Source organism: Jaculus jaculus, chromosome 9, assembly GCF_020740685.1.
Source record: "Jaculus jaculus isolate mJacJac1 chromosome 9, mJacJac1.mat.Y.cur, whole genome shotgun sequence".
In the NCBI taxonomy this organism is placed as follows: Eukaryota; Metazoa; Chordata; class Mammalia; order Rodentia; family Dipodidae; genus Jaculus; species Jaculus jaculus.
Genome location: NC_059110.1, coordinates 116,129,206 through 116,241,903, shown reverse-complemented (window position 1 = coordinate 116,241,903; position 112,698 = coordinate 116,129,206). Strand labels below are relative to the sequence as shown.

At 46.5% G+C, this 112,698-nt stretch overlaps 5 protein-coding genes and 1 non-coding gene across 14 annotated transcripts; 3 read left to right on the top strand and 3 right to left on the bottom strand.

The window, feature by feature from the left end:
- The first annotated feature begins 19,953 nt into the window (after nt 1–19,953).
- Nucleotides 19,954–21,699, top strand: Higd1b (HIG1 hypoxia inducible domain family member 1B). Its single transcript, XM_004655732.2, has 4 exons — nt 19,954–20,065; nt 20,142–20,289; nt 20,965–21,099; nt 21,567–21,699. Exons 2-4 carry the CDS (start codon nt 20,193–20,195, stop codon nt 21,638–21,640), a joined length of 306 nt encoding a protein of 101 aa, XP_004655789.1. The 5' UTR covers nt 19,954–20,065; nt 20,142–20,192; the 3' UTR covers nt 21,641–21,699.
- A 394-nt stretch (nt 21,700–22,093) lies between these two features.
- Nucleotides 22,094–83,843, bottom strand: Eftud2 (elongation factor Tu GTP binding domain containing 2). The gene is made up of 28 exons (XM_045158512.1): nt 83,765–83,843; nt 78,470–78,578; nt 67,592–67,757; nt 66,943–67,021; nt 65,511–65,586; nt 64,982–65,047; nt 64,184–64,219; nt 61,373–61,463; nt 60,473–60,555; nt 54,746–54,912; nt 50,053–50,177; nt 43,686–43,749; nt 42,982–43,072; nt 38,976–39,111; nt 34,327–34,454; nt 32,870–33,063; nt 31,640–31,751; nt 30,924–31,064; nt 29,046–29,147; nt 28,004–28,086; nt 25,286–25,372; nt 24,969–25,095; nt 24,702–24,789; nt 23,893–24,011; nt 23,640–23,734; nt 23,081–23,234; nt 22,845–22,952; nt 22,094–22,550 (listed from the first exon to the last, which is right to left on the bottom strand). Exons 2-28 carry the CDS (start codon nt 78,572–78,574, stop codon nt 22,455–22,457), a joined length of 2,919 nt encoding a protein of 972 aa, XP_045014447.1. The 5' UTR covers nt 78,575–78,578; nt 83,765–83,843; the 3' UTR covers nt 22,094–22,454.
- LOC123463685 lies at nt 36,077–36,183 on the bottom strand. The gene has a single exon (XR_006639076.1). It is a non-coding gene; the product is annotated as a U6 spliceosomal RNA (small nuclear RNA).
- Nucleotides 83,844–84,076: 233 nt separating the features above from the next.
- Nucleotides 84,077–88,124, top strand: Ccdc103 (coiled-coil domain containing 103). Of its 5 annotated transcripts, none has more exons than XM_045158998.1 (4): nt 84,077–84,201; nt 86,385–86,536; nt 87,052–87,184; nt 87,702–88,124. In XM_045158998.1, exons 2-4 carry the CDS (start codon nt 86,394–86,396, stop codon nt 88,122–88,124), a joined length of 699 nt encoding a protein of 232 aa, XP_045014933.1. In that variant the 5' UTR covers nt 84,077–84,201; nt 86,385–86,393. The 5 variants fall into 5 exon arrangements, with proteins under 5 accessions (XP_045014933.1, XP_045014934.1, XP_004655374.2 ...); XM_045158999.1 differs by having other exon boundaries at nt 84,088–84,174; XM_004655317.2 differs by having other exon boundaries at nt 84,097–84,436.
- A 1,046-nt stretch (nt 88,125–89,170) lies between these two features.
- Nucleotides 89,171–90,961, top strand: Fam187a (family with sequence similarity 187 member A). The gene has a single exon (XM_004655733.2). It carries the CDS (start codon nt 89,229–89,231, stop codon nt 90,471–90,473), a length of 1,245 nt encoding a protein of 414 aa, XP_004655790.2. The 5' UTR covers nt 89,171–89,228; the 3' UTR covers nt 90,474–90,961.
- Nucleotides 90,962–91,235: 274 nt separating this feature from the next.
- LOC101599463 (glial fibrillary acidic protein) lies at nt 91,236–101,154 on the bottom strand. Of its 5 annotated transcripts, XM_045159380.1 has the most exons (10): nt 100,668–101,151; nt 99,814–99,874; nt 99,569–99,664; nt 97,622–97,783; nt 96,113–96,238; nt 95,761–95,981; nt 95,313–95,356; nt 94,824–94,943; nt 93,393–93,478; nt 91,236–92,747 (listed from the first exon to the last, which is right to left on the bottom strand). In XM_045159380.1, exons 1-10 carry the CDS (start codon nt 101,120–101,122, stop codon nt 92,706–92,708), a joined length of 1,413 nt encoding a protein of 470 aa, XP_045015315.1. In that variant the 5' UTR covers nt 101,123–101,151; the 3' UTR covers nt 91,236–92,705. The 5 variants fall into 5 exon arrangements, with proteins under 5 accessions (XP_045015315.1, XP_045015314.1, XP_004655372.1 ...); XM_045159379.1 differs by lacking the exon at nt 94,824–94,943 and having other exon boundaries at nt 99,569–99,661; nt 100,668–101,149; XM_004655315.2 differs by lacking the exon at nt 94,824–94,943 and having other exon boundaries at nt 100,668–101,147.
- Between the last annotated feature and the right edge of the window lie 11,544 nt (nt 101,155–112,698).

Below are 112,698 nucleotides of genomic sequence, written 5' to 3'. Positions count from 1 at the left end.
AAAATTTCCCTAGGTTTCACTCAGTGACACCTTCAGCCAGGTGACTGCAGATCTAAAGTACAAGCTTTAATAAAACTCCAGAGTCTGGGCTGGAGAGATGGCTTAGTGGTTAAGCGCTTGCCTGTGAGTCCTAAGGACTCCAGTTCGAGGCTCAATTCTCCAGGACCCACGTTAGCCAGATGCACAAGAGGGCGCACGCATCTGGAGTTAGTGCGCCCATTCTTTCTCACTCTCCCTATCCGCCTCTGTCACTCTCAAATAAATAAAAATGAACAAAAAAATAAATAAAATAAATAAAATAAATAAAACTCCTGAATCTGTTGGGAGACATCCATTCAAACCACCATGCCTCCTCACCCCCACAAATCCCCCACAAATCCACTCTCCATCATATCCCTTCCCCCCTCAATTATTCTCTTTAATTTTTTAAATATTTTATTTATTTATTTGAGACAGAGAGAGAAAGAGGCAGATAGGCAGTTCAAAGGAGTAAGTATTTCCGCTTAGATACCCTAGCCTCTCTGGGTTACGTTGTTGTGGTCATAGACAACAGGAAATCATGTCATTGAGGACTTAAATTTGAAGGCGCCTTTAAATATAAAATGGGCCAGATAGAAATTGACGGTGGAGTGGAAGGACTCCAGTAACTAGCAGCCCGATATGATTTCACTGACTTAGATCATGTGGGCATCCACGGCTGGTCCTATAGAGGGTACCTCTCCCTGATGGTATTAATGCAGAGATCAGAAATCTTTAGGGTTGCTATTGCCGGCGCCCCAGGCACTCTGTGGATCTTCTATGACACATGGAACGCTACATGGGTCACCCTGACCAGAATAAGCAGGGTTATTTCTTAGGATCTGTGGCTGTGCAAGCAGAAAAGTTCCCCTCTGAACCAAATCGCTTACTGCGATTCTTGGATGAGAATGTTCATTTCACACATACCAGTATGTTACTGAGTGTTTTAGTGAGGGCTGGAAAGCCTTATGATCCACAGATCTCTCCTCAGAAGAGACACAGCACACGAGTTCCTGAATCCGAAGAACATTATGAACTGCATCTTTTGCACTACCTTCAAGATCTTGGATCACGTATTGCTGCTCTGAAAGTGATACAGTTTTGACTTGTACAGGACTCTGGTGTATACTGGCTACTTGACCAAATGAGGTTTAGTCAATAGAGAACACAGAACTGATCATCACCTCTTGGTACCTGCCACATAACATGTACTTCTGAAAGTAAATGTGCCATGCAGGAATCTACAACTTATGGATAGTGATCTAATACCTTAACCCCTCCCCCCCCCACAACTGAAAGACACATGATTCTGATAGATCCAGCAGTACCACAACTATTACTGGAAAAAAAAAAAGACAATAGTTCTACATATGCATAGTCCCCTATTTTCACTTTTTTTTTTTTTTTTAATTATTTATTTGTTTGTTTGAGACAACACGAGAGAGAAAGAGGCAGACAGAGATAGAGAAAGAGAATGGGCACGCAAGGGCCTCCAGCCACTGCACATGCACTCCAGACATGTGCACCACCTTATGTACTGGCTTATGTGGGTCCTGGGGAGTCGAACCAAGGTCCTTTGGCTTTGCGGGCAAGCACCTTAACTGCTAAGCCATCTCTCCAGCCCCCTATTTTCACTTTTAATAGGATTATAAGACTCATGGATTAGTGGATTTTTACAATATACTTCTGAATTTGTTAAAATATGTTATTAACGATTGGTTTGGCTCAATCTGGAATCTCTGACTAGTTACAGATTTGATAGCAGTTAAATGTAATTGAATAGCCTATGCTTCCTATCTTGGGGTGTATCCAGCATGTTATGAATTAACCACTATTAAACCTATGACTTAAAAAAAAAAAATGAAAGAGGCAGATAGGTAAGGAGAGAGTGAGGGCTGATGACTTAGCGGTTAGGGTGTTTGCCTGTGAAGCCAAAGGACCCAGGTTTGATTCCCCAGGACCTACATTAGCCAGATACACACGGTGGTACATGTGTCTGGAGTTCGTTTGCAGTGGCTGGAGGCCCTGGTGCACCCATTCTCTCTTTCTCTCTGTCAAATAAATAAAAAAAAAAAATTAAAAAGAGAGAGAAAGAGAAAGAGGCCGGGTATGGTGGCACACATCTTTCATCCCAGCACTCAAGAGGCAGAGGTAGGAGGATTGCCATGAGTTTGAGGCCACTCTGAAACTACATAGTGAATTCTAGGTCACCCTGGGCCAGAGTGAGACCCTACCTCAAAAAAAAAAAAAAGGAAGAAAAGAAAAAGAGAGAGAGAGAAGGAGAAAGGGAGACAGAATGGATGCACCAGGGCCTTTAGCCATTGCAAACAAACTGCAGATGCATGTGCTACCTTATGCATCTGGATTTATGTGGGTTCTGGGGAAATTGAACCTGAGTCCTTTGGCTTTGCAGGCAATGCTAAGCCATCTCTCCAGCCACACTCTTCTTGCCTCTGTGGTATCCTGTGAGAATGATCAGGCCAGTCCTGGCTGTGACGCTGCATGCCGCTTTCTCACATGCTGTCTATCAGGAGGGCTTCTTGCCATGGCTCAACAGCTTCTGTGGTAGTCTTCAGTGAGATAATACCTAGGAATTGTGCAAAGTTTAACCACCTGGTTACCATCATTCTTTTTTTGTTTTTGTTTTTTTTGTTTTTTGTTTTTTGTTCTCACTCTAGCCCAGGCTGACCTGGAATTGAACTCATGGTGATCCACCTACCTCTGCCTTCTGAGTGCTGGGATTAAAGGTGTGCGCCATCACATCCAGCCTACCATAGAATGGTAGGTATTATTCTTATAACCATGGACATGTTTTGTGATTGTAGCAAGAACTTTTTCCTACTCTCTCTTTATTAAAAATATTTTTTCTTTGAGAGAGAGAATAAGTGCATCAGGGCCTCCAGCCACTGCAAACAAATGTGCCCCCTTGTGCATCTGGCTTACGTGGGTCCTGGAGAATCAAACCAGGATCCTTTGTCTTTGCAGGCAACCTCCTTAACCACTAAGCCATCTCTCCAGTCTCTCCTTTTTTTTCCTTTTCAACCTTGGATTTGGCAGTTGAGTGCTTCCTCTTGTACGGAGCCTTCTGGGAATACACTGCTGATTGGGAGTACCTGCCAATTCCTCAAAGCAAGACTGGGTTCTGGCTGCAGTAGGGGTTCCCTGTTTTGGCTTTGTAACCATAGGGTTACCCCTTTTAGCCTTGCCTGTGGCATCAGCCTTCTTGACTGCAGGTTACTTCTCCTTAGTGGCTGACTTCCCAGCCTTTTCACCCGCCGTCTTGTAAAATGGGAAGAGAATGCTATTTTTTGTTTGTTTGTTTGTTTTGTTTTTTCAAGGTTTCACTCTAGCCCAGGCTGACCTGGAATTCACTATGTAATCTCACAGTGGCCTCGAACTCTCAGCGATCCTCCTACCTCTGCCTCACAAGTGCTGGGATTAAAGACATGTGCCACCACACCTGATCCACCATACGCTTTTGACTAGGTTTTCAGTTCCAGGCATGTATTCCCACCTGTGGAGTGGGCTTCCAGTTCAATTAGAGAGCAGTTGGTTTCCTCCATAAGAAACATGCCACTGTTACACCAGTTGGCACATTTGGCCTGGCTGGCCAGTCTTAAGGCTTGTAAGATCCTCTGCTGTTTATCACCATTGATGACTTCTCTCTCCCATTGAACTGCATGCAGCACAGGTTTTTCCAGCTTTCTGTCAGCTTGTCCACAGGGAAGAGGTTTTCACCTCTGCTCCAGCTTGATTTCTTAGGGATCCTGCGCCCACTCATTTGGAGTCTCCAGCAATGGAGTCTTACCATCTATTTCTGGTGGGAAACCAAGAGCTTTGGCAATGGCCTGTAATGATTTAGGGGTATCATGGGCCTCGGCCAACAGCTCACTGGAAACTTACATTTTCCCTGGTACTTAAATTTTTCTAGTAGCAAGCTATGGCTTCTGAGTGTGCCATTATCCAAAGTAGTAGGTTTCCATATGCCTTACTCATTACATCTTAAATTTTGATTAACCTTCCTCCCATCCTTCCTTTATTCAACCCCTTCCCCTGACCTCACTTAGGCCATTCCACCCCAGTAATCTGTTCATTTCCTTACACATATACGATGCCCTTGCCTTAAGTCCTTCCCTCTTCTGTGTCCCTTACAGATCCTTTCTACCTTACTGGCCTCTGCTACTGGCTTTTACACCAACTCACATGCAAATCTAAACATCTGTAGCTAGGATCCACATATGAGAGACACCATGTGGTGTTTAGCTTTCTGGGTCCGGGTTACCTTACTTAGTATAATCCTTTCACGATCCATCCATTTCCTTGAAATTTTCATATATACTTTTTTCTGCTGCATAGAACTCCATTGTATAAATCTACCTGTGGCAGTTGAAGGGTTTTTTTTTTTTTTTTTTTTTTTTTTAGGTAGAGTTTCACTCTAGTCCAGGCTGAGCTGGAATTAACTATGTAGTCTCAGAGTGGCCTTGAACGGGATCCTCCTACCTCTGCCTCCCAAGTGCTGGAATTAAATGCATGTGCCACCATGACCTGCTTTCAGGAGTTTATTAACACTTGTAACTTATTAAATTTCCAGCTGCCTGGCTGGAAAGGGTGTCGCTGTGGGTGGATCCTAGGGTCCAGCCTGCCCTCAGGTGTGTTTGGGGCAGATCTAAATTTCAGCCTAACTAGGCGGAGTGCTTGAGCTCTGCCTGGGAGTTCTGGTGTGTACTGGCTTATGGTGCTGGTGGTAGATTTCTCCATGTGTGGAGCTGTGAAAGGGGCCAGCTTCTTTGCCATTATGGAATTTCCCCTGGATCTGTAAGGCTCAATAAATCCCTTCCTCCCATAACCTGTACCTGGTATGGAAGTTCATCCCTGCAGCCTGGAGCTGACTATAACAGAATCACATCTTCATTATCCACTCATTAGTTGAGGGACATCTAAGCAGGTTCCGTTTCTTAGCTATTGTAAATAAAGTGGCAATAAACATGGACGTGCAAGTATCTCTAAGGTAATGAGTCCTTAGGATATATGCCAAGGAGTGGTATAGTTGGGTAACATGGCAAATCTATTTTTCAGTGTCTCAGCAACCTCCACACTGAGTTTAACAATGGCTGTACCAGATGACATTCCCTCCAACAGTGTAGAAGGGTTCCTCTTTTTCCACATCCTCACCAGCATTTACTGTCATTTGTTATCTTGATGATAGCCATTCTGACAGAAGACGGAATCTCAAAGTAGTTTTAATTTGCATTTCCCTGATGGCTAAGGATGTAGAACATGTTTTGAGATGCTTATAGGCCATATGTAGCCATATGTATTTCTTTTTTTGAGAACTCTCTATTTAGTTCCATAACCCACTTTTTTTTTTTTTTTTTTTTTTTTTTTTTTTTGAGGTAGGGTCTTGTTCTAGCCCAGGCTGACCTGGAATTTACTATGTTTTTTCAGGCTGTCCTTGAGCTCACAGTGATCCTCCTACCTCAGCCTCCTGAGTGCCGGGGGATTAAAGACATGGGCCACCACGCCCTGCTCCTTTTTAATTTATTCAATGAACTGTTCATCACTCAATAGTGTATTGTTTAGTTTCCATGATTTTGTGTATGCTCCATAGTCTTTCTTTCTCCCTTTCTTTCTTTCTTTCTTTCTTTCTTTCTTTCTTTCTTTCTTTCTTTCTTTCTTTCTTTCTTTCGTTTTTTGTTTTTTTGAGGTAGGGTGTCACTCTAGCCCAGGCTGACCTGGAATTCACTATGTAGTCTCAGGGTGGCCCCTAACTCATGGAGAACCTCCTACCTCTGCCTTCTGAGTGCTGGGATTGAGAGTGTGTTCCACCACCCCCGGCTCCATAGTTTTTCTTGCTGTTGATTTGCAATTAATCCCATTGTGATCAGATCGAGTACAAGGAATTATTTCAATTTTCTAGTATTAAGATTTCTAGTATTGAGATTTGCTTTGTTAATAAAAAAAAATTTTGAAAAGAAAAAAAGATTGCTTTACTGGGTGTGGTGGTGTACGCCTTTAATCCCAGCACTCGGGAGGCAGAGGTAGGAGGATCGCTGTGAGTTCCAGGCCAGCCTGAGACTACATAGTGAATTCAGGTCAGTCTGGGCTAAAGTAAGACCCTACCTGGAAAACATTTATTTTGCTTTGTGTCCTAATATATGGTCTATTTTAGAGAATGTTCCATGTGCTGCTGAAAAGAATGTGTATTCAGATGGAATGTTCTATAGATATCTGTTAGGTCCATTTCTTCTATAATGTCATTTAATCCAGATGCTTCTCTGTTTATTTTCTGCTGGAATGACCTGCCAGTGAGAGTGGGGTGTTGAAGTCTCCCACTACAATTGTGCTTGATGTTATCTGTAACCTTAATTCTAGTAGTGCTTGATAAAATTGGGAGCACCCATGGTTGATGCATATATTTTTAGAATTGTAATGTTCTCTTGGAAAATTGTTTCTTTAATCAATATAAGTGACTTTTTTTTTGCTTTGAGGTAGGGTCTCACTTTAGCCTAGGCTGATTAAAGGCATGCGCTACCATGCTCGGCTCACAAATGATATTCTTTTTTTTTTTTTTTTAATAAATTTATTTATTTATTTGAGAGCGACAGACACAGAGAGAAAGACAGAGGGAGAGAGAGAGAATGGGCGCGCCAGGGCTTCCAGCCTCTGCAAACGAACTCCAGACGCGTGCGCCCCCTTGTGCATCTGGCTAACGTGGGACCTGGGGAACCGAGCCTCGAACCGACGTCCTTAGGCTTCACAGGCAAGCGCTTAACCGCTAAGCCATCTCTCCAGCCCACAAATGATATTCTTTATCTCTCTTGACTAATGTTGGCTTGAAGCCTATCCTGTCAGATACTAGGAGAGCAAAACTTGCTTGTTTCCTAGGCCCATTTTCTTGAAACACCATTTTCCATCCTTTTACCCTAAGATAGTGTCTGCCTTTTTATGGAGAGGTGAGTTTCTTAGATGCAACAAACAGAAGGATCCTGCCTTTTAACCCAGTCTGTAAGCCTGTGTGTTTTGGTTGGGCTTTAAGGTCATTTATATTGAATTATTATTGAAAGGTATGTATTTATTCTTGCCATTATTCTTGATTTTGTAGGCTGGGCCTGAGTGAGACCCTGTCCCCAAGAAAGACTGAAGAAAAAGACACTATAAATCAGGCAATATCAAGAGCAACAGAAGTTAACCCCAAAACACAGCTTATTAAGAAATGGCAAAGCTAGGCTGGAGGTTAAGGCACAGTAATTCCTAAACCCTTCCTCACCTGGATTGGAAAAAAGTCTCTCTCTCTCTCTCTCTCTAACATATTTTTCCATAAATCTAGAAAAATTATCTCCAGAGTTTCTTTCTTTCTCTCCTTCAGCAACAATGCTACCCCTTCGAGAGATCCTGAGACAGAGCTCTTCTGCCCAGATTCCATACATATAAATGAGTCTGCAATGCAAGAGTTAACAAAGTTCAGGAATTCAATATACTATCACTGAACAAACACCAAGAAGTCTGTCTGGAGACTGCTTCCTGCTACCTAGATAACCCCAAGGGAGCTGGATACATGGCTGACTACCTTGGAAGAGAGGAGTTCAAACCCACTGGCCCAGTAGCACCATTGGGGGACCTTCTCTTTGCCCTTTGCCCACCGCAAGTACCTTCCCCTCGCCCATGAGTATCTGACTCCTCACCCTCTACTCCTCCACCCCACCCCATCGGGACCCCACTCCCTCCCAGCCTCTCTCCCATGCTAGGAGGCGTATATCCATTGCTTAATGTTCTGTTCCCAGAACTGGTTGAAGGCTGGTGGCTCTGCCTCAAGCCCGAACCCTCTTACTATGTGGGTATGGGTGTTAAAAAAAAAATGTATTGCCACCACGAACAACATAATCAGCTGCTTTCCCTTTAACCCATCCTTAACCTTGGGAGATATAGCCAGAAGATCCTCTTGCCTAATCACTTCAAATTATGACCTCTCCCAATCCCCTTTCCTGACAACCTGTAATAACACCCTGACTATGACTGACTAAATCCAAGGCCTTCTTTGCATCCAATGGGACCTGGATGGCCTGCACCTCTGGCCTCACCAGATGTGTCACCCTCAGGGGGTTAAATAAAGCACCCACTTTGTGTGTCACAGCCCACGTCCTCCCCCAGGTAGATACCTACAGTGGATCTGAGGGCGAACACTTCAGCTAACCACTCAGCCTTGGGTCATGCAACCAAAGGGCAGCTCCTCTACTGGTGTCCATCTTGGTGGGATTTGGAGTAGCCGGATCAGCAGTGTGGCAGTTTGAACAGATGCCCCCCAATATATTCAGTGTTTTATTAGTTTGTAGTTTGCATCTGCAGCCACCTGGCTGATCTCAAGGTGTGGTGGTAGGTTTGAGATTTCAATCTAAAGATATGCAAAGTGTGTCTAGCTGGAGTGCCTGAAGTGTGCTGTGCTGTGTGGCTTTTGGCTTTTGTGCTTCTCTGTCTGCTTGGGCCTGTGAAGGCAGGCCAGCTTCTTCTGCCATTATGGAACTTCCCCTGGATCTGTAAGCTTCAATAAATCCCTTCCTCCATAACCGTGCCTGGTCTGGAAGTTCATCTCAGTGACCTGAAGCTGTCTACCACAAGCGGCCTTAGGTATAATGGCTCTAATAAAAGGTGAAATTGACCTGGGCGTGGTGGTGCACGCCTTTAATCCCAGCACTTGGGAGGCGGAGGTAGGAGGATTGCTGTGAGTTCGAGGCCACTCTGAGACTCCATAGTGAATTCCAGGTCGGCCTGGGCTAGAGTGAGACCCTACCTTGAAAACAAAACAAAACAAAACAAACAAACAAAAAAAATTAATAAAAGGTGAAATTGAAATGTCACTCATGGCCCACAAATTGACACAGATATGGGATATTTACAAGGCTCCTTTAGCTTGCTCCACAGGGAATCAGGTCGATTCCCTGGCAGAAATGATATTCCAAGACCAGTAAGGTCTTGACCCAGTGTTCATGTCACAGGGAGGGGCTATGTGTGGCCCTAGGAAAGGCTTGCTTTTTTATATTATATTATTTTATTTTATTTGTTAGAGGCAGCTTGAGAGAATGGGCACACCAGGGCCTCCAGCTGCTGCATACTGAAGATGCATGTGCCACCTTGTGCATCTGGCTTACGTGGGTCCTGAGGAATCGAACCTGGGTTCTTTGGCTTTGTAGGCAAGTGTCCTATACGCTAAGTCATCTCTCCAGCCCAGGCTTGTGGTTTTTAATGCCAATAAATCAGCTCTTATTGAAGACACCTGGGCTGGAGAGATGGCTTAGCGGTTAAGATGCTTGCCTGCAAAGCCAAAGGACTCGGATTCGATTCCCCAGGACCAATGTAAGCACAAGGGGGTGCATGTGTCTGGAGTTTGCCTACAGTGGCTAGAGGCCCTGATGTGCCAATTCTCTCCTCTCTCTCATCACCTGCCTATTTTTTCTCTCTCTCAAATAAATAAAAAAAAATAAAATATTTTTAAAAAGACACCTTACAAAAGGTAAAAGATACTCTAGAAAAATGCCAGAAGGCATGGGAGGCCAACAGTTCTTGGTTTCAGCGTCTGTTTGACTTGAACCCTTGCCTAACTACCCTGCTTACATACCTAACAGGTCCTCCAGTCCTTTTACTCTTAGGACTATTAATTGGACTTTACGTAATCAATTGGCTACTAAAGTTTAACCAGCAACAAATTAGTTTGGTCAACCGAATGTACTTAAGAGCCCACTATTGCCGGGCATGGTGGCACCACACCTTTAATCCCAGCACTGGGAAGGCCAACGCAGGAGGATCGCAGTAAGTTCGAGGCCACCCTGAGACTACCAAGTAAATTCCAGGTCAGCCTGAGCTAGAGTGAGGCCCTACCTTGAAAATCTAAAAAATGAACCCACTACTTCCCCTTGACCTTGACAATAGTATACCAAAAATCAGGTGTTTAGCATCTCTTATTATTAATTTCCTGTCCCTTTTCTCTCACCCTTTCCACAGGGCCAAACAAAGGACAAAGCCACACTGAGAAGAAATATACTAGGGGCCCAGCCACTCCAGCTCAAGCAAGACTTCTGCCTGTTCTGGGCCCTGAAGACGGACCCCCAGCCTCTGTTGTTGTCCTTAAGTCTAGCAGGAAGCAGGCCCAAGTTCTGAATCTACATCCCCATCCTTTTACCTGTTCCCAGAGACTGGGATGAAGGGTTGACAAAGCAGCGTGAAAGCTGACCTTGGTGGAGGTTCAGAACAATAGACCCTCCAGAAAGCCTGCGGGCTGAAAATACCTCAAAAGTTTTCTCCAATAAGAACGTGTGGTGTGCAGAGACCCTTGCCTCAAGCCCGTAAAGAAGACAGAGACTCACTGGGCGGGAGACCCAGTTCAGTTACCCTTTTCTCACCTCTACCCCATCCTCATCCCTGATTCTCTTCCCGCCCCCCCCCCCCACTTCTGGCCCCATAAAAGTCCAGCTCAGCTATGTCTGAACATGCAGTCTAATCCACAAGATAGACTGCCCTTCCTTGTTCTCGGAGCTGAATAAAGGACAATCTATTGTTGTGATGGTTGTTTTCTTTTTCTTCCTTCAGTCCTTCGCTCCTTCCTTCCTCTCTTTTTTTTTTTTTTTTTTTTTTTTTTTTGTGGTTAGGGTTTTTCGAGGAAGGCTCTCATTCTAGCCCAGGCTGACCTGGAATTCACTATGCAGTCTTAGGGTGGCTTTGAACTCACAGTGATCCTCCTACCTCTGCCTCCCAAGTGCTGGGATTAAAGGCATGCACCACTACATTCAGCTCTCTTTCATTTTCATGCCATCTTGGTGGGTCCCAGTCCAGATCCAGGTCCACCCCACCCCTTAGTTTATTTATTTATTTATTTATTTATTTATTTATTTATTTATTTATTTATTTAGGTTTTTTGAGGTAGGGTCTCGCTCTAACCCAGGCCAACCTGAAATTCACTATGTAGTCTCAGGTTTGGCCTTGAACTCATAGTGATCCTCCTACCTCTGCCTCCCGAGTGCTGGGATTAAAGGTGTGCGCCACCACGCCCAGCCCACCCCTTTTAAAAACACTTATTTTGGAGAGAAAGGGAGAGAGAGAGAGAGAGAGAGAGAGAGAGAGAATTGGCACACCAGAACCTCCAGCCACTGAAAACAAACTCCAGACACATGCACACCTTGTGCATCTGGCTTTTGTGAGTTCTGGGGAGTCAAACGTAGGTCCTTAGGCTTCATAGACAAGTACCTTAGTTGCTAAGCCATGTCTCCAGCACCCCCAAACCCTTTTGAAGTAGGGTCTCATTCTAGCCCAGGCTGACCTAGAACTCACTCTGTAGTTTCAAGGTGGCCTCAAACTCATGGCGATCCTCCTACGTCTGCCTCCCAATTGCTGGGATTAAAGGCGTGTGCCACCATGCGTGGCTATCCAAAAAACTTTTCAAAAAACTAATTTATTTCAGAGAGAGAATGGGCACGCCAGGGTCTCTAGGCACTGCAAACGAACTCCAGACGTGTGCTTCATTTGTACTGGCAATTTGCACTATGCTCAGCTCCCGCTGCCCTGCCGTCCAGCTTCAGAGTGATCTTCCTGCCTCAGCCTCTTGAGTAGCTGTGACATACAGACCTGTTCCAGCATGCCCAGCTCAACCTGTGCTCTTTTAAAATCAGTTAAAAAATGTGACCAGTCTCTTCTGAAAAGAGCCGGAGACACTTTCCTGGCTGAAGTCCTGTGGCTCTTGGGGTTGTCCTTGGACAGACCTGCAAGGTCCCTGGAATCTTGTTTCTGTTTCTAAAAGGAAAGAGGGGGGCGGTCCAGCTTCCCTGCAGCAGGCATTCTTTGGGGGTTGTCTTAGCCTAGCCACTTCACTTGGAAACTTTCACTGGCCTGCCTTTTCCTGTTACTCCACTTTTTGTCTCTCAAATTCCCCAGACAGTACTATATGGCCTAATGTTTTTTCTACTATCATTCCCTCAGTCCTTCAACTCTGCTTCTTCCCATTCCAGCCACAACTGAGAGCATCCTGTTCCTTGTCTAGTTCATTCTCATCATCCCCTCACTCACAGCACTCATTAGCTCCAGGCAGAAGCAACAAGTTCCTCCCCTCCCCTGTGTGGCCACCCAGCTCCCTTGGGCTATATATAGCACAGCTGTGCCTTAGATTGTGTGCAGAGATCTTTGAGACTTCCTTCCCCTCCCCCACCCTTCCACTTCAACTTCATAGGGAGAACATCCTTGAGGCCTCCAGTTAGGGTGGGTTAGCCCTGCACTGGGGGATGGGGGCACAAGAGAAAGGGCTTGCTGAACCTGGGGTCACACAGAACAGGGTAATCTTCCTATCTGTGCTCAGGGGCTTTTCAGCCTGCTGTGCATTTCAGGCACCTTGTTCATTCTGGAAGAAGAAGGCAAGCAGTTCGCTGGGAAATTCCGACCATGGCCCTGGTCCTGTTTAACCCTTACAGTAATAATCTTGTGGGTAGAGACCACTTCCATTTTACAGATGAGGGCAGAGCCACAAAGACATCAAGTGGCGTAGCCAAATATTTATTTATTTTTTTTCTTTTCTTTAAATTTTTTTTTTGTTTATTTTTCTTTCTTTATTTGAAAGTGACAGACAGAGAGAAAGAGGCAGATAGATATGGGCCTCCAGCCACTGCAAACGAACTCCAGATGCATGTGCTACCTTGTGCATCTGGCTTACATGGGTCCTGGGGAATCAACCCTGTAACCAGGATCCTCAGGCTTCACAGGCAAGCGTTTAACCCCTAAGCCATCTCTCCAGCCCCTAGTTTTGGTTTTCCAAAGTAGGGTCTCACTCTAGCCCAGGCTGGCCTGGAATTCACTATGTAGTCTCAGGGTGGCCTTGAACTCACTGGTGCTCCTCCTACCTCTGCCCTGGAGTGCTAGGATTAAAGGCGTGCGCCACCATGCCTGGCTCATAACTAAATATTTATATTTTTGGTGTGTGGGCTAATTAAGTCCGCATCTGATGCCAACCTGTATACTTAGTCTATCTGCATCAGTATTTAGACCCCTGTAAATCAGAACTTCTATTAATATGCCTTGATTAGGAGGAAAAAGAGGATTAATTAGCAAATCACTAACAGAGAAGTGCTTAAATGGAAATAGTTATTAAAGCCTTTGCATATTTACAAAAATGATGCTATAATTTTATCTTACTAAAACAAGACTACTGAAATTTCTTTCTTTCTTTTTTCTTTTGGTTTTTCGAGGTAGGATCTTCCTCTAGCCCAGGCTAACCTAGAATTCATTATGTAATCTCAGGGTGGCCACGAATTTATGACGACCCTCCTACCTCTGCTTCCCAAGTGCTGGGATTAAAGGCATGCACCACCATGCCTGACTGAAATTTGTTTCTTGAAGTATTGGTTATTGTATGTCCTCAGTTTTTATTTATTTATTTATTTTTCCTGAGGTAGGGTCATGCTTAGCCCAGGCTGGCCTTGGAGTACTGGAAGTCACTGTGTAGTCTCAGGCTGGCCTCAAATTCATCCTCCTACCTCTGTCTCCTGAGTGCTGAGATTAAAGGTGTGTGCCACCATGCCCAGCTCTTAGGAGTTTGTTTTGTTTTGTAGTACTGGGGACTGAACACCAGGATTTAACGCAAGGCAGGCACTACTGAGCCACTCTCTACCCCTCCTTAGAAGTTTTATTTTTTGTATAATATTGCCTATAAGTTTGTCATATATAGCCTTTATTATATTGAAGTATATTCCTTCTACTCCTAGTTTTTTGAGGATATATGTTGTGAAAGATGTGCCAGCCGTCATGATGCATGCCTTTAATCCCAGTACTCCAGAGGCTAAAGTGGGAGGATTGCTGTGAGTTTGAGGCCAGCCTGAGACTGCATAGTGAATTCCAGGTCATCCTGGGCTTAAGTGAGCTCCTACCTCAAAAAAAAAAAAAAAAAAAAGTGTGTGTGTGCACACGTGTGTGCAGTCATGCATGTGCTCATGTGCTACAGCAATGTGTAGAAGTCACAGGATAACCTGTGAGCTGGTCTGCACCTTCCACCTTGTTTGAGGCAGGGCCTCTCACTGTTTGCTGCTGTGTATGCCAGGCTGTCTGGTCCTTGAGCTTCTAAGAATTCTCCTCTGTGCTGGCATTACAGATGCCCACTTATAGCTCTGTCTTTACATGGGCTCAAGGGATCTGAACTCAAGTATCATTTCCAGCAAGTACCTTTATCCTCAGCCATCTCCCTAGCTTCTCAAAAGCCTTTTCTATAATAATCAAATTAATTGGCGGGGCATGGTGGCACATGCTTTTAATCCCAGCACTCGGGAGGCAGAGGTAGGAGGATCGCAGTGAGTTCGAGGCCACCCTGAGACTCCATAATGAATTCCAGGTCAGCCTGAGCTAGAATGAGACCCTGCCTCGAAAAACAAACAAAACAAAACAACAACAAAAAAAAATCGTGTGATTTTTGTCCTTGATTCTGGAATATATTACATTTATTGCTTTGCCTATGTTGAACAATCCCTGTCTCTCTGAAACAAAGCCAACTTGATTGTGGATAATCTTTTTGATGTATTCTTCCATTCTGTTTACATATATTTTGCTGTGAATTTCTGCATCTATGTTCATCAAGGATATTGGTCTATAATTTTTTATCCAGAGTTGGTATCCAGCTAATGCTGGTTTTGTAATGAGTTTGGTAATGTTCCTTCCTTTCCTATTTTTTTTTTTTTTTTAGCTTTTTTTTCTTTTATGACAGAGAGAGCAAGAAAGAGAGAACTGGCATACCAGGGCCTCCGGCCACTGCAGTCAAGCTTGATGCCTATGCTACTTTATGCCCATGTGTGACTATATGGCTTACATGGGACCTGGGGAGTCGAACATGGGTTCTTAGGCTTTGCAGGCAAGCGCCTTAACTGCTAAGCCATCTCTCCAGCCCTTTCCTTTCCTATCTCATGGAATAGTTTGAGAAGTATTGGTGTGTTAGTTCTTATGAGATCTGGTAGAATTCAGTGGCAAATCACTTTGGCTTGGACTGCTTTGAGTAAGGGATTTGTTGTTATTACTACTTTGCTATCACTGCTTGCTTTACATAGGTTTAAATTATTTAATTCATCTTATTTTGACTTGGGGAGGTCATATGCATTTAGAAGTTTTATTACTATTGTTGCTGCTTTTGTTTTGTATCAAAAGGGAATTTATTGGATTAGCTCTCAGCAGTCCAGTAATACCAGTTTGAAGGCCTGAGAGTCAAGGAATCAGTAGCTGCTCAGTCCACGAGGCTGGATGCCTCAGCAGTCGCCATCTGGCACTGAAGGCCTGGGGGCTTCTTGGAGAGCCGCTGCTCTTCCATCTACACTGGTCTTGAGTCCACCTGCTTCTTTTTTAGTTTGCTTGTTTTTTCGAGGGAGGGTCTCACTTTAGCCCAGTCTGATCTGGAATTTACTATGTAGTCTCAGACAGGCTTTTTTCTTTTTTTCTTTTGGTTTTTCAAGGTGGTGCATACCTTTAATCCTCCCAGCACTAGGGAGGCAGAGATAGGAGGATCATCATGAGTTTGAGGCCACCCTGAGACTACATAGTAAATTCCAGGTTAGCCTGCGCTAGAGTGAAACTCTACCTCGAAAAACCAAAAAAATAATAAATCAAATATTTAAAAAGCCAGGTGTGATGGCGAAAACCTTTAATCCTAGCATTTGAGAGGCAGAGAGGTAGGTGGCACGCCATTAATTTGATGTCCCCTGTGACTACATAGTGAATTCCAGATCAGCCTGGGCTAGAGTGAAAACCTACCTAGTAAAAATAAATAAATAAGGGTTGGGGAGATGATTTAGCAGTTAAGGTGTTTGCCTTCAAAGCCTAAGGACCCAGGTTCAATTCTCCAGTAACCACATAAGCCAGATGCACAAGGTGGCACATGCGTCTGGAACTCATTTGCAGTGGCTAGAGACTCTGGTGAGCCCATTCGCTCTATCTGCTTCTCTCTCTCTCTCTCTGCCTTTCTCTCTCTCTAATAAATAGAAATTTTAAAGCCTGGGCTAGAGTAAGACCCTACCTTGAAAAGCCAAGACAAAATAATAATAGTAAAATTAAAAATAAAATATTTTGGGGCTGGAGGGATGGCTTAGCAGTGAAGGCATTTGCCTGCAAAGCCAAATGATCCTGGTCCTGATTCCCCAGGACCCATGTTAGCCAGATACACAAGGGGGTGAACGCATCTGGAGTTCGTTTGCAGTGGCTGGAGGCCCTGGCGTGCTAATTCTCTTTCTTTGTCAAATAAATAAATAAATAAAAATAATATATATTTTAAATAATATATATAGGGCTGGAGAGATGGCTTAGCGGTTAAGCGCTTGCCTGTGAAGCCTAAGGACCCCGGTTCGAGGCTCGGTTCCCCAGGTCCCACGTTAGCCAGATGCACAAGGGGGCGCAAGCGTCTGGAGTTCGTTTGCAGTGGCTGGAAGCCCTGGTTCGCCCATTCTCTCTCTCTCCCTCTATCTGTCTTTCTCTCTGTCTGTCACTCTCAAATAAATAAATAAATAATGAACAAAAAATATTTTAAATAATATATATATATTTTTAGAAGTTGTGCATTGTAGCTCATGCCTTTAATCCCAGCACTCAGGAGGCTGAGGTAGAGTGCTGGGATTAAAGGTGAGCTAGCAACTCTTATTTTCTTAGCCCTGGGCTGAGATGCTATAGGTGCACCAACATAATCTAAATACAGAGAAATTTGAACTGGGCTCTCCATAGCTTGGGCCCGTTTTTTAAATTATTTATTTATTTATTTTGAGAGTGACAGACAAGACAGAGAGAAAGAGGCAGACAGAGATAGATAGCAAATGGGTGCGCCAGGGCCTCCAGCCACTGCAAATGAACTCCAGACGCATGCGCCCCCTTGTGCATCTGGCTAACGTGGGTCCTGGGGAATTGAGCCTTGAACCGGGGTCCTTAGGCTTCACAGGCAAGTGCTTAACCGCTAAGCCATCTCTCCAGCCCTCGTTTTTTATTTATTTATTTATTTTTTGTTTTTTCGAGGTAGGGTCTCACTCTAGCCCCGGATGACCTGGAATTCACTATGTGGTCTCAGGGTGGCCTTGAACTCAACAGTCCTCCTACCTCTCTGCCTCCCAAGTAAAGGTGTGTGGTTGCCACACCTGGCTTTGTTCCTGGTTCTTCAAAAGACTTGAACTTAATCCTGAATCATATCCTGTCTCTTTCCCCCTCCTGTGGCCTAGATGAGCATGACATATGACATCCATCTCTTGAGCATTCCGGATGCTGTGGGGACCTGAAGAGGCAGTAAAGGTCTGTGTGTGAACAACAGGGAAGAGCGTTCCCATGGACACTGGCGATACATGAAGGCCCTGGGGAACTGCTGTGACCCTGAGCACAGAGCAGCGAGTGTTATGGACAGAAAAGAGGGACAGCTGCTGGACAAATTTTAGTGTCTAAAAGGCCCCTTTGGGACACACACAGAGGCTTGAGAGGAGGGAAGCCCTCTATAGTGCCTCTGATCTGTCCCGCACCCCTCCCCTCACCTCTGAGGTAGGGTCTTACTCTAACCCAAGTTGACCTGAAATTTACATGTAGTCTCAGGTTGGCCTTGAACTCATGGTGATTCTTCTATATCTGTCTCCTGAATGCGCCATCTTACCAGACCCTCAGTTGCTCTCTCTGCAAGACCCTTTTGTTTCTTTTTTCCTAGTCAAGGATGGCAGGATAAATCAGCAATCCTCAACTTCACTGTCAACCTAGAAATTGCTTCACTTTGGCCAGTGTCCTCTCCCTCCCTCCCTCAGGAGCCAGCCAGACACAGGACAGATCATGACACCTCTGTGTATCCTTGGACAAATCATTTGGTTTTCTCTGTAGCTCAGTTCCTGCACAGGTGACAGGTTTGAAACACAAACACCTGGCAAAGAAAGACACTGTCTCAGGTCACTGTTGTTCCTGGACCGCCCTCCCCATCCACCCAGCATCAAGGGCTCTAGCTATAGGAGGGAAGTTTTTTTGTGTTCCCCCCCCCCCCCAAGGTAGCATCTCACTCTACCTCAGGCTGACCTGGAATTCACTATGGAGTCTCAGGGTGGCCTTGAACTCATGGCAATCTTTCTACCTCTGCCTCCCAAGTACTGGGGTTAAAGGTGTGCACCACCATGCCCAGCGGAGGGAAGTCTTAATTGTTTCAAACTCCTGGATGCGACTTCTATCCAGAAGGGACTCCCACCTCCCCATCCAGTACTGCGGTTGAACCGAGGGCCTGGCAAAATGCTAGGCAAGTGCTCTCCCATTGAGCTACATCCTCAGCCCTCTCTTTACACACATCCCCTTTATTTTTTTTTCTTCTGCTTTTTGAAGTAGGGTCTCAATCTAGCCTAGGCTGACCTGGAACTCACTTTAGTTCCAGGCTGACCTCTTCTGACACCTTCCTACCTCTGCCTGCCAAATACTGGATGGGACCATGCCTGGCCCCTTTTACTTTTTTGCTTTTTAAAGGTGTGTGCCACCACGACCCCTAATATTGGGATTCAAGGCATGCATCTTTTAAAATTTTATTTATTTTTTCGTTTGTGGTAGTTCGAATGGATGTCCCCCAGTAGATTCAGTTTTATCAAAACTTCTTGGATTTCCAGCTGCCTGGCTGGAGGTGTCACTGTGAGTGGATCTGGAATTCCAACCTAAGGTATAAGTAGTTCTTTTTGCCTGGGTTCCCTGTTGTTTGGCTATTGTTAGTATTTATTTTTTCTAGGTAGGCTCGCTCTCAAGCCCAGGCTGACCTATAATTCACCATGTAGTTCACACCAAGCCCATGTCCCATCCAGCCCCATGGACATAGGGATTACATCAGTTAAGGGCTCCACAACATCTGCTCTAACACTATTCTCCAGCACCTGTAAGTCAGCAGATACCCTGTTCCATCTCCTTCTCTCCCCAAGGTAGTGTCTTATTCCAGGCTGACCTGAAATTCATTATGTATTCTCAAAATGGCCTCAAACTCATGGCAAACCTCCTATTTCTGCCTCCCAAGTGCTGGGATTAAAGGCATGCGCCACCATGCCAGGCTCTTTTCTTTTTTAAATATTTTATTTATTTGGGGGGGTGGGAGAAGCAGATAGAGAATGTGCCTGCCAGGGCCTCTAGCCCTTCAAATGAACTGCAAATGCATGTGCCACCTTGTACATCTGGCTTATGTGGGTCCTGGGGAATAAAACCTGAGTCCTTTGGCTTTACAGGTAAGTGCCTTAACGGCTAAGCCATCTCTCCAACCCCTCTCCTTCCTCTTCTTTCCTGACGTTGAAGACCCCATCATGCCCAAGTCACTGCTTCCTGACAGCAAGTGACATCATCTCTTGGTCAGTTCAGGAAACAGCAGAAGCTGAGCCCTGGCCCAGCTGCTCCCTCTCCACTTTACAGCCACCCACATGCTAGGGTAGCACCAGTATGCTGAGAACCAGTGGGGACACCAGGGAAAAGTTGACCCAGGCAGGAAGCATTTATCTGGTGGTTGGACTCAGATGTCCCGCTGGCAGAACCCCTGCTGTGGGGACCAGGCCTCTATCTTGATCTGATCAGAGCAGACACAGAAGTTTGCAAGCGGATGGTGGTAGCAGGTTGGGGAACAGCTCAAGGACTAGAATTTGTTCCTTTAATATTAAGTGTGTAAAATACATGCTAAATTATACCCGAATCAACATCATTGAAACTTGCCTCTGGTGATTTGGTAACCAATGCTGTAACTGTCTGGAATGGCTCTGGCTCCCTGGGGCCAGATTCTGCTCTGTAGCTCCCTCTGGACCAACTGTCCTTGATTGGGGCGAGGGGGGGGGGGGGTTGTTGCAAGATTCAAGAGCTGTTCTCCCAGTATTCTTCGTGGATTTTTCCAGTTATTTTTCTTGGCACAAGGATCACACCCATTGGGATGAGGAGAGGGAGGAGGAAGCAGAGACTGGTCAAGTCAGAATGAACTGGGGAAGAGACAGTGTTAGGAGGACATGAAGAAACTGGCCACGAGTGGCCCAGACAGCTGAAACAGGACACCTGTAAGAGACATCCTGAGAAGTGAAGGCTTGTGCTAGACATGGTAAGCAGATCTTACGAGGTAATCCTCTCCCCAGAGTAAGAATCAAGAGTTCCTACTGTGGGCTACCTCCTTCTAGGACTGGGCTGAAGTCTAGGTGTCCCAACCACTAACACCGGAATCCAGGATCATGTCTGCTAACAAAGGCTGGTGGGTGCCACCGGAGGACGACAGCTTGTCTGAGAAGTTCCTAAGGAAGACCAGGGAGTCTCCACTAGTGCCAGTAGGTGAGTGAGGGAAGAACAGGGTTGGGGTAGAGGCCTTCTGGTCCTTTCATAAAGATGAGGCATGAGGGCTAGAGAGAAGGCTTAGCGGCTAAGCACTTGTTTGTGAAGCCAAAGGGCCCAGGTTTGATACCCCAGGACCCACGTTAGTCAGGTGCACGTGCATACACACATCTGGAGTTTGTTTGCAGTGGCTGGAGACCCTGGCACGGCTATTCTACCCCCCTTTCTCTGTCAATTAAATAAATATTTAAAAAATATATTAAAAAACAAAGATGAGGCATGAGAGAGCTCAAGGGTCCACTCACTGCACGAGGGACAAACCCTTGCAGTGGTCTGGGTACATGGAGGTGACAGCCAAATCCATGTAAGGGATGTGGGGAGATGGCTCCAGAACCAACCTCAGCATGGGCAGAATGGAAGAGGAAGACAGCAGGAGCATGAGGTGGGAGCTGGCAGAGCAAAGGTGTGGGTGTGCAATCATGAAGATGGGCTGTCTGTCTGTGGGAAAGGGGCTTCATGAGTGGGTCACAGGCACTTTGAGAATGCCATGGAAGGCAACAACTCAATGTTCCAAAGCTGTCCACCATGCAGCTTATCCAGACACCTAGCTCCCTTGTCCAGCGAGGTTGTCGCTCACCAGGGAACCCTGAGCTTGGAGACATTCTCTGCCCGCAGGCTTGGGAGGCTGCCTGGTGGTGGTGGCATACAGGCTTTACCGGCTGAAGGCTCGCGGTTCTACCAAGTTGTCCTTACATCTGATTCATACCCGAGTGGCAGCGCAGGCCTGTGCCGTGGGTGCAATCATGCTTGGTAAGCAGCTTGTTGGGGGGGTCACAGGAGGTGGGCAACACAAAGCACGCTGGGTAGAGTGAGTTCTATAAATAAACTCCAGCTTCCCAACAAGTCCTGGATGAACCCCTGCAGTGTGGCCTTTTCAGGGTCTCCCACTGGTCACCTGTCCCCTAACTGGTGGGACAGTGCACAGTACATTTCCTGGGTTTGCTCTAAGTGTGAGAAAAGCAAAGCAGAACATGAGGTGGATTTCCCACCAGCAGCTACTTGCTGTTGACCATAAGCTGCTCCGTCTCTCTGAGCCTGTTGCCCCACGTGTAACTACACCTCAGGCTACAAGTTGCTCCCCAGGGCAGAAAGAGGAGTAGGGAAGTTGGGCTCTCAAGGGAATGGCTAGAGTGGAGCCACTGGGACACCCGGGAGAGCCTGGAGGGAGGACAGGTGTGGCATCAGATACCAAGAGACATTTCTTCTCCCTTGTGCAGGCACTGTGTACACAATGTACAGAGATTATAGCAAGAGGACAGCCCAGGATGCTGGGGAGAAGCAGGACTCCTAAGGGGTGGGGCAGCCCAATCACTGCATTTCTCTATGTGCCTAATAAAGCGGTGTTGAGGAGTCAAGTGTCTTACTCATGGGCAAAGAAAATGTGACAGCTGATGGGTGACTTTGGGTAGCCAAAGCAAAGGGGGGTAACCAAAGGGCTCTGGGCTCCAACTCCAAGGCCAGTGCTGTCCTAAAAAGAGGTGAACTCCTATGCCACCTCAGGTCCACCCACAAAGCAGCCTGGGGTGGGAGCGGGAAGGTGGGGGCAGAAAAGGGGCCTCAAGGCTCACGGGAGCAGACATTCCTTCCACCACAGGCTGCTTGCTTCCCTGGGGACCCAGACAGGAAGGAGGTAGCAGCTGGGAGCAGAGGCAGTGATGCCTCATGGGAGATCCCATGTCCAGAATGTAAGTGCTAGGACTAGATGGGCAGAGGGGGGGATGAAAGAAGCAGGCCAAGGCAGAGGTCAGAATGTTCTGTTCATTTACAAACCATGGCTAAGTTTGAACTTGTAAGAAATAAAATTCCATATAAATCCTCAAGACAGCGCCCCTTGGGATCAGACACTTTCATCCCATTCTCATTCTTTCCCCCTGGACCCAAGCTCCTTTCTGTTCCTTGGGAATGGAGCCAGGCAGAGGTCACAGAAGGAACCAGGAAGCCAGCTGCCCCTTTCTCACTGGGACTCTGGGTTGGAGGTTCTGGGTTGTTCAAGATGGCTGTAGTAGTCCCCAGACACCCTCACAGCATGAAGGCCAAGTTACACAGGTCCCAGCTCGAGTCCAGAGCTGCAGCACATCGTGAGCACGGGTGGCGGTCTCTTGTACTCACATAGGGTAATTGAGCACAACATCCTGTTTGGCCAGCTCCAGCAACATAGGATCATCAAAGAACTTGCTGATGCTCACATCCTCACTCAGGCCCTGTGGAGAATGAGGGCAGAGGCAAGAGTGAGCTCATCTGAGGGCCGCTCAAGATCAGTGGCATAGGACAGCTTGTGCAGGCCGTCCCAGGACCTTTAGGGTACTGTCACAGCACTCTGGTCTTTTTTGGCTCTAGTCTGGTTGTCTGAGGAATGTATAGATTGCACTTTTTCATAAGCTATCTTTGGTCTGAAAGCCCTTAGGAAACAGTTCTAAAAAGAAGAAACGAAGAGACCTGATTCCTATGGAGGCCCCTCAGCGTTGAGGGATGGCAATGGCCTGAGGAGCACATACCTTCCTACGACGGGTTTTGATCATGAACTCCCGGGCTAGGTGAGGAGCTGGCTGTGGCTCCAAGGGACGGATGACAATGCTCTTGTCCAAAGGATCCCCAGGGACAATCTGGAAGGTGAAAGGGTTTCATATGATCCAGGTTAAGTGTACCTGAGGACTCAGGATCAGAGACAGGGCCCTTTTCCATGAGATCAGTCTTACAGAGGCAGGAGGCCAAGCCAGACAGGTTTTCTCACCTGCCAATGGTGGAAGACAGACAGGGAAAAGGCCTGTCCCTGGGTATGAGTGCGGAGGTCAGTCTCAAAGCCGAAAGAGTCGATGGCTGGGATGAAAGCTTTGATGGTGTACAGAGGGGAGCCTGGGATGGGTGCATCCTGAGTCACATGACCCCTGAGACAGAAAGAAAAGACAAGCAAGACCGTAGTCATACACAGGCAAAAGGGCAAGGAACAGACTGGCTTCTGCTGCTTTTGAGTATTTCCTAGCCTAGTCATCACCCAAGAAACCGGGCATGCTGTACAGAGAAGAGGCTTGGGCTCTTAGCATAAGTCATAGGGGCAATTCCTGACCCTACCAACAACTTCAGCATTTCTCCCAGGACTTTTCTGAGGAAGGCCCAAGAAAAAGTCTGAATCAAGGGATTGCCTCAGTCCTCTCCTGGTTTAGTATGGGATGCAAGCTCAGTAGGTTTCTGGGATCGAAAGGGTGAGGAGGTTGAGCTGCCCTACCCCACAGAGAGCCCAGTGACTTCTTACTCTACTCTTGCTCTCACACAGGGTCGCACATGCTGCTTACCTGCGCCTGGCCAGGACAGTGTAAACAGCAGATACACAATCTGCAGGTGCCTGAACCTCTACAAAATAGTAAGGTTCCATCAGGCGAGGTGTGGCCTGCAACAGAGCAAGAAGAGAGGGCTCAGCTTGGGGATGGTTAAAGAGTGAGAGAATAAAGGGTCTCCAGGCTTTCTGGCTCCTTCTGTGGCCTCTGCCCATTCCTTCCTTAGTCTTCTGTCCAATGATGCAGGATGGTCCCTTTCACCCTCTCTTACCATGAGGAAGGCGGAATAGACAACTCTCCTGGCTGTGGGGATGATCTGGCCTCCGCCCCGGTGCAGGGGTTCCTGGGCAACTACTGCATCCAGGATCTTAAATTTGACATTCCGAATCACTGAAAACAATTGGAAGAACTGTGTAAGGAATGGTTCTGGGGCTAGTCACAGGGACAAGGGAGAGTAGCAGGGTATCTTCTATCACTGCCATACTGTAGCCACAACTTATATAGTAAGGCCTGTAGCAAAGAGTCAGCAGTTAAGCACGCTTGCTTGCTTGCTTGTTTTTCGAGGTAGGGTCTTGCTCTGGCCCAGGCCGACCTGGACTCACAGTGATGCTTGTACCTCTGCCTCCTGTGTGCTGTGATCAAAGGCATGTGCCACCATGCCCAGGTCTGAGCATGTTCTTGTTGATTGCTTCAGGCCATGCTCTGACATGTGGCACTTTCCTACTGTTTTAAGTGCTTTGGGACATAAAATATGTCCTAGAAATTACACACTTGGTTTCATGTAGCCCAACTTAGATTACCAAACTACTCCAATCTCCTTGTTCTTGTGGTATCACTCTTTAATACCCAAAGAGAGATTCCCCTCAGGAAAAAAAAAGAGCAAATGCCTATACCTAATGTGACACCAACATAGGGAGGAAGCAGGGAAGAGGCTGGTCTTAAGACGTGGGATAGCCAGTGCACACCAAGCTATTTCTCTGGCTGGGTGTCAAAGACAGGGATTCATCCCTTCCTCATCACTTCATGTAGCCAGGTGCAAGGGGCCCTGAGGGACAGGCTTGGGAGGTGCTAGTGACTTACACTCATCACAGAGGGGCCCTTCCCTGGTTCCCCACTGGAAACCTTGAACGATGCTGTCCTTCACTGACCCAAGAAGAGCCTTGTCCACCTGCACAGAAACATGAAGGCTCCTTAGCAGTCCCCTGACAATAGCCAACAAACATGGAGGAAGAAGTGCACCCTACCAGGAGATACAAAATGCCTTCTGGTAAGAGAGCACTTTGCAGTTTCTTCTACTTGGGCAGGGGCTAATGGAACACCTCGTGATTCCCATCAGTTTTACTGTACCTCCGAGGGCAGTGTATCATCCACGAGGATGTTGGGGCCTGTGGCATCAGGGCCAAAAGCCCAGATGGAACGGGCAGCCAGCAGATCCCAGTCGTACTTGGTTTGGAAGAACTCTCCCAGTTTCTTCCTGGGGAAAGGAGGAAAAGGTGATGTCAGGCAGCCCTGTGTATCTCCTTTGGGGGCTTCTTTCTGGGCTAGTAGCCACATCCTTCCCACACTGCTCAGGGTAACAGCAAATGGAGTACACACAATCACTTTCCAGAAGGACGTGTGATGCTAGATAGAGACCATGCCAGGAGGCAGAGCCACATTCCCACCTGTTCCAGGTGATCTGGACCACCTCATTCTCTATGTCTTCAGCAAGGCCCTTCTCAAGAGGCTCAGCAATCATGGTGATCTTGTTCCTGGTCAGAAAGGACAGAGGCAGTGATGTCAGTGGAAGCTTCAGGATCAGGGTGCAGCCCTTTCTTCCATCTCACCCGCCGGCTGGCTAGGGCCAGGGGCAGGAATCACTGACAAAGTATGGGCTTGGCATGCACAAGGTACTGGGTTCTAGTTCTAGCACCAAAATAAACAAAAATAAAAATAAGGAGCTAGAGAGATGTATTAGCTGTTAAGACACTTACCTGCAAAGAGGAAGGACCCAAAGTGCCACATATATCTGGAGTCCTGTATATAGTGCCAAAAGGCCCTGGGGTGCCCATGATCTCTGCCTCTATCCCTCAAGTAAATAAGTTAATTAAAAATAAAACACTGGGGCTGGAGAGATGGCTTAGCGGTTAAGTGCTTGCCTGTGAAGCCTAAGGACCCCGGTTCGAGACTCGATTCCCCAGGACCCTCGTTAGCCAGATGCACAAGGGGGTGCATGCGTCTGGAGTTCGTTTGCAATGGCTGGAGGCCCTGGCGTGCCCATTCTCTCTCTCTCTCTGCCTCTTTCTCTCTATGCCTGTCACTCTCAAATAAATAAAAAACAAAACAAAACAAACAAAAAAAAAACACTGGGCTAGAGAGCCGGCTTAGCGGTTAAGGTGCTTGCCTATAAAACCTAAGGGCCCATGTTTGACTCTCCAGGTCCCATGTAAGCCAGATGCACAAGGTGACGCAAGCACATAAGGCTGCACGTGTGCCTGGAGTTCAGTTACAGTGGCTGGAAGCTCTGGTGTACCAATCCTCTCTCTCTCTTGTTCCTACTCTCTCGCATTAAAAAAAAAGGGCCAGGACTGAGGAAATGGCTTAGCAGTTAAGGCATTTACTTGCGAAGCCTAAGGACCCCAGTTCAATTTCCTAGGGCTCACATAAGCTAGATGCACAATAGGGCGCATGCGTCTGGAGTTTGTCTGCAGTGGCTAGAGGCCCTGGCATACCCAATTACTTTTTCTACCTGCCTCTTCCTCTCTCAAATAAATAAAAAAAATTTTTAAAAAGGGCCAGTCTGTTGGGCTCGCCTAAAAATAAATAAACAAATAAATGAAGTAAGGTGTGGTCCCAGCACTTGGCAGGCAGAGGTAGGAGGATTGCTGTGCGCTTAAGGCTACCCTGAAACTACATAGTGAATTCCAGGTCAGCCTGGGCTACAGCGAGACCCTACTTTGAAAAACCAACCCCTACCCCTGCACCAAACACCTAAGATTTGAGGCAAATTTTTTGATGGTGACACCAGAAAAGAGGCAATTGTAAAACTTCTCATGGGAGAAGTACTGAATACAAAGGAATACACAGCATAGAGAAGGAAGAGGCTGGGGTCGACTCAAATATCCTAAGCACCCTTCCCCAACTCTAAGAGATTGCTACTTCTGCTGTGGAAGGAGCAGAGATGGGATGGGCGTGAGGGAGAACGCTCTTGACACTCAGTCCCAGCTTACTTCCCTCTGTTCTCTTTCTCCCACGCATTCTCTTGTTGTTTGTTGTTGATACAGCTAGGTCTCTAACCCAACTGGCCTTGAACTTGTGGTGATTCTCTTGTCTGTGTCCCAAGTGCTGGCTCTTTTTGAGACAGAGTCTCATATAGCCCAGACTGGCCTGAAACTCTATCTCCACCTCCTGAGTGCTTGGATTACAGCCATGTGTCACCATATTTGGTTTATGTGGTACTGGGGATTAAACCAGGGCTTTGTGCATGTTTAGCAAGCAAGCACTCTACCAACTGAGCTACATCTCCAGCCCCATTTTCTCTAATTAATTTGTTTTAGTTAATGTATAAGCCAGTGTGCTGGCTCATCTTATAATACACCTTTTAGAAGGCAGAGGCTAAGGACTGCCACAAGTTCAAGGATAGCCTCTGCTACACAGTGACTTTCTCAAAAAACAAAAAAGGAAGCCGGGTTTGGTGGCTCACACCTTTAATCCCAGGCCATCCTGAGACTACATAGTGAATTCCAGGTCAGCCTAGGCTAGAGTGAGACCCTGCCTTAAAAAAAAAAGGAGGTAGGCATGGTGGTGGCATGCCTTTAATCCCAGCACTTGGGAGAGAGGCAGACGTAGGAGGATTGCTGTGAGTTTGAGGCCACTCCTGAGACTACATACTGAATTTCAGGTCAGCCTGGGCTACAGCCAGACCATACCTTGAAAAAACAAAAAGAGAGGGCTGGGCATGATGGCACACACCTTTAATCCCTGTACTTAGGGGCAGAGGTAGGAGTTTGAGGCCATCCTGGAATTACGGAGTGAGTTCCAGGTCAGCCTGGACTGCAGTGAAACTTTGCTTTGAAAAAGAAAAAGGGCTGGAGAGGTGGTTTAGTGGTTAGGGCACTTGCCTGTGAAGCCTAAAGACCCAGGTTTAATTCTCCAGGTCCCACGTAAGTCAGATGTACATGGTGGCACATGCATCTAGAATTTGTTTGCAGTGGCTGGGAGGCCCTGGTGTGCCTGTTCCCCTACCTCTATTTCTCTCAGCCTCTCTCTCAAATAAATGAATAAAAATAATTTTTTTAAGAAAGGATATGAAATTACAGTTTTCTTTTTAACATTTTCATACATCTATACTATCTGCTCATATTTGCCCCCTACTGTACTCTCTTGTTCCTCATCCTCCTTACTTCTTATTGGGTGTCTCAGCAAAGCACTTGAGGGAAGATGTTTCCACCACTGTCTCACAAAATGTGACAACTGGGTCAGCCACCTGGGAACAAAAAGAAAAAAAAAAAGAAAAGAAAGAAAATTGTTGAGGCAAAGTTGATTTGGTTCAAAGGACAAGGTCCTACTTAAGGGACTTCTGAAGCACCACTGCTCTCACCCTGACAACTCCTCTGCCTTAACCCACCTAAGTGACAGGCGCAACAGCAGGTTACAGAGCTGCTCAAACAAGCTTGGCAGGCAAACACCTTAACCATTAAGCCATCATCTCTCCAGCCCAAGAAATTCTATTTTTGAGCCAAAAGTAAATGGTGGTGGTGGGGGGATCAAATCAGTGCTTTAATTTATAGTTAGCCTCCAACATCTGCCCTTCACTGAAACCCGCAACTGCCTGACAGAAGTGGCATGCTGGAGATCCACTAGCAGGCACCTGCTCCATGCCCAACTCCAGAAAACCCAGTGTTCCCTGCACACATCTGCAGGAGAGTCTAGGGCTTTGGAGAAAAAACAGGACCTGGTGATAAACTCATGACAGCCATTGCCATTTCCTCTGAAACTATCCACTTCGTGAGTAATCACCACATTCTGGGCAGTTCTTTTTCTAATGAAGCACCAAGCCAGGTGTGGTGGTGCATACCTGTAATCCCAGAACTTGGGAGTAGAGGTAGGAGGAAAACTGAGTTCGAGGCCAGCCTGAGTTACAGTGAGACCCTTCCTCGAAAAACCAAACCAAACCAAACAAAAATTGAATGAAGGACCAAGAATCACTTTGACTTGGCAGCCCTGACTTTAAATGTATGACACTGAAGCCAATCCTGTGAGCAGAACAAGCCACTTTTATAAAACTTTCCCCAGAAGGAGCAAAAGAAAGTGCTTTATACAAACGGGTCTCCTCCAAAGAAACCCTCTTCCCCTGGGGCATCCAGGGTTTGCTACTTCGAACATCTTTTTGGAGCTGGCAGGGGGCTCCTGGCCAGGCAGTGCCTAAGGAAAGGGCATGTTCACCTTGATGTCTATCTCTGAATACATCTTCCGTAGATCGTGCATCACACAGTCCAGGTATAGCTCGCCAGTCCCCAGGATCACATGCTCGCCAGACTCTTCTACCTGAAACAACAGTCATAGGTCACGACCTGGACTTTCCTGCAAGCCGTAACAGATGTAAACAAAACAAGGCGGAACCTGAGAGCGGGTGCCTTGACTCACTAACAGACACAGTGACTACTCCCCTACTTCATCTTCTTCAAAAAGGCTCAGTTGGGGACTGAAGAGATGGCTCAGTGGGTAAAGGTACTTGCTTGCAAAGCCTGGTGGCTAAGGTTCAAATGCCTAGTCCACACATAAAGCCAGATTCACAAAATGGCACATGCATCTAGAGCTCCTTTGTACTGGCAAGAGGGCCTGGCAAGCCCATTCCCCCTCTCTCCATGCATCCATTCTCATTCTCTCTCCCACTTCTCTCCCTGGGGGAGGGAGGGGGGTAGAAAGCTCAGTGGAAGGCAAGAAGAAGAAAAGAAAAAGCTGAGCATGGTAATGTTTGCTTGAAATTCTAACACTTGGGATACAGGCAGGAAGATGACTACAAGCTGAAGACCAGCCTAATCTACAGAGTTCTGGGCCAACCAGGGCCACATAGCAAGATTCTTTTCCCAAAACAAGGGCCCAGTGGAAAGCACCTCCAAACCAGTGGGTTCTCCAAGTGCCAGGACCAATCAGCACAGAATTGCTGGGCATGAGCTTCTTACCTTGGATAGTTAGGAAAAACTTCCACTCATGTCCACAGACATAAGCTAGCCCTTTATCTCTCCATACTAGCTATTCCGAAATATCTTGCTGGCAGGTTCAAGCATGAAAAAAGATCAGAATCACTTTTTTTCCCCTGAGTTTTCCGTCTCCTGAGTGCTGTGATTAAAGGCATGTGCTAGCTGGGCGTGGTGGTGCATGCCTTTAATCCCAGCACTCGGGAGGCAGAGGTAGGAGGATCGCTGTGAGTTCAAGGCCACCCTGAGACTCCATAGTGAATTCCAGGTCAGCCTGGGCTAGAGTGAGACCCTACCTCGGAAAAAAAAAAAAAAAAAAAAAAAGGCATGTGCTACCACGTCCATGTCCAGCTTCTTTTTTAAAAAACAATTAAGATTGTTTATTTATTTAAAAGTGAGAGGTAGATAGAGAATGGTCATGCCAGGACCTCTAGCTAATGCAAACCAACTCCAGATGTGTGAGCCACCTTGTGCTTCTGGCTGTATGTGGGTACTGGGAGAATCAAACCTGAGTCCTTAGGCTTTGCAGGCAAGAGCCCTCTCTCCAGCCCTGGAATCACTTTACTTTGTCTTCTGTGTGTGTGTGTGTGTTTTTAATTTTTTGAGACAGGGCCTCCTAAAGCCCAGGTTGATTGTAAACTCCTGATCATTCTGTCTCCACCTCCCAAATGCTAGGGTACAGGAATGCACCACCATATATGGCTTTTTCACTTTTCTAGAAAATCAATTCAAAATGTGTGCTTCCCTATTCTATACTATCTAAAGACTTTTTTGGTTTTGGTTGGGATAGGGTCTCACTCTAGCCCAGGCTGACCTGGAATTCACTATGTAGTGTCAGGATAGACTTGAACTCAGGGCGATCTACCTACCTCTGCCTCCCGAGTGCTAGGATTAAAGGCGTGCGTCACCACACCCCGCTATGACATTTAAGGAAACACATGTGTGTATGCACACACTTGTGTTTTGTCCAGCCCTCATGTGACAGTAACAGGTGGGGTTGTTCTGAAAGCAGGTTTAGGGAAGCAATAGAATAGGTATGCCTGATGGACATGGCATAGTTACAGAGCACAGAGCAGTAAGCTAGGTAAGAAGGACCTGGCCGTTGCTGCAGGTCCTGGCATACCTTGGTGGTGAGGGATGGATAGCTCTTGTTGACCTTGCGCAGGCCGTCAAGCATCTTGGGCAGCTCTGAAGGGTTCACTGGCTCCACAGCAATCTTGATCACAGATGTAGTATTGAACTTCAAGGGTCGGAAAATCTGAGCCTAAGACCCAAAATGCAGGAGTGAAAACTGAGTAGGCACAGAAGGCTAAGAGAGAAGCTGAGGACTTGTTTAGGGTCAACCATTCCCTGCCTGGGACCTATAGCAATATTGGGGAGGAGGGCATGAAGAGCCCAGGCATTTTGGCAGAGTGAGGCTAGAAAGAACAAGAGGAAGCTGGGTATGGTGGTACATACCTTTAATCCCAGAATTTGGGAGGCTAAGATAGGAGGAGAGTAATGAGTTCAGGGCAAGTCTGGGACTACACAGTGAGCTCTAGGTCAGCCTGTGCTGGGCTAGAGTGAGACCCTGCCTTGGAAAACAAAAAAAAATAAATAAATAAAATAAAATAAAATAAAATAAAATAAAATAAAAGGCAAACCTAACTCCTAGCATCTGAGCTGACGTGAGATTGTAGCAAGATGAGAACTAGCAAGTTGAGCCTGTGTTGGGACCTCAGCAGGGATGTGATTCTGAGACAGGACCCTTTGAGTTTCAATGTTTGTTAGCTCACATGACTATGGTTCTTTGTCTCCCTCTAGCTTAAGCCAGCCTACCATTCTCTTCAGAAACAGTACCTCCTCGTTGCCTCGGGGTTCAGTAATGGTTGCAGTCTTCACGATTGGTTGATCAACACCTTCAATAAGAACCCAGTTGCCAGCAGGAACCCGGTTCACCTCAATGTGGTACCTGAAAACAACATCCAGAGCAGATATGGAACTTAGGCAGCACTTTCATTCCATAAAAATGCACCAAGCACCTACTACATACCAGGCACAGGGCTAGAAACAAAGGCAAGCCAAGCAGATACAATCTAGCAGTGGAGGAATGTAATACACAATCATAAAAGCAACCTCCTGCTCAAGTACATATTGTAAGACACAGCAACACCGGGCGTGGTGGCACACGCCTTTAATCCCAGCACTGGGGAGGCAGAGGCAGGAGGACTGCCATGAGTTTGAGGCCACCCTGAGACTACATAGTGAATTCCAAGGTCAGCCTGGGCTAGAGTGAGACCCTACCTTGAAAAACTAAAACCAATGAAACCAAACAAAACCAAAACACCTTCAAGAAAGCGTATTTAAACACTGAACCACCTCCCCAGCCAAGAAACACTTTATTCTAAGTGGAGATTCATGGTAAAAAGTCACTGCCTGGGCTGGGGAAATAGCCAAGTCAGTAAAGTGCCATATACACATGACTATCTGAGTTTAACCCTCAGTATTCAATTAAAATGCCAGGCCTGGTGACATGCACCTGCACTCCCAGGGATGAAGAGGTAGAGACAGAAGGATCCCTACAGCTTGTCTGCCAGCCAGTATGGCCTAATTGGTGAGAGCCTGTCTCAGTGTTCTTGAGGAATGACACCTAAGGTTATCCTCTGGCCTCCACATGTGCAGATACCTGCATACACACATATATACATCCCCATCATCATCACGGAAGCCAATGCCCAAGGTATCAAATATAAGAGGATACCAAAGACAGAAGATACTTCAATGTGCTTAGCACTTTCATTTTCTTCCGCCTTCTAGAGAACAGGGAGGATTTGGAGGATGGAAAGGGGCCATTGATAAGGCACAGCAGCACAATAGGAACAGGACCACCTTGCCAACTGAGATGCCAAACTCTGAAATTGGATCATTAGCCCAGGGCCCAAGCTAAGTTTGATACAGCAGACAGTCATTTCATCCCATATGCACTAACTGGACCAGGCAGCTGCTGTATTTCTAAGGAGGATCATCCCTCCCAGGGCCTTGAGGAAGTCCCAGGACAGATATGTCTGGTCAAGATCTGGTTGGCAGTACCTGGCCACAGAGATCCAAAGGCGACCCACGGTGCATATCTGGGAGTCTTCCTCGTCCTCCAAGGTGTAGTTCTCTCCCAGTACCTTCACAGGTTGCCCAGCATGTATGGTGCCACTCAACACCCGGCCAAAGGCATGAAACTGAACTCCGTCATCTGTGCTGTACATCTTAGTAGTGTGGCACATCAGGGGACCCTAGAGAAGGGACAGAATATAGCTCCAACTATATTCATCTTGGGCAGCAATGATGTGAGCTATGAGGACAGAATCCAGATCTAAGAAAGATGTGGTGGACACAGGAGTCACAGGCACAGCAAAATCAAAACCAAGAACAAGCCAAAAGCTGGGTGTAGTAGTGCATGCCTTTAATCCCAGCACTCAAGAGGCTGATTGCTAAGAGTTCAAGGCCAGCCTGGGTTACAAAATCAGTTCCAGGTAAGCCTGGGCTACAGTAAGACCTTGTCTAAAAATAAATAAATAACCAACCAACCAGGTCATGGTGGCATTTGCCTATAATCCTAGCATACAAAATTGCTGAGGCAGGACTTCTGAGATTATGAGGTCAACCCTAGGTACAAACTGAGACTATGTGTCATAAAACACACACACACACACCACACACATAAATAAACAAAACAAAACCCAACAAAACAAGCACTGTCTGCTCCCAATGAATAAACTAGTTAACAAAAAAAAAAAAAAAAAAAAAAAAAAAGCCCCTTCCGTTGCAGGGGGGTGGGGACCAGCAGATTCAGGACTCCTACCACTGATAAAGATTATCACTCTGAATTTCCCATAAAGAGGGACCTCAATTCTCAAGCAGCTGTGTGCTCAGAAGAGAAAGAACAGCTGGGAAAGATGTTTATTTCTTTTTGGTGCCTGGGGATTGAACCTTGCGCCTCACCCATGCTAAGCACATGCTCTACCACTTAACTATACCCTAGGGCCTAGAAAGATGTTTTCAAACACCAGAACTGACAACATGAGCTGCCATTTGTTGAGTCTACCATTTGACAGGCACCACGTTAACCACAGCTTTATCCCTTCCTTCACCTTCTTCATTTTTCTAACAACCATTTACATGTTATCATCCTCATATTACAGACCAAGACCTTGAGACTCAGAGAGCATGATAAATGTTCCTAAAGCCGCGCCACTAGTTCTGGCAACATGGGCTGACTCTGCTCATAGGGAGGGGCAAGCAACAATGGCAAAGAAAGCCGGGTGTGATGGCGCACGCCTTTAATCCCAGCACTTGGGAGGCAGAGGTAGGAGGCTTGCCTTGAGTTCGAGGCTACCCTGAGACTCCATAGTGAATCCCAGGTCAGCCTGGCATAGATTGAGACCCTACCTCGAAAAACAAAGCAAAACAAAAAAATGGCAAAGGTGGCAAAACTCACACAAGGAGAAACCAGTATGCCCACACAGAAGCTGAGCCCAGGAGCAACATTCACTTACATCAGGGTCACAGTCACTCATGGCCTCGCCGAGGTCGGAGTCCACACCACCAGTGTAGGTATGCTCTATTTTGGGCTTGGCACCCACCTTTGGAGAAGGGATGTGTTGTACACACATGTCCACAAAGCCTGTGCAGGGAGAAGAGAAAGCCATTACTACACAGTCTTAGAGGGGAGAGTCAATTTCCTAGGAGGAGGATACAAAAAGAGTTGGATTCAGTGATATCAGCTCAAGAAGCTGGTCTTAGTTATATATAACTTCTTGAAATTCAACAGACAAGAGAGTGGCTGCAGGCAATCATACTTTTATTGAATATAAGCATTTACCGAGTACTTACCTTACATTGAGCTATATAAGCTTTACATCTATTTTTTTTTAAAAACACAGGGAGAGAAAATTGGTATGCCAGGGTCTCTCAGCCATTGCAATTGAACTCCAGGTGCATTGTGCATCTGGCTTATGTGGGATCTGAAGAGATCTGAGAGAGGCTTTGCAGGCAAGTGCCTTAACTGCTAAGCCAGCTCTCCAGCCTGCTTTTATTTATTTATTTTGAGGCAAGCCCAACAAACTGGCTTTTAAAAAAATATTTTATTTTCATTTATTTATTTGATAGAGAAGGGGGCTGTGGGAGAGAGAATGGGCACGCCAGGGCCTCCAGCCACTGCAAATGAACTCCAGATGCATACGCCTCCTTGTGCATCTGGCTAACGTGGGTCCTGGGGAACCGAATCTGGGTCCTTTGGCTTTGTAGGCAAACACCTTACCGCTATGCCATCCCTCTAGCCCACTGATAAAATTTTTTTTTAAATGGGAGAGTTGGCATGCCAGGGCATCCAGCCACTGCAATTGAAGTCCAGATGTGTGCTGCCTCCTTGAGTGCTTGCATCACTGTGTTTGGCTTACATGACATCTGGAGAGTCAAACATGAGTCCTTAGGCTTCATAGGTAAGTGCCTTAACCACTAAGTCATTTCTCCATCCCTGTTTTATTTACTTATTAATTATTTTTTTGAGAGAGAGTGGAAGAGGTAGAAAGAGAGCGAGTGAGCATGGGTATGCCAGGGCCTCTAGCCACTACAACAAACTCCAGATGCATGCATCACCTTGTGCATCTGGCTTTACATGGATGGGTACAGGGGAATCGAACCTAGGTCCTTTGGCTTTGCTGGCAAGTGCTTGAACCACTAACTCATCTCTTGGCTGTTGTTTTGAGATAGGATCTCATTGTGTGGCCCAGGCTGGCCTTGAACTCTTCATCTTCCTGCCTCAGCTTGTGCCACCACACCTGGCATCTTAGATTTACAGAGAACAATCCCCCAGTCTCCCCTTTCAGAAGCATTTATGGTTTTATTGAGTTATCTTTTCTTTTTATTTTAAAAATTTAATTTATTAGTTTTCTTTTCAGTAAATACAGGCAGTTTGGTACCATTATTTAGGCTCATCTGTGATCTACCCCCTCCCATTAGACCCTCCTTGTTAATGAAAATGGGTCGTGCATTGTGGAGTTAGCCCCCAGTTATTGGTATGATAAATGTCTCTGCAAATCATGACCCAACATGTGACTCTGACATTCTTTCCGCCCCCCCCTTCCGCAAAATTTCCCTGAGCCATGTTGGGTTCATTTTTGGTCTGCTTCAGTGCTGAGGTGTTGGGGGCCTCTGAGGCTCTGGCTCTCTGCTTTGGTAGGAGTTGATTTTTCTCTGCGTTGATCTCCTTCCCCTCTGTGCTGGTATCCGGTTCACAGGAAAACAAAAAATATGGAATGCTTCACGAATTTGCGTGTCATCCTTGCGCAGGGGCCATGCTAATCTTCTCTGTATCGTTCCAATTTTAGTATATGTGCTGCCGAAGCGAGCACTTGAGTTATCTTATTTACCTATTACAAAAGCCATCAGAACACTTGGATGCGTATTTTCATTGATTTACTCTGGTGTGGTGCTGCAGGGCCAACTCAGGCCTCATGCATGTGAAGCAAGAGCTCCACCACTGCGCCACACCCCTAGTCCCAGATGTGCCTGCCTTCCTCATTTTTTAATTTAGTTGCATGAAGACAGACAGGTGTGCCAGGGCCTCTTGCCATTCCAAACTCTAGAAACATGTGCCAACTTTGTGTAGGCGGCACTACGTGGGTACTGGGGAATCGAACCTGGGCCATCAGGCTTTGTTTTTTTTTTGTTGTTGTTGCTTTTTTGTTTTGTTTCCAATGTAGGGTCTTGCATTCTAAGCCTCTGCAAACATTGCCTTTAACAGCTTGCCTGTGAAGCCTAAGGACCCCAGTTCGAGACTCAATTCCCCAGTTCCCACGTAGGCCAGATGTACAAGGTGGTGCACACATCTGGAGTTCCTTTGTAGTGGCTGGAGGCCCTGGTGTACCCATTCTTCTCCCTCTTCTCTGTCGCTGTCAACAACAAAAAAATATATCTTTAAAAAATATTTATCTTTTGTTAAAATGATTTTATTTATTTGGGAGAGAGAGAAAGAAGCAGATAGAAAGAGAGAATGGTCCCACCAGAGCCTCTAGCCATTGTAAATAAACTCCAGATGCATGTGCCACCTTGTGCATCTGGCTTACATGGGCCCTAGGGATCAAATATGGGTCCTTAGGCTTTGTAGGCAAGAGCCTTAACCGATAAGTCATCCCTCCAGCACCCCCCCTTTTTAGAGGTAAGGTCTCACTCTAGGCCAGGCTGACCTGAAATTCACTATGTAGTCTCAAGGTGGCCTCAAATTCAAAGGTAATCCTCCTACCCCTGCCTCCCAAGTGCTGGGATTAAAGGCGTGTGCCACCACACTCGGCTTCCTCTTTTTATTTTGAGAGAGAAAGAGGCAGATATATACAGAATAGGCACACTAGGGACTCTAGCTGCTACAAACTCCCGATTCATGGGCCACCTTGAGCACTGGCTTATGTGGGTGCTAGGGCATTGAACCTGGGTCCTTTGGTCTTACACACAAGTGCCTTAACCACTAAACCATTTCTCTAGCCCCCGTGTCTACTTATTTGAGACAGTGAGAGAGAATGGGACATGCCAGGGCCTCTAGCCAGTGAAAACAAACTCCATATGCATGTAGCATCTTGTACATCTGGCTTATGTGGGTAGTGGTGAATCAAACCTGGCTCCTTGGGCTTCGTGGGCAAGTGTCTTAACTGCTAAGTAATCTCCTCAGCCTATCCATGTCTGTTTATTTTATTTATTTTGGTTTTTGAGGTAGGGTCTCACTCTAGCCCAGGCTGACCTGGAATTCAGTATGTAGTCTCAGGGTGGCCTCAAACTCAAGGTGATTCTCCTACCTCTGCCTCCCAAGTGCTGGGACTTAAGACATGTGCCACCATGCCCAGCAATTTTCATGTTTTAAAAAAATTATTTTATTTTTATTTATTTGAAAGTGAGGGGGGGGAGGGAGGGAGAGGGAGAGGGAGGGAGAAAGAGGCAGACAGAGAAAGAATGGGCATGCCAAGGCCTCCAGCCACTGCAAACAAACTCCAGACGTGTGCACCCCCTTGTGCATCTGGCTAATGTGGGTCCTGGGGAGTTAAGCCTTGAATCAGGTCCTCAGGCTTCACAGGCAAGTGCTTAACCACTAAGCCATCTCTCCAGGCCTATTTTCACTTATTTATTTGAGAGAGATAGAGATAAAGAGGTAGACACAGAGAGAGTATGACATGCCATGGCTCTAGCCACTGCAAATGAACTTCAGATGCATGTGCCACTTTGTGCTGGCTTATGTGGGTCCTGGAGAATTGAACCTGTGTCCTTTGGCTTTGTAGGCAAATACTTTAAACACTAAGCCATCTCTCCAGCTGACCATGTCTGCTTCTGATTGGAGTCCAGCGTCTCATATATGGCCAGTACAGAATAAGCTATTAAAATTACAAGGCTTAGAAGTACAGAAATCTAATTCCCAGACATACAGTGACAGATTACCAAGAGAGTACTGTGTCATCACCTTTCTGCTCTCCATTCATTCATTCATTTATTTATTTATGAGAAAGAGCAGAAAGAGAGAAAATGGGCATGCTAGGGCCTTCAGAAAGTGCAAATGAACCCCAGACGTATACACTACCTTGCATCTGGCTTATGTGGGTCCTAGAGAATGGAACCTGAGTCCTTTGGCTTTGCAGGCAAGCACCTTAACCACTAAGCCATCTCTACAACATCCCCCAACTATAAACATTTTTTAAAATTTATTTTTATTTATTTGAAAGTGACAGACAGAGAGAGAAAGAAAGAGGCAGACAGAGAGAGAATGGGCGCACCAGGGCCTCTAGCCACTGCAAACGAACTCCAGATGCATGTGCCACCTTGTGCATCTGACTTACGTGGGTCATAGGGAATAGAGCCTCGAACCGGGGTCCTTAGGCTTCACAGGCAAGAGCTTAACTGCTAAGCCATCTCTCCAGCCCTCCCCACCTTTTTTTTTTTTTGTGTGCGTGTGGTTTCCAGAGTGTTTATTCATGGGTGTCCACCAGTTCTCCCATGTGCATCCCCACCTTTTTTAAAAGATAAATTTCATGTAGCCCAGGCTAGCTTTCAATTTGCTATGTTGCCAAGAAGAACCCTGAACTTCTGATCTTCCTGCCTCCACCTGCCAAATGCTGGGATCACATTCAGCTGAGGCTGATGTTAAAGGACTCGAGGTCTTTATTACCTGTGAACTCGCCAAAGAACTTTTTGCAGACCAGCCGGAGCAGGGGGCGGATGTTCAGCTTTAGTTCCTCCTTGGTCAGGTGGATACCAAGCTCATCCAAGGTCCTTGGGAGGCTGGTGTCCACATCCCCCACAACCTGTGAGCACATAAGACACCAGGTTAGTGCAGTGAGAGCCCTACAGCGGTGCTGAGAGAGGCAAAGGGGGAGGTCAAAGAGAAATCTGGGGAGCAATCTGTTACAGAGGCGCTCTTGGAAAGAACAGTTTGGTTTGGGGGAGTACAGGATAACTACCCTTCAAATCAAACATGGGCAAAGCTGACTTGGTTAAATTTCCATCTGTGACTAAACCAAGCATTCAGTTTGGAAAGGTGTCGGTACTGCCCCCTGGTGTCTGGAGAGCAGCATCATGCCTACTCAGGAAATCCCCTCACCCCCCTTGAAGACTGCTCCAACTGAGATCCCTGCCCTGGAAGGAACCAAAAAAGGCCACCTAGCAGTCCATCCTGTCAGTAAACAGTCAAGGTAAATCATCCTCAGCAGACTCAAGGCCTTCATGGAGGCAGAATCTATAAATTTACTTTATTAATCCATTCTAGTCTGACACAAGATACTAAGTGTCTTCTAGCAATGATAAATTTTAATCACTGTTTTTGTCTTGTTGCTATGTTTTGCTCTTTTCTGGGTTGAAATGGCCACACACATTGTATGTTCTTGAGTATATGAGTGTGTCTACTGGGTAGGTGTTTATAAAACACCTGCTTATTTTATTACTGTTTTGGACAAAAGTTCATATGAAAATTCCTGTATGGCCCAGTATGCTGACACATGCCTTTTAGCACTTAGGAGTCAGAGGCAGGAGGAACACCATGAGTTTGAGGACAGCCTGGGCTACAAATTGAGTTCCAGGTCAGCTACAGTGAGACTCTGCTTTAAAAAGAAAGAAAAGCCAGGCATGGTGATACACGCCTTTAATGCCAGCTCTTGGGAGGCAGAAGGTAGGAGGATTGCCCTGAGTTTGAGGCCACCCTGAGACTACATTGTGAATTCTATATAACTCAAAGAAAAAAAATCCTATATTGTAACTTTTTTTATTTGAGAGAGACAGCGAGAAAGCGGAGCCATCAATGTCATACCCCCGTCCCCCTGTTTTTTTTTTTTGTTTGTTTTAAGGTATAGTCTCACTCTAGCCCAGATTGACCTATATATAGTCACTATATAGTCTCAGGGTGGCCTCAAACTCATGGTGATCCTCCAACCTCTGCCTCCTGAGTGCTGGGATTAAAGGTGTGCACCACCACGCCCAGCTTGTTTTGTTTTGAAATAGGGTCTCACTCTATTCTTGGCTGGCCTTGAACTCACTGTAGCTCAGGCTGGTTTCAAAATCATGGACATGAGGCTTGAGAGATGGCTTAGTGGTTAAGGCACACACCTGAGAAGCTTAAGGACCCAGGTTCGATCCTCCAAGTCCCAAGTCAGCAAGATGCACATAGTGGCGCATGTATCTGAAGTTTGTTTGCAGTGGCTAGAGGTCCTGGCGCACCCATTCTCTCTCTCCTTCTCCATGTCTCTAATAAATAAATAAATAAACATAAATCCTAAAATAAAGTGTTGAAACAAAATCATGGAGCTCTTCCTACCTCAGCTTCCTAAGGGCTAGAATTAAACATGTACACCACCATGTTTGTCTAGACTGTCATTCTTTTTTTGAAGTAATTTTTTAAAAATATTTTTTTTATTTATTTGAGAGAGAGAGGGGGAAAGGCAGATAGAGGGAAATAAAGAATGGGCACACCAGGGCCTCTAGACACTGCAAATGAGCTCCAAATGCACATATCCCCTTGTGTACCTGGCTTACGTGGGTCCTGGGGAATCGAACCAGGGTCCTTAGGGCTTCAGCAGGCAAACACCTTAACTGCTAAGCCAGTTCCTCATCCCCTGAAGTAATTTTATTATTTATTTGAGAGAGGCAGATAGAAAAAATGGGTGTGCCAGGGACTGTAGCCACTGAAAATTCCAGACACAAGTGCCACCTTATGCATCTGGCTTATGTGCCTCCTGGGTAATCGAACCCTTATTTCTAGTTTTTTTTATTTGTTTATTTTTATGCAGTTACAGAAAACGCTATAAAAAACATCTTTTTTTCTTCTTCTTTGAGCCAGAATTTCAATCCTTGAACTAACAGAGATCCTCCAATCTCAGCCTCCTAATTGCTAGGATTAAAGGTGTGAGGCAAGGCGGGTGTGGTGGTCCATGCCGTTAATCCTAGCACTCAGGAGGCAGAGGGAGGAGGATCGCCATGAGTCTGAGGCCATCCCGAGACTACACAGTGAATTCCGGGTCAGCCTGAGTTAGAGTGAGACCCTGCCATAAAAAAACCCCAAAAGGTGTGAGGTACTACACCTGGCTTAAATTTTTCTCTTTTTTGAAGTAGGGGTTCGCTTTAGCCCAGAATTCACTGTGTAGTCTCAAAGTGGCCAGGAACTCATGGCAATCCTCCTCCCTCTGCCTCCTCTGCTGGGATTACAGGCAATGCACCACCACACCGAGCTCCAATAGGTTTTTTTAAAGATTTTTTTTTTTACTTTATTTTTATTTAATTATTTGAGAAAGAGGCAGAGAGAGGAAGAGAATGGGTGCACCTGGGCCGCTAGCCACTGTAAACGAACATGCGCCCCCTTCTGCATCTTGCTCACGTGGGTCCTGGGGTATTGAACCGAGGTTCTTTGGCTTTGCAGGCAAACGCCTTAACTGCTAAGCCATCTCTTCAGCCCCTCCAAAAGGTTTTTAATGAACCTAGAGAGATGGCTCAGCAGGTTAACAGTGTTTGCCTCTTAAGCATGAAGGCCTGAGATTGCCAGCACCCAAATGAAAGCTAAGCATGGCCATGCATGCCTGTAACCTCAGTCCTATATAGGGTAGTGTTGGGAGGGGGGAGAGTAAAAAAAATACACTGGGGGATGGGAGAGATGGGCTGGCAGTTAAGGCGCTTGCCTGCAAAGCCCAATGACCCATGTTCTACTCTCCAGGTCCCAGGTAGGCCAGACAGTGAGCCAAGTGCAAGTCACACATGCCCACTAGTTATTGCAAGCTTCTGGAGCGCAACTGCAGTGCACTCTGGGTGTGATGGCATACGCCTTTAATCCCAGCACTTGGTTGGCAGAGGTAGGAGGATCACCATGAGTTTGAGGTCACCCTGAAACTACACAGTGATTTCCTGGTCAGCTTGGAGTGAAACCCTACCTCAAACAACAACAAAATAAATCACTGAGGCCTGACAGTACCTACAAAAGACCATCATAAGGAGAAAAATATCAGGCATGACATCAAAATAAAAAAGACTGATTGAGAGGGGGAGGGGTATGATAGAGTGGAGTTTCAAAGGGGAAGGGAGGAGGGAAGGAATTACCATGGGATATTGTTTACAATCATGGAAGTTGTAAAAAAAAAAAAAAAAATCAAGCCAGGAGTGGTGGCGCACATCTTTAATCCAAGCACCCACTTGGGAGGCAGAGGTAGGAGGATTGCAGTGAGTTTGAGGCCACCCTGAGACTACATAGTTAATTCCAGGTCAGCCTGGACCAGAGTGAGACCCTACCTCGAAAACAAAACAAAACAAAAAAAAATCACTGGGGCTTGTAGACTGGAAAAAAAAAAAAAAAAGCATCTCTGGGGTTGAGGAAAAACCGTTTCAATAAAGATAACACAGGAGGACACTAGATGCTTTCCCCTGTCCTCCCTGGAGACATCTGTGTGCACAGGTATGCACACCTGCACACATGAAAATGCCACACACAAATCACATCACATACCATACCAAACACACACACACACACACACACACACACACACACACACACACACGACCAAAACAAAACAAAAAATTATGTCCAGTATGGCTTCATCTGAATAAAACAGCTGCAGGTTTAGTGCAGAGGGGAGTGAGAGTTGACCAGTTTTTCTACTTTGTGCTTAGAAAAGCAGGTCTGAGCCAAGTCTGACACTTACCTGAGCAAGGATCTTATAAAGAGGCTCTAAGATAAACTCCACGAAACTCCTCTGGGAGCTGCTGGTTGGGGCCTTTTTGGTGAACTTTCGCCTAAAGAGAGTAAGTACAGTTCTGAGTGACCCAGGAGGGAGAAGGCAGTGTGAGTTGATACCAAGAAGCCAAGAATCAGTTTCCAACAGATTCCTGGCAGGAAACATGTTATAACCCTCTTGCATGCCTGAGCCAGTCTCAGGAAAACAGTGTCTCCTCTGATTAGAGGTCATGATGCTAACTACTCAGGGGAAGAAAGACAGCAATTCATGGGTAAGACAAGAGCAAGGTTTTTTTGTTTTGTTTTGTTTTTGAGGTAGGGTCTCACTCTAGCTCAGGCTGACTTGGAATTTACCATCTCAAGATGGCCTAACTCATGGCAATCCTCCTACCTCTGCCTCCCAAGTGCTGAGATTAAAGGTGTGTGCCCAGCAAGAACAAGGTTTTAATCTCAGGAATTCTTCTTTTTTTTTTTTTTTTTTAATCTGACAATGAGAAGGAGGGCGGGCTTTATAGGGGTACTGGGGAACTGAATGCAGGTCTCTGACATTACAAACAGGTGCCTTTAACTGCTGAGCCATCTCTCCAGCCCAACTTCAGGAACACTTTTATCTGTTGTTGCCTAATAGGAAAATATATAACCAATTTAGAGTCAAGCCCCATATCTACTTACGTCTTAGGGTTGAAGTAAATGTCACCCCAGAGTCTTTTGGCAAATTCCTGGTAATTAATGTCACCTACAGAAGAGAAGTCACATGATTTTAATTTGCTTAGGACAGGACTGTTTGAAATTTCAAGGTGCTACAAGTGGTCTATAAGTGAAGAGTTCTAGCACTTTACAGGTACTTCCTTCTAAGCAGGCGGAGACAGCAACACGGAGGTACAGAGGACAGCAGGATAACTCAAAGTAGATACAGGCCATGACAACACAAGCTGCTCCCAGGATATTTCTACCTGGATGCCAGGACGTTCCTTCTCACCTGAGATGACATCAAGGAAATGCATCCCCTCTTCCCTAAAGCCACATTTCCCCTCCACACTTCTCTCTCTACCTTTCACACAAGTTCCACATCCCTTTTCTCCCTCACTATTAATAATCAAATTCTCCTTAGTTCCTGCTTTGTCATCAAAACTTCCCTTCCTCTATGAACTGTTACACTTAACAAAAAATTTGTTAATTTTGTGTGTGAGTGTATGTGTGTGTCTGTACACACACAAGTATGTGTTTGGGAAGAGTGAGGGGATGTGTGTGTGCCATGGCATGTACGTGGAGGTCAAGACAATTTTTCACTTCATTTGAGTCATGGTTTCTTTCGATTACACTATGTTGGGCTTACCTTGACCTTCTGAAAAATTCTCCTGTATTCTCCAATCTTGCTGCCAGAGTGCTGTTATTACAGAAATCTAATATGGCTTCCAGTTTTTTACATGGTGTCTGAGGATTGAACTTGTAGCCCAGGCAGGCCTCAAACTCATGGTGACCTTCCTATCTCTGCCTCCTGAGTACTGGGACAAAGGTGTGTGCCACCATGCCTGGCATACATAGTTTGTAAATAGGTTGGAGCAGTTTGGGAAGATAGCTCAGTTGGTAAAAGTATTTTGCCTCGCAAACGTGAGAACCTGAGTTTGATCCCCAGTATACATGTGAAAATGTCAGGTGTAGTGGCACATGCCCCTAATCCCAGGACTATGTACACAGAAGGATCCCTGGGTAATCCAGTGTAGCCTAATTGGTGAGCTCAAGGCCGTCTCAGAGGTGGACAATATAATTCTCTCTTTTTCATTTGCTGGGATTAAAGGCATACACCACCACGCCCGGCTCTGATGGACGATATTCTTGAGGATGACATCTGATATTGTCCTCTGGCTTCCACTTATGTATGTGCAAACACACATTCTGTATATGTACATACACATAAAAAACAATGGGCTGGGCTAGGCATGGTGGTACATGCCTTTACACCCAGCTCTTGGGAGGCTGAGATAGGAGGATCACTGTGAGTTCAAGTCTAGCCTGAGGCTACATAGTGAATTCCAGGTCAGCTGGGCTAGAGTGAGGCCCTACCTTGAAAATCAAAATAAAACAAAATCAAAACAAACAAACAAACAAACAAAAAACAGGGCTGATGGGATGCCTTAGTGGTTAAGGTGCTAGCCTACAAAGCCAAAGGACCCAGGTTAGATTCTCTAGAACCCACGTAAGGCAGACACACAAGGGGATGCATGATTCTGGAGTTCATTTGCAGTGGCTGAAGGCCCTGGCATGCCCATATTCATTCATTCTCTCTCTCTTTCTCCCCCTTATCTATACGTGTGTAAGTGTGTGTGTATTATCTATATGTTTTTTCTTTCTCTCAAATAAGTAAAATAAATAAATAAATTTTAAACATAAAACAAAAAATTAAAAGAGAAAAACATGATAAAAGAATGGGCTGATGGTGTCACTTAGTAGTAGAATATTTTTTTTTGCCCCTGTAATCATTCCTGGGCACAGCAAAAAAAAAAAAACAAAAAACACAAGACCAATGTTGGAGAGATGGCTTAGCATTAAACGCTTGCCTGTGAAGCCTGAGGACCCCAGTTCATGGCTCAATTCCCCAGTGCCCACATAAACCAGATGCACAAGGTGGCACATGCATCTGGAGTTCGTGTGCAGCGGCTGGAGGTCCTGATGCGCCCATTCTCTCTCCCTCCCTCCCTCCCTTTCTCTCTCTCTGCCTCTTTCTCTCTTTGTCTGTCGCTCTCAAATAAATAAAAAGACCAATAAAGGCTCAAAAGATGGCTTAGCACTTAAGATGATTGTCTGCAAAGCCTAAGGACCCAGGTTCAACTCCTCAGGACCCACATAAGCCAGATGCACAAAGCAGCACATGTGTCTGGAGTTTTCTGTAGTTGCTAGAGGTCCTGACATGCCCATTCTATCTGCCTCCCCCCATAAATAAATTAAAAAAAAAAAAGAATTAAGGGAGGGACCACCACCACCTTGTGGCCAGCAGTTGTCTTGTGTAGATCTTTGCTGGCTACTCTGTTGTGTCCCAGCATCACAGACACACCCTTGTGGGACACACATGGTCTCCTGGGTGGTACTGGAGATGGCAGAAGCTTTCAGAGGTGAGGTTAGTGGACATCCCTTCTGTTACCACATGACCCTCAAAGGAGAATGTGGGACTGAGGTCTCCTCTTCAGTTTCTGTGGTCCCTGGCTTGTGATGTAAGAGGTTTAGAGACACACTCCACCATGATGTGTGGTGTGCGGCATCACCGCAGGTCTAATGTAATGACCCAACCAACCATGGGCTATGACTCCTAAACAGTGAGCCCAAGTCACCATTTTCTTTTTTACATTGATTTTATTGGGTATTTTTGTATAATAATGGAAATCTGGCTAACACACTGTGTGTGTGTGGAGAAAATCTATCTTTCAATTTTGCTGTGAACCCAAAATTGCTCTAAAAATAGTCTTGGCGTGGGGAGATAGGTCAGTGTTTAAAAGCCCTTGCTTGCAAAGCATGATAGTCAGATACAATTCCTCAGCACCCACATAAAACCAGATGTAAAAAGGGGCGCCTGTGACTGGAGTTTGTTTGCAGTGGTAGGGATCCTAGGGTACCTATTCTCTCTCTCTCCTTGTAAATGAATAAATAATTTTAAAAATTAGGGTCTTTGGAAAGTATAGGAAAATAAATGGTCCATACAAAATGAAAAAAAAATAACTAAAAAGGATCAACAAGGGGCTGAAGAAATGGCTCAGTGGTTAAGGCACTTGCCTGAGAAACCTAAGGACCAAGGTTTGATTCCCCAGTACCCACGTAAGCCAGATGCACAAGGGGGCACATGCATCTGGATGTTTGCAGTGGCTGGAGGCCCTGGCATGCCCACTCTCTTCTACTTCTCTCTATATATTTGCAAATAAATAAAAATACACACACACACACACACATAAATAAATAAAATGAGGGCTCAGCAGTTAAGGAGCTTACCTCCAAAACCTAACCACCCTAGTCTGATTTGAGAAAGAGAAAGAGGCAGAGGGAGAGAAACAGAGACAGAGAAAGAACAGGTACACAAGAACCTCTACCATTGCAAATGAACTCCTGATGTGTGCGCCACCCTTTGGCTTTGTAGGCAAGTGCTTTAATCACCAAGCAATTTCTCTAGCCCCAAACGACCCTAGTTCTGTTCTCCAATACCCATGTAAAGCTAGGTATACAAAGTGGTACATGTGTCTAGAGTTCATTTGTGGTGGTAACACACCCACATCCATTCATTCATTTATTCATTCTCTCTCTCTCAGCTTGAAAAAAAAAAAAAAAAGCACACCTTTAATCCCAGCACTGGGGAGGCAGAGGTAGGAGGATTGTTGTGGGTTCAAGGCCACCACCCTGAGACTACACAGTGAATTCCAGGTCATCCTGGGCTAGAGCAAGACCCTACCTCGAAAAACCAAAAAAGAGCTAAGAGTGATGATGCACACCTTTAATTCCAGTACTCAGAAGGCTGAGGTAGGAAGATCAATATGTGTGCAAGGCCAGGCTGAAACCACTTAGTGAATTCCAGGTCAGCCTGGGCTAGAGCAAAAAACAAAATAAACAAACAAATAAAAACATTAAAGGTACCACTGAGACAAGACATGAGAGAACAGCTATGTTGAGGCATTCCTGTCTGTCTGTGGTGAGACCTCTCAGCAGGCCTGTATCCTTAGCTCTGCAGTGGGTAATGACTCTCCTCTAAGGAATTCCTGCATCCCTCAAGAGAGTCTCTTTATGTAGCTCCCACTGGAATAAGAGTTCGTCAATGAGGCAGAAATGGAAGCCAGGGAGGCCTGTGGGCACGGAAAGTGGTTTCAGGGATCTGGTCTCAAGGCCCTAGGAATCCATAAAATCACTCACAGGGCCTGCCAGCAGAGGGTTGTAAATGCTGACTGAGTCCAATGTGAGTTCTCAATGAGGCCTATCACATTTACGTGTGCCTAGAGATAGTTGAAAGATAGCTAGAAGCACTACTAGTGAATCCATCTTTGTGGAGAACTGAAAGTTACTTTGTGGGCATGGGTCATTCCTTTTATAAATTCTGGCTCACTCTAAGATTAATTTTTTTGTATTTAATTTTATGTTTATTTATTTATTTAAGAGTGACACAGAGAGAGAGAGACAGGTAGAGAGAAAATGGGCGTGCCAGGGCCTGCAGCCACTGCAAATGAACTCCAGATACACACGACCCCTTGTGCATCTGGCTAACGTGGGTCCTGGGGAATCAAGTCTCAAACTGGGGTCCTTAGGCTTCACAGGCAAGTACTTAACCACTAAGCCATCTCTCCAGCCCTGTATTTAATTTTTTATGTGTCAGACGTTTTTCTAGGTAGGGTCTCACTCTAGCCCAGGCTGACCTGGAATTCACTAGTAGTCTCAGGGTGACCTCGAACGCATGGCAATCCTACCTCTGCCTTCCAAGTGCTGGGATTGAAGACGTGAGCCACCATGCCCAGCTTATATTTTATTTTAATTAATTTTTTGTTTTTCAAGGTAGTGTCTCACTCTAGCCCAGAATGTCCTTTGAAATTCACTATGGAGTCTTAGGGTGGCCTTGTACTCACTGCAATCCTCCTACCTCTGCTTCCCGAGTGCTGGGATTAAAGGCATGTGCTACCATGCCAGGCTGTTATTTATTTGAAAGAGGCAGGGAGAGATAGAATAGGTGTGCCAGGGCCTCCAGCTGCTGCAAACAAACTCCAAACACATGTGCCCTCTTGTGCATCTGGCTTATGTGGGTCCTGGGGAATTAAACCTGGGTCCTTTGCCTTTGCAGGCAAATGCCGTCTTCAGCCAACTCAAGGAGTTTTTTGGTTTGTTTTTTCCGAGGTAGGATCTTACTCTGGCCCAGGCTGACCCAGAATTCACTATGTAGTCTCAGGGTGGCCTTGAACTCATGGCAATCCTCCTACCTCTGCATTACAAGTGCCAGTATTAATGGTGTGCACCACCATACCTGGCTTTAATATACACACACACACATTTTTGCTTTTCTTTTCTTTTTTTTAATTTTTTTTTTGTTCATTTTTTATTTATTTGAGAGCGACAGACATAGAAAGATAGATAGATAGAGGGGGAGAGAGAGAATGGGCGCGCCAGGGCTTCCAGCCACTGCAAATGAACTCCAGACGCGTGCGCCCCCTTGTGCATCTGGCTAACGTGGGACCTGGGGAACCGAGCCTTGAACCAGGGTCCTTAGGCTTCACAGGCAAGGGCTTAACCGCTAAGCCCTCTCTCCAGCCCACATTTTTGCTTTTTAAGGACACACAACACACACACACTTTTGCTTTTCAAGGCAGGGTGTCTCAATCTAGCCCAGGTTGACCTAGAACTCACTCTGTAGTCCCAGCTGGCCTTGAATTCACAGTGATCCTCCTACCTCAGCCTTCTAAGTGTGAGCCACTATGGAGTTTAAAATGTATATATTTATTTATATGCATGTGTGGGTAGTGTGTATGTGTGTTTAGGCACACTGCAAGCAAACACCAGATGTTTGTGCCATTTTTTGCATCTGACTCACCTGGGTAGCTGGAGAACTGAACCCAGATTGGCAGGCTTTGCAAGCAAGTGCCTGTAGCTGCTGAGCCATCTTCCCAGCCCCAGGATTTTTTTTTTTTTTTTTTTTTTGGTTTTTCGAGGTAGGGTCTTACTCTTGCTCAGGCTGGCCTGGAATTCACTATTTGGTCTCAGGGTGGCCTTGAACTCTCAGAGATCCTCCTACCTCTGTCTCCCAAGTGCTAGGATTAACGGTGTGTGCCACCATGTCTGGTAGGATTTTTTAAAATTTATTTCTAAGATTAGCTCCTTCCTAGTCACCTTAGAAAAACAGTTTAGAAACTACTCAGCCTGAAGAGTTTGGAGGCCAAAAGGAGCCTCAAACATAACAACAGGTGATGCAATGCTTCCCCTCCAGCAGGGGGCTATGACACAAAACCAATTTCTGAGCCATTCAGCAGGAAAGGATACAGGATTTTGGGGAAGCTGGCGAGACAGAGTGCCAGCCAGAGCTTACCAAAGGTGTCAGCATAGATCTTGGCAAAGGAGCCCAGTGTGAAGCAGATGCTGTACTGGGAACTGGAGAAGCAGACGTTGCCCAGGAGCGGGGAGAGGATCAGGTTCTCATCAGTGGAATACATGCTGAAACAGAGACGACGGTAAGCCACTGCCAGGCTGTGCAGTAGCCCTGATGCCAGTCTGTGCAGCACCCTGACACACTTCCAAGAGAGAAGGGCAGGAACTCCCTGTCACTGCTCCTCTCCTGCCTCAGGAAGGGCTTGCATAAGAGTCTCAGATCTGCCAACAGCCTGGTCCAAGAAAGTGACATGATGGAGTTGTTCCTTAACACTTAGTAACAAGCTGACTTCTCAGAGCTGGGAACATTCTGCACAGTTTTGAAAGCTAACCTCACAGGACAGACAAGGGAGACCTGGAGGACAAAGAACTTGGAACACAGTAAGTGAATCTAATGTGATCAGAGAGGGACAGGATACATTTAAGCAACATCTCAATTCAACAAATATAGATATACATATAAGAGGGGATGGAGATGTAGCTCAGTTGGCAAAGGGATTGTCTAACATGCACCTGTGATTTCCACTTGGGAGAGGGAGCAGGAGGATTGGAAGCTCAATTCCATCGTCAACTACATGGTGGGTTCAGGCCCAGCCTGGGCTACATAAGACCCTGTTAGACACTTGAGCACAACTAAAAAAGAAACACCAATGCCCTGCTTCATGTTTTTTAACAGCAGGTCTCAGTCTATCTCAGGCTGGCCTCAAACTCACAGTGATCCTCCTATCTCCATCTCCCAAGTACTGGGATTAAAGGTGTACTACATCATATCTGGCTTCTTAAACTTTTCAAAAATTTACATGTGCCTTTAGTAACTGAGCCATCTCTCCAGCCCAACCTTTCAAGATTATTTATTTATTTATTTAGGTGCCCCCCCAAGGTAGGCTCTCACTCTAGCCCAAGCTGACCTGGAACTCACTCTATGGTCCCAGGTTGGCTTCAAACAGCAATCCTGCTACCTCTGCCTCCTGAATAATGGGATTAAAGAGATGGGCCAAGCTTTTATTTATTTTTAAATTTTAATTTTTTCCTGCTCCTCTAGAAGATGGGTAGGAGACATTCTGGTTAAGAATTTGTGTCAGGGCACGTATGTCATGGTGGAAACCAAATGCCCTCCAACTGGACTGGAGGCCTGCTCCATGGGGTGGGGTGGGGGGGGGGGGGACACATCCCTGATACTGAGAACTTAAAACAGGGGTAGTTATGAGCCCTAGGGGTGTAACATCTGCTGATGTCTGGAAAAATGCTTATCAAACTGCCCAGTAAGCACTTCTCTTAATATATGTACTCTTATATTAATGCTACTCTCACTGGGTAGAGAATCTCTTTTCAGATGGCAGTGACCTTGGAATGACTCAGAAGGTATCATAGTGCTGGAAACAAGTGACTGGAGTACTGAGCAACATCTTGATCACACCTTCCAAGGCTCAGGGTCTAATGTGGAAGAGGTGGCGGAAAGAACTTAAGAGCCAAAGGAAGGGTAGGACTCCCTACAACGTTCTCCCTCCAGACATAAAATGGCCTGGATATCCATGACCTCACCGTGCCTGACACTACCTACACAAGACCATCATAAGAGGAGGAAAAGACCATCACATCAAAATAAAAGACAGACTAATTGAGATGGGGAGGGGAAATGATGGAGAATGGAATTTCAAAGGGGAAAGTGGGGGGGGCATTACCACGGATACTTTTTATAATCATGGAAAATGTTAATAAAAATTGAGGAAAAAAAAGTTAAAGATGCTATGAATAAAAAATAAAAAAGAATTTATGTCAGGGGTGGTGGTGCACACCATTAATCCCAGCACTCAGGAGGCAGAGGTAGGAAGATTGCTATGAGTTCAAGGCCACCCTGGGACTACATAGTGGATCCCAGGTCAGCCTGAGCTACAGTGAGACCCTACATTGGAAAAAAACAAAACAAAACAAAACACCAAAACTAAACAAAAAAGAATTTGTGCTACCATTGTGGAAGACTCCTGAACTTAAAATGTTAATCATTGGCCAGCATATCAGTACTACAATCCTCAACTGCAGAAACCTTTCAGTAGGATGACTCCTCCCTGGCTCATGCGAGGGGCCTCTAGAAGTCATCCCACATACCCTGCAGATGAGACTAAGAGGGAGTAAACCTGTGTTACAAGGAAGATAAGATATTCCATACCACCACTCATACTTATTAATGAGTCCTAAAGCAGTCTTGTTGTGAAGCAGGGATAAACATGAGACACAGTAAAAATATCTTTTTAAAAAAATAATTAATTTGAGAGCAGCAGGCAGAGAGAAGGAGGCAAAGAGAGAGAGAGAATGGGTGTGCCAGGGCCTCCAGCCACTGCAAATGAACTCCAGACGCATGCACCCCCTTGTGCATCTGGATAACGTGGGTCCTGAGGAATAGAGCCTCGAACCGGGTCCTTAGGCTTCACAGGCAAGCGCGTAACCAACCGCTAAGCCATCTCTCCAGCCCGTAAAAAATGTCTTTATTTATTCTGTGTCAATAATAAGACAACTGTAGGACTTCTCAGCCTTTTGGCTAAGATCAAGTGTATCTGTCCCTTCCAGTTTAAAAAAACAATTGCAGCCAGTATTATTCAGAAACCAGCTGTAATCCCAGCACTCAGGAGACAGAGGTAGGAGGATCACTGTCAGTTCAAGGCCACCTTGAGACTACATAGTGAACTCCAGGGCAGCCTGAGCTACAGTGAGACCTTACCTCGAAAAACAAAAACAGAGAAAAGAAAAAAGTAAACAGCTGCTGTATGGTAATCACTGTGCTCAGTGAGCTACACAAATAGTAATTTCATTTTCTGTAGTACCCCAACAGCAAATCTACTTTTTCTTTCTTTCCTTTTCCTTATTTTTAGTTTTTAAAAATTTTTATTTATTTATTTATTTGTGAGAGAGCCAGAAAGAATGGGCATGCCAGGGCCTCTACCCACTGCAACCACCTTAATTGCTAAGCCATCCCTCCAGTCCCTCTTTCCCTTCTTCTTCTTTCTCTCTCACTCTTTTTTTTTTTTGTTTGTTTGTTTTTGGTTTTTCAAGGTAGGGTCTGTTTGGTCCAGGCTGACCTGGAATTCACTACGTAGGCTTAGGGTGGTCTTGAACTCACAGAGATCCTCTTACCTCTGCCTCCCGAGTGCTGGGATTACAGGCATACGTGCCACACCCAGCTTCTTCTTTTTTTAAGTAACATTTTAAAGCTTTATTTTTATTTATTTATTTGAGAGAGAAAGAGGCAGAGACATGGAGAAAGAGAGAATGGGTGCACCAGGGGCTCTAGCCACTGCAAACAAATTCCAGATGCAGGCACCCCCTTGTGCATCTGTTTTATGTGGGTCCTGGAGAGTCGAACTAGGATCCCTTGGCTTTGCAGGCAAACGTCTAAACTTCTAAACCATCTTTCCAGCCCTCTTTTTTCTTTCTTAAGAGTCTCATAGTTTCATTCTGTAGCCCAAGCTGGCGTTGAATCCATGACAATCCTCTTGTCTCAACCTCCCAAGTACTAGGATTACAGGTGTATACCACCATGACTGGCATTTATTTATTTATATTTTTATTTATTTGCAAGGATAGAGAGCAAGACAAAGAGACAGAGAGGAGAATGTATGCACCAGAGTCTCTAGCTTCTGTAAACAAACTCCAGATGCACATGACACTTCGTCTGGCTTTACGTGGGTACTAGGGAATCAAACCCAGGCCATTAGGCTCTGTAGGCAAGTACCTTAGCTGTTGGGCCAACTCTCTAGCCCCTATTTACTTGTTTATCCATCTATACATCCATTTATTTATTTATATTTGATTAATTTACCGTTTGTGTTTTGAAGCAAGAACTCACTCCATAGTCTCAGGTTGCCCTCAATCTCACAGCAATCTACCTACCTCAGCCACCCCAGTGCTGGGAATAAAGCATGCATCATTATACTATAGAAGTTTCTTTAAAAAAAATTTCTTAAGGCTGAGGAGATGGCTCAGAGGTTAAAAGAGCTTAGTTACAAAGCCTACTGGCCCAAGTTCAATTCCTCAGTGTCCACATAAAGCCAAATACACAAAGTGGCACATGCATGTGGAGTTCATCTGCAGAGGCAAGAGGCCCTGGTATGTCCACACTCATTCTCTGTTTGCAAATAATTAATAAATGTAGTGATCAGAGGACAACTTCATGATGTCTATGTTCCACCTTTTTGAAATAGGATCTCTTGCTGATACAAACTGCCAGACTTCAAATGGCTTTACATGGGTGTTGAAGAACTGAACCCAAGCCAGCAGGTTCTGTAAGCATGCACCTTTGATCGCTGAGCTGTCACCCCAGCCCCTTTTCTTACAGTAGCTAAAACTGAATTTTAAACAATCTTTATATGGGGAATGCTGTGAAGACAAGACTGACTGAAGCATTGAAGTTATTGACCATAACCCCAGATGTGTTAAGTTGCATGACTAATAATGAGGCCAAGGCTACGGAGGCAATCCCTGTAGAGGTCTGAAATACTACTTTAGTTCTGCTCAACAAGCTCATCAACACGTGACAAGAAACAGACAGAGTTGCTCCCAGAGGTATTCAAGGGTAAAATTACAACTTACAAAAGCCATGCTCTCCAAAGACAAGAAATCTACTCTCAGGGGACTTATACCTTATTAATCCATTGACCTCATCCACGATGTGGCGCAGCTTATAATAAGCATCAGTTGGAGGCAGCTTCAGCTCCAGGATCAACCGGTCAATTTTGTTGATGCACACAGTGACTGCCAGCCTTTCCTGTACCGCATGCTTGATCAGCCGCTCTGTGTTCAGCATCACCTGAGAAACACAAAGCTCTGAAGGTGGTGGTAAGAGCAGAGGGCAAAAAGCCACAGCAGAGCTAAAGAGGGCCTGGGAGGAAACTGTTGGCTGGAAGTGGACAGTACCTTCCCCAAGGACCTAGCCTGCAGGACTAGAAAGTGAGTAAACACCCTGATAATGCTAGGAGCCAGGCTTCTCAGCACTAGAGGAGGAGTTAGGAAGGCCAGGAAAAATGAGTTATGCTGGAATGAAACTGGGAGTATGAGGATGTAAGAGTAATATCCACTTGGCCTCATCCCAAACAGTCTTCACTACAAAGCCCAGGCTGGCCTCGAACTCTGTATCTTACTGCTTTTGCTTTCCAGGTGCTGGGACTGATTACACATGTGCACCACCACACCTGACTTCTTTTTTATGGTTCTGAAGATGGCATGTGTGAAGCAAGCACCTTTTTTCAGGCAGGTCTCAAACTTGCTATCTTCCTGGCTTGGCCTCCAGGATATAAAATGTTACAGGTATGCACCACCATGCCTGGTTAAGCAAGTGACCTCTTCCCTTCCCTCCCTTTCTATTTTGTTTTTTAAAATATTTTATTTATTTATATGAGAGAAAGAAAGAGAAAACAGGTATACCAGGGCCTCTAGCCACTACAAACAAACTCCAGATGCATGTGTCACCATGTGCATCTGGCTTAGGTGGGTTCTGGGGAATCAGATCTGGGAGCTTAGACTTTTCAGGCAAGCTCCTTAACCACTAATCCATCTCTCCAGCTCTCTTTTTTGTTGGTTTTTTTGAGGCAAGCCCATCAGACTGACCTTTAAAAAAATTTTGTTGTTGTTGTTTATTTTTATTTATTTGAGAGCAACAGACCCAGAGAGAGAATGAGAATGGGCATGCCAGAGCCTCCAGACACTGTAAACGAACTCCAGATGTGTACAGACCCTTGTACATCTGGGTAACGTGGGTCCTGGGGAAGCAAGCCTCAAACCAGCATCCTTAGGCTTCACAGGCAAGTGCTTAACTGCTAAACCACCTCTCCAGCCCCCACCCCTCTTAATGAGAGAGATAGAGAACTGGCCCTCCAACCATTATAATCGAACACCAGACATGTGTACCACCTTGTATGCATGTGCAATCTTGTGCATATGTCACTTGTGTATCTGGCTTATGTAGGATCTGGAGAGTTGAATATGGGCTTCACAGGCCTTAACCACTAAGCCATCTCTCCAGTCCCTCTTTTTTATTTTTATTTGTTTGTTTTCTTTAGAGACCTAGTCTTGTTAAATAGCCCTGGCTAGCCTAGTACTTGTTATTTATGTAGTCTAGAGCTCAAACTTGAGGTAATTCTGACTCAGCCTCCCAAGTGTTTTTTTTTTGATAATTTTTTTTTTTAAATTTATTTATTTGAGAGCGACAGACACAGAGAGAAAGACAGAGGGAGAGAGAGAGAATGGGCGCACCAGGGCTTCCAGCCTCTGCAAACGAACTCCAGACGCGTGCGCCCCCTTGTGCATCTGGCTAACGTGGGACCTGGGGAACCGAGCCTTGAACTGGGGTCCTTAGGCTTCATAGGCAAGCGCTTAACCGCTAAGCCATCTCTCCAGCCCCCAAGTGTTTTAATTACAGGCATGTGCTGCCACACCCAACTTGAACACATGGCTTTTCAATACACGTGGGTGTTTACATTAGTAATGGCTCAGTGAATGTGCCTGAAAGTGATGCACACACCGATCTTTGTTTTTCTTCTTTTTTTGTGGTGCTAGGAATTGTGAGGACCTTACTGATGTAGACAGCTTCTCTACTTCTGAGCTAAATTCCCAGCCCCTGGATGCTTGTTTCTAACTATCAGCCCCCATTGGGAGAAGCCAGAGCTCCTTAAGAAGTAGCTGATTCCTGGCTGGGCGTCGTGGCACACATCTTTAATCCCTGCACTTGGGAGGCAGAGGTAGAAGGATCACCATGAGTTTGAGACCACCCTGAGACTACACAGTTAATTCCAGGTCAGTCTGGGTTAGAGTGAGACTCTACCCCCAAAAAACAGAAAAAAAGTTGGAAGGTATGGAATTGAAGGCCAAAAGTTATTCTCTGACCTCCAAGTGCGTCCACACTTACAAGAACAAATGCACACAAAGAAAGTAGTAGTTGATTTGAACACTAAGGCAAGGAAAATCCAGGTCTAGAATATCATTTTGTGTTAGAAAGCAAGGAAGTACTCAAAGCAGAATGGTGCAGGTCAAAGAATGAAAGAGCTTGAAGGAGTGCTTGCTAGTGAAATCAGTGTCAACCACAGCATCAAGATATATAAGGATACAGACTGGAGAGATGCTTTAGCAGTTAAGATACATGCCTGCAAAGTCTAAAGACCCAGGTTCGATTCTCCAGGTTCCACGTAAACCAGATACATATGGTGGCATATGCATCTGCAGTTCATTCGCAATGGCTGGAGACCCTAGAGCACCCATTCTCTCCCTCTAATAAATAAATAAAAATAAATCATTTTTTAAAAGATATATAAGGACTCTAACATATTAAAACCCACGGAAGAAAATAAAAATCCATGCTGATAATACAGACAAGGGATGGGCTTTTCCTTACAACAGAAATGTTGTTTTTAGCCAAGTGTGGTGGCACGCGCTTTTAATCCCAGGACTTAGGAGGCAGAGGTAAGAGTATCACATGAGTTCCAGGCCAGCCAGAGACTATATAGTGAATTCCAGGTTAGCCTAAGACCTTGGGGAAAAAGAATGAAACAAACAAACAAAGTCTGAAATATTTACTTTCAAGCCATTCAAATGGAAAATGCACACACACAAGAAATAGTATGTGTATGACCTCATAGTGCCTCACACTACCCACACATCATAAGAGGAGGAAAAGATCATGACATCAAAATAAAAGATAGACTGATTGAGATGGGGAGAGGATATGATGGAGAATGGAATTTCAAAGGGGAAAAGGGGGGGGAGGGTATTACCATGGGATATTTTTTATAATCATGGAAAATGTTAATAAAAGTTGAGAAAAAAATAGTTATGTGTAGAGAAAGCAAAATATAAAGTAAAAGGGGATGTGTTCCTGTACTATAGTTCATGCAATATTTTGCTAAATTTGAAATTATTCTACCTAGCATGTTTAAAATAGATAACTCAGGCTGGAGAGATGGCTTAGTGGTTAAGGCGCTTGCCTGTGAAGCCTAAGAATTCATGTTCGAATCTCCAGGTCCCATGTAAGCCAGATGTAGTGATGCTAGTGTGCAATGTTGCATATGAGCATAAGGGCGCACATGTATCTGGAGTTTGTTCACAGTGGATAAAAGGCCCTGGCATGCCCATTCTCACTCTGTGTCTCAAAATTTAAAATTAAATAATAATAATAATAGTAACTGTCTCCCTCTGCTGGTCATATGAATGAGATTAGTCATTATACAACTTTTCAATTTAGAAACAGAAAAGACACCTGGAATTGTTTTGTTTTGTTTTTTTTCTCCAAGCAGAGAGAGAGAATCAGATAGAGAAACTGGGCATGCCAGTGCCTCCAATTGTTGTAAAGGAACTCCAGATGCAGATGCCACTTTGTGCATCTGGTTTTATGTGGGTACTGGGGAATAGAACCCAGGTCGTTAGGCTTTGCAGGCAAACTCCTTAACCACTGAGCCGTTTCTCCAGCCCAGACACCTGTGCTGATAGAGTTTCACTCCAGTCCAGGCTGACCTGGAATTTGCTGTTCTCTCAGGGTGGCCTTGAGCTCCTACATCTGCCTCCTGAGAGCTATGATTAAAGGTGTGCGCCACTACGCCCCGTCACAATTTCTTGTTTTTTTTTTTTTTTTTTTAATATTTTCTTGGTCATTTTTTATTTATTTATTTGAGAGCGACAGACAGAGAGAAAGACAGAGGAAGAGGGAGAGAATGGGCGCGCCAGGGCTTCCAGCCCCTGCAAACGAACTCCAGACACGTGCGCCCCCTTGTGCATCTGGCTAACGTGGGACCTGGGGAACCGAGCCTCGAACCGGGGTCCTTAGGCTTCACAGGCAAGCGCTTAACCGCTAAGCCCCGGTCACAATTTCTTAAAAAGACACATAAGTGTTTTTAAAAATACTGTACTTATTTATTTATTTGAGAGAGAGAATATGAATGGTGCACCAGGGCCTCTGGCCACTGCAAACCAACTCCAGGTGCATGTGCCATTTTGTGCATCTGGCTTCATATGGGTACTGAAGAATCAAACCTAGGTCCTTTGTGTTTGCAGGCAAGTGTCTTAAATGCTAAGCCTTCTTGACAGCCCTCATTAGTTTTTAAAACCTATTTCTATGAATAAGCTCTCTTCTTTCCCTTCAAAATTTCCTTCCTAGGCTGGAGAGATGGCTTAGTGGTTAAGCGCTTGCCTGTGAAGCCTCAGGACCCCGGTTTGAGGCTCATTTCCCCAGGACCCACGTTAGCTAGATGCACAAGGGGGTGCACACATCTGGAATTCGTCTGCAGTGGGCGCGCCTATTCTCTCTCTCTGCCTTTTTCTCTGTCGCTCTCAAATAAATAAATAAAAATAACCCCCCCAAAAAAATTAAAAAAAATTTCCTTCCTTCCTACCTTCCCTTTCTCTTTCTTTCTCTCTCCTTCCTTCCTTCCCTACTTCCCTTTCTCCTTCCTTCCTCCACCCCCTTCTTTCCTCTTAGTAGGTTCTAACTATAGCCCAAGCTGACCTGGAACCTACTCTGTAGTCCTAGACTGGCTTCAAACTCTTGGTGATCCTCCTACCTCTGCCTCCTGAGTGCTGGGATTAAAGGCATGTTACTTTTATTTCTTGAATGAGTCTTAACATTTTTAGCTGCATTGGGCAAGAAACAAGGAGACTCATGTTGACAATTTTTTTTTAATTTTATTTATTTGCAACCAGAAAGAAAGAGAGATAATATGGGCACACCAAGGCCTCTAGCCACTGCAAACGAACTCCAGATGCATGTGTCCCTTGTGCATCTGGCTTATGTGGGTCCTGAGGAATCAAACCTGGGTCCTTTGACTTTGTAGGCAAACACTTTAACCGCTAAGTCATTTCAGCAGCCTGAGAATTTTTTTAAACTATTTTATTTCTTTGAAAGAGAATATGAGAGAGAGAGAGAGAAAGAGGCACAGAGACAGAATAGGTTTGTGTCAGGGCGTCTAACTTTACAAAGGAACTCCAGATGCATTGCCACCTTGTGCATATGGCTTTATGTGGGTACTGGGGAATCACTTGGGTCTTTGGGCTTTGCAGGCAAGCACCCTAAGTGCTGAGCTATCTCTCCAGCCTGAGAATTGCTTTTGTTAGCCCAGGCTGATCTGCAACTTACTCTGTAGCCCCAGGCTGGCCTCAAACTCATGTCAATTTTACCTCAACCTGAGATTAAAGGTGTGCAGCACCACTGTGCCCAGGTGAAAATTAAGTGTGAATTGAACTTGATTTCCTAATTTTAGCACAAATATGAGCCTTATTTGCACAGACTTTCACATTTCCAGGCTTCCAGTTTGCACGGCACTTTGAACATCACAGGTGTTGTGTGTGTGGGGGGGGGAAAGAGTCTAAAAAAGCCAAGTCTGACTCACCCCTTCAGCAGCATCAATGAATAAGACCACTCCATCTGATATTCGCAAGCCAGCTGTAACCTCATCAGAAAAATTCACATGTCCTGAAAAGCAAACAGCATGGCAGTCATTACTTGGTGCAGAATGAGGCACAAGTAGAACTTGTAGGGTGACATGAGGGGAATTTAAAAGCTTGTGAACCACCAATTTTTTCCTTTCCTTTTTGCTCACAGCTCCTTTCCATGTATAAACTTCTCCCACTACAGTCCCATCCCTGGATTAAGCTTTTATACAGGAAATCCCCATGGATAAGAGTAGGCCAATGTCTGATGAGCAATAAACAAAATTCTGCAGAACCTAAGACAATCTGGAGACAAGGGTAAGGGCAAAAAATGCCCAGCACATAGCATGCCCACAGCAAGCCTGCTGGGGGAAGGATGGGATGCTTATAGGACTTGAAGTTATCAAGACACTGGCACCTGACAATGTACTGAAGTTGTCAGTGTCCAAGTATTAAAACGATTGTGTCTATAAAAGAGCCACACAGCAAGTGCTGTGCCCTGATTGTCTCTATGTTCACTAGTCTCTGGAAGAGGAGCTGGAGCATGCAGAAGGCCAGCAATCAGGGCTGACCCACCTCTATTTCACCACAGGCTGGCAGGGGGCCTGACATATGCTGAAATGAATAAATTCATACAGTTCCCTAAAATTCAAATATTCCGCAGGAGGGTAAAGAAGGTAGTGAACTAGAAGTGATGGAGTGCTTGCTAATTAGCACAAATGAAATCATTTTTAAAACATTCAATGAAGGTAAGGGAAGAATAAACACGAAGATCTACTTCTCTGTACTGTTCTGGAAAGTAGGAGCTAAAAAGCAAACAGGACAAGGCTGTGACAGCAAAAAGTCAAGGAATGTCCCACCTGGCGTGTCCATGATGTTGAAGAGGTAAGATTTCCCTTTGGTATCCGGCAGGACCACAGTCACAGGAGTGCTCTTAATACCAACACCTCTCTAAAATTCACAGAGAGAGTGGTCAACACTTCCTTACATGCTAGCAGGGTTCACCAAGTGCTAATATATCACACTGATGTCTCTCCTTATGGTGGGTGTCACTTTATCTAGGCCTCTAACTAAGATGATCTTGCAGACATATACTGTCATGAGGATTGAATCCAAAGCTTAAAAAGCAAACAAACAACTTTTATTTGGATTGGAGAGATGGCTTAGTGGTTAAGGTATTTGCCTATAAAATGCACAAGGGGGAGCATGCATCTGGAGTTCCTTTGCAATGGCTGGAGGCCCTGGTGTGCCCATCTCCTTCCCACCCTCTTTCTCTCTACCTCTTTTTTTTCCTCTCAAATAAATAAAATATATTTTAAAAGCTGGGCATGGTGGCACACACCTTTAATCCCAGCACTCCAGAGGCAGAGGTAGGAGGATCGCTGTGAGTTTGAGGCCACCCTGAAACTACTAGTGATTTCCAGGTCAGCCTGAGCTAGAGTGAAACCCTACCTCAAAAACAAAACAAATTATGCATGCATGTATGTATGTGTATGTATATACACTTTATTTCATTTTGTTTGACAGAGATAGAAAAAGAATGGGTGTGCCAGGGCCTTCAACCATTGCAAATGAACTCCAAACGCATGTGCCAACCTGTGCATCTGGCTTATGTTGGTCCTGGGGAACTGAACCTGGGTTTTTTGGCTTCATAGACAAGTGCCTTAACTGCTAAGCCATCTCTCCGGCCCTGAACCAAAACTCTGTGCATGCTAAGCAAGCATTCTACCACTGAGCTACATTTCCAGGTCCAAAGAAAGATTATACAAAGATAGATTATAGCTGGGCATGGTGGTGCATGCCTTTAATCCCAGCACTTAGGAGGCAGAGGCAAGAGGATTGCTTTGAGTTCAAGACCCCCTTGACACTACATAGGGAATTTCAGGTCAGCCTGGGCTAGAGTGAAACTCTACCTCCAAAAAAAAAAAAAGAAAGAAAGAAAGAACAAAAGAAAGATAGATATGTGTGTGCGCATGTGCATGCCAGTACTGGGGACTCAACCCAAGGTTTCTCAAATACTAAGCAATCATCCTATCACTGAGCCACATTCTTAGCCACCCCCTCACCAACCTTCTTTTTTGGATCAGACCTTTTTTATCAGACCTGAGGGAGATTTGTTTCCAAAAAGAATAAGACCAGCACTCGGGAGGCAGAGGTAGGAGGATTGCCATGAGTTTGAGAACACCCTGAGAGACTGCATAGTTAATTCCAGGTCAGCCTGGGCTAGAATGAGACCCTACCTCAAAAAAAAAAGGAATAAGAAAAGCCCCCAAATGCCAAGCATGCTTAGGATTTTGGCTAACATCCAAAGAGAAAGGGGGAAACAGGAAGAGTTATACTTTTTGAGTTAGAACTCAGAAAAGTGAGCAGACTCAGCAATGAGGGTCTGTGAGCAACTGCCTCTCAGTCGTTTGTGTGGGTTTTTTCTTTTTTTTGGTTGTTGTTTTTATTTATTTTTTTGAGGTAGTCTCACTTTAGCCTAGCTTGATCTGGAACTCATCCAGTAGACCCAGGATGGCCTTGATCTCACAATGCTTCTCCTACCTCTGCTTCCTGAATGCTGGGACTAAAGGCATGCACCACCATACCCAGCCATGATCTTTTTGTAAAATATATATGTATGTATGTATGTGTGTGTGTGTGTGTTTGTTTTCATTTATTGATTGAAGAGAAAGAGAATGAGAATGAATGGGAATGAATGGATGCACTTGGTTCTCCTGTCACCGCAAACACCAGATGCCTGTGCCACCTTGTGTATCTATCTGGCTTTATGTACGTATTAGGGAACAAAACCTATCACACTTTGCAAGGAAGCACCTTTAACCACTGAGTCCCTCTCCAGCTCTGTGATTTTTTAAAAAATATTTTATTTATTCATTTGACAGAAAAAGAGAGGGATAAGGGAGTGGGTAGAGAACGGGTGTGCCAGAGCATCCAACCACTGCAAACAAACTACAGATACATGTGCCACCTTGTGCATCTGGCTTACTTGGGTCCTGGGGAATCGAACCTGAGTCCTTTGGCTTTGCAGGCAAGTATCTTAAGCACTAAGCCATCTCTCTGGCCCTCGGTGATGTTTTTGAGACAGAATTTCACCAAGTTACTCTGGCTGGTCTCACACTCATTCCTTAAGCCCTGGCAGGTCACAAACTTGTTTGCTTCCTGGCTCACCCACTTGAGTAGCTGGTATTAACAGGCATGGGCCATTAGACACAACAAAACAAAATATTTTAAACAGCAATGTGGGAAGGACGGTTAAAACACAAACAACGTAAATAAAATGAACAGTGCAGACTGGCCTGGTGTTCACTGTTGCTGTAGGAGGATCACTGTAAATTTGAGGCAGCCTGGGACTACAGAGTGGGTTCCAGGTATGCTACAGTGAGATCCTACCCCAAAGGAAAACAGCACCAACAACAAAACCACTAAAACAAACTAAAAAAAAAAGGGAACAGCCAGACATGGTGGCGCACACTTTTACACCCAGCGTTTGGGAGGCAGAGGTAGGACTGCTCTGAGTTCAAGGCCACCCTGAGACTACATAGTGAATTCAAGGGCAAGGGCTGGAGTTGAGACCTAAGTACTACTGTAAAGGCCTCCCCATATTCCCTACAAATCTATGACTTGTGGGTCTGTGCCTACAACAAGCTGATTTCCCAAAGCATACTCACCTCTTGCTCTGTGAAGAGGATGTCAGTATAGCACAGCTGAAAAAAAATTAAGTGATATTACCAACTGAATTCAGACTCCTTTCCCACATGCAAACCATCAATCACTCCCTCAACACCTCCCAGCTCAAGGGTTTTTGCCTCAGGTGGAAAATAGATTGAAGACAGCAGGGTGTCCTCACAGCAATTCCAGACAGAAACCAGTGCCCTCCCAGATGAAAATACTCCTGTGTGTATGAAATGGTTTTGTGTTAAGTGTGTGTGTGGGTGGGTGGGGGTTGTGATGACCACTGAAGATCACATGTGGCTGGAGAACTAAATTGTAGTCAATGCAATGGATCTTAACAGTAATAAAGGGAGACACATGCCAGCCTTCAAGAAACTTCATAGAACAGTCAATCTGCCAGTCTAAACACTTATTGCACTGAGACTTGCTGCCACAGTTGGTCTCATTCGCAGGCATTTAAAGTTACCATGAAAACCACAAGGTCCAATTGTATGATATTTATAGAGCAGGTTATTAAGACGATGACTGGAAAGAAGAGACTATAAAATTCAGGATACATCATAACTGAGAAGGGATCCCAAGTGCAGAACACATCATTTTAAAATGCTGCAGGTTAGCATTCTCTATGCTCCAGAGAAGGTGAAATTACTTTAACAGCCTATTAATAGATATTACAATTGTACAGCAGCATTTTGTCGACTCTACTACTGGTAAGACAGCAAGAAGGGTGAAGGAAGGGGAAGGAGAAACACATCTCTCTCCATTCTTAGTGGTTCATCCTAAGCTCTACTTACATCTTGGTCATAGCGCTTTCTGATTTCCGGGTGTGTCTGCTCTATTAAACAATCTACAAAACAGGTCTGAAAGGGAAGAGATAGTTAAAACCTGCCAACTGCAGAGGAAAATCTACTGTTCCCTTCCCCCAACTCCCAATACACCACATAATTTAGGGATGAAGAGAGGAAGAGGAGAGGAAGGAGGATTATGGGGACAGCAAAGGATTAACACAGAAGCCACAGGATTATTTTTAAATGAAAGCTGAAATCTTTCTTGGAGAGACATCCCTCAGGAAATGAAGTTATAAAAATCAGAGTAAGGCTCAATTTCCCTTTTTCTGTCCAAATGTAGACACAAGGCTCAGGCATGCAAGTGGCTTAGGAAAAGGCTAGAATTTCACAACAGTTCTATGAGAGCATGCACCCAGTATCATCTTGTTACTCCTCCACTCCAATCTGGACATCCAAGCCTCCCCCTCTGTGACCACAGGGGCTCAAAAGATGAGCAGGTACAGAGAGAAATCGAGCAAGCACAACACTCTCTGACCTTGCCATGATGGAGATGGCCACAAAGGGTCACATTTCGGATGAGCTCTGAGTTATCCATCAGATCCGCCAAGAAGCTGAAGAGAAAATAACAGAAAGAGTTAGGGGGGGAGGGAGGGAATTACCATGGGATATTTTTTTGTAATCATGGAAAATGCTAATAAAATTTTAAATAATAATAATAATAATAAATAAATAAAAACAGCCGAGGGGAAAAAAAAAGAGTTATGGCACAAGTTCTCAAATGGAGCATACCTGAGTGTTTTAGCCAGAAACAAAACAAAACTCAGCTCAATTGCAAAATCTTTAGAGACAAAATGCTTGTGACTACATGGCTTTGGGAATAGATGTGCCCATAAGACAATATAAAAATTGAGATCAAAATTGAAAGAGCTAGGTGGGGTGACACATGCCTCTAGTCCCAGCACTTGAGAGGCAGAGATAGGAGAATTGCTGAGAGTTTAAGGCCACTCTGAGACTACATAGTGAATTCCAGTTCAGTCTAAGCGAGAGAGTGAGACCCTACCTCAAAAAAAAAAAAAAAAAAAAAAAAAAAAAAAAAAAAAAAAAAAAAAAAAAAGCAGCCTGGTGTGCATGCCTATAATCCCAGCACTTATGAGGCAGAAACAGTAGGATCACTGTAAGTTCTAGGCCACCCTGAGACTACATAGTGAATTCCAGGTCAGCCTGGACTACAGTGAGACTCTTCAGAAAACAAAAATAAAAACCAGTCTGGCAGGGCATGGTGACACACACCTTTAATCCTAGCACTCAGGAGGATGAGGTAGGATGATCACCATGAGTTCAAGGACACACTAAGAATACAGAGTGAATTCCAGGTCAGCCTGGGCTAAAGTGAGACCCCATCTCAAAAAACAAAACAAAACTAAAACAGACAGAAAAACCCAAATTGCATTCCAATGAGTCCATATACTTATCTACCTGTTTGTGCCTTTCTTTTTCATATCAAGAGTGGATATAAGCTGTGTATGATAGCACAAACCTATAATCCGGAACTCAGGGCTAAGGCAGGAGGATGGTAAGTTTGAGGGGCCAGCCAGAGCTACAGAGTGAGACCTTGTATCAAAAAGAGGGGGGTGATTACAGTACTAAAATACTTAGCAGTCTCACTAGGTCCAAACTGGCTCTGGTGGCCCTGATACTGATAAACGTAATTCCCCATTCTGTCCCAAAGGCTGCTGCCAAGACCAAACTAAAGGTTTAAAGCAAGAGGAAACAGCTGAGATCTGGATGATAGCTGAGAAAGAAGTTAAGATTGAGTTTAAATATCCCAGCAGACATAATTCTGACAGATCATAAAGAAATGCTGTCATGATTTTCAGGCTATTTCAACCCAAGCCACCTTTTTCTGCCTTCAGGAAAAGATAAACCCACATTATTCCTGCAATGAACTGAGAAGTCTTCTAACTTACTCCATCTCATACACCGTGACAGGTAATGTCTGCTCCATCAGAGTGAATTTCTTGGTTTTCACTGGCTTAATAATGGGCTCTAGGGGAAAAAATAAAAGTAGTGACATGTAGGTAAGCATAAAACATAAAAATAGTTAGATTCCACTGGACTGAGCTTTCAATATGCTTGATATATAATATCAATTTATTCTCAAGAGTCTCATGTTGAGAAGTTCTTGAAATGCTGTTTTGACATAGACAGTGAAGGAACTTGGACTGTGGACTGAAGAGTTTGGAATTCACTTGGTGGGAGGAAGAGGAAAACAATGCATATAAGTTGAGATCAACGTCAGATCAAAATTTCTCCTTACAACCTGATGATATAGCTCAGTTTTAGTGTTTGCACCACAGGTGCAAGGTCCTGCACCGTCTCAAACACCCCCCCCACTCTTTACCTTTATAAAATATGACAACAGCCGGGCGTGGTGGTGCACACCTTTAATCCCAGCACTCGGGAGGCAGAGGTAGGAGGATTGCTGTGAGTTTGAGGCCACCCTGAGACTACAGAGTTAAACAGTTAATTGAATTGAAATCCAAAATACAGTATTGCAAAGTAAAGGAAAACCAACCAGTTCATCCAATGCATACTGAAGATTTGCTGACGCCATACCTGTGAGGGGCTGTGTGTCTTCCTCCTGAACTATGGTCTCCACCTCGGGACCGTACACTTCCTCAGCGGTGGGGTAGTACTTCTTGTCCTCATGCAGCACCACTTCCATCCCTGGGTGGTCATCGTCGTGCTCCCCTACGTCATCCTCATCCTCCTCATCATCCATCTGCAGGCAAGAGAGGAAAGGGGGGGGGGTGGAAGAAGCACCTCTTCCTGCTTGATGACAGGCTGAGGCACCCTTAGTGGGAGTAAGAGCTGATGTCCTGCCTTTTCCTTCAAGTTCTGTACCAAACCCAGTGGGGAGGGTCCCACTTCTGTGAGACCCTCCACACAGGAAACACTAGGAGCCAATGGGTACAGCAGCTCTCCTGTGTCAAACTTGTCCCTTCCTGAATGGGAGACCCTGGCCATAAATGAACTGGAACTGGAGAAAACAAATGGCTCATTACAACACAGCCTATTAACCCAACTTAACACTTTCTCCTAGGGCAAATGCTAGTGAGAATGTGAAGACAGTGAAACACTTACATGCTGTGAGTGAGACAATGATGCATCTTCTTTGAAATTTTTAGTAATTCTTCAAAGTACTCAACATACTATTCCTAAGTACATACCCAAGATAAACAAAAACTTATGGGTACACAGATATCTAAATAAATATTCTAAGGTAGTATAACAGCTAAAAAGCAGGAACCTAAATATCAATCAACTAATGAGTGGATAAATGAAATATAATGCATCCAATCACAACAGTATTATGGGCTGGAGAGATGGCTTAGCAGTTAAGGCACTTGCCTGCAAAGCCTAAGGACCCAGGTTCTATTCCCCAGAAACTGTGCACATCTGGCACATAAGCCAGATGCACATGCTGGTGCACGCATCTGGAGTTCATTTGCAGTGGCTAGAGGCCCTGGCATGCCTATTCTCATTCTTTCTCTCACATGAAGAAATAAAACTAAAATTAAAAATATACAGTTTGAAAATAAAGGAAGTGAAGGCCTGGAGAGACAGCTCAGCAGCTAGGACATTTGCCTGCAAAGCCTAAGGACCCAGTTTCAATTCCTCAGTACCCACATAAAGACAGATGCAGAAGATTGGGCACATGCATCTGGAATTCATTTGCGCAGTGGTTAAGGGTCTTGGCTAGAGGCCCATTCTCTCTCTCTTTCTCATTCTCTAATATATATATATATATAATATATATATATATGATATTTAAAAAAACAAAATGAAATACATATACAAGGTATGAACCTTGAAAATATAATACTAAATGAAAGAAATCAGGCATAAAAAGCTGAATATTGGACCCGGTATGGTGGCGCACACCTTTAATCTCAGCACTTGGGAGGCAGAGGTATGAGGATCACCATGAGTTCAAGGCCTCCCTGAGACTACATAGAGAATTCCAGGTCAGCCTGAGCTAGTGTGAGACCCTACCTCAAAACAAAACAAAGGCCTGGTGTGGTGGTGCATGCCTTTAATCCCAGCACTCGGGAGGCAGAGGTAGGAGGATCACTGTGAGTTCGAGGCCACCCTGAGACTCCATAGTGAGTTCCAGGTCAGCCTGGGCTAGAGCGAGACCCTACTTCAGAAAGCCAAAAAAAGAAAAAAGCTGAATATCATATTATTTCATTCATATGAAATGTCCAGAATAGGAAAAGCCTTTAACCACTGAGCCATCTCTCTAGCCCTGATACTTTCCTCCAGAGCAGTTGTTTCCAAACATATGACAATAGCAGCTGTGAAGGTGGTGAGAAGAGGCTGAATTCTGGAATCATTTTGAAGGTCAAATCAGGTGGTTTTGAGGTCAGGTTTCACTCTAAACCAACTTGACCTGGAATTCACTATGTAGTTTCAGGATGACCTCAAACTCATGGTGATCCTCCTACCTTTTCCATCATGCCTGGCCCAAATCAGGTGTTTTCTCATACATGAAAAAGGCATTAGAAAGAGGAGACAGGGTCTCTCACATGAGCAACTGGAACGCAGCAGTGTTACTGGGATGAAGAGTAAGAGCAGGGAAAAAAGGGCTCAGAAGTTGATTTCGGATATGCTATTTGAGAGATCTGAGTCTTAGTTAGACATTAAGTAGAGATGCCAAGTGGGAAGCAGGACACACAACACTGAGATCCAAGAAGGAGGTCCAGGTTAGAGATATAAGCCTGAGAGCTCTCCATTCACAGAAGTCATCAAAAAGACTGGATGAGGTGTGGGGGCACAGAAACGTAAGGATGGAACCCTGGGCCTACTGGCATTTGGAGGCCAAATAGATGAGGAGCCAGGAGCAAAGACAGAGACAGAAGGGCCATGAAGGAGAGTTTAAGGAGCATCAGATGATGCAGGCAGGTCAAGTAAGATGAGAAAGAAACTGACCTTTGGATCAGCAGGCCAGGGTCACTGGTGACCTTGACAAGAGCAGTCTCTAGAGAGTTGTAGAGTGAAAAGAATGGAAGTGGGTGTGAGAGCAAATGGAAGAGGATTTAGAAACAGCAAATATCAACATCTCTTTTCAAATGTGCTGTATTGGGAGTGAGGAAACAGAAGCTGATGAAGGCTATGAAGTCAAGAGGGGTAGGGATGGGGTCACCTAGAAATGGAACCCAGGCCCTCACACATGCTAGAAAATGTTTACCACTATGTTTATTCTATTTTATTTATTAGAGTTTCAGTAGGGTTGAAGGTCTCACTACATTGCCAAATCTGGCTTCAACCTTCCTGGCGCCTCCTCCTGAGTGGCTGAAATTAGGAGAGGGTCTACAGGGATGAGCCAGTAGTGAAGGAGAAGGATAGGGAAGAGAGAAGTGCTGGGTAAAGGTCTTGAATGGTAAGAAGGGATGGAATCTATTTCTGGTTGAGAAGCATAAACCATTCTTCCTTAAGAACAGCTGTGAAAGCACTGTGTGTGGGAACAGATGCAAGGAGGTAGGCAAATGTAGTAATGGTTGTTTTCCTTCATATGCATTCCAGAACACCAACCTCTTCCTCCCTCCATCCTTTCTTTCCTTCCTTCACAAGTCTCATGTAGTCCAAACTGGCCTAAAACCTCTCTGTGTAGCACAGGTGTGTACCACCATGCCTGGTTTTATATGACTCTGGGGTTCAAACCCAGAGCTCTGTGCATGCTAGGCAGAGTTGCACCCCCAGCTCTCCATCTTTGTTGAAAAAGAGCACAAACTCAAACTCCTCCAGAGATGGGCTGCCTGGCTACCCTCCTACCACCTACCTGTGTGCTCTAATTCTATTAAAGTGGCCTGAGATTACATTAGCTCTTTTGGTAGCCAAACAAATCCTACTGGTGTTGGCTACAAAATAGCTACTGAGCCAGTTTTCTGCCCCTTACTGCTAAACACATTATAAATCTAACTGCAGGGTGTTATGCAATAACTTCTGTCTCTAATCATTCCCACCTGAGCATCCTGACAATAGCTAAAACTCAAGTCTAAAATAAAACCAGACAAGCATTCTTTTAGCATTTCCTTTTGTCTCACTCTAGCCCAGGTGGACCTAGAATTCACTATGTAGTCCCCAATTCCTAAACACCCTTCTTTATTTTTTTTTTTTTGAGGCGGAGTCTCACTCTGTAGTCTCAGGCTGACCTTGAATTTATGAAGATTCTCCTACCTCTCCTTCACATTCTAAAGAGTAACCTGAAATTATTTAGCATGAAAATACACCTAATTAGGGCTTGAGAGATGGCTTAGTGGTTAGGGCACTTGCCTACAAAGCCTAACAACCCTGGTTCAATTCCCCAGTACCCACATAAATAACAATGCACAATGTGGTACATGAAACTGGAGTTCATCTTCAGTGACTAGAGACCTGGGGATGCCCACTGTCAGTCTACCTGTCTCCCTCTGCTTACAAATAAATAAATATTTTTAGGGGTAGAGAAAGGTGGGGAAAGGGTTAATCAAAATCTAAGAGGCACCAGGCGTGGTGGTATACACCTTTAATCCCAGAACTTGGGAGGCAGAGGTAGAAGGATTTCCATGAGTTTGAGTTCGAGGCCACCCTGAGACTACATAGTAAATTCCAGGTCAGCATGGGTTAGAGTGAGATCCTACCTCCAAGAAAAAAACACAAAACAAAACATCTAAGAGGGCCCGAAGCCACAGATTGTTACTAGAAATTTTCAGTGTCAGGGATGGGATACTTCCAGTGAATTGTTGGCCCAAGAGGTCCCTGATGCCCCCAAAACATTACAGGCCACTGCCAAGGCTCTTGGTTCCTCACCAGGAATAAATGTAAGACCTTATTGCTGAAGATTCTAGATGCTTGGGCTACAAGATCAGTAAGAAATTTTTTTTTTCATTTTGTTTTTGAGGTAGGGTCTCACTCTAGCCCAGGCTAACCTGAAATTTACTAGTAGTTTCAGGGTGGCCTCAAATTCACAGCAATCCTCCTACTCCTGCCTCCCAAGTACTGGGATTAAAGGTGTGCGCCATCATGCCCAGCCACTAAGAAATCCTGTTGGAGCTAAGCTGAAAACCTCCGCTAGCCAGGCGTGGCAGCAAAGGTGTGCTCAACATTAAAATATATCTATCACACCTTCCAAGGCTTAGGGTCCATTGCAGAAGAGGTGGCAGAAAGAATCTAAGAGCCTAAGGAAGGGCAGGACTCCTTACAATGCACTCTTCAGACACCACATGGCCTGGATATCCATGACCTCACAGTGCCTGCACTACCTACACAAGACCCTCAAAATAGGAGGAAAAGATGATGTCATCAAACTAAAAGACTGAGTGTGCATGCCTTTAATCCCAGCACTTGGGAGGCAGAGGTAGGAGGATCGCCTTGAGTTTAAGACCACCCTGAGACTACAGAGTGAATACCAGGTCAGCCTGAGCTAGCACAAGACCCTACCTCAAAATATGAAAAAAAAAAATAAGGCTGGACGTGGTGATGCATGCTTTTAATCCCAGCACTGGGGAGGCAGAGGTAGGATCACCACAAGTTCAAGGCCACCCTGAGACTACACAGTACATTCCAGGTCAGCCTGAGCTAGAGTGAAGCCCTACCTTGAAAAATCAAAAATACAAAAATAAGAGAGAGACTGATTGAGAGGGGGAGGGGATATGATGGACAGTGGCGTTGTGAAGGAGAAAATGGGGGGGGGGAGAGAAGTATCATGGTTTATTGTCTATAATTATGGAAGCTGTAAACAACAACAAAAAATAGTAGATTAAAAAAAATTTAGGGGGCTGGAGAGATGGCTTAGTGGTTAAGAAGCTGGCCTGCAAAGTCAAATGATCTCAGTTCGATTCTCCAGAACCCACATAGGCTAGATGCACAAGGGGGCACATGCATCTGGATTTCATTTGCAGTGACTGGTGGCCCTGACACACCCACTTTCTCTCTCACTCTCTTTGCCTCTTTCTCTCTTTCAAATAAATAAATAAATAATTTTTAAAAAAAATTGTAGGCTGGGCGTGGTGGCACACGCTTTTAATCCCAGCACTTGGGAGGCAGAGGTAGGAGGACAGCAATGAGTTCAAGGCCACCCTGAGACTACATAGTGAATTCCAGGTCAGCATGAGCTAGACTGAAACCCTACCTCTAATTCCCCCCCACCCCGCAAAAGTGATAGTTAAAATGCAGTTGCCACACCCGAACCCACCAGAATTTCCAACATATACAGGAATCTATATTTTCGTATGCACATTCATGAGTGTTGTGATTACAAGACAGTCAAAGTAGTTGAGTAGTAGTAAAGTGAGTACCTACTTGTACTCCAAAATGATCATCAAGAGTATAGTGAATTACAGATCAATATGGGCTAGAGCAAGACCCTACATTAAAAAAAAAAAAAAAAAAAGCAGGAGAGATGGCTCAGCCATTAAGGCATATGCCTGCAAAGCCAGAGGATCCCGGGTCGACTATCCAGGATCCACATAAGCCAGATGCACAAGGAGGCGCATACATAGTTTGTTTGCAGTGACTGAAGGCCTTGGTGTGCCCATTCTCTCTCTTTCTTCCTCTCAAATAAATTATATTAAAATAAAAATTAATTAAAAACACATTAAGCTGGACATGGTGGCACATGTCTTTAATCCTAGTACTTGGGAGGCAGAGGTATGAGGATCGCCATGAGTTCTAGACCATCCTGAGACTATATAGTGAGTTCCAGGTCAGCCTGGAGTAGAGTAAATAGAGTGAAATCCTACATTGAAAAAAAAAACAAACAAGTGCCAGGTATGGTGGCGCACGCCTTTAACCATCACTAAAGAGGTAGAGTAAGGATCACTGTGAGTTCAAGCCGCCCTGAGACTATCTAATGAATTCCAAGTCAGCTTGGGATAGGATGAAAACCTACCTCAAAAAATAAAAAAAATAAAAAAAATTAACAACAAAAACTAGTTTCCTACTGAGCATGGTGACACATGCTTTTAATTTCAGCACTCAGGAGGTGGAGGTAAGAGGACTGCTGTGAGTTTCAGGCCAGCCTGAGGCTATGCAGTAAATTCTAGGTCAGTTTGGACTTGAGCAAGACTCTACCTTGAAAAACAAAAGCAAAGCCAGGCGTGGTAGCACAGACCTTTAATCCCAGCACTCTGGAGGCAGAGGTAGAAGGATCGCCATGAATGTGGGTCCTGGGGAATTGAGCCTCGAACTGGGGTCTTAGGCTTCACAGGCAAGCGCTTAACTGCTAAGCCATCTCTCTAGCCCATTTAAATCACTTTTATCTTTCAAAAAGAAATGTAATTCTTGGTTCTCACCTTCCAACCCAGGCACCCACTAGTCTCACTGTTTCTACAGGTGCCCATCTACTCTGTGGGTCCACCTCGCATGTCACTTCCGTAGACACTTTTCTTGATCATCCCAGTCAGGAATGAGTCCTTACACACTATTATTAGGGCATTATGTTCATATCGCTTAAGTGGCATTTGTCCTTCCTGCCTCCTGTTATAAATGTACTTTTTTGTACTTTTATCTTCCCTAGTAAGCAGTGAGTTCCCAGAAGGCAAGGCTGAGCCTCGGTGCTCTCTGCACTGTGATTCTATGCACACAGTAAAGAGACTCATAAATATTGAATGAATAAATTATTTGGTTTTATTTTGTCTGGAATTCAGACCTGTTGGGATCACTCTGAATTTAGATTGTTACTCAATATATTAGCTTAATGTCACGTGCAAGATTTATAAACCTCCATTTCTCTATCTCCATGTAAAATATTTGCAAAAAGATTGGAAAGCACAGAATTAAGCACAGACGCCTAGGGAATGCCATGACAGCTCTGGTGCTACCCATTAATAAACATACTCTGATCCCACTGTCCAATCAGTTGTGACCTCCCCTAGTTGAACTGACCAGCTAGGTTCTTTTCACAGGACAGCATGAGTTATGGCGGTTATCTTGGAAAGGGGGTGAAACACAAGGAGACTAATTTTTTTCTTTTTCTTTGGTGTTGTGAGGCAGAGTCTCACTCTAGCCCAGGCTGGCCTCAAACTCGTGGCAATTCTCCTACCTCAGTCTCCTGAATGCTGGGGCTTAAGGCATAACCCACTATGTCTAGCTTTCTTTTTTTATGTTTTGGAAAAAGGCCCAGAGCCTCCCTAGCTAGGATTACAGGTGTGCATCACAAGGCTAGGCCCTAGAAGAAGACTCTTCTATCTCTGTGGTTCAAATGAGCATATATTCATAAGATACTTACATAATGAAAAATACTTCTTTTTTAAAATGTTTATTTTTATTTATTTGAGAGACAGAGAGAGGAGGGAGGGAGGGAGGAAGGGAGGGAGGGAGAGACTGGGCATGTAAGGGCCTCCAGCTATTTCAATCAAATTCCAGATGCATGTGCCACCGTGTACATCTGGCTTACATGGGTTCTGGGGAATCAAACCTAGGTCCTTTGGCTTTGCAGGCAAGTGCCTTAACCACTAAGCCATCTCCCATCCCCCCAAAATACTTCTTTATAATAATTTTTTTCTCACTGTTCAATGAGATAGGGTCTCAGTCTGTAGCCCAGGCTGTAGTCCCTCAGCCTCCTACATGCTAGAATTACAGGAGTAAGCCACCATCCCTGGCTAATCAACTTTTGGGCGGGGGGGGGGGGGGGGGACATAGTTTCATGTAGCCCAGGTGGGCCTCAAACTACCTATGCAGCTGAGAATGACCTTGAACTTCTGCTCTTCCTGTCTCCACCTCTTGACTGTCGGGATTACAGGCATGCATTCACACCCAGTTTTATGCGGTGCTGGGGAACAAACCCATGACTTCATACATGCTAAGTCCTCATTTGTTGCTTCAACCAAATACACAACAAGAAGCAACTTAAAAGCCGGGTGTGATGACACAGGCCTTTAATAAACCCAGAGGTAGGATTGCCAAGGCTGCCCTAAAACTACATAGTGAATTCCAGGTCAGCCTGAGCTAGAGCAAGACCATACCTCAAGAAACCAAAATAAGGGCTGGAGAGATGGCTTAGTGGATAAGCGCTTGCCTGTGAAGCCTAAGGACCCTGGTTCAAGGCTGGATTCTCCAGGACCCACGTTAGCCAGATGCACAAGGGGGCGCATGCGTCTGGAGTTCATTGCAGTGGCTGGAGGCCCTGGCGCACCCATTCTCTCTCTCTCTCTCTCTCTCTCTGCCTCTTTCTCTCTCTGTCTGTTGCTCTCAGATAAATAAATAAAAATAAAACAAAAAAATTAAAAAAAAAAAAGAAACCAAAATAAAATAAATTAAAAAAGAAGCAACTTAAGTATTTATTTTGGCTCACAATTTGTGGACATTCAGCTTCACCCCTTTCCCCACCCTCTTCTTTAAAGCAAGGGTCTCATGTAGCCCATGATGGACTCAAACTTGCTATGTAGCCAAAGTAGCCTTTGAACTCCAGAGCCTCCTGCCTTCACCCTCAAAGTGGTAGAATTACAGATCTACACCACCATGCCTGGCATTATAATTTAAAAATTTTATTTGCAAGCAGAGATAGATAGAAAGAAGAGATAAAGAGAATGAGCACACCAGGGCCTTCAACCACTGCAAACAAACTCCAGATACAAGTGACAATTTATGCATCTGGCTTTATGTGGGTAGTGGGGAATCGAACCCAGGTCGTTAGGCTTTGCAAGGCAAGCACCTTAACTGCTGAGCCATCTCTCCAGCCCTGGAATTAAGATTTTTAAAAATATTTTGTTTTGATTTATTTATTTCAGAGAAAGAAGCAGAGACAGAGACGGAGACGGAGACGGAGACGGGGAGGGAGAGAGAGAGAGAGAGAGAGAGAGAGAGAGAGAGAGAGAGAGAGGGGGAGGGAGGGAGGGAGGGAGGGAGGGAGGGAGGGAACGGGCACACCAGGGCTTCTAGCCACTGCAAACTAACTCCAGACGCATGTGTCACCTTGTGCTTCTGGCTTATGTGGGTCCTGGGGAATCAAACCAAGGTTCTTTGGCTTTGCAGGCAAGCACCTTAACTGCTAAGCCATCTCTCCAGCCCCCATGGCATTAACATTTTTAAGTGTGTGCGTGTGCGCACAATAGCACATGGGCTATACTGTGCATGTGGAAGTCAGAGAACAACTTTTGAGTCAGTCCTCACCTTCCCAACTCATTTAAGGCACAGTTTTTCTCTGGGTATCATTCTGATGTTGCTTTTTGCTGTGCTTGCTGTGAGCTTTCAGAGAATATTGGTGGTGCATGTCTTTAATCCCAGAATTTGGGAAGTGGGGGCAAAAGACAAAAGTTCAAGGTCATTCACTATTAACTTGCAAATTAAAGGTCAACCTAGGCTACATGAAATCCGGTCTCAAAACCCAAAAGGAACAAGTTCCCTAGTTCATTAGTGGCATAAATGCCACTTTCATGTTCATTTGCTTCTTTCCTTTGCAGCACTGGGACTGAACCTCGGGCCTCATGCACACTAGGCAAGCACCCCACCACTGAGTAATATCCCTAGCCCTCTCCAGTTTCTGTTTGTATTTTGAGGCAAGGTCGCACTCTAGCCCACACTGATCTGAAATTCAATATGGAGTCCAAACTGGCCTCAAACTCACAAACATCCTTCTAAGCCAGATGTACAAAGTGGCTCATGCATCTGGAGTTAGTCTGTGGTGGCAGGAGGTCCAGCATGGGCAGAGCATATTCACTCTGCCTGCCTCTTTGTCTTTCTCTCAAATAAATTTTAAAAAATGTTTTTTAAAAAGGTAAGAGGGGCCTGGAGAGATGGCTTAGCGGTTAAGTGCTTGCCTATGAAGCCTAAAGACCCCAGTTTGAGGCTTGATTTCCCAAGGACCCATGTTAGCCAGATGCATAGGGGTGCGCAAATGTCTGGAGGCCCTGCCATGCCCATTCTCTCCCCGCCTTCTCTCTCTGCCTGTCACTCTCAAATAAATAAAAATAAACAAAAAAAAAAATTTAAAGGTAAGAAGATGGAGGGATCACTTAATGGTTAAGGTGTTTGCTGACAAAGTCAAAGGATCCAGGTTCAATTCCCTAATACCCTCGTAAAGCTGGGTGCACAAAGTGGTGCATATATCTGGAGTTCATTTGCAGTGACTAGAGGTTCTGGTGCACCCATTCTCTCTCCTTTTTTTTTTCTCTCTCTCTCCCTCTGTCTCTCTCAAATAAATAAAAAAAATTAGCGGTTAAGGCATTTGTCTACAAAGCCAAAGGACCTCGGTTCGATTCCCCAGGACCCACATAAGCCAGATGCACAAGGGGGTGTATACATCTGGAGTTCACTTGCTGTAGCTGGATGTCCTGATGTACCCATTCATTCATATTCTCTCTCTCTCCTTACCAATTTCTGTATCTCTCTCTCAAATTAATAAATAAAAATAAAATATTGAAAAAAATTTAAAGACAAAAGAGAGATGTGGGGCTGGTAGTGAGTACTTCATTGTTTTAAAATGGAGAAGTATAAAAAATGATTTGCTTTTACCTCATCAAGATCTTTGGTTTCTCTTCCCAATTCATCATCATCTTCATCAGAATCAAGCTCTGGTCCAATATAATTCCCAAATTCATCATACAAGTCAGTATCCATGATGCTAAAATTTAAGGAGAGAAGCATTAAGATTCTGACAAGGAAATTAGAGCCTCTATGACATATCTTGACCACACACTCTTCTCAGGTTTAACTTCTGACCCATTCTCCCAAAGCCCAGTGCTTTCTCTCTCTCTCTGCCTTACACACTGGGTCTATTCTCACACTCTCCTTTTTATTTCATTTCTAATTTTTGTTTTGGTTTTTCAAAGTAGAGTCTCACTCTAGCCCAGGCTGACCTGGAATTCATTATTTAGTCTCAGGTTGGCCTTAAACTCACAGCAATCTTCCTACCTCAGTCTACCGAGTGCTGGGATTAGACACGTGCCACCATGCCTAGCTTTTACATTTTTAAAAAATAAACATCTATTACAGGCAAAATCAAACTTCTATAACATGGGTAAGTTTTTTTTAAAATTATTTATTTGTGTATTTATTTGAGAGCGACAGACACAGAGAAAAAGACAGATAGAGGGAGAGAGAGAGAATGGGCACACCAGGGCTTCCAGCCTCTGCAAACGAACTCCAGACGCGTGCGCCCCCTTGTGCATCTGACTAACGTGGGACCTGGGGAACCGAGCCTCGAACCGGGGTCCTTAGGCTTCACAGGCAAGCGCTTAACCTCTAAGCCATCTCTCCTGCATGGGTAAGTTATTTTTAAGACAGAGTGTTCTTATGTTGCCCAGGCTGGTCTTGAACTCGCAATTCTCCTACCTCTGCCTCCAAAGTGCTGTAACTATAGGCATGCACCACTATGCCTAGCCCCTCACTTAATATTTTATTTATTTATGGGAGAAAGAGGCAGATAGCTTTTGCATCTGGCTTACATGGGTACTGGGGAATCCAACCTCCCCTGCACTTTTTTTTTTTGGTGTTTTGAGGTAGGGTCTCACTCTAGCCCAGGCTGACCTGGTATTCACTGTGTAGTCTCAGGGTGGCCTTGAACTCATGGTGATCCACCTACCTCTGTCTCCCAAGTGCTGGGATTAAAGGCATGCGCCACTATGCCCTTCACTTTTTAAAAAATATTTTATTTATTTATTTGACAGAGAAAGAAGAGAGAGAGAATATGAATGGGTGTGCCAGGGCCTCCAGCCACTGCAAATGAACTCCAGACACATGCAACCCCTTGTGTATCTGGCTAACTTGGGTCCTGGAGAATCGAACCTAGGTCCTTTGGCTTTGCAGGCAAACGCTTTAACCACTAAGCCGTCTCCAGCCCCCTCTACTTTTTTTGATACCAGCATTCTCAGAATAATCATAATACAAACATCAAAATCAGAAGATTGCATCCAGTGTGGTGGCACACACCTTTAATCCCAGCACTTGGGAGGCACAGGCCACCCTAAGACTACATAAAATTCCAGGTCAGCTTTGGCTAGAGACCCTACCTTGGGGGAAAAAAAAAAATTGAAGATGGGGCTGAGGATATAGCTCAGTTGGCAGTTTTTGCCTATCATGAACCAGTAAACAGGATATAATGGCACATGCCTGTAATCCCAGGATTTACAGCATGCAAGAAATGAAGGGAAGAGGGTCAGAAATTCAAGGTCATCCTTGGGTGGATAGCAAGCCTGAAGCCAATTTAGGTTCCATGAGATCCTGTCACCAAAAAAAAAAAAAAAAAAAAAAAAAAAGAGCCAGGTGTGGTGACAGAAGTAGGAGGATCGCCTTAAGTTTGGGGCCACCCAAAGAATACAGAGTGAATTCCAGGTCAGCCTGTGCTAGAGTGAGACCCTACCTCCAAAAGAAAAAAAAAAAAGAAAGCCAAGCATGGTGTCTCACACCTTTAATCTCAGCATTTGGGAGGCAGAGTAGGAGGATCAAAGTGAGTTCAAACCCAGCCGAGGTTACACAGTGAATTCCAGGTCAGCTTGGGCTAGAGCGAGACCCTACCTTGAAAAAACAAAAACAAAAAAAATCATGGGGTTGGGGAGATAGCTCAACAGTTAAAGGTGGCAAAGCCTGCCAGCCTGGGTTCGATTCCCCAGTACCCATGTAAAATTAGATGCACAAAGTGGTGTACGTATTTGGAGTTTGTTTGCAGTGGCAAACATTCTCTCCACCCTTCTCCCTACACAAGAAAATAAAAATTATGAGCATTAAATAAAGTAACTGGGGCTGAACAGATGGTTTAGTGGTTAAGGCATTTGCCTACAAAGCCAAAGGACTTTGGTTCGATTCGCCAGGCCAAGGTGGCACAAGTGTCTGGAGTTTGTTTGCAGTGGCTGGAAGCCCTGGTGTGCTCATATTCTCTCTCTCTCTCTGCCTCTTTCCCTAACTCTCTAAAATAATTAATTTTTTTTAAAAAGCTTGAAGGGCTGGAGAGATGGCTTAGCAGTTAAGGCGCTTGCCTGCAAAGCTAAAAGACCTAGGTTCAATTCCCCAGGACCCACATAAGCCAGATACACAAGGTGGCGCATGTGTCTGGAATTTGTTTGCAGCGGCTAGAGACCCTGATGTGCCCGTTCTCTATCCCTTACATGCCCCCTACTACTTTCTCTCTCTCTCTCAAATAAATAAATAAATATATTTTTAAAAATTTAACTAGTGGGCTGGAGAGATGGCTTAGTGGTGAAGGATTTTGCCTGCAAAGCCAAAGGACCCAGGTTCAATTCCCCAGGACTCACCTTAGCCAGATACACAAGGGGGGCATGCGTCTAGAGTTTGTTTGCAGTGGCTAGAGGCCCTGGCATGCCCATTCTCTCTCTCTCTCTTTCTCAGTCAAATAAATAAATAAATAAATAAATAAAAATATTTAAAAAAATAAAAAAAAATTTAACTAGCTAAATAAATAAAATAATCTACATAAAGAATTTGGCACATTCTAGCATTAATTCTGATCATTCTTGAATATATGAGAACCTGTGTTCCTTAAGTCTAGCTGCCAATGCCCAAGACAACTCCTTCATGAACAGGAACTGAATGATGTTAACTGATGTTACTGGTGCTGAAGGTTGTTTTACAGTAGGCTAATATCTCTAACTCATTCAATACCATCTGGTGAGTGCTGAGTACAGATAAAATAAATACAAATGTAAAATAAAATACAAAATTAGACAGTTCCAATGACTGGTGATTACATATAATTATGGAAACATTCACATACATACTCTTTGTATTTGCAAACAGCTATCACATCTACGCTCATTTCATTTTCTCAAGATTTCCATCAGGTAAAAGGGTGTGGTGCACACAACTTTAATCCTAGCATGTGGGAGGCAGAGGTAGGAGGATCACAGTGAATTTGAGGCCACCTTGAGACTACATAGTGAATTCCAGATCAGCCTGGGCTAGAGACCCTGCAGAAGGGAGGGAGGGAGGACAGAAGGAAGGGAGGGAGGGAGGAAAGAAAGACGGACTCCCATCAAGTGACTGCAGAAATGCAGAAACAGCTTTTTTTTGCGGGGGTGGGCTTCAAAGTTGAGTCTCACTTTAGCACAGGCTGACCTGGAACTCACTCTTTGTAGTTCCAGGCTGGGATTGCTGGGATTAAAGGTGTGTACCATTATACCAGGCCTATAAACAGCTTTCTACAGAAAGCAGTTTATGGGCTGGACAGACGGCACAGCAGTTAAAGGCACTTGTTTCAAAGCCTGATGACCTGGGTTCTATTCCCCAGTATCCACATAAAGCCAGATGCACAAAGTGGCACCTGTATCTGGAATTCATTTGCAGTGGCAAAAGGTCCTGATTGTGCCCATACTCTCTCTCTCAAATAAAATAAAAAAATGTAAGTTGCCAGGCATGGTGGTGCACGCCTTTAATCCCAGCAATCGGGAGGCAGAGGCAGGAGGATTGCCGTGAGTTCGAGGACACCATGAGACTACATAGTGAATTCCATGTCAGTCTGGGCTAGAGTGAGACCCTAACTCGAAAAAAGCAAAAATAAACAAATAAAAAGTCCCCCAAGCGCTGGAGAGATGGTTTAGCAGTTGAGGCGTTTGCGTGCAAAGCCAAAGGAATCCTGAGGTTCAACTGCCCAGTTCCCACATAAGCCAGATGCACAAGGTGGCAAATGTGTCTGGATTTCATTTGCAGTAGCTAGAGGCCCTGGTGAGCCCACGCTCTCTAGCTGCCTCAAATTAAAAAAATAAATAAATAAATAAATTGGGCTGGAAAGATGGCTTAGCGGTTAAGCGCTTGCCTGTGAAGCCTAAGGACCCCAGTTCGAGGCTCGGTTCCCCAGGTCCCACGTTAGCCAGATGCACAAGGGGGCGCACGCGTCTGGAGTTCGTTTGCAGTGGCTGGAAGCCCTGGAGTGCCCATTCTGTCTCTCTCCCTCTATCTGTCTTTCTCCCTGTGTCTGTTGCTCTCAAAAAAAAAAAAAAAAAAAAAAGTCCCCCTAAAACAAGTTTGCCAATCCCTACTGACAATTGTGTGTGTGTGTGTACGCACACTTCACAATGCTGGGGATCACTGGGCCTCACAGATTCCCTCTGAATTATATTCCTAACCTAAACAAACAAAACCCTTGTATATCCTGTAGTTGAGAAAACAGACAGTAAATAAAGGAATAAGCATATACCAGTTGCTGATAAACATTAATAAGAATAAAACAGAGCACACACAAAAGTAGGGCTGCCCCTTGTAGTGTATTCAATAAACATGTTTTCACCTAAAAACAAAACAGTGCCTGGAACAAAACAGACCCTCAACAAATTTTTACTCGAATGAATTAACGACTTAACACGACACACAAGGACTTGCCCATTCCTGAACAGAATCCTACACCTTCCGCTGCAACGCAAGCTCTCAAGGCGATGCTGAAAAATTACTTTTGTTTTAGTTTTTTTGAAACTGCGCCTCGCTATTTAGCCGAGACTGGCCTGGAACGTTCGGCAATTCTCCCGGTTCACCGGGGATTACCGGCATTGGCCCCCACGGCCAGCTCAGATGCTGAATCTTTTTGAGAGACAGAGGGAGCTGCAGAAAGCGTGGAAGGTGACCGGGGACCGGGCCGCTAAGTGCCCTGGGTCTGCCTGTTCAGGGGCAGGATTTACCCACGCGAGGTATCGAGGATGGACGACGGGAGGCGTCTTTCACTTCCTTTCCCGCTCCAGGCCTCAATTTACTCAAGTGTGAAGCCAAAGGGACACGCAGTACGTAACGCTTCCTTCAGAGCCGAGGCTCTTTAATTCCCCAAGCCCCGGAGCAATCGCCCCGCTCCGCGCACACGCGCCTGCTCACCTCCCGCCGGCTCAGCCGCGAGCTCCAAGGCCGCCTCCGGGAGACCGCGCTTCGGGGCCCGCGTCGTCGCGATGCCGGCGCCAGCGGTCGGGAAGGACCCCGCCGCCGCCGCGGAGGACAGCCCGCGGCCTGAAGAGCCGATGAGAAGAATGCTGGCCGTGGACGCAGAAACAGGCAAGGTCGGGCCGTGGATCCTTCAGTTCAACGCGTGGGCTGCTTCGACGAAAAGCGAGAGCCGAAGACGCGCGCGAATGTGATCAGGCGCCCCGGGACAGCCCGGCAAGGGGGCCTTCGGTTGCTAAGCAACCGCGGCTGTTGGGCACCGTAAGCGCTGTTGCTGGCCACGCAGATCAGGAGGACGCCCCCTCCCCAGAAGAAAGCAAGGAGACTCAAGGCTGGGGCTGTTGGGGGTGAGGGTCTGAGCGCACAGTAAAGGGGTACAGTTGCAGTCTATTTATTCGATGAGTGGGAAGGACTTAGAACTTGGCAGGAAGCATGGCGTGTGTCCATAGCCTTCTCAACTGCGGGGTCCTAGCCAGGATCACGAGCCCGGGAGTTTTAGAGAGACCAGCTTGGGGGAAAAAGAAAAGAAAAGACTGGACAGGAGTCAGAACATCCGATTTCGGCTGCTGGCCAGCCCAGCCTCTTCTTGGTATTCTTCCCTGCGTTGCGGTGAGGGCGAGGTGGCTGTGGGATTGCTTTGCAGGCCAACTCATTTCTTGCCCCTAGGGCTGTCCATAGCTGAACCACACACAGGATTCTGAGGTGCAGAGAGGTGTCACAAGTAAATGCCAGAGCCCAGAGTGGACCCCACACGGAACACTGTAGGAACAACCAATCAGCCTCAGGTATCTAGAGGCTGCAAGAACTTAAGTGGTAGGACTGAAGACATTGCCCACATACCCAGGCACCTGTGGCTGCAGCCTCTGGTCCCATAGAAGTTTGGGGTGGAAGTCACCGAAGCCCTTCCTTTGCCACTTCTACTTGATTTTCTGCTGTGGCATCGTTTCAGGTTTAGGTGAAAAGTGTTTGTTTGTTTTTTAAAACCATTGAAGACATCTAATGATGAGATTTTGTCCTTGGGCTTAAGGGTAGCTAAAATAGTTGTGCTTTTTTGTGAGGTCCTCTATGGCAACAGCTTGTTATAGGACTGGAACAATCCTATGTAGAAGAATGAAAACAGAATTCTGAGATCCAGCCAAAGTACACAAATTAATTGTTTTGTAGTGCTGGGAATCAAATCCAAGCCCTTGCATTTGCAAGGCAGTCTTCTATCATTGAGTTTGCCTTGGTTCCTAGCATATTTTTAGAAACAGATAAAATAAATTAAGGCATGACTCAAAACTGAAAAGATTTTATTCTATTTTCAGGGACAAGCCTTGTATAAGTAGTCTTCAATGTACAACTCAGTTTGAATCTGTAAAGTAGGAAAGTAGATTTTTTTCCCCTTGGTTTTTGGAGGTAGGGTCTCACTCTAGCTCAAGCTGATGTGAAATTCACTGTGTAGTCTCAGATTGGCCTCAAACTTACAGAAATCCTCCTGCCTCCACCTCCTGAGTGCTGGAATTAAAGGCACATGTCACCATGCCCATCAGGAAACTAGTTTTTGTTGTTAGGTAGAGTCTCACTGTAACCCGGGCTGACCTGGAATTGACTATGTAGTCTCAGGATGGCCTTGAACTCAGTGATTCTCCTATCTCTGCCTCCTGAGTGTTGGGATTAAAGGTGTGCGCCGTTTGTTTAACACTCTGATATAAAGGTCAGATTGGTTGGACATGGTGGCATACACCTTTAATCCCAAAAGAAAGCGGAGAATCACTGACTTCAAGGCCTGCTTGGTACTACAGAGTAAGTTCCAGGTCAGTCTGGGCTAGAGAGAGACCTGACTTGAAAAAATAAAATAGCTGGATGTGGTCTTGCATGCCTTTAATCTTGGCACTTGGGAGGCAGAAGTAGGAGGCTTGCCATGAATTTGAGGCCAGCCTGAGACTACAGAGTGAATTCCAGATCAGCATGGGCTAGAAAAAGACCCTACCTCAAAAAAAAATAATAATAATATGAAAGAATAATAGGGTGGAGAGATTAAATTTAGTGGTTAATACATTTGCCAACAAAGCTAAGAGACCCAGGTTCATTTCCCAGTATACACGTAAAACCAGATGCACAAAGTGGCACATGTGTCTGGAGTTGGTTTGCAGTGATTAAGAGGCCCTGGCACGCCCATCCTATCAGCCTCTTTCTTCCTCTCTTTCAAATAAAATAATAAAATATGAAAGGAAAACTTTAAAAAATAATAAATAGGGCTGGAGAGATGGCTTAGCAGTTAAGGCGCTTGCCTGCAAAGCCAAAGGACCTCAGTTCGATTCCCCAGGGCCCATGTAAGACAGATGCGCAAGGTGGCACATGCGCCTGGAATTCATTTACAGTGGCTGGAAGCCCTGGCACACCCATTCTCTCTCTCTCTCTTTCTTTCCCTCTCTCAAATAAGTAAATAATAATAAATAAATACATAAATGAATGTCAGATTGCTTTGTGTCATTTTGTGTTCTGGCAAAGAATCCAAAGACATCATCCTTTCTGTGATATTGACCCTCCACTAATGTGTATTCTGCATTCCTAGGCCTGAGTCATGGAAAGGGATGACATGATTGACTTCAAGGCATTGGAGAAAGAGCTGCAGGCTGCAATTGCTGCTGATGAGAAGTACCAAAGGGAGAATGCTGCCAAGTTACGGGCAGTGGAACAGAGGGTGCCTTCCTATGAGGAGTTCAGGTTGGCTTGTGACCGTTTTTCTCTGGCCCTCCTATGGTTATCACCAAGGTGTTCAGATTCTGACCATTCCAGGGTTCTTTTGTGCTCCCCCACCCCGATCCTGTACATTTGTGTGATTTTACACGAGCTCTTTAATCTCTCTGAATCTCAATTCTTCACCTGTGAAAAGAATTGTTGTCAATCTTTGTACTCTGGAGGCAGGAGGATCTCTGTGAGTTCGAGGCCACTCTGAAACTATATAGTGAATTTCAGGTCAGCCTGGGGTAGAGTAAGATCCTACCTCAAAACAAAACAAAACAAAAAACCTTGTTGTTATGGTTAAATGAGCTGTTGCACATAAGCCCCTGAGCACAATGTCTGGGACATGTGATGTGCTTAAAAACTTTCAGCTATCTACGCTCCTGTTGTTTTTGCCATAGTTCCTGTCAACAGGTCCAGCCTACATCAGGCAGAGTAGCAGTCTCACACCTGGAGATACATTAGGTTCATCCTAATCTCTCTTCTTTTCCCCTCAGAGGTATTGTCCTTGCATCACATCTGAAGCCACTAGAGCGGAAGGACAAGCTGGAAAGAAAGAGAACCGTGCTCTGGAATTCTCACGCTACACAGGGAAAGACTTTTCAGGATGTGACCACTGAACTCTCCCAAGTAGGTGAGACCCAGCCTTTTTAGAACAGGAGGAGTCTCTGTCCTAAAGCTAAAACTCTGTCTTCTTGCAACACATACCTCTATGGTAGACAGACCCCTTCCATTAGTCCTTTAACTGTCCTTCTTCCCACATTATATTTGGGTTGCTTTGCCTTTGGGCAGATGACCTTGTGGCAGTGTGGGAGAGGATGCAGCCTGTCAAACCCTTGACATTCACTTTGAGTTCCTTTCTCTCTTTCTGAGATTTCCAGTCAACTCCTCTACCCTTCTCAGAGCAAACCCTGACTTACTCTTCCTCAGTAGGAAAATCCCCTGCAAAAATCATGGCTTGGGTTCCTGGGGCTCATCCTCCCTGCCACATCCCCAGTTCCCTCCTCTGAAAATGGTACCACAGAGGCTAGTCTTCCAATATTCACAGAGCAGTTGCAGAGCTAAAATGAAACCTCACAGGCTTGCACTGTGCTGTTGCTGAGCAGCGAGAAGAGCACTGGACCTGTTTCCCTCCTTTGTGATACAGGAGAAAGCCCCCTTCCAGCCTGAGAACTCCGCAGAATTTTATCGTGATTGGCGACGACACTTAAGGAGTGGGCTGGAGCGCTACCAGACTCTGCTACAGCTTGGCGGTACCAAGCTGGGCCACCTCTTCCAGACGGATGTAGGGTTTGGACTTCTAGGGGAGCTGTTGGTGGCACTAGCTGATCATGTGATGCCAAGTGACCGGGCAGTGGTCCTGGAGATCCTGCACAGCTTGGCTAATACTGGGCGATTCACCCTGAACTTGAGCTTGCTGAGCCAGGTGGAGAGAGAGAGCTGCCAGAGCTTATTTCAGAAGTTGCAGGCCATGGGTGATGCCAGATGCATGCAGGAGGGGCTCAGTGGGGAGAAGCTACGGGAGGAGAGACTCCTACAGGAGCTGCTAGGGCTGTATGGAATCTATTGACAGAAACCTGTGCTTTCAGATCCCCTGTGAGCTCAGAAAGCATTTGTGGTACTTGTCTTGGGGTTCTGAAGGACTGTAATGAGAAACCCACAACTTCTTTTCAACTAAGACTTTTCAAAGAAAAAGCTGTAAATCAGCTGGGCATGGTGGTGCATGCCTTTAGTCCCAGCACTCGGAGGCAGAGGTTGAAGGATCTGAAAGTTCAAGACCAACCTGGAACTACAGGGTGAGTTGCAGGTCAGTCTGGGCTAGAATGAGACCTGACCTCAAAAAAAGAAAATCTGGAACCAACCCTAGCCCACTTCTCCTGTCCCTCACTATGTCTACATTTTGAGCTATAAGGATCCATGGGACACCCAAAGATCCAGCTGGTTGAAAGCAGTTTGCTTCATACCATTCAAGTGTGCCGCTCCTCTTGCCGACTGGCCTGAGGGGTGGTGTATGTTCCCAACTAAGTGCTGGCCACACCGGGTACCACCTCCACTTAGGGAAAAAAAAAAAAAAGTAAACTTATTCATCTGTCATGGTAGATAAACACAGGTCATAGCTCTTAACCAGAATATTTATAACCCAGAGCCAATGAGTGGACGGTTAATCAACAAGGATCAAATATTACTTCATTGGCGCTGTAGAATGTTTCTCTAGGGACTGAGTCCTTGTGCAAGTTGGGCCTGGGAAATTCCTGTGCCATTGGCTCAGGTCTGGTCAGCATCCCAGATGTCCAGCTATGCCGGCAAGGATTGCCTTCATCTCCCAGACTGACGAGAGAATTTATCCTGGACAAGCAGGTCAGAGGGCCCCTACAGCTCACTGTGGTTTCCCTTGATCCATTCTTGGGTGAGTGCCAGAATTCTAGAAAGGCGAGAGTGCCAAATTCTAGAATGGTTTTTCCCTCGAGATGGGGCTTGGAGAAAGGCAACTTGCAGATCAGCTGGGAATAAATTACCTTGCACTTGGCTGCTTGCTCTGCAGACTGTTGCTTCTATTCCTGGCTGCTTAAGGCTTCACTCACCCAGCCCCTTCCTCAAGGCAGTGATTTCTCAAAAGCCATAGGCCTTTAGTGTCTTGGCTTTGCTCTGCCCTCCGGCCCTTCCTCCTGGAGGCATGAGCCTGGCCCACATCACAGTGCTCCTGTGGGCCTGGGGCAGTCTTCAGGCCTTTGAAATTGTGGAGAAAGAAAACATTTTTCAGAAGACCCCCTGCCCTGCTTTCCTGATGTTCGACAACGCCGCCTACTTGGCAGACATGAGCTTCGAGCTGCCTTGTCACTGCAAGCCCGAGGAGGTTCCAGCTGTGGTCTGGTACTACCAAAAGCACCTGGGGAGCAGCCACACCCGAGTTCTCACAGACTTTGATGGGCGGTTGCTGACAGAGGCGGCTCAGGTTCGAGCTGGCAGCGACATGCTGCTCCGTTTCAGCATCCGCATGTTCAGCCTGCTGGTCTTCCGGGCCCAGCCTGAAGACTCGGGGCTGTACTTCTGTGGCACTCGCCGGGGAGACTACTTTTATGCCTATGACATAGACATCCAGAGCAGTGAGGGGATGGTGGCCTCCTTCAAGGACAAGGGCCAGGAGCCTTTGGCAGACGAGCACCATGGGAACCTCCATGTCTTCACCACCTTTTGGGAGTGGACCCCTTGTGACCGCTGCGGGGTGCTGGGGGAGCAGTGGCGTATAGGCCTCTGCTACCTGCAGAGCCCTGATCTCTCACCCCGCTACCATAAGACTCTGCCTGACGTGGTGTCCTGTGGCTCACGGGCTGTGCCAAGGAAACTGCGCACCAAGGTGAAAGCCCACACACCTGAGCTGCTGGTTCAGAGCTGCCTGGTGCCCTGCGAGAATAGGAATAGGATAAAGGAGGGTGTGCTGGCCATCTACAACTATATATCCAAAGTGGGGAGCAAGCCCTGGGTGCCCAAGTTGCCCATTCAGTTCCACCAGCAGAAACTAGGCCACGGACTCATCATCTCCTGCCCCGGGGCCCGGCCTGAGCACGCTGTGGCCTGGGACAAGGACCACCAGCACCTCTATCGCACCCAGTACCTGAAAGGCGTCAACAGATCCATGAGGGTGTTCATAGACCACGGCAACCAGCTCCACATCCGCTTCACCCAGCTCAGTGACCGCGGCACCTACTACTGCTGGCGGCAGGGAGTGCGCATCGCTGGTTTCCGGTTGGGTGTGACCACGAGAGCGCGCCACCTAGCCTCGCTGTCGGACCCCGAGACTCGCTCCGCCGTGGAGCTCACCCTGATAGGCTATCTGCTCATCACCGCCGCCTTTGTCACCATTCACCTCTGTCGTTGCTGCTGTTACTTATTTCGCTGTTGTCCCAAATGCGCCCCCTAGGCTTTCTCTTTTCCGGCTCTGAAGACTAGCTGCGTTTTAATGTGTTTGTAAATGATACCAGATATCTGCCTTTGGGTAGGCCTCCTGGGCTGTGACATTTGGCAAGAAGATGTGACACATCTGTGAGTGACAGCCGGCTCCCCAGTTTCATGAATAGATTTGGGGCCTGACCTGGGAAGCTTGAGGTAGGTGGGAGATTGAGGACTGAGGTGAGGAGGGGAAGTGGCCAGTGGCGCAACACGCCTTCTCACCTCACACTGAGTCAGAGAAGGAAGGGAACTAGCGCTCAGGAAATCCTCTATCAGTGCTGAACAGCGCTGGAGGCACTTTGCCATCTTGCCTTTGAGGACCGCTCAGTGTGCAGTGGTTGAACTGGGAATGGCAAGGGAAGAGTGGAGGGGACTGGCCTGGGTCCTCCTGTCTCCTCCTCAGCCTTATAGAAACAGCAGGTGTAGGCCATGAAGATAAAGACTAGGGACAGGGGACGGGTGAGGAGCGTGGAGATCAAATTCATTCATTGCTTGGGTGACCAGCTGCACTCAGACTGGGGACAAGGGATGAGAAGAAGGGGTGGAGCAAAGGCCAGACCACCAGGGTCGTGGTGGTGGAGCGGGTTGGATTTGACTGGTGGCCTGGTGACCGTTGCTGTGGGGGCTTGGGCTCCCAAAATGATCAGTGACAAGGGACAAGCTGGGTCTTGTCTAAAGCTACATTTTGGTCTCGTCCCCACCCTCTCCTGAACATACCAGATCCACTCCAAGGAAGGTTGTGACATGGTTTTATTTCTTAGTAAAGGAGACAGTTAGCAGCAGCAGGTGGCATCAAGGACTAGGGGAGAAGGAACCAAGCCCTGGAAAGAGGGAGGGCCGCACTCTGCCTTTTTTTTTTTACCTCAAAGGAGAGAAAAGGACTACAGAATGGACCTTTCAGTCCCATCTCTGAGCAGATCCCCACCGCCAGCCCCCGAAAGCACAGCATGTGGTCTGAGGTGGAATCCTCAGCCTCATGTGTCCTGCCTTTAGCTTGCATGAACATTTTACTCTGCTCATGCTCAGTTTCCCAAGCTAGCAATAGGGTGCTGCCTAAAATACAGGTGGGATGTACTTTGTATGTAGCAGGAGACCTGAGCCCTTGGCTTGTGGAAGAGCAGCTGGTCAGTATGGGGTAGAGAGGCTCAGATGGATGGCCATGGCTTCACCAGGGGTTGAGAGGCAGCAGTTGCAGGCCTCAGAGGATGGATGGCCCAGGATTATGCAGCCAGGAATAGGCCTTTAGAACTGGGACACAGCTGTGCCCTGCCCCGTGGACAGCAGCCCCTCTATCTCCTATTTCAGCATCTTCAAGATGAGTCACTTCCTTGATTCCCACAACTCGGGCCAAGTGTAACCGGTAGCTCACAACCCCACACTCTGATGTTGACATCATCCCTATTGGTACCTCCACTAACAGTGCCCCTGTAGCCTGTGTGAGGGGAGTTCTGGCCTTGGCTTCTCTGCACCCACACTTTGGGACTGGGCAGCCCACTTCTACTCCTTCCCAGAACTATGTCCCTCTCCACTTACACTATAGATTAACTTCCCAAGTGCTGAGAACCAAGTCCCCCCCTGCTCGCAGGCTGGTTCCCTGCATGGCAGCTCAATTTGAATCATCACTCAGAGGGCCCTGAGGGACTTGGGCAGGCTAGAATTTCCATCTGGTGATCCCTCTAAGCGACAAGCCTTCCTCGTGTACTGCTGGACTGGTCAGGTTCATTTTGTAAGAATAAGCCTCTGGGCAGAACTACCTTGCCTTGGGGACTTCCCTTTCCTATCTGAGTTTCTGCTTTTCTCCAGCAGCCTGAGGAAACTCAGTCCACTTCCCAGATACCCCACAGATACCTCCAGCTCTGGCAACAGTTGCCATAACAACAGAGATGAAGGATGTGATTTGTTTGGTCCTCTTGCCCTATACAACTTTTCTCTTCCCTCCCAATTCTAACCCAAGCTGCTGGCTATTCCTTTCCAGAATGTCCCTTTGGGGTGAGAGTCCTGCTAATTGGAAGTGTTGGCTGGGTGCCATCTGTCAGGCCTACCGCTGACTGAGCCTAGGACAGCAAGCTGGTATAGAGACAGGGCTGAAGGGGAGCAGTGGGCATCAGGTCCAGAGAAGTGAACTATCTGAGGAGAAACAAGTCCCCTACTCCTACTTTGGGCCCCTCGCACTGTGTGGCAGGGGCCACCCAGGGGGCCCACTTCACATCACATCCTTGTGCTCCTGCTTGGACTCCTTAATGACCTGCAGGGGACAGGGAAAGTGTGCAGTGCCATGGTTAGGAGCTTACACAGACCCCAGGCCCACCATGCAAGACTGTGCAATGGTTTTATTTTATTTTTATTTTTTGAGGTAGGTTCTCACTCTAGTCCAGACTGACCTAGAATTCACTATGTAGTCCCAGTCTGGTCTCGAACTCACAGTGATCCTCCTATTGCTGGGATTAAAGGCATGAGCCACACCCGGCTATTACTGTCACTGCCATTCCAACTGTGAAAGTGGAAGCTCCCCTTTCCCATTCCTTTAAGAAGCACCTTTGAGTAAAATCTGAAAGCCCTTTCTTCTCTCCCTACCTGTCCCAGCCACAGTTGGGAGTAAGCTACTAAACCTCCTCTTCCTCCTCCCTCTGTCTCTGTCAGGTCTAGTACTGGGAACACCTGAGTCTGGAGAGTGTGAAAGGGAGACAGCTTAAGTCTGGTTCCTCATCAAATGGCCTTAGAACCCAGGCTCCACTTAACACTGCCTGTGGAGGGGCCGGGGAAAGGGCCTACTTCTTCTGAAGCTCCTTGGGAGCTCCTGGGAGTTAATGAAGACCTTCAGCGGGCCAGTCCCAGGCTTTCTGCAACCCGAGCTTGAAAGCTTCTGGGAACAACCAGAACCACTTCTCACCTCACCATCCCGCATCTCCACTGTCTTTACCACGATGTTCCTCTTGAGGTGGCCTTCTGACATGGACTTGGTGTCCAGACTGGTTTCTGCAGGTGTGAGGAGAGGAGACCTCCATGGATTCTCAGGGCACTAGACATACTATCCTGCACCCAGTTTCGCCATCACACGAGTCTCTCTCCAGCCAGGCAGGGAGAGCCTTGGCTCTTCCAAAGAGGCTAAAATCCCTCAAGTTCCCCTAGTGTGGGCATGTTCTACTACTGTCATGTTCTGTGCTCTGGCCTGGCACCTGGCTTCCTGACAACCCAGGGGTATCCCCCTGAAGAAACACATGGACTTTAAAATCTGGCCAGAGATCAAGCCCCAGCTCAGCCAATGACCAGCCACATGACTATGGGCAAGTTAATTGGCCTGGCACAGCTTCAGTTTCCTCCCTTGCAAATAGAAGATCATGGTATCTATTTCTCTAAATGGTAATGAAGAGGCCATTAAGTGTGTTAAACATCTGGTACATATTACTGCTCAACACATGCGGCTCTCTTTCCTGCCTCCCTTCACCTTTCCTACTCTTCTCTGTCTGGACATCCACTAGTGATCCTTGCCTGTCTAGCATCTGGTGGTATTATCTCTTATCTGGTCAGCTTGGTTAACTTTCTAATGCTTAATTCTATCCCGAGACTTGTTTTCTTAAATCATCTCCTTCTCCTCTTCTTTTTTTTTTTCATGGGCAGAGTCTCACTCTAGCCCAGCCTGACCTGGAACTCACTCTGTAGTCCCAGGCTGGCCTTGAACTCAGCAATCCTCCTACTTCCGTCTCCCAAGTCCTGGGATCAAAGGCATGCACCACCATACCCGACCAGTATCCTAAATATTCTCACCCAGAAGAGGACTTTTTCCCCTAAGAATCATCTGAGGGCCACATACCAGTAAAAAGCAATTTAGTCCACCCCCCTGAGGGAGAAAAATAGAACATGTCACACTCACGAATATTTAAAATGAAGAGCAAGGAACATAAACTTTATTCTCTACAAGAGCAGCAGTCCAGAGGGAACTAACCCTCTGGGCTGAATGAGCACTGAGTGGAGCAACAGAGCCTTGGGGATACATAAATCAAACCACCAGGCAATGCAAGGCCCAAGGGGTTTTCCCAGTGACAGAAGAGAGGTGAGGTAGAGGCTGGCATTTACTTAGAAGCCCTGGAGCATGTCACCTGAGCTCCCAGGGACACACCACCTTTTAAATAGGGGAGCTCTATTAGAATAACAGCTGCGTCAATGGCAGGTCCTGGGCGAGACACTGAGGTTCCTGGGGAAAGGACACGGTTCCAGCCCTTCAGGAGAGAACTGGGAGAATGAGGACCAGGAGAATGGACTTGGTGAGGTTCACTCCCTATCAAGCTGAGAAAAATGCTTGTCTGAGAGGCAGGCCGCTAACCGAGAGCTGGCGGGGCTCCATTTACAATCTGATGAGCCTGTATTGGTATAACTTGTATTGTGAGCCTTTTGAGATGTCTTGTGACCTTGTGACTTTCCCCTTCCTTGGTGCTTTTGCCCCCTGTAGTGACAAGCAATTTTAAAAGAAAGATGAAACACTCAGAAGGACAGGCAGTTGCCTAGGGCTTGCAGATAGGGCACCAGTCAAGACCTCAGCTGGTTCTAAGGTGGGATGGGGTACAGGAACGGGGAGTGGCATGGGGTACAGGAACTGGGAGAGGGAGATAGGGCAGAGCAAGACAGTGACGGCTGCAGTCCCCACGTGCAACTGCCCTGGAAGGTTGTGTTCTGGCTAGGAGTTCTGTGGTGGGTTACAAAGGCCTTCAAGGAGAGCCCAGACCCCTTTGCCCTGGTCCCCAAAAGCAGTCCAAAGGCCTAGGGGAGAAGGTTGGAATTCAACACCCTTCCCACAAGACATTGCTCTACTGACCTCGGATCTGCAGGTTTGAGAAGGTCTGCACAGGAATGGTGATGCTGAAAGACAGTGGGGTGATAAGCTGATGAAGCCACAGGGTACCTCCAGGAAGGAGAGTTGAGACATGGGAGACAGGAGCGGGAAAAGTGGTGAAGACAGTTACCGGGGACAGAAGAAATGATGCGACTAAGGGAATTCCAGTCTTTGCTGGCAGGCTGAGGGGTGAACCCCTTAGTTATGCTTGGGGGTTGGGGGAACGGGGGCCCAAGTTCTTGGCCTTGGGACTGGTTGGACTCATTCATCCGTTCATCCGACATTTAATGACTGTCTATTGTGTGTTGTGCAGGGACTGGGCTGGGCCCTGGAGAGGGTCAGGGCTGGGGCACAGGGGTAACACCCTAGTCTGAAGGCAGTGAGATGTAGCAGGGAGCGTGCTCGAACCTAGGGCTGGGCTGGGGCTCACCGGTTCTCCTCGCCCTCCAGCAGCTTCCTGTAAGTGGCGATCTCGATGTCCAGGGCCAGCTTGACGTTGAGCAGGTCCTGGTACTCCTGCAGGTGGCGGGCCATCTCATCCTTGAGGCTCTGCCCCTCCTCCTCCAGCCGGGCCAGCGCCTCCTGGTACGTCGCCACCTCCCGCGCGTGGCGCTCCTCCAGCTCGCGCATCTGCCTCTCCAGGGACTCGTTCTGCCAGGTGGACGGAGCCGGCTGGTCCCTCCAGTCCGTCCCCTGCCCTGCCTCCAGCTCCTGTCCCTTCCCTAAAAGCAGCACGTAGGACGGGGGTGTCCCGCCTGCCCTGCCGCCCTGCCCGCGCTCACCGTGCCGCGCAAGGACTCCAGGTCACAGGTCAAGGCCTGCAGCTGGCGCCGGTAGTCGTTGGCCTCGTGCTTGGCCTGGCGGAGCAGCTCCGCGTTGCGAGCAGCAGCGTCTGTGAGGTCGGCAAACTGAGCCCGAGAGGGCCTTAACCTGAGGGGAGGTCCGCTCGGAGGGCACTTACCGCGAGAGGATGCGGGCCCATGGAGGCCTCATCTCTGAGAAAGCAGGAAAGTCGGGGAGAGCCCAGCTCTTTCCCAGGACATTGGCCTTGACCGGGACTGGGAATATTCGCAGTGACTGTGACTCAAGGACACACATCAGACTTTCAGCTTGCTCACACTGTCACTGGCGTCTGATGCTCACACCAGGTTTGGTACCCTGGGGCCAGCATCTCTGGTCTCTGTCTGCTTCTGTGTCTCTATCCTCACAAAGCTCAACGCCCCCACCTTCCTTGTTTCTCACACTGAATATAAACTCTGCCTATGGTGTTCTGTACACCACCATATGTGGGTTCTTTTTCTTTCTTTCTTTTTTTTTTTTTTTTGTTCTCTGGTTTTTCAAGGTAGGGTCTCACTCTAGTCCAAGCTGACCTGGAATTCACTATGGAGTCTCAGGGTGGCCTCGAACTCATGACAATCCTCCTACCTCTGCCTCCCGAGTGCTGGGATTAAAGGCGTGCGCCACCACGCCCGGCATATGTGGTTTCTTATCATCTCTCTCTCTCTTTCTCTCGCTCTTTGGTTTTTCGAGGTACGGTCTCGCTGTAGCCTAGGCTGACCTGGAATTCACTATGAAGTCTCAGGGTGGTCTCAAACTCATGGCGATTCTCCTACCTCTGCCTCCCAAGTGTTGGGATTAATCTTTTTGGTTTTTTCGAGGTGGGGTCTCACTCAAGCCTAGGCTGACCTGGAATTCACTATGCAATCTCAGGGTGGCCTCAAATTCACAGTGATCCTCCTACCTCTGCTTCCCAGGTGCTGGGATTAAAGGCGTGCACCACCACGCCCGGCTCCTTATCATATTTCATTGGTCGCACACCTTTCACTATCCCAGGAGGTATCTAGCACACTCACATTAGTGCTCAGTAACCCAACACCCAGATTGGCCGGGCATCCGAAAGGGAAGCTACCAAATGAGAAGACTTAAGGTTGGAAATCTCAGTTTACCATCTGAGAGCTATGTGACTTTGAACAAACTAATTAATCTCTCTGGCCTTCAGTTTGTTCATGTACCAAAAAGTAGCACCTGTGTCTTAAGATAATCCATTCTAACCACAGGGCTTGGTACACACAAAGTGGGTTAATAGTAACATTAGGAATAGTAGCAATAATAATAATAATAATAAGTGCTTTGGAAGTAATGGTGCTTAAGTGACCCTGGGCAACTCATCTCACTTCTCTGGAGGTCAGTCACCTAAACAGGAGATTTTTCCTGGCTTCCTTCCTTCATTCCCCTACGTGGAGTAAGGCGGGCTGTCTGGAAGAGGCAGACTGGTCTGTAGGAAGGGCTACCTTGGAACGGTACCACTCCTCTGCTTCCTGCATGTTGCTGGTGGCCACTGCTTCGTACTGTGTTCGGATCTCTCGCAGAGCTGCAGTCAGGTCTGGCTTGGCCACATCCATCTCCACATGAACCTGCTGTCGGGCCAGCTGCTCCTGAAGTTCCCGAACTTCCTGGCAGGGTGAGAGAAGGAGTACCCGGGCTCGGCTCAAGCTGCAGCCCAGGCTCTTCCAGCATCACACTCTTCTGCCTACCTAGGCATGGGTGTTGGCTCAGCAAAACAGGACTGCCCTTGATGAAGGAAGTATATGGCCCAGGCGAAGGGATATGAGGGGCGGCGGGTGGGGGGGGGGGGAGGAGGCATTTGGTGACCATGTGACATCCACCTTCCAGGACTGAGCAGCTGAGAGCCATGCATGAACATGTATATGCCTGCTTGCTTTGGGGAACCAGGTTCCACACAGTCATGTTTATGAATCCAGGATCTGAGGTCAGAGCACAGAGGGGTTTGTTGTTGCATGAAAGGTTTCTCATGTAGTTCAGGCTGGCCTTGAATTCCCTATGTAGGTGAGGGTGGCTTTAAACTCCTAATCCTCTTGCCTCTACTTCTCAAGTCCTAGGGTTATAAATCACCACCAGGTTCTCAGATGGGTTTTTATGAATAGGCCTCATCTATTTTTAAATTTTTATTTATTTATTTGAGAGACAGAGAGAGAGGGAGGGAGAGAACGGGCACATCAGGGCCTCTAGACACTGCAAACAAACTCCAGATACATGTGCCTCCTTGTGTAGTTTACATGGGTCCTGGGGAATCAAACCTGGGTCCTTTCTTTATAGGCAAGCACCATAACTGCTAAGCCATCTCTCCAGCCCCTTATCTATTTTTTAATCTGCTTCATTATTTGAGAAAGAGAAAGAAGTGAATAGAGAGAGAATGGGGATGGGCACAACAGGGCTTCCAGCCACTGCAAACTCCAGACCTTGTGCATCTGGCTTAGGTGGGTTCCGGGAAATCAAATCTGGGTCCTTAGGCTTTGTAGGCAAGTGCATTAATTGCTAAGCCATCTCTCCAGCCCTCATCTCATTTTTTTTTTTTCATTTTTTCAAGGTAAAGTCTTGCTGTAGCCGAGACCGACCTGGAATTCACTATGTAGTCTCAGGGTGACTTCAAGGCGATCCTCCTACCTCTGCCTCCCGAGTGCTGGGATTAAAGGCGTGTGCCACCAAGCCCAGCTTATATTTATTTATTTATTTTTGAGGTAGGGTCTCATTCAAGCCCAGGCTGACCTGAAACTCACTCTATAACCCAGGCTGGCTTCAAACTCACAGCAATCCTCCTACTTTAGCCTTCTGAGTGCTGGGATTAGACTCATGAGCCACCACACCCAGGGTTGGTTTTCATCTTAATGGAGTCATATGGCACAGAAAGTAGGGTCAGACCATGTAACTTTAGGATGTTTTTAACCTTTCTGAGCCTCAGTGTCTTCCCCTGCAAAAGGAGACAGCTTAGGAAGGACCTCTGTCTTACAGGGGTGATGTGAAGGAAAACCCAAGGCTTGTACTTCTCAGTACATGGAGTACCTGTGTGTATTTTCCCGGGAGCAGGGGATACTACCCACTCTTTCTTCCTTACTGCTTCTCTCTCCTCCCTCCCTCTCTCATATTTTTGCCTGCCAATTAGTTTCTACACTGTTCTTTTTTGTTTGTTTGTTTGTTTTGTTTTTGTTTTTCGAGGTAGAGTTTCACTTTAGCCAAGGCTGACCTGGAATTCACTATGTAGTCTCAGGGTGGCCTCGAACTCACTTTGATCCTCCTACCTCTGCCTCCCAAGTGCTGGGATTAAAGGCGTGCGCCACCATGGCCGGCTCTACACTCCTTTTCCTGATCCCCCCCCCCCCCGTCCCGGCCCAGTTGCCCTTTCTGTGATGGGCTTCCCTCCCTCCACTGGCTGAGCTTACCTCCTCATGGACCTTCCTCAAGAACCGGATCTCCTCCTCCAGCGACTCAGTCTTCCTCTCCAGATCCAGGCGGGCCAGGGTAGCTTCATCGGCCTCCTGAAATGGGGAGGGGCCACTCTAACCACAAACTACTTCTCTCCCCCCACCCAGCCTCATCGCCCTCCCCTGCTTCTGGGGTTCTGTGGAGGGAGAGCCTTGGGGGCTGTCCTTGGGGGTGTCCTCATCCCCCCCCCCACTCCTCTGACCTGTCTATAAGCAGCCAGGTTGTTCTCAGCTTCCAGCCTCAGGTTGGTTTCATCCTGGAGCCTGGGGTGGGAGTGAGGACACATTCCTGGGTCTAAACTTTCCTGAGGACACCAATCCCTGTCCCAGTCTCCCTGGATGTGACTGTCATAGACATCTCACAGGACCAGTAGAGTGGCAGGAGGAATGAGGGACAAAGGGGTCCTAGACAGAGACCTTGGCGAGGAGAGTGAGCAGATAAGGGCTTTTGCCTTAACTCATTACCAAGACACCTTATCAGGGTTAGTGCACCTGTTCCTGCTTAGGCAGGCACTTCCACCACTGTAAGCTCACGGTCACATGCCCAAACCCCCTGCTGCCCTGGAGGGGCATGCTCACTGCTCCCAAAGCACTGTGCCCCTGGCGCTTCTGCACCCAGGCCCGCCTGCTCAGCTCTTCCACTTCCTATACCTTGGAGCCTGGAGCCTCCAACTTTCTCTTCTTGCTGCTCTTCTTTTGGTTAAGTCCATATTCAGAAAAGGTGGCCCTTCCCCAACCACAATACAGTCACAGTGCCCCGTGAATGAAATACAAAGTCCCTATCTGATGGGGTCCCTAGCTGCCCCACATAGCCTTCCCCAGTGGGAAGTGCCTGGCTCGGTGGCAGAGGGTCTTTGGGAATCAGATACCTAAGGTTCTGGCCTCTTCCTGGCTTTTCTCATTATGCTAGGGAGCAAGATAGCCCCCCCTTCCCAGAGATGGGGAAATCCGGGAGCTGAGGGGGATCTGGGTCCCTTCCTGAGGCCCCGGTGCTATGGGCATCCCTCTCAGGGGTCAGTCTCTGCTCACAGGCCCCTTTCTCTGGCCCTCTCCTCACTTCTGCCTCAAGGTGCCAAGGTCCTGGGCCAGATTGTCCCTCTCCACCTCCATCCGGGCGCTATTGGCAGTAAGTTGGTCCAGCCGCAGCCGCAGCTCCCGAAGCTCAGCCTGGTAGACATCTGCCAGCTTGGTGGGCTCCTTGGCTCGCAGCTGGTTCAGCTCTGCCGCCAGCGCTTTGTTTTGCTGTTCCAGAAAGCGAACCTTCTCGATGTAGCTGGCAAACCGGTCATTGAGCTCCATCATCTCTGCGCGCTCACTGGCCCGGGTCTCCTTGAAGCCTGCATTGAGTGCCCCAGCCAGGGAGAAGTCTAACCGGGCAGGCTGAGGAAGGGGCATGCGAGCCAGGGAAAGTCGGGGACTGGTACCCAGGTGGCGGCCAGGCCCCAGGCTCCTGAACACCATCTCTGAAGAGGCATAGGAACGGCGAGCAGAGGTGACGCGTCTCCGCTCCATCTTGCCCTGCTTCTCCTGGCTCCTGGGACATGAGGGTTTTATGGGGGAGTGGGCTGGGCAAGTGCTGCCCTGGCTGCCTGGCAACACCCCATGACATAGCCTCAGGAGGTGGGGCTGGGCCTCAGCCCAACCCTGGGGAGAATTCCTCTCACCCCACTGAGGTTACTGTGCCCAGAAGCAGGACTTCTCTGGACACACTGGTCTCTGGGAAGGTGGATCAGGAAAGGGCTGGGCTGGGTGACCTCTAACTTGTTCCCGGCTCTTGGGGCCCATGAACCAGGCCTGCCCGCCCTCTGCACTCCTCCACAGGACTGAGGACAGTAGGGAATTTGGTGACGAATGAACCTGTGCCCCGACTCCAGGAATAGCCTATGTTACTGTTCCCTGAGGAGCCTCATTTCAACAGACGCCTGACTCCTCCCTTCCGAGCTCCTCCATCGCCACCTTCTCCCCACTCCTGGAGGTCTGGGGCTGCAGGCTGGGGCCATCCCTACGGTGGGTCTGGCTGTGTCTGGGAGCAGGGGATAACAGAAGGAACGTGGGGAAGTTCTGATAGGGCAACAGGCCTTCTTGCTGGGCAGCTCTTTGGCCCCTGGCTCATCCTGCCAGGCCATTCCCACCATGTCCAGCCTCCATGCGCCCCTCCCAGAGCCTCTTCCTGACAGCTCTGCAGAGCAGTTATGAATGCGTTGGCTGTGCAGGCTGGAAGCTTCGTTCCTGCGCACCCTGTCTCCCTGGTCACCCCTCATTCTCCTTAGTGATTTATCTCCTTTGAGTTCCCACGTGTCAGGCCGCTGGGGATGGCTGAGTCTGGGAACGTAGGAGCCACTATGTCCAACTTGAGAGTTTGGGTTCATCCATGCCCTCCACTGTAGTCCCACCGAGGCGCCACCGCCATCTGTGCCTTTGGGCTTCTGGAAAACAGACAGCCCTGTCGTGCTCCACACCACACACACCCCCACCCCCGGCCCCACAGTACCCAGCCCCACCTCTTCTGCTTCCCACTGCCTTCTACTGACCATGCTTAGGCTTCCCATCTACTACTGGGCACTGGCTGAATAGAGCCTTGTTCTCCACCGCCAGCGAGGGCGCCATACTGCAGGGGCAGCCCCCAGGAGGCTGTGCTGCTTTTATCCCCAAATGTCAGGATGTCAGGCCAGGGTGCAATGCAGTTCAATGGGCTTCTCGGAAAGCACTGGAGTGGGGGCTAGGGTACAGCGGGAAGCAGGCTGTGTGCCCATCCCTGACCATTGTGTATATGCCAAGGTGAATCATTCAGTGGGCACATGGAAGAGACTCTGGGGTGGCAGTCACCTCAGCACTGCCAGGTCTCCAGCTTACAGACAAGGCCTGGCTACTTGCCCACTCCCAGCCCTCAAGCCAGTTTAAGCCCCTGAGTTCCTGTCATAGCAACAGCCCCTGCTGCACAGCAGGGACGTGTTCTTCACTTGGGCATGAGCTGGGTGACCTGTTGAAGTTTAGCCCTGTGAGTCCCATGGTGGTGGGGATCCAAGCTCGGGCCATATCTGCCCGGATTCTGAACAGTGACAGAGGGAAGTCTCAAGAAGGGGTTCTGGTGACTTTTGATCCTGGTGCAGATTGGGAAGCTATAGAAGGACAAGAGACTTTTGGGGGCTGGAGAAATTGCTTAGTGATTAAAAGCATTTGCTTTCAAAGCCTAATGACCCGGGTTTGATTCCCCAGTACGCAAGGAAAACCAGATGCACAAAACGGTGCATACATCTGGAGTTCATTTACAATGGCAGGAGGTTCTTGCACACCCATTCTCTTTCCCTCAGATAATTTTTTTTTTTTCAAGGTAGGGTCTCACTCTAGCTCAGGCTGACCTGGAATTCACTCTGTAGTCCCAAGCTGGCCTCAAACTTATAGCAAAATTCTCCTACCTCTACCTTCCAAGTGCTGGGATTAAAGGTGTGTGCCACCATACCCTGTTTAAATAAGTATTTTTTAGGGGTTGAAGAGATGGATCAGCACTTATGGCACTTGCCTGCAAAGCCTAATGACCCGGGCTCAATTCCCCAGTACCCACAGAAAGACAGATACACAATGTAGCCCATGCATCTGGAGTTCATTTGCAGCAGCTAGATGCCTGGGTGCTTCTATTCTCTGTGTGTGTGTGTGTACTTGCAAATAAACGTTTTAAATATATATATATTAGTTTTGGCTTTTCAAAGTAGGGTATTGCTCTAGCCTAAGATGACTTGAAATTCACTATACTGTCTTAGGCTGGCCTCAAACACAGCAATCTTCCTACCTCTGCCTCCTGAGTGCTGGGATTAAAGGTGTGCACCACCACGCCCAGCCCTAATTCTTCTTCTTTTTTTTTTTTTTTAATGTGAGAGAGAGGGCAAATTGGTACGCCAAGGCCTTCAGCCACTGCAATCAAACTCCAGGTGGACGTGCCCCTCATGTGCATGTGAGATCTTGTGCACTTGCATCAGTGTGTGCCTGACTTACATGGGTCCTGGAGAGTCGAACATGAGTCCTTAGGCGTCACAGAAAAGCACCTTAACAGCTAAGCTATCTCTCCGGCCCTAAATTTTTTTTTCTGTTTTTTTTTTTTTTTTTTTGATGTAGGGTCTCTAGCTCGGGCTGAACTGGAATTAGTCCCAGGGTATCCTTGAACTCATGGCAATGATACTCCTACTTCTGCCTCCCAAATGCTGGAATTAAAGGTGTGTGCCACCATGCTTGGATCTAAATTTTTTTTAAAAAAGGACAAGAGATAGTAAATATTTTTTGTGCATCTGGCTTATGTGGGTACTGGGGAATCGAACCTGGCTTTGCAGGCAAGTGCTTTAACCACTAAGTCATCCCTCCAGCCCTGTTTAAAAAATATATTTAGGACTGGAGAAATGGCTTAGTGGTTTAAGTGCTTGCCTGTGAATCCAAAGGACCCAGGTTCAATTTCCAGGACCCACATAAGCCAAATGCACATGGTGGCGCATCCACCTGGAGTTCATCTGCAGTGGCTCGAAGACCTGGTGTGTCCATTCTCTTTCTCTTGATCTTTATCTCAAATAAATTAATAAAATGAAATATTTAAATAAAATAAAAAGGATATGAGACACATTTCTGTGGGTAAGAATGGCCCAGGTTGTCCAGCAAGAAGCAATGCTTGATTTCTCTTTTGTTCAAGTAAATCAAAGTTAAATATGAGCAAAATGGTCCTAGAGGGAAAAGATGTGACAAGGCAAGGAGGGTTTTTTTTTAGCAGAGCTTGTCAATTACGTCTTTTCTTTTCTTTTTTTTTTTTTTTTTTGGGTTTTTCGAGGTAGGGTCTCACTCTAGTCCAGGCTGACCTGGAATTCACCATGTAGTCTCAGGGTGGCCTTGAACCTGGCAATCCTCCTACTTCTGCCTCCTGAGTGCTGGGATTAAAGGTTTGTGCCACCACGCCTGGCCCTTGTCAATTATTTCTGTGCATTTGATTTTGTTTCAGCATCAGCCAAAGAGTTCCCAACCTCTGCTCCATGCCTCCCTCCCTAGACCCCTGACACAGGCCCAGGCCTCATCTTCAACCCCGCCGAGGCCTCAGGTCTCTCCCATTTTTTTAAAAAATTTTTTTTTCTTTGTTTATTTATTTGAGAGCGACAGACACAGAGAGAAAGACAGATAGAGGGAGAGAGAGAGAATGGGTGCGCCAGGGCTTCCAGCCTCTGCAAACGAACTCCAGACGCGTGCGCCCCCTTGTGCATCTGGCTAACGTGGGACCTGGGGAACCGAGCCTCGAACCGGGGTCCTTAGGCTTCACAGGCAAGCGCTTAACCGCTAAGCCATTTTTCCAGCCCTCTCTCCCATTTTTTAAGCCTCAAACTATCTTAAAGGGTCTGTATGCACAGAGCCAAAAAGATGCATTCTAGTCAGTCACAGACGAAGTCCAAACTTCTGGGTTTTGTTTTGTTTTGTTTTGTTTTGTTTTGTTTTTTGAGGTCGGGTCTCTCTCTAGCCCAGGCTGACCTGGACTTCATTATGTAGTCTCAAGGTGACCTTGAACTCACGGTAATCCTCCTACTTCTGCCTCCTGAGTGCTGGGATTAAAGGCGTGTGCTGCCACACTCAGCTTAAACTTTTATTAGTAGTACTTTTTTTTTTATTACATATTCATTGTAGAGAAATCAGAAAATGCAGATACGCAATACAAAAATTTTAATTAGCCATAATTTTGCCACATGGAGATAAACATTACCAGATTTTTCTACATACGTAAATGTCCTTTTTTTTTCAAAACACACTCATGCTGTACAAATTATTTTGTAATTTGCTTTTCTTCAACAATATGCTGCAGACATCTTTCCATATCAATAAATACTTATCTACATCATCATTTTAACAGCTGCATGGTTTTCTACTTTATGCTTTCATTTAACCAAGCCCTGTTGTTGACTCTTCCCTCTCTCCCCATCTCTCCTAAGCCACATTTGTGCACAGAAGAGTGTCACATGCTCTCAGCCCTCCCACCCTCCACCCCGACTCCCATCCTCTTAGCCTGGTCCCATTCTCTGGGCTGCTGCTTCTCCACCTTCTCCAAGCCAGAATCTCCAATGTCCATTCATTTCAGGCCAACCTCTAGGCTGCCTTCTAGACTCCAAGAGCTAGATGCCCGGTCACTCTACAGATCCTGCGGCCAAGCAGAAGTGGGGACAAAATGGCCTGCTTGTGCTTTCCCACTGCACTCCCCAGCATCAACATGTGCCACGACTTGACCTCTTGCTGTGGCCCCAACTCACAAACAAGGTGCCTGCTGTTTCCTACAGATGCCAGCATCTGATTCGAGTGCTTCGGCTATTTGAATACTGCGGGTGGACTGTGCTTGTGCCCTGCCCCTTTCCAGAACAAGGTGGGTGGAGTAAAGACACCCTGAGTCTCTGACTGTCCTCTGGGGCCCCATGGAGTCCATTCATCCCACCGCCTTTTCCAGGAAAAAAGAAACGGAGCCCCAGGGCCACTAGATGGCAGTGCTCAGCTGCCCAGGTCTGGTTACCCCGCCTACAAGAAAGGAGAAAGGGCCAGGAAGTCTCTCACTGGATGGCAGATTTTCTAAAGCCCACCTGTCAGTCTTCCAGAGTAGTCACCTCCTTTGTTCTCTAGACTTGCTTGGGACTGCTATGGCCGCACTCACTAGAGGGAGGAGCAAACCTGGGCCTCCTCAGATGGGAAATCTTGGATGATTTCTGGAACCTTCTTCTACATCTGTAGAATGGGAACTCAACTACTCTTCCCAAGATATATTTGTGAGGCTGAGAGGCACCTGGCCCGTAGCAGGAGTCTGTGACAAATCACAGCTTCCATTCACTTATACCTACTATGTGCTTGACCTACTTTGTGCAATACTTCTGTGATGCCGTTAGCAGGGAAGGTGAGGAGCTGAATAAGGGCTACCATGTCCTATTAGCTCCATTGGGAAAAAGTGGGCACCATCTCCAAGAAAGGTCACCTGGCAGTGTGCAGTGTGCATAGAACCCAGAGGCAGCAGTGAGTGAAGAGGGTAGTAACAAGCATCATTTTCCCCCAGACCCCGAGCTGTTCCGGCTTTGTGCCCCACAGGAGACACAAGTTTTCTGTTATTATTCTCCGCGTAGCAGAGCGTGACTTTGAAATCTTTGCGTCTCTACCTCCCAAGTGCTGAGATGAGCCATGGACCACACCGTCTAGTTTCATGCATGGCTGGGAATTGAACCCAGGGCTCTATGCTCTATCCTGAGCCCCACATGTAGGCTCTTGGTGAAGGCTGGGAGCAGAAGTTGCCTTCTAGCCTGCCTTCTTCCTTCTCTGACTCCCCTAGTAGGCTCTGCCCCCTCCTGCCTTTCCCCACCCCATAACTCAGTCTGATTCCAGAAGCCATTGGAGTGTCAATACCTCTTGTAGGTGCAGATTCTCTGTGTGCCTCAGTCTGAGGTCTCCCCTGATACAAATGGAGGTGTCCTAGGTCTCATGTCTTCACCTCAGACCAGGCTCTGCTCCCGCCGACTAGGGCACCACAGGACACTGCCATCTTTTTAACTTTTTTAACTTTAAGGGATGCTCCCTCTTCAGTTAGAGGTTCAGACGAGGGAACCATTCATTCTCTGACTCTTAGCCTGAGACCACTCAGGCTCTGCTGGTTAGAATCTGGTTCATTTTATTTTATTTTTGTTTATTTATTTGCAAAGAGAGAGACAGAGAGAGCAAGCAAGCAAATGGGCACGCCAGGGCCTCCAGCCAGTGCAAACAAACTCCAGACACATGTGCCCCTTGTGAATCTGGCTTACATGGGTCCTGGGAAATTGAACCTGGATTCTCTGGCTTTGCAGGCAAATGCCTTAACCGTTAAGCCATTTCTCCAGCCCAGAATCTGGTTCTTAAGGCTGCAAAATTGCCCCCGATGGGGCTGGAGAGATGGCTTAGCGGTTAAATGCTTGCCTGTGAAGCCTAAGGACCCCGGTTCGAGGCTCGGTTCCCCAGGTCCCACGTTAGCCAGATGTACAAGGGGGCGCACGCGTCTGCAGTTCGTTTGCAGAGGCTGGAAGCCCTGGTGCGCCCATTCTCTCTCTCTCCCTCTATCTGTCCTTCTCTCTGTGTCTGTCACTCTCAAATAAAAATAAATAAAAATTAAAAAAAAAAATTGCCCCCGATGGAACCTCAGATTCCTCTCCCACGGATCCTCTCAGCTGACTGTTGGAGGGATCTGCCCTCTTGCTTTACAGGCCTGGGGCCATGCTGCTGTGTCAGGGTTGTCCTCTACCTCCCAGTCTTTAATTCTGAGAACAGCTTTAAAAAATAAATTATCATTTCAGGCACTTGCCTGCAAGACCTGACAACCTGGGTTCAATTCCTCAGTACCCATGTAAGGCCAGATGTGCAGAATGGAGCATGCATCTGGAGTTCGTTTGCTAGAGGCCCTGGGATGCTCATTCTCTCTCTCTCTCTGCTTGTAAATAAATAAAGAAAAAATATTTTATTTTCAATAGAGAGCTAGAATAAAGACTGGGTACTCCAGGGTCTCCTGCTACTGCAAATAAACTCCAAAGGCATGCATCATTTTGTGCATCTAGCTTCATGTGGGTGCTGGGGAGTCTAACCCAGGACATCAGGCTTTGCAAACAATTGCCTTTAACAGCTGAGGCATCTCTCCAGCCCAATGGGTTTATTTTATTCATTTGCAAGGAAAGAGAGAGAGAGAGACAGAGACAAAGACAGAGAATGGGTGCACCAGGGCCTCCAGCTACTGCAAACAAACTCCAGAAGCACACACCTCTTTGTGCATCTGGCTTTGTGGTGCTGGAGAATTGAACCCAGATGCTTGGGCATTGCAGGCAAGCACCTTAACTGCTCAGCCATCTCTCTAGCCCAATGGCTTGATTTTTTTTTTTTTTTTTAATGAGACAGAGAAAAAGAAATAGGGCCCCCAACCACTGTAATCAAATTCCAGATGCATGCATCACCTTGTGCTCTTGCATCACCTTGTGTGCCTGGCTTATGTGGGACCTGGAGAGTGAAACATGGGTCCTTAGGCTTCACAGGCAAGTGCCTTAATGGCTAAGTCATCGCTCTATCCCCCATGGCTTCTTCTCCTCCTCCTCCTCCTTCTTCTTCTTTTTTTTTTTTTTTTTTTTTTTTTTGATTTTTCAAGGTAGGGTCTTTAGCCCAGGCTGACCTGGAATTCACTGTCATCTCAGGGTGGCCTCAAACTTTGGCAATCCTCTTGAGTGCTGGGATTAAAGGCATGCACTACCATGCCAGGCCCCATGGCTTTTTTTCTTTTTTGGTTTTTCGAGGTAGGGGCTCACTCTAGTCCAGGCTGACCTGGAATTCACTCTGTGTTCTCAGGGTGGCCTCAAACTCATGGTGATCCTCCTATCTCTGCCTCCTGAGTGCTGGGATTAAAGGCGTGCACCACCACGCTTGGCTCACTTTATTTTTTAAAGGTCAAGCTGGGTGTGGTGGCACACACCTATTTATTTATTTATTTGTAGCAGAGAGAGAGAGAGAAGAGAGAAAGAAGAGAAACAATGGGCATGCCAGGGCGCCAGGGCCTCTAGCTACTGCAAATGAACTCCAGATGCATGTGCCCCTTATGCATCTATCTTACATGGGTCCTGGGGAATCGAACCTGGATCCTTTGGCTTCACAGGTAAATGTCTTAACCACTAAGCCATTTCTCCAGCCCCCAATGGCTTTTTAAATGTTTCCCTAGCTTGCTCTGCTCCCCTCATCTCCCTCTCTGATTGGGTCTGTCAGAGAATGTGAGAGGATGGAAGCAGATTGAGTTCTGATGGGAGAAAAGGCCCACTCACCAGTCCTCCAAGTGGACAGGCCAGGTCAATAAAGGGGACTGTGTCCAGCTGAAGAAAGCCATGGGGGGCTGGAGAGATGGCTTAGCGGTTAAGTGGTTGCCTATGAAGCCTAAGGACCCCGGTTCGAGGCTCAGTTCCCCAGGTCCCACGTTAGCCAGATGCACAAGGGGGCGCACGCGTCTGGAGTTTGTTTGCAGAGGCTGGAAGCCCTGGCGCGCCTCTCTCTCTCCCTCTGTCTTTCTCTGTGTCTGTTGCTCTCAAATAAATAAATAAATAAATAAATAAAAATAAAAATAAAAAAAGCCATGGGGCTACACAGGAAAACCTGGCCATGTTCCCCAGTCCCCTGGGTCCCTTTTCCTAGACTCCTACAACCTTCATCTCCAGCTTTCCTGGATCCCTTTTCACAAAAGCACTGTGGAGAAGACAACCATGAGCTAGATTCTGTCTGGGAACCAGGATCCTCCAAACACAGGCAAAAGCCACAAGGCCATAAATGGGGAAATCCTGAGTTAGCTGCCAAGGTTGCGATGAAGTCTCTGAAGGAGCTAAGCTGGGCTGGGTGTAGGGAGGCCTCAGAGAGAAACACCAGTGTCCTCCCCATGATAGACCAACTACGGTGGAGGGATTTGACTTAAGGGACCAAATCTTATTTTCAGCTCTTGGCCCTGAATCTGATTCTGTGAGCTGAGCGGAAATTTGTTCTCCATGACAGGTCCAGACCTGAGCTTTAGGGAGATCAAGGTGGTTGAAAGGTGTGAGGTGACATGATTTCTAAACCCATAGAAGTGCGACAGGGCTAGCATCATGCACCGCAGAGGGGTGTTAGGCCAGGCTGGGCCTGCTGCGGATGAGGGAAGCATCGATTACCATATCTCATGGGTGACTACGAAAGAACAATCCAATCTCAGATTCTCATCGTCAACGGAGGTCAGCTGGGAGCTGGCTATGAGCTTGCTGCTCCTCCCCCTCCACACTCACAGCCCCTGCCAGCTCCCTGTAAGGTCTGCCCAGCCAGGCTACCTCGGGTGCGTGGGACACCACAGTGAGCTCTTATTCCGACCTCCCTTGATTGAGGGCAGGAGCCACACGTGCTTAGTGCCATCAGTCCTGAGTCTTTGTACATTTTATGGGTCACCCGAGAGCACATTTTGCATCAGAGCCACAAATGTTTGCTGAGTGAATGGCTGGCTGCCGAACATCTTTGTCAAGCGTGACCTCTTCCACTGTCAGCTTGCCCTCAGTCCGGGCAAACTATGCCTTTTGCAAGGATACCATTGGGCAGAATGAGCCCTGCTGGCCCTGGTTACTTGGCCTCCTTGCCGTGTGCCGGCTGCCTCTGCATTTACAAGGTGATGGTGTGATCAGATGAAATAATATATGCAAGGACCGCAGGAAATGAAGAAGTTATTCCATTTGAATCTAGCAACCACTCAAGTCAAGGCACAATGCCAGGACTCAGAGGGGCTTCAGATGTGAGCTGCCGCTGCCTCGGGGGAACCATGGTACGCAGGGGAACAAACTCATTAAGACTAATTGGAGAGGCAGGAACCCCACACGGGGCAGAAGTAAATGATGTTTGCTTCCAAAGGGAAACAAGCCAATGTCACGCAAAGAACCAGTACCATGGCTGGATCCTGAACACTTCCTGTCTCACTCTAGGCAAGTTGGGTGAGGCTCCTCCTCATCCAAAGAACTGTGGGGCTTTGAGACACAGCCCAGAGGTGCCAGCAATAGGATGCTCAACCTCCTGCCCTTGTCCTCACTCTCCCAAAAAGGGACTGGGACTGAATATGGAAGGGCCAAACAGGCAGAGAGGGGTGACTGCTTCCCTAAAACAGCCAGGCTCTTTTGAAGTTAGCAGCATTATTTACACACCGGCTCAGTGTGCTAAATACTCTTAACATGTTTGTTTTCAGAAGCAAGTTAAACAAAGGTTCCTGTAATTTTGTTGACACTATTAATTCATTTAGCCAACCATGTCTTTATGGAGAGAACAGAGATAACTGTTGAACTGCCACACCACCCAAAGGGTACAGAGGAAGGCCCCCAGGGAGCTAGGAGAGGGGAAGGGGCAGGAGCAGGCTGCAAAGAGTTCTAGCTGGGAGCGTTTCACTTGGAACCACTCCTCAGCCCTAGGGGCCACCAAGAAGGCTCTGCCTCACCGTGGGATTCCTTTCAACCCACTGACGCAGAGGCCCAGAAAAGAGGATCAGAGATGGAGTGACAAGCCGGGTCCAGGCAGAGGAGGCAAGATGGGCACTGTGTCCTATATTCAGAACTTTTTTTTTTTTGGTGTTTTGAGGTACGGGCTTGCTCTAGCCCAGGATGAATTCACCATGTAATCTCAGGGTGGCCCCAAACTCACAGCGATCCTCCTACCTCTGCCTCCCAAGTGCTGGGATTAAAGGTGTGCGCCACTAAGCCCAGCTTATGGCTTTATATATATAGTCACTTTTTATTTTATGCTCATTTCTTTGTAAGAGGCAGCTCCTCTTTTGCCTCCTCCTGCCCTATCTTTGACCCCTGTGTTGTTTGTACTCTACAGTTCAGCAGTTTTTGTGCCCCTGGGAAGATCATCTGGTCAGCCACGACAGTCCTTCTGGAGGGTTCTTCCTTCCCCAGCATGCTACACAGCGCCAAAGCATCTTCCTACCCACATCCCTCCATATGAACCTCAAGTTTGAGGCCATCCTGAGAATACGGAGTGAATTCCAGGTCAGCCTGTGCTAGAGTGAGACCCTACCTTGAAACCCTCCCCCACGCCCCAGCCAAAAAAAAAAATAAATCCCTCCATATGCCTTAGGTGAAAGCCATCCTGAAGGCCATCCACTCTGTCAGCCTAGTCTCATAAACTATGTGGTCTCACTGTGAATGGCTTAGCTGTAAGGGTAGATAGGATGGTACCACTCAGGTCTAGCCTGAAACAGAAGATAGCCTGAGCCCCATCAATCCTTACCCAAAGTCATACCTGGCTTGTGGAACACTAGAATGCCTAAAAATACAACAAAAAGGAGCTGGGGGCCAGCCAGTGAGATGGCTTAGTGGTTAAGGCACTTGCCTGCAAAGCCACAGGACCCAGATTCGACTTCCCAGGACTCACAGAAAACAGATGCACAAGGTGGTGCATGCGTCTGGAGTTTGTTTGCAATGGCTGGAGGCAGGCCCTGGTGTGCCCATTCTCTTTCTCTGACTCTCTTCCCAGGAAAGAACATCTTTGGTAAGAACTTCCTGGATGAGAACTTCAAGTTGAAATACTATGGTCCCGGCTGGATAAGC

Excerpts from the sequence above, each read along its gene's own strand:
- Fam187a (XM_004655733.2), top strand. The coding sequence starts at position 89,229 with ATGAGCCTGGCCCACATCACAGTGCTCCTGTGGGCCTGGGGCAGTCTT.
- LOC101599463 (XM_045159380.1), bottom strand. The coding sequence starts at position 101,122 with ATGGAGCGGAGACGCGTCACCTCTGCTCGCCGTTCCTATGCCTCTTCA. Across the intron at positions 99,875-100,667 it reads CTTGGCACCTTGAGGCAGAA|GCTCCAGGATGAAACCAACC; the intron begins GTGAGGAGAGGG and ends CTCCCACCCCAG. Across the intron at positions 94,944-95,312 it reads CTCAAACCTGCAGATCCGAG|GGGGCAAAAGCACCAAGGAA; the intron begins GTCAGTAGAGCA and ends TTGTCACTACAG.
- Eftud2 (XM_045158512.1), bottom strand. The coding sequence starts at position 78,574 with ATGGATACTGACTTGTATGATGAATTTGGGAATTATATTGGACCAGAG. Across the intron at positions 39,112-42,981 it reads TTTATAAGATCCTTGCTCAG|GTTGTGGGGGATGTGGACAC; the intron begins GTAAGTGTCAGA and ends ATGTGCTCACAG. Across the intron at positions 31,065-31,639 it reads AACCCCGAGGCAACGAGGAG|GCTCAGATTTTCCGACCCTT; the intron begins GTACTGTTTCTG and ends TTTGGGTCTTAG.
- Ccdc103 (XM_045158998.1), top strand. The coding sequence starts at position 86,394 with ATGGAAAGGGATGACATGATTGACTTCAAGGCATTGGAGAAAGAGCTG. Across the intron at positions 86,537-87,051 it reads CCTTCCTATGAGGAGTTCAG|AGGTATTGTCCTTGCATCAC; the intron begins GTTGGCTTGTGA and ends TTTTCCCCTCAG. Across the intron at positions 87,185-87,701 it reads TGACCACTGAACTCTCCCAA|GAGAAAGCCCCCTTCCAGCC; the intron begins GTAGGTGAGACC and ends TTTGTGATACAG.
- Higd1b (XM_004655732.2), top strand. The coding sequence starts at position 20,193 with ATGTCTGCTAACAAAGGCTGGTGGGTGCCACCGGAGGACGACAGCTTG. Across the intron at positions 20,290-20,964 it reads GTCTCCACTAGTGCCAGTAG|GCTTGGGAGGCTGCCTGGTG; the intron begins GTGAGTGAGGGA and ends CTCTGCCCGCAG. Across the intron at positions 21,100-21,566 it reads CGTGGGTGCAATCATGCTTG|GCACTGTGTACACAATGTAC; the intron begins GTAAGCAGCTTG and ends TCCCTTGTGCAG.